The sequence below is a fragment of the Thermobia domestica genome, chromosome 4, assembly GCF_964235325.1.
Source record: "Thermobia domestica chromosome 4, izTheDome1.hap1.1, whole genome shotgun sequence".
NCBI lineage: Eukaryota > Metazoa > Arthropoda > Insecta > Zygentoma > Lepismatidae > Thermobia > Thermobia domestica.
Window position 1 is genome coordinate 221,179,646 of NC_137457.1, and position 144,179 is coordinate 221,323,824.

A 144,179-nucleotide genomic window follows, 5' to 3' on the forward strand; every position below is an offset into this window, starting at 1 on the left:
GTATTATTATTATTATTATTATTATTATTATTATTATTATTATTATTATTATTATTATTATTATTATTATTATTATTATTATTATTATTATTATTTTCAACCTCCCGTCGTTCTCCTATCAATCTAGCAACGAAAGGCGTTTACAACTTAGCAAACGTGAAGCGAATGACAAATTACAGACCGAGTGCTAATGTAATACAACGTCACGAATTGTGTAAGCAAGCTAAAAAGGTCTGATACAATTCGTTTCCGATTTTTGCAGTCGTTTTTACGTCTGTAAGATGACATGTTTAATATTAGTTTCTTTCTTTCTTTCTTTCTTGTTCATTTGTTAGTTACTTCAACGCTAACTGTAACCTCTATCATGCGTCTTCCTCAACCAAAAAACGTACCAATTTTATTTCCTGCAGTGTTTTCGCGTCACTGCTTTCGAAATGGGGAGGGGGAGAGCACACCTGCACATTTCACGCTTGCGTCTGCTCAATGCATATCATCGTGCGAATTTCTGGCCAGGCTTGGCCATAGGTTTTTTTGCCATCATGTGTGGTTGGCAACACTTATCGGATGCAGTGGAAGAAGCGAAGCTAGCAGCACCTGTGCTCACCTGTTCTTATCTTCGCTCGTGCCCGCTCACGCTTTGGCTCCGGGAGCCAATTCATGGACAGGCCTGGAGTAGAATTTTACGACCTGTATTTTAAAGACTATGGCACACTTAGTTATTACAGTAGAGCAGAGAATAAAAATAAACACACACACACACACACACACACTTGTTTACGAATAAGCAGAAAAATTGCAGTTCCAACTCCCACTTCCGGTTTCGATTAAACACATCACCACCAGCAGCAGACCACACACTACGAAGGTTACAACATAGGACTATGAACACACATTCCAACTCCTGTTGAACATAGTAGAGCAGTGGTTCGCTCCCCGTTTCCGTGGGTTTACACACCTATAGTATTCTCTCTCACACACACACACACTTGGTTTACGGAGCATGAGCAAACTGTTCCGGTTCCTGTTTGGACTCAAGTTCCAGTACCAGTACCGGTTTCGGAGCAGACTACGCAACCAGTAGGCTGTTACGATCCATTTTTTTGAACCACTATAAAAACTATGACCTGTTTTCCATTCCCTTGTTTACGCATCCGCAGTTCCAGTTTAGTAGAAATTATAGTTCCAGACTCCCTTTTCCATTTCCGGCAGCAACAGCAGACTACAGACTACAAAGGCCACAACATAGGACTATAAGAACATATTACAACTCGTATTGAACATAGTAGAGCAGTGGTTCTCTCCCCGTTTGCGTGTGGTGTCCCTTCCAGCTCACACACACACACACACTTGGTTTACGGAGCATTTTGTGCCGCATGAGCAAACTCTTCCGACTCAAGTTGGAGTACAAGTTCCGGTTCCGAATACACAACACCGGAGAAGCTGCATCCGACTACGAATATAGTAGACTTCTTAAGATTACGCAAGAAAGGCTACGGCACAGCAGCAACAGACTACGCAACACATATTCCAACTCTTAGTCTAAAAAGGTTGTGACCACATGCAGAAATGAAGAAGCGGATCCTAAATAACATACAAACTCCATCCATTTTACTCGTTCACTCTCTACGACAAAAACAGTGAATCAGAGATTAACACGCAACCATATAGTCCACGGAGCACTTGGTGGCGCATGCTCAATAATATTAGAATTCCAATTTAGTGGAAATAAAAAGTTTGCGCAAAAACATTACTGTTCCGATTCCGACTGCTGTTCCAGTTCCGGTTTCAATAACACCCAGCAGCAGCACGAGTATGGCATTGGCGGCGGTGTTTTTGTAGCCTTTTATGACTATGACGTATAGTGCAGATAGTTCCTTATAGTTATATATATATAACAATTTTAACCGATTTGGATAAAACTCGGTACATACAGCTTTCTGAAGTTAACCAATTTGCATAAATCTCGGTATATAGGGGCTTTCGAACATGTTGATTACGAGTACCATATTTATTTTTACCTACGCCTTAGTTATGTGGGATACAGCCTTTCTATGAGAATTTTAACCGATTTGGATAAAACTCGGTATATGGGTGTTTTCGAACATGCTGATTACGTATATCATATTTATTTTTTTTTACCTAGGTTTTATAGTTTATGTGGGATACACCCTTCCTATGACAATTTTAGTAGATTTGGATGAAATTCGGTATATAGAGCTTTTCAAACATGTTGATTACGAATATTGTATTTATTTTTACCTAGGTCATGTAATTTATGTGGGGTACGCCCTTTTTATCACAATTTTAATAGGTTTCGATGAAACTCGGCAAATAGGGGTTTTCGAACATGCTGATTACGAATACCATATTTATTTTTACCTAGGTCTTATAGTTTATATGGAATACGCCTTTTTTGAATATTTTAACCTATTTGGATGGAACTCAGTATATCGGGGTTTTCGTACATGCTGATTACGAATAGCATATTTATTTTACCTAGGTTTAATAGTTTATGTGGGATACGCCCTTTTTATGACAATTTTAAAAAATTTGGATAAAATTCGGTATATCGGTGTTTTCGTACATGCTGATTACGAATAGTATATTTGTTTTTGCCTTCGTCTTATGGTTTATGTGGTTTATGTACCGAGTTTTATCCAAATCGGTTAAAATTGTTATAAAAGAGTTAAATTTGTTGTTGTTGTCATAAACTATAAGGTACTATCGGCACTATACGTCATAGTCATAAAAAGCTACAAAAACACCGCCGCTAATGTCATACTCGTGATGTTCCTGGGTTCGTAGTCGGGTGCAGCTTCTCCGGTTTTGTGTATTCGGAACCGGAACTTGTACTTCAACTTGAGTTGGAAGAGTTTGCTCATGCGGCACAAAATGCTCCGTAAACCAAGTGGTGTGTGTGTGTGTGTGTGTGTGTGTGTGTGTGTGTGTGTGTGTGTGTGTGTGTGTGTGTGTGTGTGTGTGTGTGTGTATGAGCTGGAAAGGAAACCACACTCAAGGGGGAGAGAGCCACTGCTCTACTATGTTCAATACGAGTTGGAATATGTGCTTATAGTCCTATGTTGTGGCCTTTGTAGTCTGTAGTCTGCTGCTGCTGCCGGAAACGGAAGTGGGATCTGGAACTATAATTTCTACTAAATTGGAACTGCGGATGCGTAAACAGGGGAATGAAAAATAGGTCCTAGTTTTTATAGTGGTTCAAAAAAAGGACCGTTACAGCCTACTGGTTGCGTAGTCTGCTCCGAAACCGATGCTGGTACTGGAACTTGAGTCCAAACAGGAACCGGAACAGTTTGCTCATGCTCTGTAAGCCAAGTGTGTGTGTGAGAGAGAGAAAGAGAATACTATAGGTGTGTAAACCCGCGGAAACGTGGAGCGAACCACTGCTCTACTATGTTCAACAGAATTTGGAATGTGTGTTCATAGTCCTGTGTTGTAGCCTTTGTAGTCTGTGGTCTGCTGCTGGTGGTGATGTGTTTAATCGGAACCGAAAGTGGGAGTTGGAACTGTAATTTTTCTGCGCATTCGTAAAAAAAGGAGTGTGTGTGTGTGTGTGTGTGTGTGTGTGTGTGTGCTTATTTTTATTCTAACTAAGTGTGCCATAGTCTTTAAAATACAGGTCGTAAAAGGCTACTCGTTGCGTAGTCTGCTCCGGGCGAACCGGAATAGGAGTCGGAACAGGAATCGAAAGTTCTCCGTAAACCAGGTGTGTTGGTCACTGGAGCGATATTAAGCTCTCCGTAAACCGTGTTTCTGTGTGTGTATGTGTGTGTGTTTTTCTAACCAGACTTATGCTATATTGTTAAATGCTGTTGTTATTTTTTAATATCTGTTCTACTGTTGCCATTGATAAAAAGTGCTCTAAAAGAGAACGAGTATACCCCTAATGTTTTATATAATGTGTGAAAAGACACTACCGGCAGTGTCACGGTCGTTCTGCTATGTTCATAGTCTTGCTGCCGTGTGTAATGTTTCTGCGTATGCGTGTGTGTTTATTTTTATTCTCTGCTCTACTGTAATAACTAAGTGTGCCGTAATCTTTAAAATACAGGTCGTAAAAGGCTACTCGTTGCGCGTAGTCTGCTCCGTTGCGGGGGAACCGGAACAGGTACTGGAACTTGAGTCGGAACAGGGATCGGAGCATGAAACAGAGCAGCAATCGGAACCGGAACAGAAATCGTAACAGTTGGCGCATGCGCAATAGGTCAAAAACGCCACCAAGTGCTACCAGTCAACTCTCCCCGTACAATAATTGGTGCCCTATTAAATCAATATTGTCGGTTTGCAATGAAATGGATTGTTAAAAATTTTCTTGCTCGAACCGCTCGCACTCCAAACGTATCAATAACAGTCACAACATGTTTTTACTTATCACTTTAAGAAAGTTATTACATACGATTTGTTAATGACGATGTGATATACAGGGTGTCGAGTAATGACTTATAGTCTACGAAGGATCATTTTCAAAATCGGAAACGGACAAAGTCTGAAATACGTGTACAGCGTTGTAATGGTGATGAGTTTGATTAATCACGCTGTTCTACCCAATCGAATAAATCACGATAGTGAGAATGAAGATATGGAAATGAGAGGAGTGTAGATACACACTTAAGCTGGTGTTTGAGCGGGAATCTTAAAAATGAAAGTCAACAAGAGGAATAATTACATATTCGAAATCGTAGAGTAGGGGCTAAAATATTCAGAACTTAACCCAACGAATTTCCTTCTTTTCAAAGACTAATCACTACCCGTGATCTTTTTTTTTTTTTTTTTTTTTTTTTGCTCCATTGACATATGAAATGCTTCCAAATTGAAGGAATTTACTGGGATCATAAATCCATCAACTAGCTGTATCGCCAGAATGTTTTCTGTGCATAAGTATCGATTGTGCTGTTTTCATCTGTCCACATACAAACAAAACATAAAGTTCCTTATGCAGAGTCGTTTTGACGTATTGTTAACGTAATACTAAAGTTCTGACTACTGCAGTAAACATATGTTAGTCTAACTCTTTAGTATGGCATCAATCACGCATCAGAACGACTAGGGATATGACGCTCTTTATTGTGTCATATTTCAAATATAAAATAAATTCTAATTCTACTGTAATATCTACAAACAAATAGTCGGGAAAAATTAATTTATCCTAAAATGTATGCAATATGGGATACAATAAAGTAATAAGTCAATATCATAACACGTAATTAAAGCTCTAGTCAATATAGTAAGCAAATGTTATTCATTGCTAAATTCAAGCATTGTTCTCTGTCTTCAATCTCACTTCAATATACTTACCAATTCTGATGAAATATTTCCTAATAAGATAAATGATATAACTAATAAATTTGTAGTTGTTCCTGGTATTGTCACATTAACATAATACAGTTAACAGCTTTGTAGCTTAAATACTGTGATTATAATTCAAGAAATTTAAATTTGCATCCATAGACAAACCAAATAACACCAAACAAAGTTATATCTTGCAATCTGAAATTCTGAAATCTTAATACATAAATCTTAAGTTTCCATGAATTCTTTTCCTAGAAACTAATAACCATATATCTACAGTAAAACCTGTCTATGTTGGCCACCATCGGTTCCATCCAGAAGTGGCCAACTTTTACAGGTGGTCAACTTACAGAAAATAAGTGTGATTTGTCTATTTTTAGAATAGGATTTCTATTATTACTTGATTGTAAAATTTTAATAAGCAGTGGCACGACAGCTACATATAAATATATATAGAGTAATCATAAAAATATACAGTACTAGAAAATATTACTATAGTATGCAAGAGCGGCGATTTCTCTGTAAATTTTGGGGGGAGGCCATTCATATGCAGAACGTATATATATGAGGATTTTAAGACAAATTGCACTCAAATTATACCAAATATTGTATACTCATAAATAAAATAGGGGTTACATGAGCTTTGGGGGGCCCGGGCCCCCTCGGTCCCCCCAGGATCGGTGCTCTTGATAGTATGTCTAATATATATATATGCATACATTTCTCTTCTTTAAAACTAGTCTGGTACATTGGATTATTCGGATTGGAAACACAATAACACAAACAACCATGAAATCGAAGTGTATATACGCAGTTTATTGAAATTGATATTATAGCACACTAAGTTATTCAGATTGAAAACAAGAAAAGCTAAGTTATAAATTGAGAAATTCATATGCAATTTATATGACTTCTTTTCAGCTGTTACTGAATGGTGGTTCATTCTAGACATATTTGCTTTATTCCTTTTGTCAGATATCCACATTCTAATATTGTAGTTAACTACCTCTTGTTAATGAGCTAGAAGTGCTTCCCTCGGAGCAAAAGATGTTTTGAGAAAATCTTGAGGGAATTCATATCTCTAAACCTCCGTTACCTTTTGACATGCAGTCAGGTGCCAATAAATGACAATTGAGCTTTAACCTTGAGAATTTTCCGGAACTACTAAAGCTTCCCACTGATGAAAGGAGCCGATATAGCTAATGGTTTTACCAAAACAGACAGGGTGAACAAATACGTACAACCATTTCCTGAATTCCTGTACGTGCTTTTTCTTATTCAGATCTTCCTTCACCACCCATTTATGAGGGTAGTGTTCTGGCTATTGACCTCCAAGAACAAATCGTGCGAATCTATGCTTCTTTGTGTCCAGTCAAAAATACAGAACATCTGCCTCTCATATGGGAATTCGAAAGAATTAAGAAAAATAACAAAACTATATTTTTCGTGGCCAAGATACACAGGTAAATTTATCATTATCATCATAGGGTAAACATTGCTTCAGTGTGGCAAACTTCCAAGATAGACAGGTGGCCAACTTATAGAGTAGTAAGTAACGAATGTCCTATGGAAAAATGCAGGTTCAAGACGAACTAGGCCAGGATAAGCAGGTGGCCAACTTAGAGATGTGGCCAAGTTGACAGGTTTCACTGTATTATCGGAACAATAAAGTATCAATCATTTTCACCATCATACAGAAACATCGTGCACTTAGTCTGTATCTATATACAAAATAATCTCCTAAAGGATGTACTTCAGCAAAATACAAGCTGTAATCAACCAAATCTTCATATAGTGGTTCTGTAGGATGATCTTCTACCACACATATATAATACAAGCTATGTCAAATTCTAATATTATCGTGCATTGTAATTTAAATATATCTACACTATACCAAATACCAGTGTGCTGTGTATATATACATCGTATGTCAATGTGTGGATCTCTGATTCCAAACTTCAATTAAAACTATATCAAATACTCTATTAATAACAATATATTCTGGCCTTAGATAGAATCAATTCCCATATAGTCCGTGAGAAAATATTTTTACGGTAAACAACCGATACGTAACATAAAATTTTGAGACTAAAACAATTTTTACCTCTCATAATTATGTCAGTGATTTAAATGTATATAAATCGAATCAAATAAAAGCATATGTAATAAAATATTGTTGTGCAGCATAGGAAATAAATAATCAGCTAGCACGTTTAAGTATCAAGCAAAAAACTTGCAATTCGAGTCCGTTTGAGGGCTTAAGTTTAAATGTCCTCCCTATAATAATTTGAAAGTGAAATAATACAGTCATCAATAAGCTTAAACTAAATCTTAACTATATATAAAACCACATGAGCTGACATAAATTATTGACCACTTCCTGTAGGGCTACAATGATTAAATTTGGCATGATTGTAACTTTCCAGAACTAACCGACAAGAAAATTGAAAAAGTGAATATTTTTAATTTTTAGGGAGTCGAAAGGAGGAATGAAAAACTTCCCCATGTTCTTTAAATGGACCTTTTTAAGATATATAATCTCATGTTTTAGGTACTTAGAATTGAAATAAAAACTTGAAATTCGGTGTGCTTGTAAGTTTCCGCTAGCACTACCTAAGTAGATTAGTAAAAATAAAAAATCCCAAATTTAGGGTGGTTTTGTAGGGAACTGAAAAATCTTTTCCGTTATTTATATGGGACACTATTTACACCCCCAAATTATTGAGCACTTCCTGTAGGGCTATAATGATTAAATTTGACATGATTGTAGCTTTTCGGAACAAACCCCCAAGAAAATTGCCAAAAGTGAATATTTTTTTATTTTAGGGGTCTAAAGAGGGTACGAAGAGTTTCCCCTTTTTATTTAAATGGGCCTTTTTTGGACCTATAATCTCATGCTTTAGGTACTTAGAATTGGAATAAAATCTTGAAATTCGCTATGGTTATACGTTTTCGTTACCGATACCTAAGTGAATCATCAGAAATAAAAAATTCCGAATTTAGTGGTTTTATAGGGAACTAAAAAAATCTTTCCCGTGTTCTTTCTATTGGACGCCTTCTACACCCCAAAATGCTTAGGCACTCCCGTCATGATCAGAATGATGAAATTTGGTATGATTGTAGCCTTCCAGGACTAACGTACAAGAAAATGGCCAAAAGTAAGTATTTTTAAATTTTAGGGGTCTATAGGGAGATGAAGAAATTCCTATGCTAATTAAAAGGGCGTTCTATGGGGATACAAAAGTTAGATAGTTGAAATAGGAAAAGAAACGATAGAATGGTGGGTTCAAGAGGTGCGAGGCCGTAGACCGAGCAAAGACTGTGGGGCCAAAGCCCCCGGATGGGCAGATTCAGGAATTATGAAGAACAAGTTCACGAAATTCACTGTTGATGAAAGGTTGGATAGATGAGAAATGCGAGGCCGTAGGCCGAGCAGACTCAGGAGTCTGGGGGGCGGAACCCCCAGCTAGCCAAATGCTAGTCCTCTCTATAAAAAGCCTCAACAAAAATCTGCGCCAAGACCTTAATACCAAAATCATTCAAACTTCTACTTCTCTCGGTATATTCCTCAACAATATCACATAAAATAAATAATTTTCTGCCCTGCAATTATCAAGAATTTTTAAGCAAAACAATATCCTCTATTCTTACTTATAGGGAGAACAGTGCCTAATTGGTAGCGCCTATACTTATAGTTCAATTCTGGACCATATGATTGTAGTGGACAAACATTATGCATAAGGAATTTTCTCGTAGTTCTCCCGTTTCCTCCCACATTCTCTTTCTACCATTTCATTTATCCTAAAAGTGAACGTTACCACAAAGTGTTCTGGTATAAGTAACAGTTGTTTGCGTAATCGTAGGACGTTAAACTTAAAATTACTAACTGTTCGGCTATAACCTCTAGTGTGTGGGATTCTTAGTGCAATTCTTAATGAAAACTATCAGCAAAACTAGTATTTCTGTAATCAATTTTTTACTCAGTGTACAGATATCTATTTTATTTACAACAGCAATAATTATCATGAAAGAAACGTTTATTCCGTTCAGACGCATCAACAAATTTTCCAACTAATCGCAAATATAAACTTTCCCACTATAAAGAAAAAACTCTTATTTCAAAGCATAATCCAAATAATTCCAATATAAATCAAACCGCCAATGTTAATTTCATACAAGCAAAGCAGTTTTAAACGAGTATACGTTCTAGTAAAAAAAAAGTTGTGTGTTCCTATATCTTTCACACATCCTATAAGGTAGTTCCGATAGAAAATAGAAATTTTAATTAGTAAAATTCACGCTTGACATAATCCATAATGTAGCCATTATTTTGAATACAAATTGTATTAAATTAGTTATAAAATATTTAATTCCGTTCTTATACTTTAAATGTATATGCACTAATGTGGTAAATTTAAAAAATTGCATTTTTTGTTTAGTAAATAGAAAAGAAAAAGTACCTAACAAAACAAAAAGTGTATATCAGTAAAATAAATCCGCCCTTCAAAATATCTAAAGCACAATTTCAGTTTCAAGTATATTCATCCTATATATGGAATGTCTATTCTTATACATATGCAACATGAAATTTAAGAAGCACGGCATTAGGTTGGAAAGCAAGTCTTCTACACATTTTCAAATTGTTTGTTCCTTGTTACCGATTATATAACTGTTAAGATACACATACTAATCATTAAAAGATCTAAATAACACAATCCCAAAGTAAACTAAAATCATATGCTCTCCGCAATTAGTAATAAAAATTATTAACTGTATTATACATATGAATTACTCGTAACGTATAATTTCATATTTAAATAACAGAACATACAATAAAAACGATCGCATCTACATGTTAAGTACCGGTATTTCTATATCCAGTTTCATATACTAAAAAAGGCAATCACATATAATAATAATTTCCTTTAACACACTAAAAGCTTAACTCTCTCCCAGTCATATATATCATGAGGGATAGTAAATATAACGGACTAGTTATTCAGAGAGCCTAAGCTCCAATGCTCTTTACGTAAGACAATACTTATAATAATAATAATAATAATAATAATAATAATAATAATAATAACAATAATAATAATAATAAGTCGGTATAAGCGGAGCTTCCAATTCGAAATGTATTAACAATGCAAAATATATAAAACACATCAAACAAACAAGGAGCAGCAAATATTCTACAATCAAATGCTGTGCCTGCAATCAGTTTCAAATAATCCACGCTTCCGGTAAAAGAGCAACATACAAGTAGCAGCACGAAACGTCAGCTTGTAAACATCCGTAAGTCTGACACGTATTATAGAAATATCCGCATTGCAATAATGTAGTTTTCGTACTTCTTTAAAAAAAATTCTTAAATACATAAACGCACAAATTTATACTTTTCATAAAATTATAATATCAAATTAATATATTAACAGAATTAATTATTATTTATTAAATTCAGTAATGATCTGAGTCAAAATACTCAGCCGAGGTTATAAGTATATCCTAAACCATAGGTTTCCACTACGCAATTAGTTTCACTACGTCATAAAGAAGATTGCCAACATCACTGAACTAGCGGGCGAAAACAAACAACCAGGAAAATAGTGAGCAGCAGAATAGTGGGCGTATCATCAAAGGTAAGTAAAAAGGTATGTATTGCCAACAGATGACGAGAAGAGCCCTAAAACAGGGGTGGCGGGGAAAGGTCAACGACACGGTCAAGTCCATTTTCGGTTTTTAAGGTGTGGTCTATACTTAGATGTCGTCTGCTATTCCGGGTAAAGTTATCTGTGTGCTATTCCGTGGTATCATTTGAAACGCGCGTTGTGCTTTGTGTTTCGTGCTTAGTTTCGTTGTGTTTTTCGAATTAGTGTGTTTTTAATATTATAATATACTGTGTTTTAGTGTAATGGCGAGCTCTAGGAAGAAAGGCGCGACTATTCATAGTGATTGTCGAGAAATAATAAGCAACATTGTTGAATTCTGTAACCGCGAATCAAGAGAGAAACAGTGTTTAGTACCTCTTGGTCAAGCCACAAAACGTGCTTCTAGAGCTACAGGTTTGTCTGAATCAACTATAAAAAGAATTCGCAAGGAGTCTCTTACACGGAAAATGCATTCTCCGACACGAAAATTGATTTCTCCCGGTAAACACAGGAAAAGACCCGATCACAGAAATGTCATTGTAGACGATTTTGATTTGTGTGTTATAAGAAATGCTGTGATTGAAATGTACGTGTCAGATCACATTGTACCAACGTGTGCTAAGCTTTTAACTGTAGTGCGGCAAAAAATTCATTTTCCTTGGAAAATAGACTCACTGCGCAAGGTATTGAGACAGTGTGGTTTCATTTGGAAGAGATGCAACAATAGGAGAAAGGTGTTGATTGAAAGACCAGATATTGTAACGTGGAGGAGTAAATATTTAAGAGCTGTCAAGAGATATCGGGGAGAAAATCGCGCTCTGATATATCTTGATGAAACTGGAGTCGACAGCAACATTACAACAAAGAAGTGTTGGCAGTCAGACGATGTCGTGGGGGTCCATGCGAATGCTAGTTCTGCATATCGACTCATAGTTGTGCATGCAGGAAGCATTAATGGATTTGTGCCGAACGCGTGTCTTATATATAAGGCAGGTAGTAGTACAGGTGATTATCACGGTCAAATGAATGGTGAGAATTTCCAGAAGTGGGTTAGAGAAAAACTTATCCCAAATATTCCTCCTCAGTCTGTCATAGTAATGGATAACGCTCCTTACCATTCAGTACAAACAGAAAAAGTTCCTTCGGGCTATAGCTTGAAAACCGATATGCTCTCCTGGCTAAAATCTCGACAAATTAGCTGTGATGAAACCATGAGGAAGGCGGAATTAAACGCTATAATTCAAGCCAACAAACCTCGTGAGAAAACGTATCGTGTGGACAAATTACTTGAAGAACATGGCCATACAGTGCTTCGTCTTCCCCCGTACGCGTGTGATTTGAACCCGATAGAACTTTCGTGGGCCAAGGTGAAAAAATATATACGTGACCATAACACGACAGGGTCACTTTCATTCACAGCACTCCAGGAACTTACCTCAATTGCAATATCATCATGCACTTCAGAAGATTGGAAGGGTTTCTGTCAGCATGTCGAAAAAATAGAAAAACAGTATTGGGAGCGGGACGGCTTGATGGAAAATGAGGTAGAAAAAATTTTGATTTCGTTTGGAGGAACAGAAGATAGCGACAGTGAGCCGTCAGATGATTCGGATGGTGCATTCGAGGGTGAAACAGATGATGACAGTGACGAATTGGCACAGCCGTTATCACAGTAAAGGGTAAGTACCCTATTCATTTAGTTTTGTGTCTAATTTTTGTTATACTTGTTATACTTGCGTTGCAACGATATTCCTTGGTAAAACATGAAGGTGGACGTTAGGGATACGCACAAGACAGGATTTGAGGCTGTCTCGACTCGAAAATATGTCGTGAAAGTGATGTCTCGTCTCAAAAAATAAATATGTTTCTATTAGAAGCACTCTGTCTCGACTCGAATTTTTTGACGAAAATTCTGTCTCGTCTCGTCTCGAGCGAAACCCTAGTGGACGTTACTTAAATGGAATCGCAGGTATCACTATTCATCATCGACTCCGAAAAAACTGTGGAATCGACAGTATCATTTCTCTCTAGGGTATAAGTGACATTTGTACCAAGTTGATTGGAATTTCTCGAAACCAATGCTGGCACATGCACACATACACACACACATACACACGCGGATACATCATATGATCAAGAGGGGGGCTAGGCTGTATATAGTCTTCAAATTGTCCAGTAAAGGATAAAATCAACTGCCATTTATGCCGTGTAAATTTTGATGTAAAGGGGGAGCGTACTATAGCCTCTATAGTTCCCTTGGATCCGCCTATATGTTTATATATATACATATATACGATATATCAATCACTCATATTTGTAAAATACATATTTAAATATAGAACTTATACGTTGCGCGCAAGAAAACGAATGTATTAATTAGATAGCATGAGAACTCGTATAGGGAACGACTTGCCGAAACCCCCGTGCGAAAAGTGGGTGAGCCCATACCTACGTCACACTACTTCTGCTAGGGCTCTTCTCGTCATCCGTCCACTGTAATAACTCTCTCTTCTTGTGTGGGCTAAAGTATAAGAGACCCGGCAAATGGCATTAGCGCCTTGCAATTCATAGTCTGTAAAAGCTAGTCGGAGCAAGCTTGGCGGGTAACGGTCATACAAAGTGAACCGGTATCTATAAAGAAAAAAGCCGCGACGAAACCAGACAGTAATGGCGCCAGCGGAAATATCTTACACACGTCATACAGTGTAAGGTTTACCGATCCACTGTAATTACAATCTCATTAGTTCAATTAAAATGTAATTATCCTATATGTAACATACTATATGATGAAATGCTTCCTTTTAACAAAGTGTGACCTAAATCCCGCGTTAATCCGTTAGCTCCCTGGCAGGAGCTTACAGAGCACTAATCCCGGCTTAGTCCCTTAACATACGTTGGGCGGATAAAAAGGGGACATATACACCATAGTACTAATAAGTTAAAAATCACTATCATTTATGATATATATTTCAAATGATAACAAATTTAAGTCTAATCGAGTTTTCATTAAGTCTGCTCGAAGTTTTCCCATGTACCACTAACTGCACAATAACATTTGCATCTGACGAAAAAATCATGAGATGTCAATATATCTCAACTGAATAAAATAATATTGGTGAGTGTAAATCCTCATGGTGATATTTTTTGTAAAGCTTAAAATTCATTCTGTGCGATAACCACACTACCTATTGAAATGAACCCAATTCTGAAGTATACTACCAAGATGTAAGTGTACAGTATGGGTGATGATATATAACTCAAAATTCTGATTAAGCCCTTGTACTATAATATTATCTAATGGTAAGACATACAGGGTGGCCGAAAGGTAGGTATAAAGTACCGTACTGATCAGCTCAATGCATCTTATATCATTTCTTATTTTTATGTATCAGGTAGACTTAGTTTCTTTATTATTTGTTCTTAATGTGTTTTTACTTACATCTTAGGCTCGGAATAGCCGAAGCAAATAAACCCATAAACTAGAATGTTATACTTGAAGAATGCACGGGTTTATACTTATTTTTGGGCCACCCTGTATATAAATTTTTATATCACGTTGAGTCCAATAAAATGTGAGTTTGAGCGTAAATTCTCATATATATTTTAGGTATTCCAAATTCTTTTAAACTTTTAAAAACATTTTCTAGAACCTCTAACATCTTGTCCTGCTCATTAGTGAATAGGAAAATGTCGTCCATGTAATAATATACAGATTCTAACGATATATTAGCTAATGCCATTGCCATTATTCTAGAGTATACAGCTGGTGCACTCAAATAACCTTGAACTGACCGAGTAAATCTGTAATTTCCAAGGCTTGGTATATTAAACCCTGTAAAGTTACGTGATTCCACCGAAATTGAGACCTGAAAGTAGGCTGACTTGATATCCAATACTGAATACCATTTATGACCTCCCATGCATCATAAAATCGAATGTATGGGCGGAAGAGACACGGTAAAGAACTCTGCATGCTTATTTAATTGTCTCCCATCCCAAACAGATCTCAGACTCCCATCTGCTTTCCTAATAAACAACATTGGACTATTATAAGGGCTCGGGGCCACTTCTATAATATCCTGCTCTAAAAGGATATTTATATGTTCTCTTACCTTGTCTCTCAATGTTACTGGCATTGGATATTGCGCGCGCCGAAATGGTACTTTTGTTTTTAATTCAATATGGTGGCTGTAGTTCTTAATTTTGAATATACTTTCTTTTCTTCATGCAACTATATCTGAGTACGCCCTGCAAAATGACTCTAATTTCTGCTTTATGCTACTATCCGTTTCGCCTGTTCAATTTTGTCTTGTCAAATTCCTTTCTAGATTTTATTACCTCAATTTCTTGGTGTTAGTCCCTGACTTATTAATTCCAGCTCATCTACATAATCTGCTTTCTCTATCTCTTGTATTGTACGTTAACCATACCTGTTTCTGAGTAGGGTTTACTATTTCCAGTAGTGTTTGATTTAGAGCTAACAACGCTCTTGAAATAAAAATGTTTCTTCTCCACTCTTTCTGTTTCGTTCCAATAAATATTCCCTATTTGACGAAGAATTTACTGACTTTAATGGAACGATCGCTTTACTCCCAGGTGGTAAAAATGTTGTCCTTGCCAGTACAAAATTTGGAACCATGCATATTCTGAGAACATGAAAATCCCTACTCGAAACATTCAATGCTTTGTTAATATTTCTCTCCTTGTTTGGAGGTCGACCAAATCTGCAATATGATCTGTTTCCTGCCATAATGTATTTGTCAATTATGCGCATTTAGAAAATCATTGCCAATTAAATTTGACTAGGAAAATCCTTAATAATTCGAAATCTTTGGTGGAAATTACTAGCATTTATAGAAAATTGAACGATTGCCATCTTATCAATTGTCAACAAATTTTGTTATAGCTCTAATTTGCGTTTTATCCGGAATGATCTTAGCATTCGGCTTTAATAACTTAACCTCACTATCGATAATTGAGACCCTGTATCAATTGTATCTTTGATCCTTCGATTTCCAATAAAAATTGGTAAAAATATAATCTCATTGTCACATTCCATGGAGGTTATTACTTGTATCATTCTTCCAAATCTATACCTGTAAATGCGCCCCTTCCATTTACAGCTTATTTTAGTTTAAATTCTGGTTGGGTTGACCATAATATGTCATCCCATTTATTTGTGTGGTACCATTGTTGTCACTACCAATTGAGTTTGTGGAGCTAGTTGAGATACCATCGGTATCTGTTGATGGTATTGTTGGGGAAAATTTGGCTGAAATTGGGAATTATACTGATTCTGATAACCACCTGAAATTTTTTCCGCGCCAATTTCACCTAAAGTTTCTTGGTCCTCGTCCGTTTCTAGACCTATAAGTATTTCCAAGGCCAAAATTTCCTCTATTATTACCATTGTTATAGTAATTATTCGTATTATTTTCATTTCGAAAGTGATTATTGTCATAATTCCTATTATTTCCTCTAAATCTCTGATTTCTAAAATTTCTCCATCTAAATCTTCCTCCTCTATTTCACCTCTGTTCTCTATTTGACCCTGATTCTGACTATTGTTCGACTCCTGACCTTGATCCTTATTTTGGTGCTGATGAGATGCATTTGCTAACGATACTTATAATTCCTCTATTTTCTTCTCTAATTGTGAAATTTGAAATACACTAATTGGCTCTTTCATAATTTCTTTTTCTTCATTCGTTTCAACTTCTTTCTTTACTAATAATTTCTCTATTTCAACATCACTATCCTCACTCTCAACTTGTTATTTCATTCTCTTTAACAAATCTTTCAGTGTTACTTTCATATCCCTGCTTTCCTTCCTTTGTCTTCTTTCTATTTTACACTTATTCTTTTCTACTTTCTGTAATTCATCCAAAAATTTGTCTAATGTTACAAACGTCTTCGTTCCTACTTTCTCCTTGAAATATGGTAACAGTCCCGCTGTTATCAATCCTATCTTCCTCTTATCTTCCATTTTTCTTTTATTCTATCTGCTAAATTCAAAATATCATAAGCAAAATTTATCACTGGCTCCTCCTCCTTCTGCAACCTATATCTAATCCTGTCTTTTAAATCTAGATTGAAATTTGAATTTGAAAATTCTTCAGTCAAATCATTCTGCAAATCCTTATACGAAATATCTGCTACATTTTACCGTTTCAAAAAAGACTTCACCCATTCTCTACTTACACTTTTGAAAACTAGTGAGTAGTGTCTTTCTCTTCTCTTTTTCATAACCTGCTATCTCACATGCGTCATCAAACTCGTCAAAGAACGCCACTATACCCTGATCTTTCGTTAAATCAAATTTTGGTAACCTCATATCTGCAAAAACTGCTACTCTTCTATCCGATTTTGCCATATTCCTACTCTCTAATTCTACTTTCAGTTCTTTCTGAAATTCTACTTTTTGTTCCTTAGTCCTTTTTATTTGTTCTAGTCCTCTCTCTTCCTGTACTTTTTCCTGTTCCTATGTATTCCTGTTTTCCTTCTCTAATTTCAAAATTTTCCTCCTCAAACACACTTGAAAAATCAAACCTATTGGCTAATACTGGACTACCTAGAAAAATTTTAACCGGACCTGTTCTAAAATTAGGTGTCCCAAGTTCTGACTTGTTGATAATTGATCTACTACACTTTGCTAATTTCTATTCGATTGCTTCTTGCGCACCCGCGGTAGTGTAAGTATACGAACTAACTTATCATCACATAAATCTACACCTTTTAATGCTTCTGGTGCTCTAGTTATAACTCTCTTTTCCGTCATCAATTTATACTTATAATAAAAATATCAACGCAAACCTTGTATTAATCTAAACATTTCATATAAACACATACATGAACACGTTGTATTTATGTAAGCAAACAAATGTACTTTTACAAACAATTTTTCGGATTTTCGAGGGTTTACCAGCTTACTCCTGCCATATTAAATGACCACATGATCAAATATTTTTAATAAATGGAAAAATTATTTATTCCTTGAATTTAAAATTATCTTCTGGAAACATTTTACCATACCCTAATGGTTTCATAATACGTCTTTTGTTTTTCTGAGAATCGAACTGAAAGCATCTCCAGCATGCCAACCGGGTTGCTTTGTCTTAAATTGAATACCGAATAAACCATGTAGAGCACTCAGAGCTCCCCAGAGGGTTTCAGTTAGCATTAACTAACTTTAATTCAATGATACATCTAAAGCATAATATTGCAAGAGGAAATGCGGATGATCCACCAGTTGTTGCATTGATTAAGGGCCAACCAGAGCCCAATCAGAAATTATAAAGAAAACGTTGAGTTTAACCATGTGTACTTAAATAATAATTCATTAAGTTGATGTGTTATATGTTGTTGTGTAATGCGAACTCAATATGAAATTATCTTGTGTGTAAATCGTGTACAAGAATCGTGTTAGTACAGTATTTGGTTGACACGTACCTTGGTTGTTTAGTGGGAGATGTTCAGCCCAAGCACTGGAGATCCGCACTTACAGAGACAGTAGATGGTGGTATCCCTTATTATCGCTGATTCAGGTAGTACTATAATTTCTAATTCCTACGTGTAACGGCCTTATCTCCTACGTGTAACGGCCTTCTCTCTCTAAGTCTCGCTATAATTCTCCTCTCTCAATGAATAAAATTAAGTTTCTATACGACCAAAACTGCTGACTTTCTAGAGATACGGTTTCAGCACTCGGGCCAATTTTCACCCACGTGTGTCCTAGATCATGAAAGATCTTAATCAAGCAAATTCTCCTAACCTCGATTCAAACATGATGATATGAAATAATGTCACTTTCCTGATATCCGCATTGTCCGGCGAAAGTGTGTATGTTAACAAATTCGTTACATAACATTGCAAGGATTTTTGTTTTTAGTACAGTATGCATAGAATCTAAAGTATACAAATAACGTTATATTAGCACATATCTTATGAATGAAAATAAGACTGAAGTTAGATTCTAAGAATTAACAATAATTTTAAACTATAACAATTTAATTATAAGATATTTATCGTCTTGACAAAAAAGATGTATATATATATATATATATATATATATATATATATATATATATATATATAATCGATAAATACGTATTTTTATCCCTTTAAAAGTACGTCGTACGTTGTCAATCTGATACAGTTAATAGTTTCTTTATTCTGCTAGAATAGATTATTTATTTATTGAGATACAAGGGGATATCGAAAAATTTAAATGGGAATTTCCATTGAAGTAGAGTTTCATATTCAAATACAATAATAAATGTAAAGCACTGGTATAAAATGTTGCTTAATATATTTCTTCAAGCATTTTTAATACTTTGACACATCAAGGACAGAAATACGTTCGAATTCTCTCGAGAAAAGCAGGATTTCTTTAAAATTCACGTCACAAATATTATCTCTGTCTACGCCTGCCTTTGCCGAACATAGATACTGTGCAAACCTGCATGTGTATACGATACTCAGACAACAAATCTCTGTATAATTAAGGAAGAAGGACTTCTGAAAACTGATCCCCAGCAATATCGATTACTACGTAGCTTAAATAAAAGGCAAAAATATGAATAGTACTAAAGCAAGTTCATTGGGTTCCTTACGCACACCAGGAACCTCTCATAATGAGAGGAAATGAAATGACGTGATCTAAACTAAGGGACGAAGAAATAAACCGTTACCGCTGGTTTAGTGGAGCTGAGCCCTTACAGCTTAGCCTTTAGTGCACGTGGATCCGGGTTCGATTCTCGATAGAAGAGCACAAAACTAATTTATTCATTATTTACTTTTTGTAATCATTCGTTTACTTTAGCTTAAAGGGCATAATCATGGGGCATTAAAATATTTTAATTTCAATTTTTACGAAGATGTAAGGGAGTTACCTACCTGTGTGTAGAGTTTGTTCGAAGACAATCCCAAATACATGTCATTAGTTGATTATCAGTCTTATTTATTTCGAATCTCTGTAGCGGGCACGGTGGCTCAGTAGTAGAGCATTCACCTCGGGTGCGTGAAATCCCAGCTCTCGCCAAGTGAGTTTTATGGTAAACGAACATCAAATACATAAATTTTCTCGAAATTATCTCATCCCATTCACTTTCTCCATTCCACCATTTTATTCATTCTCGTCACAATCATCTCTTTCACCCTAGAAAATAGTCGTGGGACATAAAAATGGGATTTTCTATAATTTCATTTTCCCAAATCTCGAATGTACAATAATGTCCAAAATTATTGTCGCATGTATATAAATATGTGTTTGTAGGAATATAATTTGATAACGACTTCGCCCGGTATTTCTTATAATGTTAGTTGTGTATAATCAGCAAAGACATGTATGTGGTAAATTTCATGTCAAAAGAGCAATTTCATGTCAAACTTTCTTATTCATTTAGCAACATTTTGTTTTACTCATTCTAATTTTCGTATATATTTTTTTCCTATGAAATTTACCACAAATATACATTTCCTGATTATACACAAAGCATCAGTATTAAAAGTACCCTTGAAAACCATTATCAAATTATATTCTTACAAGAAGACAGTTACAGATATGCGACAACATTTTGGACATGGGTGTACACAAGTATTAATAGGTATTTAAGGAAAATCTATTTTTGTTTGATTTGTGAATTAGTTCGATTTCACGAGGATTTTCGATATAAAATTTACATATATTTCTAACTTCTATATATGTGTGCAATGTAAAAGTGAAATAGTGTATTTGTCCTCTATATATAATTTATACACAATGTAAACTGATAGATACTAATGCAATTGTAGTCTTTGTGATTTTTATTACATTTCATGTGATAAGAGTTTAAATTGGAAGTCAACATAAATTAGCTGTGAAGTGCAAAATTAATTTGTTAACAAATCATTTGTAATAAATTTGATTCGACATCTTTACAGTATGCATTTGGAATAATTGAATATTGCATAAAGTGAGGTGGTTCAATAACTAATATAATACCATAACTTACGCCTATCTCAGTCTTTATCAACATGTCATCGCTCACATTCTTTTGCAAATACTCACAACTTGCGGAAAAGACCACCAGTAGACGTCAATAAACAACTTATTAAAGCTAAATATATGAGTAATGGCCACTTAAAGTGTGAGTAATACTCCCGGAAGTACGTTTTTTAAGCGCGCTACCCTAGCCAGCTGTTTTAATTTGGTCACGAAATTTATATCATGGGGGTCAAGGTGGAACAAAACGAGCCCTGTGGGGTTTCTAACCCCACCCTACTACTACTACTACTTATCTGCACAAAAGTAAGAATGAATTTTTAATTATTATTTTCATCTTATTTTAATGAAAAAGTGTGAATTTAAAAAAATTAAAAAACTTTCCTTTGGCCTGGTTTGAACCCACGCAAAAAAGTAATTTCCATTACCAGCCTGTACCGCTAGCACGCTCAGCCACGAGGACCGATAGCAGCAAGTGTTTGATTTCTGCTATACGTATGCTTTGTGGCAAGAAACGGAGGACGGCATTTAGTATCTCCCCTAACTCGTTTCATGGTTGCAGAACCGAATACCTTGATTTTGTCTAAATTGTGATAAAGGTAAAAGTACAAGGGCCCTGGGGGGCTTCTAACTCCCTTCGCTAGCTGGCCCTAGCTCAGCTATATTTTGTAAAGTAACACACTAAATCTTATATGTTCAAGATTGAAGGAGATATTAAATATCAGCCGAAACGAATAACGCCAATCAAACAGAACCGTGTATTAAGTTCATACTTTCGGGAGTTTTACTCTCCGGAGCTAGTTCTGTTTAATTAAACACACTCGTTTAATGTTCAGATCCTGGCAACACTGGTCGAGCTGGGAACTATTGGTACTAAAAAAAGGTGGAGGTCTACATTACACAAGATTTATAGAATTGTTAAAGAAGTAGAAGTGTGATGGTTACGGCGAGTGCCTCTTGCGTGGTGGTACTTTGTGAGAAAGAGAGTTGAGTGGGATCTCCTCTACACCTACGCTACATTTACACTTTCTTTTACATTTACACGTACGTACATCCCTTTCTTTTCTCTACTCTTTGTTCTTTTTTTCATATTACACTTCCCACTTTCCTCTAACATTTTGCCCTGTTCAACTTGGCTTTCAGCCCTCTTTCACTGTCTAAACTTCTTTCCCGATTTTGACCTTTTCCTGACTTTGACCTTTTTCCCGATTGTGTCCTTTCTTCTCAATTGTGTCCTGTATTTTATTCAATTTTGTTTGTGAATCATAAAGCCTCCGTGTGAGGTATACTTGACAATTTCATGTTTGTAGCACACATGACTAGCGCGCTGGTGTTCCGACCTATTTGACCGGTAATGGTCTACGACAATACAAGACAAGACAAGAATTGTTAGCAAAAATGGCGGATGTATGTGTGATTTGTGTTGAACATCGTGTATCGCTTGAAAATGATAATACATTTATTTCAAGTGTAGTGAATGCAATCAGTGGTGCATAGTTTTACATACAGTGGATTAATATTATAACTGATAATAAAAGCACTTCAAGTGCATGTTTTTTAGTACTAAAATAAAACAAATAGGATTAGGTAGGATTAACATAACATCTGACACTGTCACAAAGAACAACGTTCTTCATTAGAAAAATGAAGATGAAACAGTTATTTAAAGTGCAGTGAATCCATTCAGTGATGCATAGTTTGGCATACGGCGGACCAATATTATAACTGATAATAAAAGCAACTCAAGTGCATTATTTTTAGAATTAAGCTAAAACAAATAGGTTTAGGTGTTGAGTTCGTTAGGTGATACTCCGATCGAACTATCTGTGTTTTGCTTTACATTTACAATAATATAATTACATCTTAGATTTAAGCCATAGTTTTTAAGTCATTTGCATGAAATTGATATATATATGTTTGCATGTAGATAGATAAGTTTTATCATAGTAGTGGAAAGATGGATGAGGAAAATGATTTGCCTTCAATAGACGATTCCGATCCGCAAACTTCGTCAACTAATATGGCGGATTCCAGTGAGGCCAATATGTTAGAAATTGGAAATGTAGTTGTAGTCAATACAACCATAAGTACAAATTCACCGGTATTACCTCATGAGGAGAGTATATCCTCAGACAAATCTACTTTTACAAATAAAAATAAAATGCATTACAAAAATAAAAGCACAAATTTCACACAAATAGAAAAGAACAAATATAAGACTTCACATTTAGCTCCATACTACGTATTCATACAATCTCAAACGGAAGAATTGGGAAAAAAGCATATAATGTCCATTAGCCGTAGGCTATTTTTAGCAGAGATCCCAGGTATAGAAACTATAGAGGGTATAGGTAGGAATTTAATTAAAATTAAATTTCGATCTGGGGTGGAAGCGAATAATTTCTTAGATCATAATATATTACTACAATATAAGTGGGAAGCTTTTATTCCAAACAATTTGATATATACTACGGGGGTAGTAAGAGATATAGATACTGACATCACAATGGATCAGTTATTAACTGATATTCAATGTGACGTTACAGTAACTTCGGCTAGACGAATATACAGAAAAGATTCAAATGGTGACCAACAACCCACTAAAACGGTTATAATTACTTTTGACTCACAACAATTACCTGTAGATATTAAACTGTACTTCATACGTAGAAAAGTCGAAACATATATACCTTCAATTAGGCAATGCCTAAATGGTTGTTTCAAATACGGGCACCTAAAAAGAAATTGTAGATTAAATAAAACTTTATGCAAAAATTGTGGTGCTGCTCATCAGCATGAAACATGTACAAATCCTAGTAAATGTATTAATTGTGGCCAACAACATAAGGCAGATAGTAAGGACTGTCCTGAAAAACTACGACAGAGGAAGATCGTAGAATTAATGGCAGTTAATAAAATTTCTTTTAATGAAGCCAATAAGCTAGTTAATAAAATCCAAGATAAGCCTAATGCAATAGAAACATATTTCCAGGGAGGACTTTCCAATAATACGGAAACAAAAGATTATCATATATCTATGACACCAGGCACAAATTATACTTATGCTAGTAGGTTATATGATACTTTTACTACTCCAGGTTCAAGCAATAATATAAATATTATAGAGTCACCCCCAGAAAAGAAAAGACGAAATGTTACTGACTCACCAAAACTAAATTCCTTTTCTTCTCGGAATCAATTTCACAATGGTAAGGATTCTAGAATTCAACAAACTAAAAATAGTTGTTCACAAGTAGAGGCTTTGAATCAAAATGATACAAAAACATTCAGTATAAATGATGAAAATCGATCAATTAAGAGGAAAAACAATAGATATTTGACAAACACAAATCAGGATACATTTTCAAAAACTCCTAATATTAAGGACAATCAGAAAATGAATTTCGAAACTAGTAGGGCTATTACTTCAACTTCTTTTAGAAATACAACAAAAACAGGTAATTTTGATAATGTAGTCAATACTAATATTAATAAGAAATATAAAGAAGCAATTAGAAAATGTCTATCAAATTTCTTTGGTGGTCCCCTAGCAAATAAGTTTGATACACATCTAGAAAACCTATTAACATCAATATACTCATCTCTTCAATTGACTTAAAATGGAATATAGTAAATTTAGCAGATTTACAATAATCCAGTGGAATTGTCAAAGTGCAAGGGGCAAAATTCATCATTTACATCACTTAATTCAAACTTTTCAACCTGACATACTTTTACTTCAGGAAACTTGGTGCAATCCCAAATTCCATCTTCAAATTAAACATTACACGGTTATCAACCAATATAGATCAGACAATTATGGAGGCATTGCTATTTGCATAAAAAATAATTACTCATATACCACATTCACCTTACCAAATATTACTAATTTCCCTAACATACAAATTCTAGGTGTTACAGTAAATAATATAAAATTCCTAAATATATATATTCCTCCTAAGACTCATGTAAGTGATAATTTTTGGGATTATTTATTAAATAATAAATTAAGTATAGATTATATAGGGGGCGACCTGAACATTCATCACAAAATATGGGGTTCAAATCGAACCGATAAAGCGGGAAAATCATTCTTATCAAAATTAGTGGAATCTCAGTATCTCTATTTAAATAATGGAGCTCCTACCAGAATTTCTTCCACAGACTTAAATGTCCCAGATTTAACGTTATCAAAACTTAATTATTATATTGATACAGAATGGTGGACATACTTCACACCATGTGATAGTGATCATCTACCCATTATATTCACAACTCATTTTTTTCAAACTGAAGACATCAATAATTATGAACAAAAAATAGGATTTAAGTCGAAACTACAAAAAATTCACTCAAAAATAAATTGGACTGAATATCATCGTATTCTGGATGGGAAAATTTCCAATTCATCATCTGAATATTTAGGTCAACATCCTTCACAAATATTTAAATTCATTAAATCAACTGTTTCTATCATTAAGAAAAACACAGCAATCACCCCTGCTCCTTCATATAAACAAAAAGAAAAAAATAAACATAAACCTATATGGTGGAATCAAATTTGCCAACAAAATATAAATATGGTACAAAAAGCTTATCATACTTTCATTAATAATAAAAGTAGAGATAATTTTCTACATTATTGTGCACAAAAAGCTAAATCCAAAAAAATAATACAAAGTATAAGAAGACAAAGTTGGCAAAATTTTTGTAACCAACTTTCTGATAGGTCTTCGTTGCATCATATCTGGAATTTCTGGAGAAAATATACAAAAAATATGTCAAATACGAATACTCCTCTATACCTAAGTCAATTAAATTGGATAGATGATTTCCATCAAAACCTATCACCACCTTTTGTTAACAATTCAAGGCTTTTATTACAGAAACAATTACTATGTAACAAAAATCCTGTTTTAGATAAAAACTTTACAATAAGAGAATTAGAACTTGTACTCAAAAATATCACAAAAAATACTTCACCTGGGTTAGATGGTCTTACATACCCTCACTTTAAAAATTTAACAGAAAAAGGTCTCAAATTATTATTAGAATATTATAACAATATTTGGAATACCAGCGTCATACCTCTAGAATGGAAAAAAGTATTAATTATCCCGATTCCAAAGGCAAAACAATCAATTGGTAAAGTAGATAATTATCGTCCAATTTCACTCCTCTCTTGTGCATATAAGATTTTCGAGGGACTTATACTTAATCGCATGAATTGGTATTTAGAATATAATCAAATTCTGCATAATAATATAACAGGGTTTCGCAAAAATACTTCAACCTATGATGCATTGGCCCCAGTAATTTTAGACATTCATCAGGCATTTTATTCCAGAAACTATCTTCTAGCAGTTAGCATAGATTTACAGAAAGCTTATGATTCTGTAATTTTAGATATACTTATTAATAAGCTATATGAGTTAAATATACCGAGTAAAATTATAAGGATAATACATAATACTTTAATTGACAGAAAAATATATATCAAAATTGGTAATACTTATAATGAGGCACGTACTACATCGATAGGGCTACTACAAGGTAGTAAATTAAGTCCTATACTTTTCAATATATACATTAATGATCTAATTAAATTAAACAAGGGAGCAATACAACTAGTATCATTTGCGGATGACATCCTAATCACAACAACGACTTCAAACCTGGAAATTGGTAAAGAAAGAATAGAAAACTTTCTTAATTCATTAATTTCTTGGACACAGCTTAATGGTTTTGAAGTAAATTGGGAAAAATCCAAATTCATAATTTTTACTAGACGAAAATTGGTATCGACAATAACAATTAATATTGAAAATCACAAATTATCGAACGAATCTTATATTAAATATTTAGGATTATTTTTAGATAAAAAATTAAATTGGAACCAACATTTAAGATATCGTACACAGCAAGCAGAGAAATTTACAAAATTATTTCAATGTATAACAGCTAAGAAATATGGTATCAATCCTTTCAGTTTATCAAATGTTTTAAAACATACAGTAATGGCTAAGTTTACTTATGGAGGAATATTTTATTCTAATAATCTCAAACAATTCTATAATCGAGTAGAAAATATACTTTATGATCTACAAAAAATAATTTTTTCACAACCAAGATTTTGCCCTAAACAAGCACTTTTAGCAGAAACCAATACAATTCCATTAACAATATTAGTACAACGAGTGGCAGAAAGGTTTATTTTAACAAGATTTGGTCGATCCTCTTCATTAATAATTAATAAGTTACAACTAATAGAAGAGTTATTTAATAGGAATAAAAAGATACCATACATCAATAATAGACCATGGATTTATATAGCATATAATGGACTTAAATACATACAACCATTTATCCATAAGGTACCCCTTCTTCCTTGCTTCACATGGCAATATACTATCAATTTAGTAAACATAAATGTCACGATTCCGAATTTTATAAAAATTGAAAATTCGGAATTACGTAATAAAGTATATAAAAATATTTGGGAAGAAGAAATTCAAAAATTACGCACCGACACTGTTTTAATTTATACAGATGCATCAAAATATCTAGATTCTTCAGTGGGCGCTGCAATATTCATATCATCCAATAATCTTACTCTTAAATATAAATTACCATCATCATTATCAATTTTTGAAGCAGAAGCTTTTGCTATTCGTCAGGCATTATTATATATTTTAAAACATAAAATATATATATCATGTATATGTACTGATTCACTTAGTGTCCTTCAAACACTGCAAAATACATACTGGAATGCAAAAGTTACTTGGACAATTTTAAATATAAAACATCTTTACAAAACACTTCAAAACAAGAATTACACTGTACAATTTTACTTTATGCCTTCCCACATTGGTCTAAAATATGGAGATCTTATTGACAGTGCAGCTAAGTCTGCAACTAGAATTGGAAAACCATATTATATAAAAATTCCTTATAGAAGTTACCTTTATATTATAGATACACATTTTACAACATTAGTAAAACAATGGCAACAAAATAATAAATTATTACCTGGAAATACTTATTGGGAAACCATCGAACATCATTCTCATAAACCCAGGGAATTTATAAAACATTGGGCAAGAAAGGAAATCATTGCATATTATAGAATACTTTTAGGTACAGCACTCACTCCAATTAAATTATTCCAAATTAGAAAAAAGGAGACTTATCACTGTTGGTGTGATAAGGGTATAGGTACCCTAGATCATTTATTATTCGAATGTACTTACTTACAAAATCAAAGATCTACATTTATTCAAAAATTAAATTATCATATCGGAATGGGACCATATAATTACAAATATATTATAGCAACATATAATTGGAAAGCAATTCGAAGCATGATACAATTTATTCTCCTTAATGGTATAAATATTTAAAAAAAAAAAAAATGGAAAACAATAAATTAGTTAAATATAAGAAGGAATATTTAAAAAAAAAAAAATCTTGAAAAAATCAAAATAAATATATACATATATATATAAACACAAAAAAAGGTATAGAACAAGTTTGAAAAAAAAAAAAAAAAAAATTGCTTGAAATATTCCTTCCATTGAAGAAGATAATAACTTAAGTCGAAATGTTCAATAGAGATCACCTAACGAATTTAGCATTTGGAGCCTACTGAGACTACATTTAAGTCGGAGGCGAGGAAAAAACACTGTTAATAGTGATGAAGAAAGAAAGAAAGAATTGTTAGAATTGAAGCTCATATAGAATCTTTTCAGTGTCTACTTTCACAGAAAGTTCGTTGATACAGTACTATACTTGCAATGTCATACCCGGTAAGATTACAAATGCTTTCATATTTTTTCAAATATTCCAGTACTATTTATCGCCAAAATATTGGATTTGTACAAATGATTTCGGTACGAAAACGAGGTACAAAGGTATTAATTGGTTGAAACTGTTTAAATTATCTTAGGTGTATTAGGAAGTATTTAAAATTACAGGTCCTTGACTGTCATAAAATTCTGGTGGTTTATTTTCTTTATCGGTTGTTGTTCTTAACTACACATATCTCCAACAACACAGTATTCTATTTATGTTTCAAATTCTCTTCAGTTTCTTTAGTGAAATCGGAACAGCTACTTCTGGATTAAGTGCCGTATCGCCGGACCAATTTTAGAAAATTTACCGGGTCAGTTGGAGAATTTATTTAAGTTTGAGAAAGTATGAGTACAAGGGAGGTAAGGGAAGTTATGAAAATGGTTGTGTTTGTTGATTATTTGTGATGTTAGCCTCGCTGTATGTGGAGGCAGATGGATTATTTCCCGGAGAGGTACACTTGTTTTACTATACGGATCCAGAAATTCTAAAATGTACAGAAAAAAATTGGCAAGTCTTTAATTTGCCCATTTCATGTCGAGAACAGAACCCAACCAACCCCTGCCGGGCTTCTAACCCGTTCCTATTGTTACTCTTACTCCTGTTTCTACTACTACTAATATATATACTATGAATCCGTATTAATGTAATACTGTATGCCTAATGTAACTTAATGTAATTCCACAAAATATAACCGAATGCAATACACTTTTGTGCTTTTTTTCAGTTTTCAAAGTGGTCCGGCGTTACGGCACAAATGCTCTACTTCTCATCTCCCGTGCACGAGGATACTTCTTACTGTTGCACTACCTACATCCAGGTCTAACAGTTCCAGGAAGTGACTGAAGCTATAAGAACCTATTAAAGTCATGTTTGAGTCAAAGTAAAGACTTGCCCATAAATGATTCTATATCATGTACAAGTGGTAATAGACACACAACAACCCCAGATCATGTTGTATTCACACTTCAACATGGAGTGAGAATACAGCGTAATCTGCGAATCCTATGTGTTCTATTACCACTTGTACACCAAGTAGAATCATTTTTCTACGTAGTGCAACAGCAAGAAGTATCCACGTGCACGGGACATGCGATATGTGTTTTAAAATCCCGGCACACATGATCATACACTAAGTACAAGGGCACATTATTAATCGTCCCATACGATATAAAAACAGATATTCGTAGAAAAACACCTTAAGTACAAGGGTAAATTTCAAGAATGCAATAACAATAAGAGAGGGAGTACCAAGCGGAAACGCTCACACATTAAGTGCAACGGCAATATTCAATCAAGAAATATAAACCACTCAAAGTTAATGCCTAGAATGACCTACTCAGAAGCATACAAGTGCTTACTTGGCAAGTGATATGGGCCGCGGTGGCTCAGTGGTAGAGCGTTCACCTCTGGTGCTTGGGGTCCCGGGTTCAAACCCTGCTCCCGCCAAGTGAACTTTGTGGTGGACAAACACAGTGTGCGTGGGTTTTCTCGGGGTTCTCCCGTTTCCTCCCACTTTTTTCATTCCACCATTCCATTCATCTCTCATTATCACCGTCTCCTTTAGCCTAACCGGCATATCCGTGGGACGTAAAACTCAAAATTTCATTTCATTTCATTTGGCAAGTGATGATTTGTAATATAATATTGAACACTATCCACAGCAAAGGATCACTCATTAACTACCATAGAAAACCTCAAAGCACCACAATACAAACACAGATAAAAATCGCACGTTTTAAGACTTCACTTATAACGAGCACACAGTCCATTTCCTTTCCTTACAAGAAACCGTGTCCCTACAACATTTCGAACACAAGTAAGCTCATAAAAGCACACCATGCTCTAGAGATGCAAAAAAGCCGGCTTTTTTGAATCGATGGTTTTTTTCACATAAAAAGCCGGCTTTTTGGGGAAAAAAACGAGAATTTTGGAAATTTTGGCTTTTTTCAACTTCATGATTTTTCTATCTAAATAGCTTTCTTATAGTATATTCTATAGTTAGATAAGAATTCCATGACCTGAATGTGATATTTCGCTCTGAAATTCACCATCAAGATGGATGGAGCACATGTTTTACGAATTAAAGCTAACATGAAGAATGTAGTATTTGAGGGTAATTTTAGAGGCTATTTAACTTTATTTTAACTTTTGAGTTATCGACATCTTTTTTCTTCTCTAGTTTGTCATCCGTGTTTCATTTCTAAGAGCTTTTAGTACTCTACCTTCTAGCGCAAAAGTTAAACTTGCCCGTTTTTCTATTTATCGGTCAAAGCGTACGTTTTTCAATATATCCGTCAAACCGTACTTCCACATTTATGTTATACTGTAGCTGTGAAGTGATTTAGCAATAATTTTCCGGACACAACCTTGAATACCACTTTATACAAATAATCAGTAGCGGATTTAGAAAAGTACTTTAGGAGGGGTTTTTCTGATTGTTTCGTTTCCTAAAAAGTCCTAATTTTATTTGGGAGGTGCTTGAAGTTTATGAGTACAGGCATAACTAATATTTCGTTTCGTTTATATGTTTAGCAATAATCTTCCGGATACAACTTTAAAAATCATTTTATACTGAGAATCAGTGGCGGATTTAGAAACGTATTTTGGGAAGGGTTTTTCTTACTAATGTTTAGTTTTTTTAAACATTCGTAATTTTTATTTGACGGAAGCTTAAAGTTTATGAGTAAAGGCATAAATAATAGATATTTCGTTTGTTCCAGACATTCCGTAACTTTGGGGAAAGGGCTTCAGTCCGAAAGACCGCCCCCCTAACCTTCGCAAAATCGTCACTGCTGGTAATTAGTAATAATAACGATTTAAAAACAATAAGAAAGGAAGTCGCCCAATTCACAGTATACGCACTATTTCTACATTCACAGATGGAATGAAGAAAAGCTTTGTCAGAATGGTCGAGTGCTGGTTGAATCCCGGACTTCCCGATAGAAGCGCAAAAGCTAATCACTCAGTCATGTTTGTTGTGCAGTTGTATTTAGCTTAACTTAAATATATTCCGTAGTCCTTTTTTTTGGGGGGGGGGGAGTTCCGTAATGATATGTTGAATCCCTCTTGTTAAAAATTCAGAAAACTTGAGGATTGGGTAAACTGTGATGGTGGTTCTATAAAACTTAACTGTAGAATTTCAAGAATATACAGAACCAAAAGCTCTAGATGTGCAGCCTTTAAGTGTATCATATAAATCTAAGTATTTCTCTGATGTTTTATTTTAATTTTATTTTGTTTCAAAAAGAGGGTATGGAATATTTTGAAGTAAAAATACTACATACTATTTTGCTAGTTATTTGTGTATTCTTTTAAAAGAAGTGTTTACTTTTAGGGTTGGCTGGTTTACACCAACTTTTTTTTTAATAACTGGTTTAAACCACAAAAATAAAAAGAATGAAAAATGCGAATCGTGTGAACTTCATGGTGACGTTTCCAAATATCAAACCACCTGCAATAGTTTTATTTCCCTTTCACCTTTTAATCAAGGTGTCCCATGTTTAATTCTCTGTCGAACCACAAACCTTCTTTCATGCGTAACCCAAGTAGCGGTTCGGATGTCAGTTTAAGCGAAAGTCTTCTCCTTGATAACCTCGTATTTGGTAAGGATGTTAAGCCTAAATATGCGAAACAAACCAAATTGTATATTTCTGCATGCCTAAATGCGTGTTGTTTTATAAAGAAGACAAGATTGCTTAAATATATTGATAGAAATTGGCAAAATTTACCAATTGCCTACGAAGCTTCTAACATTAGCTTGGATTGGACTTTCAATGGTACCTACGTACTAAATTTGTAATTTAATACCTTAGTTTTAGCGTACTGATTATGGTACGTTGACCTTTAAATTTTACATGCAAAGCAATAACAGGATTTTTCCGTTATTGTCTTACATTTCAAGTAATGACGGGATTTTCCCAATGGCTAGGGCGGGAGATTCTCAATTTAAGAAATTTACTGACCGGACTTCTTTAAGCTTATGGGAGTTCTTCCGGCATAACCCCGCTGTTGCATAATAACACCAAGGCAAAACAAACTTATTTCTGTGAATATGTAATATAAATACAAGGAGCAAAAAATCTAAATCAAAAAAGCCTGGTTTAAACATCTCCCAAAAAACGGGTTTCTGGCATTTTCAAAAACAACCACGGCTCTTGCCAACTCTGCTTACTTTTGTATATAGGAGGTTAAAAAATTCTTATTATATACATTGGTTAATCCTGTGGAATTTATAATGTAAATATGTTCAAGAAAAATTGTTTGAAATATCTTTTCGAAATTCATAGTTTATTTTCGATGTTTTATATTATTATCAGCATCAACCACTAATTAAATGATTTTTTGTGTTATAGAGAAGCGATACAAAGTCTGTTTTATCAATTTAAAGCAGTATTTTGAAAAAAGCCCAAAATTTCCCAAGCAAAAAAGCGAAGCAGAAAAAACCGAGTTTTTTTCCAAAAAAGCCGGTTTTTTTCCGAGCCCTTGCATCTCTACCATGCTCCTCCAAAAAATGTATAGTACCTTTTTTATTGCGTTTATCGTTATTTCCACAACACCATACTCACATATGCTGAATTCCTCACACGCCTACATGTCCTTAACCACTACAGCCGCAATCTTCTCTCTCTGCCTCCTTCCTGAGTACCCAATTTGCACAGACGCAGTTCCATGTTTCAGTGACGTGGCATAGAGCATTTGAAAAGCGCTACTCGTCAAAATAAACAAACTTCAAAACACAACAAGAGCGGAATACAGGCACGTCTTCTTGTCTTGTACAATGACTCATTAACTAATGAGAACTCAGTCTATTTTAACATCCTAGATACTCAATGAATAATTCCTAAAAGTATGGCGTTTCTAATCCATCCCTTACTATAAACAAAAGATGTAACACATAATATCTCGTGATACACAAGCATATAGTAAAAGAATGGTGTCTTACTTGTTCTCGTGATTGTCGAAATTTGAACTTCACAGTAGAGATTAAGAATATGGCAAAATGCATATAACAGTTAAGTTCACATTTTTTGATGGAAGTACTATCGTAATGTCTTCGTTTTTTTTTAATTCATGTGCACATACCCCAATTGGCACAGGCAAGGTTTAAGGGCACTATTAAATAATAATTATTCGACGATTCGTTCACTAACGTCTTGTAGACTCGATTCTTTGGTGTCTTCTCAGAAAGAAGGTACAGATTTATAATATACTTCGAATTTATATGCAATTAAAACAAATGTCAAAAACACGCATCAATGTGTGCTAGGTGGTCAGAACAAGTTAGCTTTCCATATGTTTTGGTTTAGGAGGTCAGAGGTCCAATGGTAGTTAGAGGATACTACTGGTCCTGTCTGTGCTGAGTGAATATGTGGAACAATAACAATATTGAGTACTGGGAAAATTTTAGGTAAGTATGACCCTTTTTTGTGAACGCCATGCTCACTTTGTGCTTAATGGAAGAAAGAAATCAAGTGGAAATCTTCACGTAATACATAAATCACATATATTGTATTTAATCCATAAGTTTCATAGAAAGGGTCCAGACGAAACCTACCCTAAATGAACTAATGTATTAATATTGTCGCTATCTGAAATATTCATGTTATTTCCCCCCACAGTATTGTTTTAAGTTATACATTTTCCCCACTGTCAAGTGGATGTTTAATTCTAATTGTTTTCCAATTGTGACTCTTTAACGTTACTTTTCACATTTTATTACCTTGTACCCTTTAAAATTATAATCCCGTGCGTGATTTTTTTTTTTTTTTTTTTTTTTTTTATCCTTTAAAATTGTCTGTTTGACAACGACTCATTCGAAGTAATGGGAGGGGAAATAATGAGACTGCCGAACACCGTTCACATTTTGCTGCTTCAAATACTCAGCTCCATTTTCGTTACTTAACGTAATGGTACTTTTGCAACAAAGTAATAACTTAGCAAATGCAGAAAATAATCGTTGCAGTTAAAGAAAATACACACGGTTGTCGAAAGTATTTTTTTTTTCTTTAAATAGTTGTTGACCGATTCCACTTTAAATCGTCCAGGCAAACCACAATTGGTCCCCATCATAGTCTCAGATTTCATTTTATATATATATATATATATATATATATATATATATATGGCATCTACATGCAATATTATTAGACACATATTTTTTTCTTTTTGCTGAAAAAAACTTTTTCCTTAGATATATAGCCTTTCAAAATAGCTGCCCTCCTCTCGGATTGATCGGAAAACTGAAAAATGTGTCAAATTAAAAGTTCTGTTGTAGAGAAACGTTGCAAACTATCAATAACGCACGAGATAAAACCTTTTAATGAAGCACATGTAAGTTTTCGAAAACTGGTGATGTGGGGAAAATTGTGCTTCATGTGATGTTTACAGTCATTAATAAATACCAAATATCAAATAAGAAAAAATCACATAGTGTCATTTGGAAGCAAGTAAAATTTCTACCAAGTTGGCAACACTGTCAACCAAATTGGAACGCACGTAAAAATTATCATATTGATACAAATCAACTCTCTGAACTTCATCTTCACTTTAACACAGTTTCTGATTTAACGCGAAATATATATATTTTATTTTCCATTGTCGCGAGCCGATTTTGTCCCAAGTTGGAAACCATGTAACTCGAAAACGAAGCGGAATTCGACTCATGTTTATAGGAACTTTTCTACTGGATTTGATGTCAGAATTCATCTCTCAAAATTTTCATACTCCCTTTCAGTTCGCCTTGTGTATAGAACACAAATGCTCATAGGAAATATTTACATTTCAAGTAGAAAAATCGAAGTTTCAATAATTAATTGCGAATGTTAGGGAGTGTAGCCGCATGAACGGTTAACGGATATTAAATAATTAAATACTTCTCCAATAGTTGTAAAAAAAAAAAAAAAAAAAAAAAAAAAAAAAAAAAAAAAAAATTGAGAAAATGGCGTTCAAACGTGGCGTCTTAATGAAATTTTCAGCTTTTCATTTAACGTGGGATGTAATAATCATAAACGTAAGTCCTTTATATTTTTTCAAGAGACCTCATGGAGTAGATTTCGATGCTAGAAGCAGATGGTTGATATTGCTCGTGAGGACAGAAAAAAATGTTTGAAATTAGCAAAAATTTCACCAAAATTGGCAACATTGTGAGTGAATTGCGCGACTCCTATTGGACCGATAGACGAATTTTGGCCCTTCACCAAAACATACAACTTCATACTCTTCCTGCTATTGCGATTATGTTACTAAGTACACTTGTTTCTCTACAACAGAACTTTTAATTTGACATGTTTTTCAGTTTTTCGAGCAATCCGAGAGGAGGGCAGCCATTTTGAAAGGCTGTATATCGAAGAAAAATTTTTTTCAGCAAAAACAAAACATACGGGTCTAATAGTTCTGTATGTAGTTTCTTATTTTAAAAAATAAACTAAATCTGAGACAGTCGTGTGGACCACCCTGGACGATTTGAAATGGAATCACTCTGTTACGAAGTTTTCTATCTTCGCTACAGCTAGAGGAATGGCAGAATACCTATGATAATATTCTATTACATTGAAACAATACATTGTGTAGGTGTAATTGTAATAAGGTCTTGGAATTACATAATTTTAAGCAATGTTGCAAACTTTAACAGTTTTTACTGTATCTTTAGAACGGTTTGAGATAGCAGATAGGTGTAAAGGGCATTGTAAGCTTCATATCTATTGAATACCATTTATGTAAATGGATGAGCTACTTATCTAAGCAGTTTTTCGAAGGAAAAGGCTTTGGAAAAAGTCAAATTTTCAATGCCTTGTAGTAACTTTATTCATATTCATTCGAAATTCACCATATCATGGTCATGTATTAGACATTAAAACACTTTCGATGTATATTGTCTCGTCTCTAATTTGCGAGTTACTGCTGTACAGGCCACCAAAATTGGAATGTTTATGATACTGTACAGTCCTTACTTTGCAGCACTGCATGACAAATAGGTTGTTGTATGTTTTCTTTTACGTGTAGATTTGAAATATGTAATAATTAGGAATGGGCAAAACCGGATTTATAAAAAGTGGAAACCGGTTTCTAGAGAATCCGAAAAACCAACATTTCGGTTTTCATCGAAACAACGAAACATTATTATGGTCAGAAATAGAACCAGTTTTGGAAAAACTGAACCGGTTTTTGGAGAAAGCAGAACCGGCTTTGAAGAAACCCGATAACCTGTTTTAGAGAAAACCGGTTTTTGTTCTCACCACTAGTAATAACCTGATGCAGTGCCATTTGAAAAATACAACTTTGTGTTGGGTTGGCAATACCGTTAACTTGTGGTATCATGAAGTATGCCAAACAATATCCTACTATCTATATAGATAGGCTAGTAGTATCTGATGAATACAAGGAGTAAGTTGGCAGAACTGTTACAAGATAGTTTTATAATATCATTGGTTTACTTTACTCAGCGATTAGCGTATTATTTAATTACAGTAATTATATAATGGGCAAAGTTGGTATAATGGAGAATATTACAGTTGGTGAAGGTGTGTCTAAAAGTTCACGTCGCTACTTATAGCAGTAATTGCATATTGATTGATTAAGAATTAAATATTCTTTTTCTGCACCGAAGAGCTCCCTCGTGAGTATATGGTTAGCGTACACGCTGGACACCCGAGTTCGATTCTCATTGGAAGCTCATATGGTTCAGATTTCACGCTAAACTGTGGGTCCACGTCTGATATAGCCTTAGTATTGAAAGGAGCGCTGAAGAGCTCGATCAACTAATTTTTATACACTGATTCTACATCGATCTACAGAACGTGACCTACTGCTTAAAAGGGGATCCTAACTGTTACAGTAGGCTGGACTACCCGGCCTAGTTCCATAAAGAAGAAAAGACGAAAATGGAAAAACTCCGTAATGTAATGAAAAAATATTTCTTTGAACGATCTAAAACAATCATAAACGTTCATAAAAATGCGACTTTGCCTTTTTTTAATAGCAAGGACTTCGTTAAAAACCTGAAACTGTAAGTTTGACTCTCTTAGAACTACGTTTCACATTTGTGTAATTATTTTTAGCAGTGAACAGTAAAACAAGTTTAAACTTCATATTTAAGAATTAGGCCTAGGCTTTGTGTTAATGTTTTGTTTCTTTTAAAAGCGTGTATATGTACGGTGCGGATCATTCTGTTTCGTGCAATTAAGTTACACATTATAAAATTTATCGTAAAATGTGTACAATATTTTCTGGGGAAACTTGATGTTTCGTCAGGTTGTAAAATAGATTTTGTGTCTTAAATCTTGTACTGTTTTGCTGGTTGGAAATTTCTTCTTGATATACTGGAATTATGCTCACCCCATTTCTTTTTAAAAATATTATTAGTGAATAACGTAAAGACGACAGTAACAAATAGCAATCAAAATAAATAACATACTAAACGAAGATATCTTAACTCGGGTATGAGAGAAAGAAAAAGATACCTTTAGTCAGCTTTCTTCGTAGATAGGCCAATTGGATTGGACGCATCTTCCATACATGAAAATGTGGAAACAAAGTGAGGATAGAAAGAAAAAGAACGTAACTGATTGATAATTGGAAAAAGAAGAAAATACTGGGAGTTAAAACAGGAAGCTGAGGATCATGAATCGTAGAAGAAGCATTTCAAGGTCCGAACCTAAGAAAGAAAAATAAAGAAAAGCCTCATAATATTTTAGGCGGAATAGTTCATAGTAATATAAGACAATTAAGAATATAAAAAATGTAAGAAGCCAGTTAATAATATCTACAAAAGGTTATTATATGAAACAATAATTGTTTTCAAGGTCTATTTTATAGTGTATAAATTTGGGTGGCCAACAATCATGACGTCACTAACGGGTACCCAAAGTTCTGGTCTGTAGAAAACGATGTGGAACGATTATTTTATTTAATAGTGTTTTGTAGATTCTACGAGGGTGATTCAGAAAGCAATGCCTCCAAGCCCACTACTTGGCCAATAGAACTTCAAACAGTCTGAACTGTTTATCATTAATGCACTGATATTTAAGCTATAGAATGGCGCTTGTTTCACCTTCTATCTTCTCTCGTTCCAGAGTAATGGGCAATCTATGGCATCCAGTGATGACGTCCGGTTGAAGCAGCGGGCTGTCATTGAATTTCTGACCGCGGGAGGTTGTGCGTCCAAGTACATTCATCGCCGTTGACGAGTCATGGCTACACCTTTACGACCCGAAAACGAAGCGTCAGTCGATGGAGTGCCGCCGCACGTCCTCTCTTCCGAAATAAATAAATAAAATCGAAGTGTTCCCATCTACTGGCAACGTGTTCGTTGACATTCTGCTCATCCTGCCCATAGTCCGAATCTTGCGTCCTGCGACTTTTGTCTCTTCCCCAAACTTAAGGATCACCTTAAGGGCCAACGCTACAGTTGTGGCCTGAAGATGGAAGCAGCAGTACGACAATGGTGTCGCCAGCAGCAACTGCAATTCTTCACCGACACCATGAAAAACCTTGTTTTGCGTTGGCACAAGTGTGTTGCCCCTAATGGGGACTATGTTGAAAAATGATGCCACCATTTGTAGCTGACATTGCAAATTTTCCACTAATACCTGTATCGGTGCTATCTGTCAAACACAGGTAAAGTTATAATCTTGGAGAAATTACTTTCTGAATCATTCTCGTATCTAACTGACTTTATACATTTTGATATTTTTCATTGTCTTTGTGTTATTCTCTAATATTTAGGGATGTATCGATGTATCAGTATCGGTGACATCGACCACTTTTAGGAGTATCGGTATCGGCAAATGGATACCGATATTTATCGATACATTTTCCGAACTATTTTCAGTTTGTTTAATATTAACAGTGACACTTATATTTCATCGGTTTCTTTTAGACTTAAAATTGATCTATATTATTATCAATTGTACAATCGATTTCTTTATGCGTGTGTACGCCTTTGATTTGAACTACTTGTGTTCAACTGATATTTTTAGTCCCTCGATGCCAAAATAGTGGTGAAGGAAAGCCAAAGGTTCTCAGTCAGAATCATGGGTGCCCGAAGAAAGTTTTCTAAGGGGGCCCATTCCATGGTTACTATATTACGTCTGGTATTTAATATACATGGTTTGCTACATTACGTATACATTTTCGTGAGCCAGGAAGGGTCCCACCTTAAGGGCCAAGCTACCACTGCAGACTTCTTGGCCGCGATCGAACCAGGGACCCCACACACCATAAGTAAGTGCTCTAGAATAAGCCACCATCCCCCCTCCCTGTGTTTCTCTGTGTAAACACACACAAGTAACAACTTAACTTCGTCTAATTAAACTTAATGATAGGGCACAATTTATTATTGAGAAGCAGAAGAACTGTATGCACATTGAAAGATTTACATTTTAAAGAAATCATCCTAATCTTCCGGAATTCCATTAAAAGAAAAAGAAAGAAAAAAGTGAGGAAAGTAGGAGTTCCGAAGGTTCATGTAGTTGATTACGCTCACTTTGTCATTATTTTCTCCTAGTGACGGGTTAAAAACAATTAGTTCTAAAGTTAATAAATAGTTTTATCGTTTTCGACTTCGGCTAGATAACCCTCTTATTTATTTATTTATTTATTTATTTATGGTATACACAGCAATACCTGGTTCAGCTCGCGTAAATTTATAAACAATAAAAATTTGTAACGGTAGTATCTGTATGCACTGTATGTATGTAATAGAGACTAGTAAATACAATGTAACTATCAAAATACATTGTTACTTCAAATATCAATCACTGGCTCTTAGAAGTAAGTTTACATTACATAAGTATTTGCTGCTTTTTAGTTCATTTCATGCAGAGTTTGAAAAATCCCGACCCATATGGGTTTTTTTTTCGTTTTTTTTTTTTTTTTTTTTTTTTTAATATTTCATTGTCTTCGGGGGGAAAGTGTTAAAATGTGGTTTATATTTCAAGATTGTCATTGTTGCAACAATTTTCTGTTTACTACTGTTTTCAAAAAAACTACCGCGATTTTGAAATTTTACATTGGATCACCGATAAAAACTATACAGCAAATTTCGAATGTCTATTGCTTCCACCCTCAAAATTTCAACTTAAAAGTCCGAAAATTGCACCCTGTAGCATGGATACCCGCAAGTTGGAAAATGGTCGCCATTTTGAAATTTTTCGCTGGATCGCCCCCAAAAAATATATATATACAGCTAATTTAGTATCTCGTGCTTCTACTCTGAAAATTTCTATTTAAAAGACCGAAAATTGCGCTTTGTGGCGTGGATGCCGCCATTTTAAAATTTTACGTTGGTATGTCGCCAAAATCTATACAGAAAATTTAGTGTGTCTCGTGCTTGTACCCTGAAAAGACCGAAAGTTATACCCTGTAATGTGTGTGTGGTACTGGCAGACATACGAACAAATGTAGATCGAGTCATTTCGGGAGCCTTAGTAACGTTCGCCAAATATGAATACCAAATATATTAATTTGAAAGTTCACTTCCGATACTTTGCGCGTTTAATTACGGGAATTTCCCTAGCACTAGCAAGACGGTTTTTTCCCGAAAATGAATTTAAAACAATTAACAAAGAGATAATTCATATTTTATAAAGTAAATGTTTCAAAATGTCTTAAATATCTTCCAGCTTAAAATAAATAGTTTTATTCTTGAAGTATTCACTTCCGATGCTTTGTGCATTCAATTGCGGGAATTTCCCGAACACTTCTTTCACGACGGGTTTTCCCCGAAAACACAACTTTCTTTGCTGTACATCGACACTTCCACTAACCCCTGTTCGACCTAAGCTCTAAACTGCGATAAACAAAGCCACGTGAAACCAAATCTCGCTGATTTGCTGTTAGCCTACCGACGCTTGTGCACCTCCGCAAAATAGTTCATATGATTTGATTATTACTTTTACTATGAAGCTCTATATAAAACTGTTACATTATTATAAACGACAAAAATATAATACGAGTTATCTAATAAAACTGGAATAGAGTGTAGTTAGTGAAACAATAGAAATAAACACTAAGCATACGCAGTATATAATTATGGCGCCAATTCAACTGTGGACGCGTGTTCTGCTTTCAAGCCTGAAAAACGGCTGGCATGAATCCCGGGTCCGCGAGTGTTGTTGTGAAACACAATCAAGGGAAACCTTTACTCACTAAGCAACAATTGTTTACCAGCGAATTTCAATTTTTTTTTTTAATCTTTCGAGTTTTTTTCTTTCTGTTCTGGTGCTGTTGTATCTGGACAACACGGGAGGTATTGTCAAAATGCACTGTATAATTTGCTCCTCTCTGTGGAGTATGGGATGATATATCACTAGCTAATCATATTTGTGACAAGCGGAGTTTAGAACTTACGCTGAACAGGGAATAGTATGGAAGTTTAAATTCAGCACTTGAAATAGTAGCGTTACATAGTCTACGAAACTGCGAGCTTTAAGCTTCTTAAATTTGACAAGAATATTTACGCTATTGCTGGTGTTGATTCTACAGAATGCTTATTTGAAGAGTAGCAACTAATGACGGAACTAAACTACTGTTGTTGGAAAACCAAATTTTACTCAAGAATACTTGTGTTACCACCAAATGTATGAAATAATACTAGTAGTTTTACTAATGTATTTACATATTTACTGGTGATACAGACACCTATGGCCTTAAGCTCGTTAAATGTATGAGGGATAACGTCCCCTAGCGTCGACGAGCACACTATTCACGGAAAGTATTGTCTACAATATAAAATTGCATATTTTACTTCAAATAGGCTATAAACACAATCCATATATTAATTTGTTCTATAATTATTTCAAGCTAAAGTAACTTTTTTTTTATTACTTATTCATTGCATGTAGAACTATATATAGGTCTAGCGTTGAATGTTGTTGTATACTTCAACATGAAAGCGTCTGATTCGCCCAAGGAAAGTCCAAAATCTGACAAAAATCACCTTCAATGTGATTACTTCAGTTGTACCAATAATATACTAAGAAAAAGGTCAAGGAACCTAGTTGGGTTTTTCGATTGAATTTAGGGAAAATATGATTTTTGTGTGGAACCTAATATGGAATTCTGCTTTTTGTCTTTGTATGTCAAATTTCGGCCTTACATCTAATATACCCAATTACAATGTTGATCATTTCATTATTCTGAAAATTCCTTATAATATAGGAGAAATGTGTCCAAAAGTATCGGTATCGGTGAACAAGTGATATCGGTACATCCCTACTAAAATTTAGGAAAGTGGGAGTGAGCTTAGTGATGAACCTTAACAGGTATCTGGGCGGCGGTGACTCAGTGTTAGAGCGTTTACCTCTGGTAAATGGGGTCCCTGTTTCGATCCCAGATCACGCCAAGTGAAATTTGTGGTGGACAAACACAGTGTGCGTGGGTTTCCTCGGTGTTTTCCCGTTTCCTCCTCCTTCATTCCACCATTTCATTCATTTCTCATCATCACCGTCTCTTTTAGCCTAGCCGGCATAACTATGGGACATAAAGCTCAAAGATTTCATTTTTTAACGGGGACCTTTGTGTTGGAAATGACGTTGATTATTTGTCACGTGAAGAATTCTCGCTTTCTGCTGTTGCATGTCAAGTTCTTCAGTCAAAAACTTTTTCTCTTTCTGTGGCGTTTGAAATTATTATGCTTTTGACTGTTATTTCAGTCTCACCTGTTGTTAAATTGCAAGTCTTTCAGACTTACATTTTGAAGAAATCATTGGATCTTCCGAAACGTCCTTCTGGCTATATGGTTAGCGTACACGCCTTCGGTACCGAAGATCCGGGGTCCGATTCCCAGTAGCAGTTCGTGCGGTTTAGATCCAACGTTAAACCGTAAGTCCATGCCTCATAGCTTCTGTGCTGAATGGGACGCTAAACCGCAAAGCAATCAACTACGTGAACCTTCGGAACTCCTATTTTTCTACTTTTTTTTTAAATAGAATTCCGGAAGATTGGGATGATTTTTACAAAATGTAAGTCTTTCAATGTGCATACAGTTCTGCTTTTCAGCAATAAATTGTGCCCTATCATTAAGTTTAATTAGACAAAGTTTAGTTTTCACTTGTGTCTGTTTACACAGAGAAACACAGGGATCGGGGGGGGGGGGGTCAATGCTAGAGCACTTATGTTGCGTGGAGTCCCTGCTTCGATCGCGGCCAAGTAAGTTTGTAGTGGATATCATCATTTCTGTGGGTTTTCTCGGGGTACTCCTCCTCCTACATTTCATTCCACCAATTCTTCCACCATCATTCACTTGCCTTGATCACATTTCTCCCTTAGGCTAAAGGCATAACCTGGGACGTTAAACTGGAAGATTTCACTTCATTTCATCTTTACACAGAGGAATAATTGTAATCTGGGTGTTTTTGGAAAGTGCTACTTTAGTTAGTATTTATTGCATTTCGTATCAAATCATGTGACAACTGCGCCGTGTGCGTGGGTTTTCTCGTGGTTCTCCCGTTTCTACTCACCTTATTCATTCAACCATTTCGTTCATTTCTAATCATCACCGTCTACTTTAGCCTAGCCGGCATAAGCGTGGGACGTAAAACTTAATTTCATTTTTTTTTTCTTTTTCATGTGACGAGTGAAAAATTGTCTGCAGTAAAAACTGATTTTAAGAAAAGTTGGACTGAAATCTTAAAAGGAACAAAGAACAGTACGCATAGATTTTAAAAACACTTATTCCCAAGGATGTCAAGTATAAGATTTAAGTTTTGTTGTTACTTCATAACAAAGTAGTTGCGCAAATAATAATAATAATAATAATAATAATAATAATAATAATGAAAATATCGCTCTTTTTACCTTGCGTATTATATGTGCTAAGCATCTTTTTCCTCTGGTATTACAACGGTGTTTATGATGTATACATGGTGTAAAAAAAAAAGTTATTTACAATTTTGTTTTCGTGTTCCTTTTACACTTATTGTGTTTTTCATTTAAAAGTTTAATCCATCTCTGCCTGCATGTGTGTGGGTTCAACATATTATTTATCTTTATAAAAAATACAACGTTTTTCCGATGTCATGGACTTATAGTACAGGACAAATTAAGAGGTTAAATCATTTTTAGTTTTATTAACGATTTTGGTCCTTGATTTCTGTCTTGTACTTTACGTTAACTTCTTTACAGCATTATCTTTCCTGTGATAATTATGATATATTATTTCCCATTTTCTTTGCAGTGAGCCGCACATTATATATATATATATATATATATATATATATATATATATATATATATATATATTTCATATTCGCATTGTGCTCTTCAAATGAACTCTGGGGGTACAGTGGCTCAGTGGTAGAGCGCTTACCTCTTTTGCGTGGGGTCCCTGGTTTGATTCCTGGCCAAGTAAGTTTGTAGTGGACAACATCGTGCCCATAGGTTTCCTCGGGGTCCTCTTGTTTCCTCACACGTTCTTATTCCACAATTCCTCCATTTCATGCACTTGCCTTAATCATCCGTCTCCCTTTGCCCAAAGGCCATTATCGCCGGATGTTAAATTGGAAGATTTCATTTTATTTTCAAATGAACTCTGCATATGTGTAGCCATTTATTTTATTCATACGTAAGCTTAAAAGAGTTTCCACGAATATCGGCCACGGAAGAGCAGCATTACCATTTTATCCGTTTGAAAATTGCCGTTAGCAGTTGCAGCGCAGAGTTATTTCTGATAACATCGTATCCTTTCTTGAGAAGAATGCTGGACTGAAAGCTACGAAACATAAATATGAGGTTCTAAACTGTATCCTTCGTTGTTTCAAGTCCTTTTACATGTTTCCTGTAGGTTGCCTGAATGCATTGCACGTAAAGAATTGAGGTAAAATCTACGTTTAAACAAATGAATGTAACACTGCGTAACAAAGCAGGTAAATAAGTTAAAATATTACAGTTCATCGTAACACTGCGTAACAAAGCAGGTAAGTTAAAATATTACAGTTCATCCGTCAACATAAACTTAATTTAATTTGAATTATTATTATGTGTTAGTACTAACATATTAAGAGATAGTTATTTTGCATTTTATCAGACCTATGCTAATCTCAGTTTTAAATTATATTTCTAGGGTTCAGGTTATCCTGGTTCAGGATATCCAGGGAGTGCACCTTCAGGGTATCCAGGATCAGGATACCCGGGCGGTGCATCAGCTCCGTCTGGTTATCCAGGTGGGCAGCCTGCAAGTGGTTATCCAGGAGCACAACCTTCAAGTGGATACCCTGGAGCTCAGCCTACAAGTGGATACCCTAGTGGTGGAGGACAGACATCTGGTTATCCAGGTTATCCTGGTGGAGGGCAAGCCATAAATTCTCAGGTGCAGCAATGGTTTAATGCAGTTGATGTAGATAAATCTGGAAGGATTAATGCCAAAGAGCTACAAGGAGCGTTAGTATCTGGTCAAGGGAAGCAGTTTAGTGAAACTGCTTGCAGGTTGATGATTGGTAAGTATATACATGTTCATGCTAATGGAAATCCTGTAGAAGTAACTGATACGAAGGGGTCTATTTTAGATCGCAAACTTACTATAGTATACACAGAATTAGTTTTCCTTAAAGTCTGATAATAAATTCGTGGTCTAATTAATTTCCATAAGGAAGAGAGTGAGGTGGAAGAAGTATCAAAGTACAAAGCATAGATTATGATGAAAATAAGTATCAGTTTCAAAATTCTATTATTTATTAGCAAGACAAATAATGTAGCAGTATTAACAGCTATCAATCCAACAATCTTTGAATGGTAAGATATTGCTGGCAATATTTCCCGCTTTTGAAACAACCGAAATTCATACAACTTTTCTTGTATAGAAACGTTTTCTTTCTTTTATTAAAATTAAGAATTAAAATGGTTGGCGACCTATCTCGAGTTTTCCGATTATTTTAACGTTTACGTACCTTTATACCCGTAGAGAGGATTTTGGTTGTAATGAGAGAAAGGATAAACCTAAAATTGAGTGAAAGATAGTAATGCCAAAAGTAAAAAATAATAAATAAATTTAAATAAATAAATAAATTGCTTGAAGTAGAGAAATTTTTAAAGTCAATTTTTAAAAGTTTATCATGATTTTAAAGAGCTCCTTTTAACTCTCTTGCTTTCAATTTTAAGTTGATCACTTTCTTTATATGATCACAAGTAAACTCATAAACTATATACTCATGCAGATTGAAAGCCAGGTAAAAAAAAAAAAAAAAAAAAAAAAATTGAAATCACCATTAAATATTTTGCACCGTGCGTTCTTCAAAAATTTATGAAAAAGTCATGTTTAATTCGTTTGTCAATACTGTACATGTACACAACTCACATACAATAGGATGATCCGTCGTAATGTACTCGTATAAAACTTAATGTTTATAACTACAGAGATAGTCGCGTTTTTCCTTTTTTTATTTTTCTGTAATGAAATAAATGATCCAGGATTAAATTTCAAATTGCGATTCAGTCCATTAAAACAATGGTCGATTAGTCCTTACCTCTCGATACATATTATTATTCTTTGCCAACGTTCAGTAAACTCTGTGACTCACAGTTTTAGTGGGTGATGTGTAGTGAGCACATCGGCTACCATCGCTGGTTTTCTAATCGGAGTTGGCTGCCTATTAATTCACGCGATTTCCACTATGCTCCAATCGCCTCACGATGTCGAATCAACAGTGCGAATGTTGTACCTTGCCGGGTATCGAAGGTGAGTCCATGCGTTCTAACAATTCTGTTTTACGTAAGCACAAAATGTAACGCTCAGGAGTGATATATAAGATGGTAAGGTATCACCCATGTTCATTAGACACCGATAAACTGGAGGAGGTGATAGTAGACATGAAATTAAGTAAAAAGTGTCTATTGAACATAAGTCTAAATCTGTACCGTTTTCATGTGAGTGGCGTTGAGAAACTGGCGAAGGCGCTGATATAATGTCAAATGTCACATGAAGGCAGAAAGATATCGCTGTCGGATGAAAAGATTGTGCAGAGATTTGTAGCTAACAAAGACAATTAAGTACAAATGGGAGCAGAGCGCTAGCTGCGATACGGGTTCCCTACAGACAGATTTACATAGTAGTCCTCATCTGTGGGGATTTCCATTGCGTAATTGGGCTTTATTAAGTGAAATTAAATAAGGCGTGCACTACTTCGTAATTATTTTTTGTACCTAAAACCCAAGATAATCATGTTCTATTGTATTTTACAAATGTTGACGCTGAGGTGATTTTGTTTTCGTATATAAAGGGTGGGCACAAAGTTTCTTTCCCCAATATGTGAAGAAATAAAATTAAAGAAGCTGGTTTACGTGACATTCTTTACTGTACTTACATATACTGATCAAACTGTGTCCCACCATGTTCAGTGCACAACGTACATCTCTTCAGCACAGATTTGAAAATATGACGCAACGAGGATGGCATCCAGTCTCTCGAATAGTGATCGATTAGCTTTTTCAAGTAATTCAAATCCTGCGGTTGCCCGGAAAACACCTAATCTTTGACAATACCCCACACAGGGGAGTCGCATAGTTTGAGGTCACATGAACGAGGTAGCCAATGTGTCGTATTACGATGACCAATCCATTCATCGAAATGTTGATCCAAGAAATCTCACAACAACACCAAAGTGAAGCAGTGCTCCATCGTGTTGCCATGTGAACTGAATATTTTCGTAACGAGGTTTATTTTCAAGTTCTGGAAGTAATCTTTCTGCAACATCTAAAAGTTTCACTGCCAACAGTTCCTTTTTTAAAAAAAATGGTTCTATGACACCACACTCCCTCCGAATATCACCCCAGACAGTGACACCGGGGACGATTAACACTTCTGACACCGAGGACGATTAACACTTCTGTCACAATTTCGTGTGAATTGGTATCACTTTAATAAACACAACTGTGTCTGTTTATGTCATCGTTTGTCTTAAATGAAGCTTTATCTATCCAAAAATTCGTTCCAGAAGTGTCTGTTACCTCCGAATAAGAAACCACCCATAGAACTCAACACGCCGGTCCGGATCACATTCGTGGAACGCGTGCAGAAGTAGGTAAGGTCTCATCTTTAAATCTTTTACATGTTCCTTAAAGAAATACGTGTCATTCCCAGGTCATGTCTCCACCTTCTGGCAAACTTCTTCAGGCTAAATACGTAATTCTTAGCAACAGATTCAATATTTCCTTCATTTCGTATACTTGGTTGTCGTCTGCTTTGCGATAGATCATATTTAAAACCCGTAGCCTCGAATCGTTGGTTCAAGCTTCTCATGGCTTAACACAGGGATGCAAATAAACTACAAAATTTTACTAGCCCAAGAAAAAAGCTACTAACCCACATCCCACATTCAGTCGTGAATTTTATAGTCTTTACTGTTTAAAAACTCGCCTGCACCGACGAACCACTCGCCCCGGACGAGTGGCTATTTACATCCTTGGCTTAACATGATGGTTGTTCTAGACTTAGAAATCTTCTGATGTCTGCTGTCACCATTTGTATTTCCACCAAGCTTGTAGCACGAAAATACATTGTTCCTTCGTTAATTTGCGATTCACCTCAACACTTGTACTACTCGACACAACTTCACTCAGTAAACAACTCTCAAACAAAACGCGTATGGAAACATGGTTACCAGTCCCAGCCACACTTAAGAGACATAGAAGTACAAGCTTAGGTGCCAGAATGAAAACAAGATCGGTTATGTATTTTCTTTCCTTGTTTTGGGGAAAGCTACTTTGTAACCACCCTGTGTATACATATACTGGAACGTACTATATGTTTGAGTACAGAGTTTTATTCTTAACTATATTCATTTCTTTACTGATATTTTACAAATACAATACTGCAGCCAAAATATTTTTCTTTATTCCATAGATATAATATTGATTGACTGATGTCACAAAAATGTTGGTGTTATGAGTGAGTTATTTTTTTAACTGTGTAGATATAATTTGCTTGTTATAGATTGACGCATTGTGGATATTTAGAGAGAGAGAGAAACTGTGTAATTGCATGTCAAGCCGATTTGGACGAATTCATTTTGTGGCGTTAACGAAAATTTGAGTCACATTTGCACTTGCACTTCCCACCTAATCTATGACACACACAGATAGTAATACTGCAGACAGTTACATCACTTGCATTTCAGTCCCACATGGACGATTGAACAACCTAGGCATAAATCAAAAGTTATTAGATAGTGAATACTTGTAGTCAGAATATTATTTTACTTAGAAAATAGAAATTTAAAATTGGAGGCTAAAAAAGGGAGCGTGTAGATCGTGTTTCCTTTGGGTAGAGCAGCTAGCATTGTTGTTTTCGTAATGCACAATCATACAAAGTAGTGAAATTAAAATAACATACAATGTATCTAAATTTTATACTAGTATATCGTTACTCTACTTTTTCTTATCGCTTCCTGTATGTCGTATGTGCCATGTGTGGCACATACTGTAGCGCTGACTATTTTTCTGTAGTTTTGTTTCACACATAGGTTTTAGTTCATCCAACGTGTACTACTTGTAATAGTCGTAGATATCTTTAAATTAAGTAAAAAATCAAAATTATACTCCTTGGATCATTTTTTTAACGTTATGAAACACTTTTTTTTAATATAAATACACGGGGTTCAAAGTAGGTATACGAACTTTTCAGATAATCATGGCTGCAATTATATTTATTATGTTTAGTTTTATTATTTTTCACGACACTTAATTTAACTATCGACTAACGGAAGTAAATAATCAAACAATACTGGAAGACACTGAATGCTGAAAAGTTTAAAAGAAATAGGTTACAGAATTTGATAAACTGGCTCCATCTGCAATGCGCCAAAGAGTGGTCGATCGGTCAATGTTACTACCCAGGACAATGAAATGCAGTGTTTGGTAAGTTACTTGTAAAATGTAACGCGTTACAAGTTACTTTACTTTCCCTTGAAATGTAACGCGTTACTTTTAGGTCGAAATATGTGGAAAAAATCTTATTGCTCCAATTTTCCGTACTACTAGTACTACCACTATTATTATTATTATTATTATTATTGTTATTATTATTATTATTTTTATTTATTTATTTATTATAACAGCACTGTATATAAACATGAAAGATAGGCGGTTTGTATCTGAATACTAAAGAACTAGTTGACTGCCAACCTCGGTAGTCGTGCAGCCAGCAGTCAAGGACATTGTTCACGAACTTCTGAATTTGGGTTGAGGGTCTAGGATGAGTATTCAGGCTCGAGCCAAACCTTGTTAAAAGTTATAGGGCGCTGACCAAATATGTTCAAAACTGCTCGGCCCGGGTTTAGAATTGTCAACGACTCGAGCAGCTTACATCACAGTTCACTCACTATCGAGCCGAACCGAGAAATGAACCGAGCCAACAGCTCGCCAGCCAAGCCGGCTCGAGCCGATGGTTCACCCCAAGCAAGCCAGCTCGAGCCATTGGCTCAGTTGAGCCGAGCCAAACTGAGCTTGTTATAAAAATCTCTTGTGGTCTCGTTTATCGAGACGAGATGCGAGCAGTATTCCCTCTCGTGAGCAACACTGAAAGTATTCCATATTACTGCTTACATTTCTCATGGCTTTCGCTTTCCAGTGTAATCAGGCTATAATTTCAAAACGAGTTAAAATGAGCTAAACGAGCGAGCCATTTATCAAACTGACGGCTCGAAACTCGATGTCTTGACTTGGAACTTAGGTACGTTACTTAAGACAAATTAGGTACATTACTTAAAAATTTGTAATGCGTTACCGTTACAGTTACTTTGGAAAAAAGCAACGCGTTCCTTCTGTTACTTTATTTCCCAAGAATGTAATAGTGGGTCCTGTTCTTTATATTCCCGGTGTTGCCTAAAGATGTTTACACAGAAATCCGAGTGGAGTTAAGTGAGCATTCCAGCTTTGTATCCCACGTTTATGCCCTTTAGCCTTTAGACTAAAGGAGATGGGTGGTTAAGAGAAGTGAATGAAGGTATAATTGATGGAATTTCAATGTCAGGGAAACGGGAGAACCCAGATATATCGTGTCGTCGAGATCGAAGCAGGGACCTCTTGCACTAGAGGTGAACCCTCTACCACTCTACCACCATACCTCCCTCCGTCACACACATAAGAATTTTTTAAAAAGAGGTTAAATACTCATATCTCAATTTCTATATAGGTGGAACTCCTGATCCTAATTTCTAAGCTATCCCTTGACTTGATAGCTTGATCTGAGCTATCTACATTCTTATAATCAAATTACTTAGAAACAAACTGTCTGCATTACCCATTCTGTACTTTCCTAGTGGCCCGCCTGACTCTACTCGGCAAATGTTATAAAAATTTTCTCTCGAGCAGAACACTCATACACGCAGCACATATATATGTACATTCATTAAGGTTAACAATGTTGTGTTAATCCGTCTTCAGTATGTCAATATTGTTAGTTTATTCTCTATATTATGCTTAATGTAAATTATTGTTAACACAATTAAAAGTTTCTATTCTTGAACTCATTGTTATCGTTACTAAGAGCTGGAAAATTCAGTGCAGCGCCTTAGATCTGAAAGTAAAACGTGCATGATACTTGCTCCTTAAAAGCGACAAAATGCTCTTTAAACACAAAGAAAAGACCTCATTTGGAAAGTGGATAAAGTGGGAAAAAGACATCTTTTCTTCATAAATATAAGCAGAAGTTTCCCTTTATAGACGATCCTTCAATTACAATCAGTTGCGAGCGGAGGTGTAGGGAGTATCAGAGTCGTGATACTAATGGTAATATGGTGTATACATATAGATTTGATGAAGAATTAACAAGAACAGCTTTCATTTACACGTTACAAGGATTTTCTGCATTTTGGTACTCACGTAAGGAAAGGCGTCTGAAAGGATTACTTCCTTATGTCGGTGTCAGGACTGATCTACGGATCTTTAGGGAGATTCATAAGGATCCATCACTTCAATTACTGGCATTAGAAGAGTACATGAATTCTCTCGACAGCGAAAACAGTGATACATCGAGTCTCTCTTGTTGCCTAAATACAGAAACAGAAGAGAAAGAATTTGATATCTTTGACTTAAAAGACCTAATGTTTAAAGGAATACATACACACAATTCCTGCACCACGCTTGGATCCGATAATGATGCTCGAAGCAAACTATCAGAGCATGTTGTCCATGAGGACATTACAGAGTCCGAATTAGACCGAATCTTCCTTACCAGCAGCACAGGAAGTTTAGCAAAACCACAACCACCAAAGAGATCTTGGTGGAAAAAGTTGTGTTGTTGTAGCTTCATCGGTGAAGACCGCTCGAAGCTAAATATCCGAGCGTGACGTCCTCGAGGACATTTTGGAGTCCGAGTTGGACAGAATCTTTCTCAACGGCAGCGTAGATAGTTTAGCAAAGTCACACGCGCCAAAGAGAACTTGGAGGAAAAAGTTATTTTGTTGCTGCTTCAACAGTAATTGAATAAAGGGAAATTCTGCGAGAGCCGTCTATGCAAACTACAGACGCCTACAACAGGGAACACTTTTGGCTACCTAACAGCAACGCCAACACTGAGGAAAAGTTAATTTCCCGATATTTCAGATCTTTATTGCACTGTAAACTCCTTTTGGAACTTAAAAGAAAGAAGAAGAAGAAATTTGAATTGTAGTTGCCGAGTCTTGGCACATAAAAAGAAGTTTGGGAAATAGTAGAAAAAAAATATCAGCTAATATATATCATATATGTATATGATTTCATCTAACTTGCAGTAATACGATGATGGTGATCCGCTGGGGAAGGTGATAACGTGGAGAATTATCAGGCATCGTCTTGGAAATTGCTGAATTAGGTTCATCAGAAATGAATAAAAATATTACTTATTGATGAATTGGCCATCACACGTGGATGTTATGATATGCATTGTATTAATTTATTGTACTACTCTGTATGTAAAGCTTCTATTTCGTTTATCGTATTTAAAGAATAAAACAAATTGTAAACACTTGTGAAAGCCCAGGCAATGAAGAAGTAATTATTTTTTAAAAGTGAAATGATCTTGGGAAGAGAATCTAAAGCAGAAGATGGGACGATACTGATAGAGAAACGAGCGTTGGCATGAATAAGAGGTGCAAACCATATTCACAAATAATTTGAAAAATTATTTTCTATTGCATTGTTTCATTAGGCACATTTTGGTGAGAACTTAAAAGAAAAAGAAAAGAAACAAACAAACAAACAAACAAATTAGCTTCGTTTCCGTCATATCACTATCACAATGTTACCTGAAAATACATACGATAAATGTGTAATTATTTATTTTGGTTGAAAAAAAAAACTATTAAAAACCATACGTTGCCTTAACCTGACTTATTATTATTTATAAAACTTTTAAAACTGTAAGAACAAGGGACTTTACCATTTCACAGTATACAGCGGTTCCCAACCTGGGATCCTTAGTCTTTGTTTATAGTGTGAACAGTGTAAAATCATTAGAATTTGCTTTAAAAGTTTTAATCGCAAATACGAGAGACAAAAGTTTTGATATACCAACAGCTCTCCACTTACGTAAATAGGTCGATCTAGGGCTCTTTCCACACGTCGAAATTTACGAAAAGTTGAATTTTTGCAATAAACATTTTCGCAATCAAGCATGAAATATATATATATATATATATATAAAACGACAAATTATTCCAAATTACCAGTAGTTCGTGCCTCAGTCAGTAAATGGTTCGCAAGATAGAATTTAGAAATTTAATACTACAGGATAGTCCAAAAGTGTGGAAACATCCAAACCGTTCAGAATTGGAAAAAAAGGAAAACGTGATAACAGACGAGGGGGAAAGTCTTTCGAGACATAATGGCACCATCAGCCGCCGTCTTGAAATACGCCATCTTGAAATGGCGGAAACATTTTAAAATGAGAACCCTATCGTGTGAAAAATCAAATAAGACTGAAATATTTCCAGCAAGCCAGTGGTGAACTGTTTTGGGCTCTACGACCAACCGTTGTAAAGTTTTAACTGGTTTTCTTTTGTTTCAGGTGGCGTAACACGGAATGGCACTAACAAGGAATGAGCGGATGAAAATCGTGTTTATCTCAGGCAAGCGCAGCAGCAGACAGATCGGCGTTCACCGAAGCAAAATCACTTATATTGGTTTGACAACAATCCACACTGGTAGGACGATTCTCGGGTCGTTGACTCTGACAAAGTGCTGGTGTGGAGTGGTGTCTGGAGTGCCCGTGTGGTGCGCCCATTCTTCATCGAGGGCAATTTAAATGCAATTACCTTCAATAATATGCTTTAGGAGAAGATCCTGCTGTCCGTCACATTAGAGGATGGGTCTTTCCCTTTGTTCTATTAACATGACGGGGCACAACCTCATTTCGGATTATGTGCTCGTGAGTACCTCGATGAGCAATTCCCACAGAGATGGATAGGCCGGCTAGGACCTGTGGAAGGCCACGGCGTTCAACAGACCTCATTCCATTGGGTATTTTCTGTGGGGAGAGCTCATTCGTGGCTAAGCGGTTAGCGTACGCGCCTTTGGCGTGGGAGACTCGGGTTCGATTTCCGGCAAGAGCTCATGTTCGGATTCCACGTTAATCAGTAGGTCCACGTCTCATATAGCCTCGGTGCTGAACGGGACGTTAAACTCAAAATCAAAGCTTTTTTTTTCTGTGGGGCTACGTGAAATCCGTTGTGCATGCTACTAAGATCAGGGACATTAACAACCTTCAACGCAAGATAATTGGCGCGTGTGCCAGCATTCCTGAGAACATGCTGGGAAGAGTAATGGATGAGTAGTAGCAGCGGATACGTATAACGATTGCTCAGGAGGTACAGCACATTGAACAATTGTAACATTGGTCCGTTGGCCACACATTACCCGCAGTGTTATCTTTAGGTAAGTGCAGAAAATCGGTTAAAACTTTGCAACAGTTGGTTGTAGAGCCAAAAATCCTTCACCACTGGCTTCCTGAAAACAATTTCAACCCTATTTGATGTATCACACGATAGGATTCCCATTTAAAACAGGTCCCGCCATTCCAAGTTGGTGAATTTCAAGACGGTAGCTGATGGTGCCATCCTCATGCCGTAAATGTCCCAACATCTAGTGACCTACTTGCCGGTAAATGTTGATCGTCGATATAGCGACGCGTCGAAGTATTGCCGCTAGTGTACCACTAGTGACAGGGATTTGTCGAGTCGAAACTGGTGGGTAAATTCCCGGGAAAATATTTTTCGGGAATATTCGCAGCAAGATTCCCAAAAATGGGAATATTCCGGGAATGTATGTACAAAAAGTAACGCGTTACGTCCGTTATATTACTTCCCAAGACCGATGAAATGTTAGTTGCTCAGTATTTATCTAAAGAAAGAAAAAAAAAATCTCTTGCGCAGACACTTCCCGCAGTTCTTTAGTGTGTCTGATGCAACATTTGACGAGGCGTGTCCGGAAAGTAAGTACCATTTAAAAAAAATATATATGTACTAAAACAGATTTGTTAAACCAAATTTATTTTTACATAAAAGAACACACCTTGAACCATTTTTCAATATAGTTTCCAGCAATGTGCAAACCCTTGTCGTAGTGGGTGACCAACTTTTCCAAATCTTCCTAAAATAAAAATTTAAAAAAAAAAAAAAAAAAAAAAAAAAAACTGAAGACAATCATACTTCCACAACATTTTTGCGTCGTCGTCACTTTCAAAGTGCTGACCACCAAGCTCGCACTTCAGGTGCAGAAGTAACAAGTGGTAGTCAGACGGCACCAAGTACGATGGGTGGTCAAACTGCTTCCAACCGAACTATCGGATTAACGTTTGGGTGGCACCAGCACTATGGGAGCGAGCATTGTCATGGAGCAACACAGCTACTTTACTGACTTTTTAGTAAAGTCCTTTTGCTCTGGATTGTTCCTCTCCTTTTGTTTTGGATTGCATGGTGAAGTGTTCTCAGTCTCACAGTATCGTTTCGCATTTATAGTCTAACCCCTGGGTACGAAGTCAAGCAACAATATCCCTCTCCTATCCCAAAACACTGCGATGAGTTTTTTGCAATGATTTGTTTTAAATCCAATCTTATCTCACTGTAACGGGAAAGGAATGTCAAAGCACTGTCAAATCGTTTGGTTTTATAGACGTCTGTGAGCATTTCCGGAACCCGGCGGGAACACAGTTTGTGATAATCTAAGCGGTCGGTAACAGTCTCATGCAAAATAATTATTGAAACTTGAGGAAACTCTTGTGAAAGCATTGTCTCTGTGCACCATCTATTCTTACGAAGTTTCTCGTCCACTTTCCTCATCAGTCACAACAAAAGGCCACACACTTCGTGGTTCGCCCCGGATATTTGTCCGTCCTTCATTGAACTGTCTCATCCACTTTCGCATCATGCCATCACTCATTGCATTTCCCTGTAAGTCTCTACAATTTGACGATCAACATCGTACCGCTTAACGTTCCTTGCATTCAGAAACCGAATAACAGAACGAATCTCATAGTCGGCAGGTTCAGCAATTGTTATAAACATTGTAAACGATCGCAGAACACAGTACAATCATGACAACTCAATCGTACTGGCGTCAGTGCAGAGGCAGTGAACCAGTGAAATGAGGATGCATGCACGGAGCACCGATACTAGCACTGCGGTGGCGTTCAAACAAAACGATGGGTGCTTGCCGGACACTGGCAGAATGTTTCGTTGACGGAGGTTTAGATAAGTTGGTCACCTGCTCTGACAAGTGTTTGAACATTGGTGAAAACTATGTCGAAATATAGTTTAAGGTCTGCTCTTTCATGCAAAAATAAATTTGGCTTGTTCAAAACTGTATTCGTATTTTTATTTATTTAATTTTCTTTTCTTTTCAAAACGGTACTTACTTTTCGGACACGTCTCGTAGGTTTGAAAATTTATCGGTCAAGATTACATCATGAATTCTTAAAGGACGATATAATGTAGAACGCAGATAGATAAGTTGGTGCCATTATACAAAATGTGTGTTAGACGGTGAATAAACTTTCAGGCGCTGTTAATAGGCATAACTGTATCTATTACGCAACAGAGAAGACTTGAAGAACAATTAAATCAGGTTAGGTTTACAGTTTGGGCGAGCCTTTCATGTAAAGGGATCATTTGACCTATCCTTTTTAATAGAACTGTTATCCATGACATGACTAATTTCATAACAGAAGTGTGCTAGTAAATGAATAACAATAAAAACCTCTGTGCCGAAGTGTGCTTGAGTGTAGAAACTAGACTGCAGGAATGTGTAAATGCTGAAGGCTTGCACTGTGAGAATCTCTGAGATTGTACTTACGTTAGTATTTTTTCATAATCAAGAGCTCATTATATAACACATAACTACTAATAAATAATAATAATAAACAATAGTCTCTTCTAACCAGTGTTGCCAGGGTTATTGGAATTTTTCCCAGCCCCACCAAAAAAAAAAAAAAAAAATAATCCAAAAATATACTTCAAAACATTGATTAAAATGATAACCTTAACGTGATCATAATTAGTTTCTTCAATCGTGTTTCTCAGGACATATCTAATTTGAGAATTGGCTTATGTATTTATCAAAAGGAGATCTCCAGCCAAAATAGAATACAATTGAAAAAAAAATGTTTGGAAATCATACACAATGAATTTAGTTCGAGTTCAATCGAACTTGCTGTAACACTGTTCAACTGTAATCTTAGGCCAAAAGCAATGCGACTGCCTTCCTTTATTTTTTCTAGTACATACTCGCGTGTTAGTACAAGCAAATAACAATGTCTTTCTTCATATGTCAGTTAATTACAAATAGGAAATGCTTCACTTGAAAAAGGATTTCTGAGCACTGCATTTGGACAATTACACACACAAAAAACGAAAAAGAATTGCATTGAAAATGATGCACAAATCAGTCATAATTTTTAATACCGTAATTTGAATCAAAGACACTACAAAACGTTTCACTTTAAAAAAGAAATAAAGATCTACCTCTATTTTCTCAAGACTATACATGGATATTTACACAAAAATCCAAAAATAGTTACATTGTAAAAAAGATCAGGAAATTCCCGAATTTATCTTGAGTGGAATATGTAACATATAGTATGATTATCGCATGTTACAAAAGTCCATGATCGTAAAATATATTGTAAGAAAGCAAGTTAGCACCTGAAAATGATTTTTTTTAAATAAATAAGTAAACTTTTTATTTTGTTTACCCAGTAATCCTTTTAGAATCATTCATTTTTTGAGAAAAATGTTAATTTTCAGTTAAATAGCTACTGCCTTATCTCAGTGTCATGACAGAGATGTCATTACCTTCAGAATGAAGAAGTTTTCAAATATTCACATGTGTACATGGTGTACGGAAAGAGAACTTTGGATTAAAATAGGAGAATTTCTCTCAAAGTAATCCCTTCCGTGAAATTTGGTGCCTCCCTAAAGCGACCTCGGCTGCCCTAACTAGGTACCCTAACATAGTCTACCTTGAAGAGTACCAAGTTTTATTGCAATATCTACAATAGTTATGAGGGGAAAATATTACCAAATTTCATATTTATGTGGGGAAATGTAGCATATACAACATAAAAATTTCCTAAAACAGTAATATTTATCCGAGTACCATGGTTCATATATCATTCTCCCTAGAATGATAAAATCTTTCAAGTAATACCATGCACTTGTGTTATTATATTGAAAAAAAAAAAAAAGCAAATTTGGCGCCCTCTGGAACGGGCCCGGCTACAGATATCTGAATCTACCGTGATACTATGATCTATACGTTATTCGTATGACAAATTTTGTTGCAATATCTAGAATAGTTACGAGGGAAAATAGTTCTTAATCCTGTTTGACAATGCAAATAAATTACTTCTGGAAAATCAAACCCAATAACAGCACACTTATCCTCTAATATACCATGCATTATACTCAAATTACACCACCCAATTACCATTGATGATAAAAAATGCAACAAACCTACATATATATAGTATTTAAAAGAACACTCACTTCCCTTTGGCTCAGAGCGAAATCATATGAAACTTTCTGGGTACAAGGAGGGGAATGGGAAGAGACGAAGAGGAAAATGGTATAATGTTCATTTCTTAATATATGCGCATGAACTGTAGACTTAAAATACCGACAAATAGTACTGAGAAACTTTCTTTTCCTTCTACTTTTGTAAAGCGAAGACAGAAATGTTTCTACATTACCACAAAACACGTGACTTCGTTTCAAGACCAACCTTAAAGATATGTCGTCATCCTATATCGTCGTCGAAGGCAAAAAGCGGAAAATATATTTTGTTATAACGTTGTTCGATCCTTTGGACATAACAAAAAAAAAAAAAAAAAAAAAAAAAAAAACTTTGAAGCAATCATATATTTTCTGGTGATGATAATTGATTATCTATGTGCGTGACAGCGTTTGTGTCGAAAGGATTAATAAAGCAGCTTTCTTTGATATCCTGCTCCTGGCATAAGGTACTATCCTAGTATTTGCTTGGCATGTTTTGAGGAAAGTTATATAAATTTTCAGTCAGGACGGCTGGCCCATGAACCCTGAGTGTATAAGAGATTTTATTCCTATTCGATATTATATACAATGACTAATCTCTCTGTTATTCCACAAAATTTTCTATTCCTCCTCTCTAGAAACCAAAATATAAGCGAGTGCCAACGAAAAGTGTATCCCACGAAACGCGGATAGATCTTCACGGATTCCCTTTGTGTGACAAAGGAATTCCATAACTTCACTCCAGATATGTACAATAGAACATGAATGCGTAAGTGGTACTTTAAATACGAATACTGCTTTAAATGTGCGTACAGAACTCAATAAAACTCAGTTTTGTCCAATAAAACCCGGATTTTTAACAACTCAGCTTATAGCCGTATACTTACTTTTGCACCGTCCTCTATAATATGTACTCACCACAGAGAAAAAATTCAGTAAATTATTTTTTCCTTTGACCTTTTTCCGAGATTTGGTACATTATTGCCATCACACAAATATAACTGTACTTATTACAGAAAGTTAAAGACTTGGTTTAATAATTAAGCTAAAACATTAAACAAAAAATTTCTATTATGCATTAACATAATCATTAAACATTCAAACTATTCTAACACATAGCTTCAGGGTTTTTGTTGAGCTGTTTTGGAACTTTGCATATATCTGATATAATTAATAATGTAACGTTAATAACTTTGTAAAAGATCATTTAGTCACTTTAGAGTGAACTACCGTATTTTGTGTGACGAAAGCAGTCTACTCCCTAGACTGACGGAAACTCAAACTCATATCTTATCTCTACAGTGACGGAAACAAAAGCTCCTATCTTATTTCGATACTAATGGAGACTCAAATTCTTATCTTTAAACTGGCGGAGACTCAAACTCCTATCTTGGTTTCCGGACGTTCGCTAGAGCAATTGAACTACTAGTAGTACGACCATATTTTCGTTATTTTCTTCTATTTTTCCATTGTTGTTGCTTTATGCGTATTGACACTTAAACTTAATACATTTTAAAAAACAATAGTTCTACAATATTCTTACCGTTTAACAAAAAAAAAAAGTATCCAAAGATGAACCACATAGCAATCGGCTGAACAAAATATATATCAGTATAAAAGTTCATGCGTAGTTTTTCGAGAAAACGGAGAAAAAAATAACCTAAAAATTGAATGCTGTACAAATTGATCTGAATATAATAGTATGATATAGTATGATAGGTATAACCTAAAATTATAATTGACTTTTAAATTTTAATTATATTTAACTGAAATATTGTTCAAATATGAGATATATATGTATACGAGGGTCACTACTTTTTTCTCGGAAAAGGTAACGAATAAAAAAATTCCGAAATATGCAAATGGATGGTTAGTTCATATGTAAACGTTATGTGTAGGAAGATAGATCAACGTACACACTACCGTAACGATATAGTACGAGAAAGGGACGAAAAAAGTTCTGTCGTTTCAAACGTGTTTTACTGTCAATTGCAACAGTACACAATAGTACAGAGCAGAAACACGTACCTGTGACATCTTGTAGATTCTTAGGAAGACTCCTGCTGACATGGAATGCACGTGATTTGTAATGTACTATTGTATACACTTGCAGTTAACATAAACACGTTTGAAACGACAAAAAAAAATTCGTCTTTTTTTTCTCGTGCTACATCTTTATTACTAGAACGACGGGGTTTCCGATATACCTAGAACGACGGCTGCGGTTAATTTGACCGCAGTCACTTTTTGCTTTTTTTAATGCAACAAAAAACACTTAATATTACTGTTTTCTTTCACTTGGATTATATTTAATTATTTAATGAATACAATTACTGAACAATATTATTTCCAGTGGCAACACAATCTTTTCCATAACACTATTTTGTAAAGCATAAATGATTTTCTTACAAATGGATGTCCTATAAATACAATTCCACTGACAACACCGTTTCAGTGTATATTTTGCATGACAGTTTCAATCAATGTGACACTGTACGCAAATTTTCGTCACTTTTTTCGTACATTTGCCGCAAATCGGTTGTTTACAATTGTCACAGACATCTGGAGATTTGTTGCGACACTTCGGAACGTAACATTGACGACGAGGTTTCTTTACCAGTAGACTGTTGGAAGGAGTTCCAGCTTCTGGTCGTTTTGTGTTGTGACATTGTTTAGTGCAGAGTTCAGTGGCCAAATTTTGAATAAATTTTCTTCTACTTATTCTCTGTCCTGTGACTTTTGTATACAGTATCCAACTATTTATCCCGGCGAAGTCCAGTATATTACAAAAAACATGAACCGGCCATCTTCGTGAACCAGCTTTCACAGAGTACTTTCTAGCCATTTGGTCTAATATGTTTACACCGTATTTCGGGTTATTGTCGTATACCACTGTGTCTGATTTCTTTTTTGCAATCTGATCCAATTACCACACCCGGATGAAGAGAACTTAAAATTAGTACATTTTTGTTGCGTTTGTCTTGGTATACTGTAAGACTAATATCGTCATGTTTCAGAACCTTTGTTGAATAAAGTGGTTCCTTACTTGATTTTATTTCATCTGGTACTTCCCGCCTTGATTTTCTCATGGTGCCTACAATGCTGCTTTTCTTACTCTCCAGTTTTTTGCTAGGCTGAGTGACGTGAAAAAATTATCTGTATTCACGTTCCTCCCTTTGTTCAGAAAAGGATCTAGTAATCGAAGAACCACATTCTGATAAGGTCTCATTCTGAGGTCGGTTGTTGTTCTTTCCAAGGTATGGCATTCCATTGAGAAAATATTTCGTATCCACATCTGCAGCTACCCAAAATTTAATCCCAAATTTATCAGGCTTATTTGCTATATATTGAGTAAACGGGCAACGTGCCTTTGTCGGAAACAACTGCTCATCAACATAACAACGTGTCTCTCCATGTACATAACAGAATATGCAATTTTCAGTAAATTGACCCCAAAGTTCAGATATGAGAACAAATCAATATTGCTTTTTTCGACATTGTCGGTTTTCCTTCATATCAAAACGCAAGTAACGAAGAATACTCTTGAAACGATCTCTTGGCATGGCGTTTTTGAAAAAAGGAATCCCCCAGTTTTCTGACCACAGGTTGTTCAATTCAACACCTTTAGCACAGTAAAAACCCCCGAGCATACAGCACACCAATAAACGTACCAAGTTCTTCAACGCTAACACTCCAATTGTTGTTACCCGTTTGTCTAGCAGCTTCTGATTCTGTGCACTTTTTTTAAATATGGTTCAGCATATGATCACTTATCAAAAGTTTCCTTGCACTCACAATTCTTCCTTCACAAATAGTACGTTTCGAATATTGTGTTGGTCCATGTTTTTCACGTAGAATATTGTGCTGCGCAAGTTTCTTTGGCTGAGAAACACAAGTTGGATCATGTTTAATCCACACTGTTTGTTCCATCTCTGGCTTTCAGAGAAGTAGCACTTGAAATCAAATTGGAACTTTGAGAGGTTGAACTAGCATCGCTTTGAGAACCACCACCCCTACTGCGGGAACTAGTTCCCTCTTCACCAGAGTCGGTTTCCACATCACTTTCCGAACTGTCCATATCATGAGATTGATCTTCATGTTCACTACTTAGCTCAAAGTCCTGTGCATCGGTATCACTTTCAGACTGGTCACTAGGAAGACTACTAAGATATCGAACGATATCTTTATTATTCAGACCTCGAGGGCGAGACATATTTCGTCGTGCGAATACAACACTGCACTAACGCTATGTTCCTTTGTTTCCGTCATGCCACGTGGCTAATGAGGGATGATGTAATACCACGTGATTACAGCTGATATTAGTTGACGAAAACACATTTAGGTGGAACAATCGTGCACGAATAGAATCACGTACAATTCTCAAAATCATTGATGGAAATAATAATAATAATCTGAAAGTCAGTCGTGATGTTTGAAGCTCTTATCTTAGCATTACTCTTATCATTTAGTGAAGAAGAAACCATGCGGTCAATATGACCGCAGCCGTCGTTCTAGGTATACATGCCGTAAATAATTATATAAATTAAAAATAATAAATGTTAGTACACTCATGCTATGTATTCCTGACGCATTCTTAGAGTCTTACATATTTCTATTGGTATTTGTGATTTTTGTAGCAAGTTCAATTTCACCAGCGGTCAAATTGACCGCTCCCCGTCGTTCTAGTGTTATAATGGTGTGTGTGTTCATCCATCTCCCTACATGTAATGTTTACATATGAACTAACCATCCATTTGCACATTTCAGAATTTTTTAATTCTTTACCATTTTCAGAAAAAAAAAAGTTGCCATGACTTATGCAATGACCCTCGTATATATATGCAATATATATACAGTAAACCCTCGTTAACACGAATTGCAAGGGACTGAAAAATCAGGAGTTCGTGTTAACCGGGGACCCAAATTTTATTATTCGAATACATTTTCTCCATACATACGCACTACAGTATACAGACTATACATACCACTACAGTATATTATGTATGACATAGGAAACACTAGAATGGTATCGAGACGAGACTGAGTAGTCTCGGTCTCCTCTCGGTTCCATATTCGAGACGAGACCAAGATTATTCTCCGTCATGATACCATCCACAGAATTGTATCGAGACGAGACTGAGTTTCGGTCTTGTCTCGATTTCGAAAAGCACGGCTCGGTCTCAAATTCGAGTTAAGATCAAGATCGAGACTAGTTTCGGTCTCGGTACTAGTGTTGTAAATAAAAAAAAAAACCGTTCGTATTTTTTCAGAAATGTACGTTTTTTTTTTTTTAGAAAAAAAAACATTGCCTCTCTTTTTTTTCTAAATTTCGTTTTTTTTCAAATAGTCATTTGTAATGCATCTTACGTCTATTTAAATGTTAAATATTTTTATGTAGGTATAATCACCGTAAAATGCAACATAAATTAAACGCTAGATACTGATACGCTACAAATATTTTATAATTTACATGAATACCATAACTATTAACAATTCGGGTTTCAGCAGTTTTCATCAATATCAACTAATAAATAAAAGTAGAAATGAAATTTTGTTTTTTCGTGAAAGCAGGCCTTTAATAAGTACGAAAATAATGTTACGAACAGTATAAAATTCAAATAACTTGTCTAGAGTTAAAAACTAATACTAATTTGCCTAATAGTATTTTTCTAAATGCCATATATAAATAATTTGTCGACTAGATATATATATGCAGAGCCGGCTCTACCATATATGCAACAGGTGCATTTGCGTGGAGCGGCAAGTTTGGATGGTCCGGCAAAATCTGTCATAAGTATATTATTTAAATTAAATTTTTCTTGTTGGAAACAAACTTCATGATGATGGTAGTTACATTTACTAAGCTGACCTTCTATTTGAATACTAATTCATAAATTATGTTTAGGTTGCATTAGTTTAAGGCCACATGGACAATGCTAAAGCAAATGGTCGAATAAATCCGAGCACAAATTGCTTGATTGTTGCCAAATGCAAGAATTCAATTCTCGACTAGTAGTGAATATCTGTTCCATTTAGTAAGTTATCACAGTTTTGATATGACAACTTGTCTTGTTTTTGTCAGAAACAAGTTCCTTATCATTGAAGATAGAAACAAGTTTTCATTTAAAAAAAAATGTTAACAGATATAGAAGAGAAATCAAGAAATAAAGATAAAAGAACTAGTTCCACTGGAACTGCAAACTGATACATCGAGATTGAAGCTCGATAGTGAATTCTATAAAAAGGATTACCATCTTTCCTCTGCATGTGTGTTTGCTTTATCTTTCACTAACATAATAGATTATTTAAAGAAAACACACACACAACGGGATTGCATTTTTAGTAAGTATTTAAGCCTTTCTGAGTGCAACTGCACTTACCCTCACCTTTGTTGTTCACGCTGGAGTAGCATACTTAAAATCATGACTTTTAAGATTTGTTCTTTCTGGAGAAAGGGGCAAATTATGCCATTGCATGGGGCGACAAATTGACTAGGACCGCCCTGATGATATGTATATAAAAGACATGAATATAGGATGACACAATTTGAAGTAAGGCAGGATGTTTCAAAATTAATATTAGGGTTTTGAAACTTTGTAGTATCTATTACAATAAACTTACAATTATAAATATTATATCAAATGAAAGAGTAACTCAAACAGTTTTGTACGCACGCATGTACATTAGGGTGGGCCGAAAACAGCCGATTTTTTTTTTTTTCGTCATCCGCAAAAAAAAGTTCGCATATACTGTAACTTCCACATTTTCATTAATAACTCAGTTTTCTTAATATATTATCGCTTCTTTGTGCTTTCCTTAACAAAGCAGTGTAGTAATGAATAATTATTTATGATTTTTGTGAAAAAATAAAGCAAAATAAGAAAATTATAAGCAAAAAACTGTGATTGTTATGAAACTTTAGTCTGTCAGATAATTACGCGAAGAATATCCCGAGGGAAATTCACTCCATACAGTGCACAGGTATTAGGAGCACTCACAAATACGTAAAATTGAAGGAACAGAAAATAATGTATTTTTGAGATGAACATACAATTCACACTTCACGTGAAGTTCCAATATGGGAAATCAATCAATATCTTCAGTTGAAATGACTGAAAAAACAGAAAATGGCTATTTAAAACTCCAAGTGTAAACTTGCGCTTGGAGCTAGTCTATTTCTAATATCAGAACGCGTTATTTCGTAACATGCCTGCGTGGCCAAGGGGGTTTAACAATGCTGTTGAAATTCTAGAACCGAAGGGTGGCAGTTCGAGCCTGAGTGCGGAACGATTTTTTTTTTCTTTTCAATATAGTGAATTATTTTTTAAAATATAAATGTCTAGTTTGAAGTGCTTAAAAACACAAGACCAGATGAACAATCACTTTTCAAAGCTCAGTCACATTTATTCACTATGTTCATCAATTAGGCTATATACGAAGACACTAAAATGTGGAACTTTAACGATCCTTATTAACGTTAATACCACATCCGTTATAATGAGAACAGATTTGTGATCTGAAAAAAAAAATGAAATGAAATCTTTAAGTTTAACGTCCCACGGTTATGCCGCTTAGGCTAAAGGAGACGGTGATAATGAGAAATGAGTGAAATGGTGGAATGAAGAAAGTGGGAGGAAACGGGAGAACCCCGAGAAAACCCACGAGCACGGTGTTTGTCCACCACAAAGTCCACACGGCGCGAGCGATTTGTGATCTGAATACCAACCTTAAACCATACGTCCAAAATGAAAATTATTCATGTTCTTGATACCTATTGCAACACTCAGGTGTAATATAGAGAGTGAGAGTGCGAAAGAGAGAGATAAAATACTGTATACAGGGTGCGGAAAAATTCCCGGAACGGTCCAATATCTCGCGAAGTATAAATATCACCAAAACAAAAATAACACATGTTAAATAGTTTTAAAGAAGCTATCCAATGATAGAAAACACAATCACCTATCATTACCTCCTTGGGGACTACGGGGGATAACTTTAAAATTTTAAATGGGAACCCCTATTTCTTATTTCATATGTGGATTCTCCAGAAAAAGTGATAGTGATTTGATCAAAAATTGAAAACAGTGTGTGCGAAGATGAAGTTACATGGAATACAATATCGATAATTGTTTTGCAAAGTAGCTTTATGAAGTAGTTCTTAGTAGTAGGGTTATTTACAACAAAAATAACCCATTTTTGTCACCATTTGTATTTTCTTGCAAATTAATAAATATGGACAAATGCATTATTTTATGGAAGTTAAAATGTATGAATTCGTTATGTGGGTAAAAAAAATCACATAAAAATTTTACTCTGCGTGGGAATCGAACTCACGACCTTTCATGCCGCAGTCCCGTACGCTAACCGCATGGCCCAGTTGAAGCTATTAAACGACACCCGTTTTAGTTGAAGCTATTAAACGACATGCGCAGTTGGTTACTCCAAGAGCTAGTAAGATAGTAGTTCTTATTTGCTAAGAGGCAGAAAACACGTTATTTCGATATATGTTGTTTGACTACAAGGGAGCACTTCACAACTGATTACTGAGTGATAAGATCTGTGGTATTCTGTTCAACTTTCCTTTAGGCAATTTTAAACGTAATAGACAATATTTGTCTGACCTTGTCAGTGCCTGAGGCAGAAGACAAAATCAATGAAAATGTTTTCAACATAACATTTTCGATTTATGTTTATCTCCTATCCGTTTTTGTTACGATTGCCTCCTTTAGAAATATCAGCTCTCTTTTTTTGGCCCGTATAAGGAAATGCTATTGCGGTTTTCCAACGTTCAATATTTTTGGCAAAATTAACACTTTCAAATAAAGCTAAACAAGCATATGTTTCACAGACAAAACAATATGTAAAGTTCTACTTTCCAGTTAGGCAACATTCCTTCAAAAAATTGTAACTATAGTTTGCATCTCAAGTAATAGGGTAAATGTGCCAGTAGTCGACCATTTAAGGAGATTTTCAACTTTGTTAAAGTATAAAAAAATCATTTTTTACTAATAACTTTTACTGCATATGTCATTAGAAAGAACAGTGTTTAAATTTTACGTTTGTGTAGCTCGCATAGGAAATCTTTTATAAATAATTACACAGGAAAAAGAAAATACCAGAAACCCTGAAAAAAACAGTAGTCGGCCTATGAAAACCAAAGGTCAGCCACTACTTTAACCAGTACTCAGCCACACTATAGAATTGACTTTTTTAATGGAATTTTAGAGATCAATTCCTCAGTAGCAAATTAAGGGACAAATATATTGCACTCAGAGTTCCTACAAAGAAAAACTACGTGGAAAACAGGCCCGCAACTAGAGGGAGCTAGGGGGCCTGGCCCTCCTAAACGTTTCGTGGCCCCTCCAGACCTCAACACAAAAAACACAATTTAGATATGTGTAAGAGATTTTTAATGACTTGCCCCCCCTAACATATCTATGCCCCCCAAACCTCTGTGGCCAGAAGCAGGCCTGGTGGAAAATATATTGCGATACAAGAAAAAAGACTTCTTGTATGATATTTACCATAAACTAAGAAAAATGTGCCTCGGCCTAGACTAGCCTATTTAAAACTAATATATAGGCCTATTTATATTTACATTTATATTTACATTGAGATTTATATTTAGCTATGACATTAACTCTTTAATATGAAGTTCATTAAGCACATTCAGGACACATAAGCACTTGTTTAGCAGGTTCCTCGTACGATAATTCACTGAGGCACGTGCATTTTAAGTGGTACCAGTGATCACAAAAGTGACACCCAATATATTTAAGTGTATCGTTCTCAATATCACTTATGAATTCTTAGACGGCATTTCAACAACTTCTTGCGTCTCGTCTTTTTAACTACTAGTGCTACTTGGCTTGACAGTCCTTTTCTTTTTGTTTGACTTAAAATTTTTCCTTTCTTTTGTATTCTCTCCCTTTTTCATTTTAGATATTTCTCTTCTAGTTTTCTTTTCTTTTCATTCTTTACCATCTGATAATTTCTCCATACTTGGTAGGATACTGCACTTTGAACTTTTTCTCTGGGCACATGTTTGTTAGTTTTGTTTTTGATTGGAGCTAGCCAGAAAAGATGCTAATCAAAGCCAGATGATATGGAAGTATTTTACGAAGGTTTTCTTTGAATTTCTTCTGAGATCATATGAAGTTATTTCTGGCTCTACTGACTGTAGAAACAGAAGCAGACCTTTCACCTTGCGTCGCTTCAGTACAAGATGCCATAACGGATATGTTGTTTTCCTGGTTTGAGTCAGACGTAACGTCTATTTCTGATATCGAAGATATATTTGTAGGCTCTAGACGGCCAATTGCTAAAATTTGGTACGTTCCAGGACTAAGATATCGAGCATTTCACTAGCAAGTATCTACTGATAGCAGATCGATCCTCTTCGGACAGAACAATAGCCTTATATGTGTTTATTAGTGTAGAATAAGAAGACTCTTTGGATAGAGTATGCTCAACGCACCTGATTGCAAAAACATCTGACACTGAGTCTATTCCAGTAGGTCTTTTTACTGGTTGAAAGAAACGCTAAACACGCGTTCTTAAACTGTTAGACATATTTTCCTCACGCTCACAGTGAGTTAGAATGTAAATATTTATGATTATTCTGTATTGTTTCGGCAATCAGGCAACTCTAGGAACAGAGCAGATAAGAACAGATAATAATAATAATAATAATAATAATAGTAATAATAATAATAATAATAATAATAATAATAATAATAATAATAATAATAATAATAATAGTTGAAGAGCAATTGCAGCCTTGGAATTAAAAACGTGCAGAAACGCGACATTGTGCGGAGTAATTTAAAAAAAAAAAAATAAATCAATTAGATATGGATAACCCTTACTTCCTCATAGCTACCTTAGATTAAAAGACTAAGCTATGATCAGGGTCAAGGGCGTCGATCCTGGTAGGGCCGGGGGGCCCGGGCCCCCAAAGCTTATGTAGGGCGTATGCTTAGGGTAAAATAAATACTCATTACCTGTCCTTTTTAAATTTTAGAGAAATAATTCAGTCCAGCCATAAATCCTTAAACTTTTTTCCCTCTGTTCTAGAAAAATACAAGAATTGAAATGGTTACAATACCAGACTGATATTAAAGTACGGGACAAAAATAAACGACCAACATCGTCATAAGTTTTAATGGCATTTTCGATCGTTTAATTTTTTCCCGTACTTTATAACTGTATTATACTTGTATGATGCAATTAGTGACATCATAACAGTTACTTTTTCATTAAATCTTTAGAAAAGTCTTCTACGTATTAGTTAAGTGTCTTAGTTGTATGTCATGTGTCATTTAAATTGAATGAATGATAAGTGGATTACTACTGGAGTATATGTATCCAGTAGTCGTCCGTTGAAAGTAATGGGGGGCTGACCATTGGAAATTGAAGTGAAGAGTCATTTCCAGTAGTCAGCCCCGAATGGCTGACTACCGGAAAACGTTATCAAAAATGCAACTTGTAGTCACCCCCCCTTATTTCTACGCAATATCTTGTTTTGTATCATAAACCACGAATTTTTAATAAGCTACGATACATTCATGCATAGAAGAAAGCAATAACTCGTACTATTTTGCAATAATATAATTTTAACTTAACTTTGAAGTAAAGCTTCTTCCTTATTTTTTTATTAACAAAATGCGCACTTTGCTCACTTGCATCAGCAGACCTCAAATAATAATTTTTCTTTTCTGCCACGAGGAGTCACACCAGGCCAGAACAAATGAGGTTGAATACTGGAGCTCTGATTTAAGTTGTAGTTGATTATTTGTTTGATAACAAGCTACTGTATGTTTATTTAATGTGCTTTTTACTGAAAAATGGCTGACTACTGGAGACGGCTGACTTTAGGCACACTTACCCTCCTAACTAACTAACTAATTCTATGGCCTATGGAACCCGGAGGTTCAATGCCGCATTCACAAAAGCTCTCCACTGACTTCTATCCTTAGCTAACTGGATCCAGTTTCTACTTTGTATTCCTATTTCTGCGAGATCCATCTTAATATTGTCCTCCCATCTGCGCCTAGATCTTCCTAATTATAACCTCAAGTAATATGTAACATAATAATAAAATAATAATAATAATAATAATAATAATAATAATAATAATAATAATATCTTAGTATCAAACTTTAAGCGATTTTTATATGATGCATATATTCATGAAAATAGTCACTACTTGTTATGTACTCATTTGGTGTTCCCCTAGGGTTACTAGGAATTGAAATCAGGATCTCTGACAGTGCAGTCCAGTATGCTAACTGTATGACCGCAGAGCACGGATCAGACAAAAAACATTTTCATAACGTTTTGCTACCCCTCCTTTTCCCGTATCGATTAAAGTTCCATCCGTGAAGGAATTGTTTTCAATTCTGGGTGAAATCAGTCACTTTTTTCTGTAGAATCGAAATGTCCAATAAGAAATGGGGGTCCCACTTTAAAATTTTAAAGTTACCCCTACCGCCAAAGGGAATGGGGATAGCGGATTTTGTTTGGTATAATTGAACTATACATATAAAGCAGAAACATATATTCTCATTTTGGGCGTGTGTTTTCAATTTGATATTAACTTAGAAATCTATTTGAACTTTGGTAGTGCTAGCATTTCCATAGCGTCATCATCGTATACAAACAGATGGTGAATAAAAGTGACAGAGGTTTGAAAGCTGACAGTTTATCTGATTTTGTTTTTATAACCAATTCAAATGTTAAAAATGTAACGTTGTATTTAGAAAAAATAAAATATCCTTATATTGAAAGAAAACCGGACTGGGAACCGAACCGTCAATCATTACTGTAATTTCAAGCGCCTCGCTAAACCCACTTATTTTCTTCTTAATTTACGTCGCGAAAGGCGGCCCCGAAGTTCACTTACCAAAGTCTACTTTCCCCTTATCAGTACTTTCTGTATATTTCCTACTCGGTTATACACGTTTTACAGTAACCTTGAATGATAGGGACACAAACACAGACACATCAAGAACATTTAAAATTCCAAAAGTTCTCCCACCGGGAATCAAACCCGGTACCTTGTACACCCCAGACACACATGCTAGCCACTAGACCACACAGCCAAGTTATAAAGCCAGATATATATATAATAATTCTACTGGAAATGCACGAGATATGCACTTGTAATACATTGAGTGATTTATTCGAGAGAGGCAAAGCACTTTACTTTGAATTCATTTCTTGGTTTCGTTTCTACTGTGTTTATTCTTTGTATTTTTCGTACACTACTTGAAAAAGCAAATACATTTTTCGCTACGGTGTCCAGAAATACTATTTTAACTGATCATAAAACAGAAATCTTTCGGTGAAATAATATGGGGTAATGTGTGCTATTCTAGTTTCATACCGAGTTCCTTCGTAGCTAAGCGGTTAGCATACAAACCTTTGACGTAAGAGACCCGGTTCGATTCCCGGTGTGAGCTCATGTGGTTCGGATTTCACGCTAATCAGTAGGTAAACGTCTCATATAGCCTCGATGCTGAAAGGGATGTTAAAATCAACTCTACATTATTTTATACCATCAATTGAAGCAAAAGGTAGACGATACTATCCTGTTTAAAACATGCATTTATTTCTTTGACACATATTACAAAGCATCGGACTATTTGCGACACTTCAAGAAAAAGATGCTTTATGAATATTAAGTCGCTTCAAGCGTTCAAATCGCTTTGTAAAAATCCAGATTATGAATTGCAATAACTTTTTACGTTGTAATTAAAATTACAGCATATATTGTTTTCTATCTCTCTCACATACTTTCTCTCTCTCTCTTTCTTTCTCTATATATACACACCTGTATATTACAATGGGTATCAGAACATGAATAATTTTCATTTTGGACGTGTGATTTAAGGTTGGTATTCAAATCAGAAAGTTGTTCCCATTATAACAATGTTAACGTTCCTCATTTTAGCGTCTTCGTATATAAATGATGACCGGGTGAACAAATGTAACAGGCTTTGAAACGTGGTAGTTCATCTGATTTTTTTTCAAGCACTTCAAAGCAGAACTTTATATTTAAAGAAATGTTTCCATATGTTGAAAAAAATCAAAACTGCCGGGAGGCAGATTCGAACTGCCGCCCTTCGATACTAGACTTTCAAGAACACTACTAAACACGCTTGACCACCGAGACAATTCATGAAAGAATATGTTGTAATAATGCTCATATATCGCTCCAAGCGCACGTTCACACCTGAAGTTTTAAATAGTCATTTTCTCCCTATATCAGTTATTTCAACTGAAGATATTGACTGATTTTGCATATTGGAACTGTGCATGAAGTGTGAATTGCATATTAAACGCAGAAATACGTAGTTGACTCTTCAGTTCATGTTTCTGTTCAATAGCTTCACATGTTAGTGAGTGTTTCCTAATACCTGTGTCATTTTCCCTCTTTTTTCCCACGGGATATTCTTCGTATAATTATTTGACACACTAAGGTTTCATAAGATTAAAGGTTTTTTGCTTATAATTTTCTTATTTTGCTTTATTTTTTCTCTAAAATAATAAATAATTATGCATTATTACACTGCTTTGTTAAGGAAAGCACAAAGAAGCGATAATATAGTCAGAAAATCGAGTTATTAATGAAAAAGTTGTATAATATTACGTTATGTGTCTTCACCAAAATAGAGCCGGATAAAAATATATTTAACCGGGCCCCGGGGGCCCGAAAGAACGGTAATTTTGAAAAAAAAAAAAAAAAGTAGCCAGCAATGAAAATATTATTAAAATATATTTTTAGAGAATTAAGTTTCGGTACCGTGCAAAAGTTGTATAATGTTATATTATGTTTCCTCACCAAAACAGCCGGATTAAAAGATATTTAACCGGGCCCCGGGGGCCCCAAAGAACGTTAATTTTGAGAAAGATATAGTTGCGAGTAGTGAAAATATTGAAATATTTTTTTAGAAAGTTAAGTTTGAGTACCGTGCAAAATTTATAATGTCATGTTTCCTCACTAAAACAGAGTCGGATAAAAAGATATTTAACCGGGCCCCGGGAGCCCAAAAAAAAATTAATGCTGAAAAAATATGGTTGTGAGTAGTGAAAATATTATTGAAATATTTGTTTTCAGAAAATTAAGTTTGAGTACCGTGCAAAACTTGTATAATGCTATGTTTCTTCCCCAAAACAGAGGCAGATAAAAATATTTCACCAGGCCCTGCGGGTCCGAAAAGTGTTATTATTTCTTTTTAAATATATATACCATTATTTTAAGTATGTATAGAAAATTGGTTAAGATTCCTAATACTTTAACTTGACCCCAGGATTTTAAATGTTCTGATCTGATGTGCAGCTCTTCGCCTGATTGGTGTTTAGTAGATATAATAGTACGGACACAAATACATAAGGTAAGGTTGAAAAATTGACCAACAAACACCAAACCAGCGCAGAACTCACCACGTGGAGATGGCTACACAGCTCTTACTTAAAGCTCCTTAGCGGAATCTTGGAACAAAATATTGAGATTTATGTCCGAAGCTTGGTAGATACTTTCGTGCTTCCAGTTTTGCGCGAATATAACCGTCTCGTGCAACACTACCGCATACTTCTGAAGAAGATTCTGTTACTACCTTTACACACCTCTCCAAAGCCTGTGTGTGGAAGGGGAACGTGACAAACTGTGGAACCTCCTCTTTTCCATAATCATTTCGGTTAGTTCTTCTGTTGATATGTTAGCCGAAATTGGAGGGTTCGTTACTATTACTTCTGACCAATCGATCAAATCGATATAATCCGCATATTCTTCAGTGCTTTGCCTATTGCAATTGTCAATTAGAACTATAGTTTGGTATTTTCGGCATCAAAATAGAGACCCTTAAAATTAGTAGCTTTACACTGTAGACGGTTTCTTTTTCTTTTTTGCTAGTTTCGTACGGATTTTGTTTTTATCTACTACCTTGTCTTAGTTAGTTTTGTTCAGTAAATTCATATCTTCTAAAACAGCGGATACAATTTTAGCAGCCGACCTATTCGATATACCTGTTAAATCTTTTGCGGTACTCATTTGTTTAGGGCTCACTATTGTTTATTTAGGTCTACTTTAGATTTTATTCTCTAAACGATAGCTCCATGCGAACTCTTCATCGTCTGAATTCGGGGTGGAAGCGCTTAATGTATGTTCCAAGTACGGGATTGAGGCTAACGATTGTAACCCTCTTGTAATTGGTACCGTAGCATCATAATTAATCTGTGTGTCATGCTTTCTTTTGAGCCTATGGGTTTCTGCTTCATCTACATTGCAACTCGTCATTTGTCTCTGATTTCTCTGATCTAATATGAGCTCCCACTCCAAAAGCGGCATATAATTTGATTTACCACACTTACAGGTTAATCTATCGCAGCATTTGCAAGAGAAAATATCACATAACTTCTGAGCACCGTTCTTAAATTTCTTTAATTTGGCTCTTAATGGGGTTAATGATCGTTTTGCATTTTGAGTTGTAATTCAAAATCATATGCTTAATTCGAAGTCAAGACAATACAGGAAGAGAGGCTCGCAGCCATATTGTTTCTAGTTTATTTGAATTCAACAATGTAAGCGCCGCCTTCGGAAAGCCAGTGATGTATTTTGCATCCAGATGCGAAAAAGTAATATTCTCTTAAAGTTTGAGAGTTCTGAGCTGGGCTCAACACAAAGGTTTTTCGTGTGTTAATATGGTAGTTATAAAAGTTAGTTAAGCTCTTAATAGTTATTTGCGTATATTGAAACAATGTATTTCATGTTTTATGTATTAATAGTATTGTCTGGTAAAATGTTATTATTACCTAAAACCATTTTATTTGAACAAAAAATTGAGAACTTTAGGGCCACGGGGGCCCGGTTAAATATTGTTTTAAAATCAACATATTTGACATGGCTTCATTTCGTACCAATGCACAACTTTTGATAACTACTCAATCCTGAATATCAGAAAAAATTTTTTTCGGCCCACCCTAATGTACATGCATTGTTTCTTCTGTCAGCCGTTAGAAAGAGCAAGCAGCAAAGATGTAGACTAGAGAGCAGAAAGTTTTTTGTGTTTTAATAAAGACTGAATCTGTACAGTGCAGCGGTCTGTGTGAAGAATATTAAGGAGACGCTTGCAACTACGTCCTTATCGTTTGCAGTTGCTACAGGTCTAAAGTCTACAGACTACGGTTTACGTGCCAATTTCGCAAGTGAAATATTGCTGCATAACAATGAAGATTTTCTGGATCGTGTCGTCTTCAGTGATAAATTGACATTTCAGCTAAGAGCTAATGTGAACACTCATAATGTTTGTATCTGGCCGTCAGCAAATTCTCAGGAGATGGTACATTTGAAACGAGACTCCCCTAAATTGAATGTGTTTTGTGCCATATGGCGGAAAGTTTATGGGTCTTTCTCGCCTATCGACTAGATGTGTGCCGTGTGACGAATGAATCTTACATTGAACACTTGTAGCAAAGACTGTTTGAGGTGCTCTTTTACTTGATGCATTGCTTATAATTGTACGTAAAATGTAATAAGTACTACGAAGACTTGACATCCTGAAATTCATTTTGAAACACCCTGCATTTCTCACCAACAGTATTGGAACTAATATGTAGAACGGAGAGAAAATTTTCCTTATAAAGTTATTGTTTACAACAACGATATTATTATTAGTCGAGACTATAACTACAACAACAACACGAGTAAGTAGTAAAAAAAAAAAAAAAAAAAAAAAAAAAAAAAAAAAAAAAACGTAATCAAATGTATTAGTCCTTGAGCCAGACCCCGAAAAATGGGGTATCTGGTTTCATTTAGAGGGAGTAAAAGCCACCTGCATTTCTGAGTAGCTAATATTCTGAACTTTCAGATTTGGCATGATACTTTTCTGAAAGCGGTAGCTTTCAGGGGGTAAACCCCCCCAATTTAGAATCTTACAGACATTTTTTACTTAGCTCAGTGGTCTTTTGAAATACCTATATATCTGTCCACTTTAGTCATAGAACAATGAGTTATACCTCTTTCGATTCGGAATTAAATAGGCTTTAAAGTGATGTAACACACTTACCTATAGTACTGACGAAAGAGAAGTAATGAGGGAAAAAATAAGAAAAATTCCCTTTTTACCATTTTCTTCTCTTATTACGTGGAAACACTGCATGAAGAATAAAGGACACCTATATTTCAGAGTAACGAATACTATAAGCTTTCATATATGGTATAGTACTTCACTGTGGGTGGTAGCTTTCAGTTGCTAAAACCCTCTTTTTAGATTTCTAATGAAAATGGTAACGAAATCCTGTGGTCTTTCGAAATTCCTCTAACTATGTTCGTTATGATCACAGAAGTAAAAATTACGTCTCTTTAGTTTTAGAATTATATAGGCTTTTAGACTATTAATACAGTTTTCAATAGTACTGACGAAAGGGAAGTAATAAGGGAAAATGTAAGAAAAATTCCCTTTTTACAATTTTCTTCTTTTATTACGTGGCAACACTGCATGAGGAGTGAAAAACTCCTATATTTCAGAGTAGCCAATACTATAAGCTTTCAGATATGGTATGATACTTCACTCTGGGTGGTAGCTTTCAGTTGCTAAAACTCCCTTTTTAGATTCTTAAAGAAAATGGTAACGAAGTTCCATGGGCTTTCGAAAGAGAAAGATGATCGTGTAGCCCTACCTGGAAATATTGTGCCTGGTAAATTTACTCAATTTGCTTGCGATAACATTGATAGGTTGGAGGAGACCCACTGGGGCGGGAACCACTCATCGTGTGAATGGAATAGCAATACAGTTAGAATCAAAGTCACAAATTACTAATCTGGTTACAACAAAAAATAGCAGTAAAGACAAGACAATGAACTTTTGTTGGTGCCACGAAAGAGCTAACGCCTTACATTCCTGTGAAAAGAGTTGGTCCAGTTGTAATTGGGTATGATGATCCTATTTGTGAAGAGTTCGTTGCAGCGTCAAGGTCTAAGAATTTATTTTGGATTATCTTGCGGTGTATAGATCCCCAGAATCAGCTAATTCCAAGTTGGACTGGATTTAACATCAATCTACTGAGGAATCGTGAAATTCAACCAACAAGCATTAGCTACCTACCAACAATAAATTCGCCAGCAACCAGTATGACTACAATACATGAGATACTAAATCGTTCACTCATCATAAAGAAGCAACTACAACTTCAGTCTTTAGTTCTAACTGCAGATCAAGCTATTTACTCAAAAGCAAATGAAATTGTATGCAAGAATACTGAAAAGTACCGGACAATAGTTTTAAATCTTGGAGGATTGCATACTATTTGTAACTTCATGGGCATAATCGGTAGACCATTTCAAGATTCTGGCTTGCCGGAGCTCTTATCCGAATCAGGAACTGTTGCTGAGAGGGATCCATATTTCGAAGTTTACAAGGAAAGCACTATAACCGTGCTATTCGTATGCACAAGCTAGCATTTGAGTCACTGATGAGAATAATCCTCAATGAATTCCGGTTATGGTTACAGTCCGAGTACATAGATATCTTTCCTGTGCTGAGTCTAACATATCTCAATTGTTCGAGGAAATAGGAGACGCCACTACTGAGCAGTTATCTCAAATTTTGTCAGAACAGTCTTTTGTAACAATTTGGAAAATGTTTGAAGCATATCTGGACCATCTAAGGCACGAAAATTGTGACCTATCTTCCTTTTGGATATCCTACGTCGATATGGTAGATGTTCTTTTAATGACAGTTCGCGCAACAAGAGAAGGTAACTAACCGCTTTATCTGGTAAGTATTCGAAAGATGATCCCGTGGTGTTTTGCATATGACCATCTAAATTATGCACACTATCTTTCGGTATATTACAATGAAATGTTAGGTCTTGAGAAAAATCATCCAACTGTGTATGAAGCATTTCAGAGAGGCGAGTTCTCCGTCCAAATGGGGACAGTCAATCCATTTGGGAAAATTCCTGCAGACCAAGTAATTGAAGAGACTGTCAACAAAGATACCCAAGGGCCTGCTGGAATAATCAAATTTAGCACCAGGCAGGCTGCTGTTGAAAGGTACTATTTAGTTTCAGATGTAAGGGCAGAATTTCTACGTATCCTTAGAGAAGCCACAAATTCTTTGCTAAAAAGTAAAATCACTCATCATGACCTTTCACCATCGAGAATCAAGAAGGATGAAAAAAATGTTTCATCGATGGTTGAGATATTGACGAAGGAATGGACAAATCCTTTCAAGGAATCTAATCTGCTAAATGTATCTTCTGGTATGGTAGCTTCTGTAGACACCACAAACAACTTACTTAATGCTTATGAGAAAGGTGAGAAAGCATATAAGAACTTTAAAGAGCAACGCCTCCAGAAAGGTGTGCAGCCAGGGGCATTCCACGCTCCAATGCGTAAGCAAGGATTAAAGACGTTTGCCCATTCAAAGAAAAGTAAAACTATTAAAGTTAAAGGGAGAGACGTTATTCTGAAAGCAGGCAGGGGTATTTTTGCCCAGATGGCTATAATAGCTCAAAAAAGGAATCTAAACATGAGGGAAGTGCTTGTTTATCCTCTTGAACCATTACCTTGGTCTCTGGCAACGCCACAGGGAACCATTAGGAAAACCGTGAAGTCAAAGCTGATGGATATGTTAAGTAGAAACTGCGAGTCAGAAACAATACCGGAAGAGACTTCAGCATACATTGTTGACGCAATGAGCCAGGTGCACAAATTAATGGAAGTACCTAAAACATTTGGCCTCCTAGCAGAAAAGTTACTTTCAAAAATATTACTTGATTCTGGTCGTTGTCCTCGTGTTGATATCATATTTTATACCTATGAAAGTAGGTCTATAAAAAATGCAGAAAGAATGCGGAGGGTCTCTGAGGACAGTATGTATATTCAAAACATCATGGCTGGACATCCAGTCAGAAACTGGAGAAAATTCTTGAGCAACACTAATAACAGATGTGAGCTCATTCACTTTCTGTGGAAAGAATGGCAGCTTTCAAAGTATACTCAAAAACTGGGTAACAAAATTGTGTTTTTAACATGCGAGAAGGAGTGTTGTCAACTGTCTTCAACATTACCAGTGACAAACATTCCAGAATTATGGTCTTCACAGGAGGAAGCAGACACAAGACTTGTGCTTCATGCGTTTCATGCTCTTAGATCAGGCTGCTCTACCATTATAATCAACAGTGAAGATACAGTGTTGCAGTCAAAGTACTGAGCACCTTTGAGGAACTAACAAAGCATGGAGGACATTTTCCTGAAGAGTGGAACATATAACCGTCTTTGTTACCACGATATGAATAAGACATATCACGCAAATGGGGAAAACATTTGTGCAGCCTTAGCAGGATTTCATACTATCACAGGCTGTGATACAGTGAGTGCTTTTGCTGGTAAGGAGAAGTGTAAAGCTTTTACACTTTTTAAAAAGGGAGAGTTTGTACAGGCACTGAAGGAACTGTCAGAAAGTTTTGAACCCAAGGAAGAGACGATGGATATAGTAGAAAAGTTCGTTTGTAGGTTGTATGGTCACAATGTGAACTCTGTAAATGAATTAAGGTACTCGCTGTTCTGTGCAAAGAAAGGTTTAGTTGAATTCCATCTGCTACCACCATGCAAGAAGGCTCTTGAGAAACATACCCAGAGAGCTAACTACCAAGCAACCATTTGGAAGAAAGCACTGGAAGCGAATCCTGACATACCAAGTCCCAATCTTCATGGCTGGAGGACAAACGCATCGGGTGAGCTTGACATCGATTGGATGGATTGTCGGCCTGCACCAGAAGAAGTGATGAAGCTGTTGTCGTGTACGTGTGCTAAGAACTGTGTGCCATCCGATTGTGAGTACATGAAACATGAATTAAAGTGTACTGACATGTGAAAAATCCAAACATGTGCCAATTATCAAGATGAAGAAATATCTGAATTGTTAGACGAAGTTGTAGACTTCAATGAAGATGAATGAATCAAAATAAAGGATATAAGTATTCAACAAATACTGTGAATATGCAATTGGCTACAAACTATATCATAAGACACGCCTATTTTTCCATGTGATTATTATTTTCATGGCATATTTGAATGATGATCAACATAACTAATGTAATGTAAATAGAATGTTATTTAGATCTTGATATGTGAAGAATATTTCTAATTATGCTGTAAACATTACCGTACTGAGTTACGAACTTCTCTTTAACTTACATACCGCCATGATAGTTTACAATCAAAATATTTTCAAAGTTAAAATATTATGTTTTCGAAGTGTTTATAAAGCATGTAGATCTATTCTCTTGCACCATTCAGTTCACTTCAAACATCAAGCAATTTACGAACGGCCTGAAAAAAAAAAAAAAAAAAAACTGAAAAACATAACCCCCCTTCCTGCCTCCGCTTCTCTTTCCCTACAGAAACTTAGAATTTTCTGATCTTTCATGGTCAGTTATTCAATTATATAAAACCAGGATCAGAAAACTTATTACAGTTTTTTTTTTTTTACATCAACTTTTCTCGAAATCATTACTAAATTTTCTGCCTCTCAAGGACTAAAGAATCTGAAAAGTCGGTTTTATTCCTTGAAAGCTACCGCCCATAGGCAAGTATCATACCATATCTGAAAGCTTATAGTATTGGCTACTCTGAAATATAGGAGTTTTTCACTCCTCATGCAGTGTTGCCACGTAATAAAAGAAGAAAATTGTAAAAAGGGAATTTTTAGGGAATTTTCCTTACATTTTCCCTTATTACTTCCCTTTCGTCAGTACTATTGAAAACTGTATTAATAATCTAAAAGCCTATATAATTCTAAAACTAAAGAGACGTAATTTTTACTTCTGTGATCATAACGAACATAGTTAGAGGAATTTCGAAAGACCACGGGATTTCGTTACCATTTTCATTAGAAATCTAAAAATGGGGTTTTAGCAACTGAAAGCTACCACCCACAGTGAAGTATCATACCATATATGAAAGCTTATAGTATTCGCTACTCTGAAATATAGGTGTCCTTTACTCTTCATGCAGTATTTCCACGTAATAAGAGAAGAAAATGGTAAAAAGGGAATTTTTAGGGAATTTTTTCTTAATTTTTCCCTCATTACTTCCCTTTCGTCAGTACTATAGGTAAGTGTGTTACATCACTTTAAAGCCTATTTAATTCCGAATCAAACGAGGTATAACTCATTGTTCTATGACTAAAGTGGACAGATATATAGGTATTTCAAAAGACCACTGAGCTAAGTAAAAAATGTCTGTAAGATTCTAAATTGGGGGGGGTTTACCCCCTGAAAGCTACCGCTTTCAGAAAAGTATCATGCCAAATCTGAAAGTTCAGAATATTAGCTACTCAGAAATGCAGGTGGCATTTACTCCCTCGAGATGAAACCAGACACCCCCTCTGGCTCAAGGACTATATACTCGGTGGCCCAGGTGGCCAAAGTGGCACACACGGGTGTGTCATTTGTTTAATCCACTCCTGCGTGGACACTAATTAAGATATCGGGGTATTATTCTTGCAAAATATGGTTGGACTATAGTTTATCATATTAATTTTTTTCTTCTGGTGTCGAATTTCCTTCTCAAATTTCACCCAGGTCAAAAATTCGAGAATTTTCTGATTTCGAATTTCCTTTACTACTTTTTTCCCTGTAGCTTCCTTTGTTGTAGAAAGACCTCCTTAAGACTTGCCAGATATATACCTCGGATGGATACCTAACTGTTGACTCAACTGGACGGACCTGCGCGCAGTGTTGCCAATTTGGGAAATTAAAATTTTCCTAAATTTGGGCAAAAAATTATAAATTTTTGTTTATAAATCCGTACCTATAATCCGAGTGCAAGTCAATTTACGCCAATCGAACACTTGTCCTTACTTAACAAACGCAAGTACAGATCGTTACAATGGGGTAATTGGGGAACGCACGAAAAATTCGTATTTAGGTTCTAACCCTTGATTTTTCTGGTTTTTTTCTACTTTTCTGTTTACCGTAATATATTTTTGGTAATTAGAAGTTTTGTTCCTTAAATGTCGTCATAATACTTGTAGGATATATTAGCGGTGTACCAATGTTTAATTTAATGCTGCGTCTGTCTGATAGCAGTGTTACCAGCTACAGAAAATTTTAATTCCAGATTTTAGGGGGAAATTTTGGGAAAAATATGTTTTGTCTCTATTATTTCCCTCTTGTTGGCTATATCGGACCAAACGTACCAGTATCTGGAAGTCTCGTCTTTGCTCTACACAACGCACTATAGAAAGTTTCAATAGGATAATTAGGGGAAGTACAGTTGAGGTTTACATTAGACCTTGTTCTCTAATTGGGAAGATAACTGTGATTTTTTTAAAGGTAGAATGAGATATTTTTTATTGACATGCTTACTTTATTAGATATCGTCACAATGCTTGTAGGATATATTAGAGGGATACCAAAGCTTATTTAAGATAGTTTGTGTGTGTCTGATAGTAGTGTTGCCAGCTACAGAAAATTTTAATTCCAGATTTTAGGGGCAAATTTTGGAAAAAATTACATTTTTATTTCTATTATTTCCTTCTTGTAGGCTACATTCGAACAAACGTAACAGTGTCTAACAGCCTCATTCTTAGCCTACACAGCGCACCATAAAAAGTTTCACTAGAATAATTAGGGAAAGTACAGTTGAGGTTTATAATAAACCATGTTCTGTAAATGGTAAGAAAATGGTGAATTTCTGAGGTAGAACGAGATTTTTTTTTAAATTTCATGCTTACTTTGTTATATATCGCCATGATACTTGTAGGATATATTCTTGGAGTACTAAGGTTTATTTTCAGATAGTTTTCGTCTGTCTGATGGCAGTGTTTCCAGCCAAAACAATTAATTCCCGCTTTTAGGTGAAAAATTCGGAAAATTTCCCTTTTCCCCTGTATTATTACCCTCTTACTGGCTACATTGAAACAAACGTACCACTACCTGAAAGCTTCCTCTTTGCCCTACAGAACACACTATAAAAAGTTTCAATAGGATAATTAGAGAAGCTGTAGCCCCGGCATATTTGATTTTTGCTTGTGAGGCGTAAAAATCAAAATTTCATGTGTATGACAGAATTTTTTCTTTCCCTCTTTAGATGGAAGCAAGCGACTTCAGGATTTCACTGTATCTTGTCAACACCACAAAGATTCTTTTAGGTGATTTGAACCCCATATAGCAGGAGTGGTACTAGATACAAAAAATTTTGAAATTCAGTTAGGGAATTTTTTGTAAATTTTCACCTTTACATTTCCCTCAATAATTTCCCACCCATTAACAACACTACAATGCAACTTACACCAAAAAATAGTCACATCCATTTTCTAAAAATCAAGGCCATAACCATATCAATCGAATGAATGGTTTTTGAGCAATAAGACACTAATTGGAAATGTAGGAAAACGCCAAAAATGACCTGGGGCCGAAAGGAATAATCACACAATTTCTCTAGTATATAGGTACAAAGAAACAAAAGATTTGTAAGTTACGAGGGCTTCGACTCAAGTTCTGTTGATTGTTTCAATAATCTGCAACGTAAATCAATAAATAATAGTTGCCAGAAAAAAAACAGACATTTGAAAAAAAAACATGAAAAAGAACGATGTTTTTTATTGAAAAAAAAACTTCACAGAAAAAAACCGTTGTTTTACAACACTACTCGGTACTATCCTCTGAAAAGTGAAAACACTACAGTAAGTTTATTATCCTTTCTTCGAAGATTTAAAAGAAAGTTTTCACGCAGAAAATCCAGGTCAAGTTATAAAATTGGTAACTCCGCTAGCAGGTTGGGTACCGCTAGTAACGGAAAGGTATTTATGATTGCTGTCACCAGTTTGAAGTCACAGGGGAGAGAAAATGTTTTGTCTCGAGCTTCGCCAGCTCGTCTGCCAACCACCTGCATGTTCAGCGCTTGACGGAGGACAGAATCAACACCTCATAAGAGAGGAAAGATACCCGTTTCTGTTTTTTCTCTCATTTACAAGGCAATTTTCGTCTGTATAAATACTGTATGACAAAAACTGATCTGGAAAAAAAATCTGAAATAAGAAAAATGATCTAAAGAAACAACAACAAAGGATTGAAAGTTCGTGTTAAACGAAAACCTTTACTGACTCAAGGGACTAAAGATTAGTTCGCAATTCGTGCTAACCGAAATTCGTGTTGCACTTCCTATATCGAAGTATTTTCAAATACTAAACAAACATATCCATTACCTGTTTTAATCAATCCATTTTAATCTATTTCCATTATACGAGGGGCATTCAATAAGTAAAGAGACAAATTGCTATAGCTCAATAAAGATTTATTTCAATCTTTCAAAACTAAGGCTATTTTTCAATATAATCACCCTTTACAGTTATGCATTTGTCCCATCTTTCTTGCAGCTTCCTAATTCCCTTGGCGAAGAAATCTTTCGATTTACCCCGAAGCCACCTTTGCACCGCTGCCTTAACTTCCTCATTGTTAGCAAATCTTTTTCCACGTAGGGCGTCTTTGAGTGGTCCAAACAGGTAAAAATCAGATGGGGCGAGGTCTGGGCTGTAGGTAGGATGAGGTAAGACCTCCCAACCCAATTCTTGAAGCTTATCTCGGGTCAGCTGGGCTGTATGAGGGCGGGCGTTATCGTGCTAAAGAATGACTCCTTTTGACAAGAGTCCACGGCGTTTGCTCCTGATAGCTGGTTTAACTTTGTGTTCTAGCATCTCAGAATAGTATAGGCTGTTGATAGTTCGCTGATCTTCAAGGAAATCGCAATAGATTGGACCCTGTGAGTCCCAAAAGATAGTCAGCAGCACTTTACTAGCGGAAGGTTGAACCTTGAATTTTTTGCGAACTGGAGAGCTAGTGTGTTTCCACTCCATACTCTGCCTTTTGGTCTCAGGGTCGTAGTGATGGACCCAGGCCTCGTCACAAGTCACTATTCTTTCAAAAAAAGCGTCTCCTTCAATCAAACTTCGTTGCGTTAAGGCTTGACAAATGGAAAGCCTTGATTCTTTATGAGCGTCAGTAAGCTGTCTGGGAACCCATCTGGCACACGTTTTTCTGTACTTTAAAATGTTCCTAATGACATTGTGAACAGTTCCAACACTTACTTGAACTTCCTCAGCTATCATTTCAACAGTAATTCTTCTGTTATCACGAATAAGTCCGTCAATCCTCGATTCCAACGATGAACCAGAAACTTCCACTGGACGTCCACATCGGGGTTCATCACCTACACTTGTTCAGCCACTTTTAAACCGATCAACCCACTTGTACACATTCGCACGGTTCATACAACTGTTACCGTACTGTCTCAACATTCGAGAAAAATTTCAGTTGTTTTTACACCTTCTGCGACTAAAAACCTAATGACTGAGCGCTGTTCTTCTAAGGTGCAATCTTCTAGAGGACTTGCCATGATGAATTGATATTTTTGAAGTTATGTTGACATAAAATTACGAAACAGCAGATCAGAGCATATCCCAAGGTTGCCAGCTAACACCCCTGAAACAAAAAAAAAAAAAAAAAATGATTAGTGTTAAAAATATAGACTTTGTCTCTTTACTTATTGAATGATCCTCGTATGAACTAACTGTTTACACAGTGTATTCTCTAGCAACCAATTATTATGCATGTGTCATTACCTCTAAACCTTAACAGCCTGTGGCCTCATTCCATACCTACCAACACTTTCCCCTCTTTACGTAAATAGGCTTTATCTTCTAGGCACCCATTAAATATTCCTTCAATATGTCAGAGAATAGGTAATCGAACAGCACCTAATTCCAATTACATTCTGTATCACAGATAAACTCAACAATACTAATGAGTTAATTTCAGTTACATAACTCTTTTCACCGTACATTCGCTTCTTTCAATCTATTGTCTGAATGCATGTACCATGAGTCAACCTTGTATTCCAAATTCTCAATCTTCATTGCATGCACATCCAGCTGTTTCTTTATTTTTACCATATCAGCTCGCAACTGATCTAGTACTTCTTCACGTTTCTTTAATTCACCAATAACCAATTGCTCTATTGTTCCATTTCGTTTTTTAACTTGTTCCAAAACGTCATCTCTCTTTTCCAATTCATCTGCCAAACCTCGCATCAATTCGAATTTACAGTTACAAATTACTAGCCCTATGTTTTCTTTTTCTTCTCTTTCTACTTTCATTTTCCTCTCCTCTGCCATTTCGTTTGTTCCTTTGACAACCTCCTCTACCGTATTCTGCTTGTTAATCACCTCAACCGAACTAGACTTGCTTTCAGGAATATTTGGTGTCTTTTGGCTTTCCAGTAATTTCTTACTCTTCTTTCCTTTCTTTCTAATTTTCTTCTCATACTTTATAATATCTCCATCCTTGTCTTGTACTTCGCCCTCTTCTTTAGACTGTAATTCTTCAATTACCTCTGGATTAATATTTATTTCTTGATTGCCTTCTTTGTGGCTGATTACTGAACTGTCCTGTTCAAAACTTTTAACATCGTATTGTACTTCTGTTTCCTTGACACCCAAACCAAAAATAGAATGCTCCGTTCTTTGTTGTAAACGTACATCATTCTTGTTTTCTGGCAAAAAGATTTTAGAGGTAATGTCGGTATCACTAACTTGACCAGTATTATCGTCACTCCCTTGCACTATGTTTGTTTTAAACTGCTGTGCTCTATTCGAAAAAGTTTTGTGTCTACAGGCGTACGAGAAATGATTATTTCCGTGGCATGAAAAACATTGTTTTCCATATGCAGGACAGTTACGGAAAGCATGAAATTTTTTGCACCTCCTATATGGAAACTGCCTTCTTTGATCTTTGTTTAATTGTGAACATCGTTGACAAACTACTGTTAATTCTTGTTGATTATTCTGCATCTGCTTAAACAAAATTTGGGTATTAGAACACTCCAAATTACAAGCCATTTGTACTGCTTCTTTAAAAGTTAGATTGTCTTTAGAAAGTAACAAATTTCGGATTCGGTTGCTTGATAATCCAAAAATTAATTGATTACATAACGCCAGATCTTGATATGTCTCAAATGCACATGTTGGAACTGTGTTCTGAAGCTCTGTAACAAACTGCACATTTTGGTTCTCCTTCTGTTTCATAGAATGAAATTTAAAGCGATATGCCCATTTACTGTATGTGATGTGTGAGTTGTTCAACAATAAATCATGTCTCTGATCTTGCTCCAAACTCGAAAAAGTTGCCATAATATCTGTGTTAGGAAGCGTTGCTCGAAATCGACTGCGCCAATGTTGATAACCAAGGTTAAGTTAGGTTCTCAAGAGTAATCAATAGTAGACCTCTTAAACTTAATCTACATCTTTATCATAGATATATTTGCCTAAATCACTTACCAAATGTCTGTAGACTAATACTGTTTGATAGATTGATATTGATACTCAAATATAAAGACTATTAATTCCAATTCACTAATTCCATGCATGCATCTTTCAATCATTTCCCATACAGCATCAACGTTATTGGCCAGACAAACATGGATGGACGACCTTCACGAAAGTGATTACTGAAAAACGTGTGACCACACTGCAGTTCGGATGACCAGTGATACACAGTCGTATTGGGTGATGCTCAAAAGCCAAATGAAGTCACTTGATGCATTGTTCCGGTGTTAAAAATCATCTGAAAATATGTACGATAAATTCCATTTCTCACAGAAACAAGTACTTCAGACTCCTGTGAAATGATACTAATAATCTTAAATGAACAATCAAAGATAATTTAAACATAGAAAATTAATTATTTCGAATTTTATATTAGTGGAACACCAGCGCCGCTGTTAGTAGCAGTTTGCAGAAACTTTTCCAACAGCCGCCGTACTTCCGCAAACCGTCACCAGGTGACAGAATAATACTGAAAAATATAGCGCTCACATAAAAATAATCTGCTGTGTTCCTGATAACTCAGTTATTACAAACCTGCCAGGGAGACGAAAGATCGGTACTGGTCGGTCACCACCATTTCTGCTGCTGGAGTTTACCGTTATTCCATAGTTGTTCAATGCTTACTTGCCACTTATTTCATATAACTATTACATTTTCTATGGTTCTGAACACAATTTTTAAACCATAGGCTTGATATCTGGATTATCAGGATATCAGTTTCCTAAATTTTTGAGAACTAAAAATTATTGAGTGAAATATACTGACTTTTTTTCTTTTTAGTTTTCTTTTTCGGAGAAATCACTTTAAATGCTTTCATATGACCGTTCCAAGAGATGTCGTAGCCTATGTTATGATAAAACTTTTTCAAAACGGTCACACCTTCCCCGAGTGTCTCAAGCGAAAGAGAACATGCTTAATACTTTAACACAGATCTGGCACATTTTGTTTATATTAACTATTGCTCACTTTTAATGTGCCCTCGGAACCTTAAAAGGAGCTTTATATTTATATTCTAATATAATTTCGACAGCCAATCGTGTTCCCTTCGATCGCAAGATCATAGAAAATGTTAATAACTTACTGCTGATTTCGTGTTTTGAATGGAAAAAGGAATAAATTGAATAAAATTCTAAAAATATTTGGAAAGTCGAAGTTCATTGCTCATTAGCCATCGAAGGCGACAAGATTTGTTGCCAAAATTATGCAAGGAATTTAACAATATTTGTTGGATTCCCAGGGCACATTATATTTAAGTGTTAAGGAACATTCTTAACTTTGAAAACCTCTGCCTTCATTATTTTTTAAAGTAGTTTATGCCTGTGTGAAGTATCAGAGAATACTTTGTCAAAATAATATTAATATAACATTCAGGCATAATCCTTCATGTGATTTTTTAAAATTATATATTTCTAGTCGCGCTGGGATCATCTGCAACCGTTTATGCTCGTCACCAGATTCTTTCTTTTACGTCTCTAATGGTAGTTTTAGCTTTCCTATATAGTTTGTATAATGTTCAAATCCTCATAGTGAAAGTAATATTTTCAACAGCTACTAAAGGTTTTAGTTGACTTTTTAATTTGATTTGATTTTAGTTTAGCGTCCTTCAGAAGCGAGGCTACATGGGACGTGGATCTACAGCATAACATGCGATCCGAACCACATGAGTTCCTACCGGAAATCCCCACGCCAAAGGCGCGTACGCTAACTGCTTAACCACGAGGAAACTCTGTGAATTTTAGAGACAGCAACATAGCAGCATCAAAATTGAAAGAAAGTTAAGGAATTCACGCAAAATGTTAATTCGAACAAGTAGTTCTTTCATAAAACAGCAAGTGGAGTATTAAAATTACAGTGACAAACAATAGGTGAAAATAAATAACTTAAATCAAGCCAAAGAACATTCTGTGTAAAATCGTATTTTTACAAAAAGTTAAAAACCACGGTTGGAGATATAAAGGAAAGAGCAAAAATTGTTGCTGAAGATAATCTCATCGCTGCTCGAAATATACAATTATCATTCAAATTGAAATGGCAGTATATCAAAGAAATGAAAATGAAATGTATTATACACGTGAAGATATTTACATTCTCTCAATATAGTTTCCGCCTTCTTGGTGAACACGTTTCCATATATGCAGCAGACGTGGAATACCATTGAGAACCTCTGTCTGTGAGAGAGTTTTGAGATAGCGCCGTAAGCCACGAATAATGCTGAAGTGGTTCTTTGATTTTTGAGAACAAATTAAAATCACAGGGGCTCATATCTGAGAAATATGGCAGGTGTTCTAGTACGTCCTAACCCCATCGTCGAAAGAGAGAGAGTATCGCATGAGCAGTATGACATATGGCGTTGTCGTAAATCAGAATTGGTCCAGACTGTAGAAGATTATTTTCATCGCAATGCTGGCCGTAAATGACTCAGGTACGAGGCATTTACGGTAACTTCTGGTGGTACTTGTTGTAAAATGATAATGCCTTCGTTGTCATAGGACATTATCATTGCGACCTTAACGTTTGGTGACTCTTGTTTGACCTTTCTCGGGACGCTGTGTGGCACCGTTCACTGGACTGGCGTTTCAGTTCTGCTTCCGAGGATCTTGCCTATGTTTCGTCAATTTCAATAATACGGTGCAGAAAATCGACATCTCCTTGCGCGTAAAATTCAGGGTGTAAGCGTTCACATTCCCACCGGTGCCACTTTTGCACTTTCTATCAGCACATATGGTACCCATCTGGCTGCAGTCTTACGTATGCCAAGATCGTGTGTTAGCATGTGGTATACAAATACAGATGAAATATTCAGTTCGTTAGCAGGTTAATTACACATCCGTCGCCGGTAATTTTCGAGCGATGTTAACTGAGCGTTCCACATGATGTTAATCCGCAGCCGTTCGAATATGATCCCCACCGCGTTCTTTGTCTGCTGATTGGCGTCTCGTCTCGTATGCCGCATCCCATCTTGAAACCATTCGACAAGACAGAGCACTGTCGCAACATGGCACATGTAATCCTTTGTGGATCTGACGTGCATTTCGACGTCATGCCTCCTGAAACTTGGTGAAAACATTCTTTTATGCAGGAGTAAATATGTTTAGGGTGATATGCCTCACGCATTCTACTTTTAACAGCATCCACTGACCCCACAGTCTGTAATACAGGAACAAGAACACGTTGATGCGATCACTACACTGCCCAGGAACACATACGTTTGTCAGTTGTCTCCCGGACAAACGACAATCGAATCACAGCAGTTATAGAAACAAAACTGATCCACAAGTTAAGTCACGTTTCTAAATGATATTACTTTGAATATATTGTACGCGAATGATGAAACTCATCTGACCTTAACCAAACTTTGCATGGTGGTAGATCTTTCAGTACGCATATGCAAGCCTTTATTTCCGATTAACAGGCCATCGGGTTTGGACTGATGATAAATTTTTGGAAAACACTTCTCAGCGCGATTGATAAAATTCATCCGATTTTCACCAAACTCGACATGATAGTAGACCTTGTTGAACTTAGTACCTATATTTAATCCCGGGTTATTGGCCAATAAAGTTGGGTTTGCACTGATTCAAATTTTCTCAATATATAGGTGCTATTTAGAACAGAAATAATGGAACAAACAAGTTGAATGTTAATTTGAGGCATAAAAAAGCAGTAAATTATGAGTTGGTTGATAAACTATATTATACATGTAATATATACGTTATAACATTTTTCAAAAGTATCAATAAAGGAAACTTATCGCAATAGGTAAACCTTCTGTTGGTTTTGGGGTATCCCAAAGTTTTGTAATGATCCTCGATGTCCTGTAATGCAGTAAGTGTCTAATATATAAGAACGACAGTATGTTCCTACCTTATACGTAAGTCTTGTGCGTATGTCTTTTTTTAATTGATATATAAGATGTATAGATATAAATATATTTTGTATGTCTGAAAAACACAAAATTAATATTACATAATTTGTTTCAGGTATGTTTGATCGCGACAAAAGTGGAACAATAGATATTAATGAATTTCAGCATTTATATAACTACATAAATCAATGGTTAGCTGTCTTTCGGTCCTACGACAAAGATAACTCTTCCTACATAGACGAAAGAGAATTATCTCTAGGTGAGTTAGTAGTTATCAAGTAAAAATGTAGGGAGTAACTAATTTACTAAAAATAGATCGAATACTTTTGAAATAGGAAAATTGCTAATGTCTAAATTCTATTTTTCGCAACACAGGTAAAATGCGTTATTTGACTGAAGATTAGTTAGTAGCATATTTATTTTTCTTTGATGTTGAGAATACACAATTACAAAAGATCGTTTCAGGTTTATGGTAAGAAGTTTGATCGCTAGATATAGCACGCGTGAAGACACCCGAAAGGTTGCAATTAGTTAGAAAATGCATGTATTGACTTGGAGGAAAGGTGGCTGTAGTGTGTATGTGAGTAATCATATGGCTCCGAAAATTGCGCTCTTTTCAGAGGACTAGATTTGTGTTCTTTCTAGTATTTGTTGTAGTTATACCCAAATAACTAAATAGTGTACGACAGGTTTCCGTCTGTCAAACAAAGGTGTGTTGAATCGCAATTTAAAGTCATTCATGTTGTTTTTGAGGCCTCCAATATTGAACATCGTAGATATCGGAGGCCTAGGTGTACCCTGTATGGTAGCTAAATTGCGTTCCTTGGTGCGACGGGAGAAGCCACCGTCGGAAAGAAAAATAGCAAGGCCAGTACAGCGTTTCGACGCGACCTTAAATTACGTCATTGCGCAGCATTTACATCTGGTAAAGAAGCATATAAAGCTTGGATTTATAGGCTTCGTCCCGGACATATGGAAAAGAATACATACAGTCCAAAACTGACAAAACTGTTCGAATCCCATCTTACAGAATACAAGTGGAAGTTTATAGTATCTCTGGATGAGATATAAGTGTATCTACTGGAATGTGAAAAAAAAGAGGGCCATCTTCTATCGTTGCCATGATTACAAAGGTCTGCCTGCATACATAAATGTGCGAAGAGTTTTCCACGCAGCTTTATGTTTGTTGATGGTTACTGCTATAATGACAATTTACACTAGTAAACAGAAAGACTAAGATCAATACAGCTTACTATCAGATGAACATTTTGAAGCAATTATACTATCATGAGATTCCATCCGTATATGCCCCAGCAACATGCCGTGTCACCAGAACGAGACGTCTAGTCATAGGACCACGTTAGCGGTGACGTACATGGAGCGAATAGCACGTAAAACTGGAATTTATGTAATTGTTTTAATAAATGTTTCTGTGAAATCCCCGATGGATTCTTATAGATTCTCGTAGTTGAAACTAATGATATAAAACACCTGGATGATTTCTCTGGGTAAATACCGGGATAATTTAGTAGGTATTTAGGTTTCAGTTATCAATATTTGAATTTTCTCGTTATTTGTATCACCTGCAAGAGGAGCGCTAAATAACCCCCGAACAGACATTTTCTTTTTAGTAATTAAGGATTAAATTTCATAAGTTTTAATTAAGTAACGTAGTATTGGGTGCTTACCTATCTACATTCAGTATCATCCTATTATTATTATTGTTATTATTATTATTATTATTATTATTATTAATATTATTATTATTATTATTATTATTATTATTAACAACTCTACACTCCCACTATTCCTTCAAACTGAAAGGAATTGGCTATTCTACTCCCAACAGTAGAGTAAGTAAACTCCTGACGACATCCATTTATTATAGATACTCGTTAAAATTCCAATAGGGAAACAAATCAACCTTCGAGTTGTTCACTCTGTAAATATGCACAATTTGATATACATATTGATATGTAGACCCCATATTTGTTTTCCCGCAAAAGAACAAGTTTCTTTAGATAGTAGACATACAGTTTGTTTCGAACAAATACAATTTGCATCATGTTCATTTATTAACATACAAAATATAACTGTTACTATATCCTCGATGATGATAACGAATACTATATTAATCTTTAGACCAAAATTTGCCTACTTGTTCGAACAGGAATGTATTTAACGATCTTGCAAATCATTTCCAAGTGACCAACTAGCTCATTTTCTCTCTCAACAACAGGAAAAAAAAGCTATGTATGAGATTCACATAATAAGCTAAATTTTTGTACTTGTTGCGTTATACAGTAGAAAGAAATCTAGTTCCTAACACATTATTAAACTCGTACATTTGCAATATTGCCAGGGATATAATGAGGCGTATATGAGAGTATACAATGTATACTCTCCTACAGTAGCGTACGTAGGAATTTATTTCGGGGGGTGTCCAAACTCAATATGAGGGTATTTTATATCAAAATTCCTAAAATTGCCCCTAAAATTAGGCTAAATTTAAATAAAATCGAAATTTCGGGGGGGGTCCGGACCCCCAGGACCCATCCCCTGCGTACGTCCCTGCTCTCCTAATACTTTTATAGTCCACCATATACTCACGTCTAATTTAGGAAACAAGAAGAGTATACAGGGTTCTATATAAGTTATATTTTTAAAAACAGTCTAGCGTATACCCACCAAAATTTCTAACATCACATCACTAAATGTAGCCAACAATTTTTTTTTTTTCAATTTAATCATATACGAAAAGTAAATATAAATAAGTAATTTTGTAGAAACAATAAAATATTTGTTTCACAAAATACACATTATGGGATACGTGTTAACTCTAATTCACTTTCATTAAAACGAAAACCAAACCAAAACATTACAACTTGTATAAACGTTCTAAAAGGAATAATTAGAACGCGAACTTATCATGTACACCATCTTGTAAACACCACAAAGTTTACCGTCCACCTCCTACTCAGAATCAACAGTAAAATCAGAGAGAATTATCACAGTTTTTCTGTATCTACATCATTAGTGCTCGTTTCCTCATTTTCTTCTATGTCACTCGTTTCTTCTGTATCGTCTTGCAATATCCTTGGTGTTGTATTCTATTCCTTAACAACGGCTGGTTCCTTAATGATGCTGATTGCAAGCGTTGTAGTGCCGAAATTACAGATGATTGATTGATAAACTTCCAGTTACACGAAAGGTATGTTAGCTTCTCGCCCTCTCCAATGATAAATAATTTCTTCTCTTACTAGGATCGAGTTCAATGTAGAGGAAGCTCATTCTCTAGCACCAGATGTAACCAAAGCACTAAGTATTCGAATGGTGACAGCTTGTTCAGTGATGACTGCAAATCCTTCCCACCAAATTAGTGAACTTATTTGTTGAAGTTTTGTATCCCTTTTCAGTATCGATGGTAAATGAGGCGTGAACCTACAGTTTAAGGTGGAATCTGAACCATTGTAGTATGTTCATATGTCAATGCGGTGCTACCAGGAATCGAACCCGGGACCCAGTACACTAAAGGCGCCGAGGCTAGCCACTAGACCAAGAGAGAGGTTAGTGAGCTCTTTTGTTGCTCACCATGCTGCAGAAACTTCGTTGCTCATATTCGGTTCTTGTTCCTATAATTAGTCAAATGTGCTCTCAGTAGAACAGAACTCAATCCGATTTGTTCTCCACTTCCACAAATGAAATTTACTCCAAACAACTTTTCAGGGGCCAGTTCATAGATCTGTCAAGTGAGATTGGGTTGGTCTGCGGCCAGGTGAATTGAATCCAAGCCGGATTAACTTCTTTATCTAATTTTGTTACTATTGATTGTGCTCTTTTTGTAAGGTGTGACGATAGCAACTGTTGTGTCAGGTAATACGATGAAAATTTTGTAATTTTGATTGAACGGTGCCTGAGGCTCATTTGACTTAAAGCAATTAACCAAATTTACTACAGATTTCAAAATGGCTATGACGTTTTCAATATGTACCCAGAAATCATCAGAATGTCTTCCCAAGTTCGAGCATAGTGATGATCTCTCACTCACAGCGATTGAAGCAAAGTTTGTTGTCCAAAAAAAACTTTGGAAGCAGTATAAATGACTTCCTCATCTTGTTTTCCCAGCTAACTTCGATGAAATTGTAATCCTCTTCTCCCTTGCAATTTGTGAAAATAGTGCTTCCAAGTTATTGCTATGCTGTATTGTTTTAATAATATTAATCATACTTCCCAGTAATCTCTTTATAGAGAACATCCTACGATGTCAGAACAAAGCCAAGCAAGAAACCCAAGGATATTAAACTAGGACACTTCTCTTTTATTAGCTTGAAAGCTACTCTCATGATGAACATGTTGTCTTCTGTGATTACTAAAGTTTGTAGCTTCCTATGATTGGGAGCTATCTCAGGGTGTCTATAGGCCACGAAAGTCCCGGAAAAGGCACGAAATCAGAAAATGGTCATGAAAGTCTAGAAAAAGTCACGAAATTTAGTTTTTAATCTCTACGAATATAAGTACAGGCTGGAAAATTTTGTTCTATAAAACGTCAAAATTCACCACCAAAAATGTCTATGGTTAGCTTTAGATGCTACCAAATTGCAAGAAAGCACGCTTCTACTGCATGCATGAAAATTCGGTCTAATTCGCACCCAAATTCGCTTTTGAAAAAATTAGGAAATTTTAAGGTTTGGTAAAGAAAAGGTCACGAAATTTCATTTTGGAATTTTAGTAGACACCCTGTATCTGCTCCCTATCTGCTATGTGTTTCAGTGTAAAATACCCGTCGTGTCATATTTGGCACTATTTCGTAGACACTAAAATATAGAAGAAATCATCAGTATGACTAACAATTCAAACAACTTCATAAATATTAATTTATCTTAAAGTAGCCACTTATTGAGGGGTTAAATAGAGAGAAGGTAAACATTCATCTTCTATTTACCTGACCTACATCATAGTGGAAACGACCATTGGGGCGTCAGCAGCCGCGTGCGTTTGACTGTCTTTGGAAAGTTTGTCAAGAGGACTAGAACAGACTTACCAACTGTTCTTCAACGTAGTCTCCTTAAAATGGAATCGAGATATAGAGCGGTAGCTAACAGACAAAAGTAGTGGTGTCGCCGCATTTAAGCTGGTAAGCATGCCATATTTCTTACCATAATCCTGAGACCACCTTTTGTACATGCGTTTAACTCATTTTTTCGCATCGTCTTTTCTGTGATAATTTAATAAAAAATAAACAGAGCAATCGAAGTTCGAAGTTCACTCATTGGTAATAATAAACTTTTTTGTTAACACGAAATGGCAGTTCCTGGGCTCTTCAATATCATGTTTAAATTTGAAAGAAGCTAAACCCGACAATATATATAAAAAGGATTAAAAATTATTGAAAATTACAAGAAACTGTAAGTAAATTTAGCCTTTACTATTCATTAGAATGAGAATGCCAAGATATTAGTGAAAATAATTTAATGTCTATGTTTTTAATATGTACTACTAGAGATGCAAAAAAGCCGGCGTTTTTGAAAAAAAAAATGAGAATTTTGGAAATTTTGGCTTTTTCATTTTAATGAATTTTCTATTTGAATAGCTTTCTTATAGTATACTCTAAAGTTAAATAAGATTAAAACTAACTAACTAACCCTATGGCCTATGGAACCCGGAGGTTCAATGCCGCGTTCACAAAAGCTCTCCAATGATTTCTATCCTTAGCTAACTGCATCCAGTTTCTACTTTGTATTCCAATCTCTGCGAGATCCATCTTAATATTGTCCTCCCATCTGCGCCTAGGTCTTCCTAATGGACGTTTTCCGATTGGTCTTCTAGTCAAGACATTGAAAGCGTTTCTACTTTCTTCCATTCTAGCTACATGACCCGCCCACATAAACCTCCTAGACTTGACGACCCTAAGAATGCTGGGTAAACCGTATAAATTATGTAGTTCCTCGTTATGAAGTTACCGCCATTCCACATTCCCGTTCCTCTTGGGTCCGAATATTCGTCTCAGGATCTTGTTCTCAAATACTTTCAGTCTATGTTCTTCCCTCAGAGTAAGCGACCATGTTTCGAAACCATACAGAACGACCGGCATGGTTATCGTTTTGTATATTTTAAGCTTCAGATTCCTCGACAGAATTCGCGACGACAAGAGATTTTAAACCGGATAGTAACACGAATTCCCTGCTTTTAGTTGACATTTAATTTCTTCGTGAATATGATTTTGGTCTGTTAATACTGATCCTAGATATTTGAAACTATCCACTTTATCAAAAATATTATTTAATATTTTAACGCATCCATTATTTGCCGTATTACCGTCCCGACGCACTTCCATGTATTTAGGTTTCTCTGCATTTACTTCTAAACCCATGCCCCTGGAAGCGTTTAATTAGATCTCTGAATTTCTTTCTATTCTAGCTACTCTAGCTTCTAGTACATAAGTTAAACTTATATTTTTCAATATATCCTTCAGAGCGTACGTTTGTCAGTATATCTGTCAGAGCGTACTTCCACATTTTTGTTATACTGTAGCTATGCAATGATTTAGCAATAATCTCCCGGATACAACCTTGAATACAGTTTTATAGAAATAATCAGTAGCGATTCAGAAAAGTATTTTGGATTTCCCGTTAAAACTTTGAAAGCGTTCCTACCTTCTTCCATTCTGGCTGCATGACTTGCCCACCTGAGCCTCCTAGACTTGATGACCCTAACGATGTGTAGTAAACCGTATAAATTATGCAGTTCTTCGTTATGAAATTTCCTCCATTTCCGTTCCTCTTGTGTTCAAATATTCGTTTCAGGATTTTATTTTCAAATACTTTCAGTCTGCGTTCTTCCCTCATCGCAAACGACCATGTTTCACAACCATACAGAACAACAGGCATGATTATCGTTTTATATATTTTAAGCTTTAAATTCCTCGACAGAATTCGCGACGATAAAATATTTTGAACTGAATAATAACACGAATTTCCTTATCTCAGTTGACATTTCATTTCTTTGTGGATATGATTTTGGTCTGGTAATATTGATCCTAGATATTTGAAAGTACCCACTTTGTCGAAAGTATTATTTGATATTTTAACGCATCCATAATTTGCCGTATTAGGATCCTGGTGAACTTCTATGTATTTAGTTTTCTCTCCATTTACTTCTAAACCAATGTCGCTGCGAGCGTTTGATGAGGCCTATGCATTTCTTTCTGTTGTTCTCCTATCATCTCCTATTAAATTTAAATTATCAGCATACGCCATAGCCTGGTGAATACCACTCAGCTCTAGGGCCTGGTTGCTATCTTTAATTTCCCTTATAGCGTACTCCGGAACAATGCTGAATAAAAATGGCGATAACGCATCTTGTTTCAGACCATTCTCGACGTTGAAGCTCATGGACAAGAATTTTTCTACTCGGACTTTACTCTGGGATTCATTTAAACACATTTTAATTAATCTAACTAGCTTTCTCGGTATTCCGAATTCTGTAAGAGTTGTACAGTACTTCCCTCCTATCCGAGTCGTAAACCTTCTTAAAATCAATAAACAGCTGATGTACTGGTAATATATTCCTATTTCTTTTCGAATATTTATCGAATAGTAAATATCTGGTCGATAGTTGATCGATTTCCCTAAATCAATACTGATAATCTCCAATAATTTCATCCGTATGGAATCAATCTTGTTAATATAATGTTAAGAGAAATGCCTCGTTAATTATTGCAATAAGTTTTGTCGCCTTTCTTGTGAATTAAAACAGTGATTGATTCTTTCCACTCTTCTTAAATGTATTCCATAGTTTTTTTAATACAAAAAAAGTTGAATTCCTGTCGTTAAAAGTTCAGAAACCTTCAGGACTGGGTAAACCGTGATGGTGATATAAGCCTAGGAAACCACACGATCAGATGAACGGTCTAGTACGCATATAATCCATGAACAAAAAATTCCCGCTTCTAAACAAGCTTAAGGAACAGTCAGTGCACTATAGAATTCGGAATTTTACCGATTTTGCAGATCCGAAGCATCTAGTAGGTGGTAACAGATATTTAAGTATGTGATCAATGAATGAAAAATTTGTTCGAAATATCCATACAATGTATATGAAAGTTAAACCTTAAAGTTTCAAGAATGTACAGAACCACCCAAAACCAAGCTCTTGATGTGCAGCCTTTAAGATTATCATATAAATGTATTTCTCTCATGTTTTATTTTGTTTCAAAAAGAGAGTGTGTAATATTTTGAAGTAAAAATACTACATACAATCTTGCTGGTTATTTGTGTATCATTTTTTAAATAAAAGTACTTACTTTTGTGTATAAGAGATGAAAAAATTATTACATCTCTTGGTTAATCTTTAGGAATTCATAATGTAAATATGTTAAGAATTAAAAAAAAAAAAAATCTTTTCGAAATTCATGGTTTATTTTAGGTTTTATATTATTACCTATATCAACCACTAATTAAATGAGTTTTTGTGCTGTAGAGAAGCGAAACAGTCTGCTTCATCAATTTAAAGCAAAATTTTGAAAAAAAGCCCAAAATTTCCCAAGCAAATAAAGCGAAACGGAAAGAAACAGTTTTTTTTTCGAAAAAAGTCGTTTTTTTTTTTTTCGAGTCTTTGCATCTCTATGTACTACAATAGTGGTTATCAATCTACTGATCGCGGAAGATCTTGAGGAAATCTTTTCTGGGTCATGTAATTCTTGTATCAGACTGGACTGTTACATATAGCTTAACTTTGTTTTGTATAGAAAAGGAAAGTTGTTATTAAGAAATGAATATACTGAAATTCTGAATGTAGTATTAACTACCTCATATTTCTCTTCACTAAATGAATGGTGAAATGAAGTAATGTTTTTGTGGTTTCAAGTGAAAATCAAGTAGTAGTGGAAAAGGTTGATACATTTTCAAAATTTCGACTGAGTTAATTGTCATTGATCTTATCCTTTTAGGCTTACGAGGGGAAAGGAATTCCATGTCACACTCATTCGTAAAAATATTCGTTTAGTTTTTTGGGTAGCATAAGAATTTTGTATATATGTTTGAGTACCATGAAATTTTAATGCCGTTTAAGGTGCATCCCAGACTGGAAAAGATTGATAAACATTTGTTTTAGACGATTGTGATTGTTCATTGAAGAGATTCGGCTACTCTTTTTTTAAGTGTTTTCTTCTAACGCGTTCCAAGCTTTTTACGTTCAAAATGAGAAAAAGGCGAAACAGAGAAATAGTAATTACTTACATTATAGTGTATTTCGACGAATCAATTATGAGTTTTACGTCCCACGGTTATGCCAGTTAGGCTAAAGGAGACGGTGATTATGAGAAATGAATAAAATGGTGGAATGGAAGAAATGGGAGGAAACGGGAGAATCCCGAGAAAACCCACGCACACTGTGTTTGTCCATCACAAAATTCACTTGGCGGGAGCAGGTTTGAACCCGGGACCCCATGCACTAGAGATGAACGCTCTACCACTGAGCCATCGCGTCCCCCCTAATGTAACGAATCAATAAACAAGGTTGCTTACAGGCATCAATTGGATTAACATGTACAGTCATGTCCAAAATGATTGTCGCATACCTATAAATATGTTGTACCAGGAATATAATTTGATAACGATTTTGCCCAGTATTTCTTATAATGTTAATATGTGTATAGTCCAGTGTTTCCCAACCTTTTTCAACTTGCGGCACACTACAGATGTAACTTGAATTCTCGCGGCACACTCATATATAAAGGTAACTAAGAAAGTTCTGTCACTTTTCACCCACCACCTTCTAACATCGATACGTCATCTAAGAGGTACCTGGAACGTAAAAAAAAGTTCCCCATCACCATCGACGATTTTCTGCCAACGTTCTGGAAGGCCATGGATTCCATCGCCGTAGAACTTGGTGGGCCGTGAAGCGAAGAAGGTATCAAGTGTATTTTGCACCTCTACTAGGAATTTGAACTGGTGTCCTCTAAGGTGAATGTCCAAGGAATGGAACAGGTTATAATCGGACGCTACAATGTTCGGGGAAAATGGCGGATGCAGGCGTAGAATAGTGTCCTGGGTCATCCTAGCTACTTGGGGCTTAGCGTTGTCCTGTAACAGGAGGACCCCTTTGCAATTCAGAAATGGTGGCTCCAGAGTTTTGAGTTTTTCTTGAACATGGCTCAACTGCTGACAGTACACAGTTGCATTGATGCTCTGACCAGCTGGCAACAGTTCCTGATGCACGATGCCGCGACCAGTCTACCAAACACACAGCAGGATCTTCTGGTGCAGTGCTGGTTTCGGTTGTTCTGGAACCAGTTCATGGGATGCTAACCAATGATGACGGCGCCGTGAGGCTTCATGCAGACGCTTCCCATCTCATGCCAACAGCCTGTCCAGAAATGGTTCCTTCCTCAGACGAGACAGCAAAGAAACACAAGTGTCTGCTCGCATTGCCTTTTGGTCCAGAGTCGAATCACGTGTGACCCATCGACCGAACCTGTAGTGCTTCCCAAGTTGACGGAGGTGCTGCCGAATGATTTCTCCACTCACACTGAATTGTAGTCCCAGTTCCTGGCCACTGTTCGCCCCAATTGCTGCCTGAAGATCTTCATTTGTACATGTGTTGATCTTCCGGCACGTGGTGTGTCTTCGAGTGTTTTGTCACCGTCTTTAAATTTGTTAAATTTCTGCTGTTCTGTTCGCGTTTTCACGACACCCTCGCCAAAAGCCTGGCATATCTTCCGCCCCACTGCAGCGGCGTTTGACTCCAATTTAAAATGTACAGCAAACACGCCCTTAGGACCTCTGAGGAGGTCTCATATTCACTCTGTTCTTACGCAAGTTCACGGTGTAACATACTACCAGGTAGTATGTTGGATATACCCACACCAACAACTTCCCCTTATCTCCATTCGCATTCAAATCACGGTGTAAGGGCCAACTAAACACTGACCTCCACAAAAAGCGACAGAACTTTCTTGGTTAGTTTATAGATATTATTATTATTTGTAAATATAAAATACCGTGGTAATTTTTCTATGATTACTGATCTCACAGAAAAGAAAGATCGTTCACTGGTTCCCCCCGTGGTAAATCATTATGCTTATTTTTCGTTCTAATTTAAAAATAGAAAACAATAGGAATAAGATATAGGACTCAGGTTTTTAAAAATACACTTTCTTTTTGGAAAACTTGATCCAACCGTTTACTAAGGAAGATCACTAAATAACGAACGAACAAATAAATCTCCTTTACTTTTAAAACACAAATGTAGGTAATTTGTATGCATGTTTGATCTACCGAAAGGATTGAATGATATTTTAAAATTTCAAGTTACGAAATAGTCTGCAACAATAAAGAAGCAATAATGGTCATAACAATGATAACAAATACTTTTTCCTAACATTAAAAATGTACAAAAAAGTAACACAGTATGAAACTTAAAATTGTAGATTCATAGTAAAGGCTCATAGTAATGCGAAATACGAATATACATTTTTCCCTATGCCTTGCAATTTGATTGTTATAGAATTAATAATTTTGTTTTTGTTATAGAATTAATAATTTTGTTTCGATTTCCTCGCGGTACACCAGCGGCCCATTCGCGGCACACCGGTTGGGAAACGCTGGTATAGTCGGTAAAGACATGTATGTGGTAAATTTCATGTCAAAAGAGCAGTAAATGAGAACAATATAACGAAAAAAATCTTTTCTTGTCCATTTAGCAACAATTTGTTTTACGCATTCTAATTTTCATATTTATAATTCTTTTCCTATGAAATTTACCACAAATATACGTTTCCCGGTTATACACATAGTAACGGTATTAAAAGTATCTGCAAAATCATTATCAAATTATATTCCAACAACAAGACAGTTACAGATATGACAATCACTTTGGACATAAGTGTACATTCGTAAATGCCGTATAAAGATTTTGTTATCTGTTTTTCTTGTTAATTGGATTCGTTCATTGGTATTACTAATGGTTTATCTTCTAACAGTTAGATAAACTATCCAAGGATTAGTCATCTACGAATGTCTATTTATTGGAATATTTTTAAGTTGAATGATAGGAAGCGTCATAAAAATCTTATGTTAAATATTGCAAGTTGTGGTCTTCACACAGTATAAAATATTCAAAACGGACATTAAAGATACTAGTTTCTGACATAGTAGGAATTTACGAGCCTTAAATTAGTCCGCTTATATTTTGTATTGAGCTCCTAAATTGGCCCTATGAAGCTAATTTAGGAGAACTCGACGTCTTCCCAAAATGTATATTGATATTGTCACATGAAGATGCGTCTGTAGAGCTATGTTCTTGACTTCAATAATTTAATAATCGTTCAGTAAGAAGGGGAGAGGAAGGTGAAACAAATTAAGAGATAAATATATATTAATTCTCAGTGGTGCACCATTGTAATATTTAATGAGGTCACAATTCTTGTTTTTTAATTCATTTTTTTAAAATTATTTTCTGTTTGTGAAAATCCCTTTCGTTTTCAAATATAAGTATGAACTTCAAAGCTGCAGTGGTTGTGTGTAAGTTTACAAAGAAGTTTTCTTTTCCTTGTGTATATACAAATCTTAGCATATGTAAGTATAATTTGTTGACTTAAACGTAGTAAGATATGAAAGTTCCATTTACTAGATTAGTTGCTACTTTCTTATTACCCAACCCAAAGTACGTTTTAAAAATCATAAAGCAGGTAATCACTTAATTAATGGTTAATTTCTGGTATTAAGATAGTCTTGTTAGTTGTAATTATTCTTTGTGTTTTACTTCTTTTTCAGCTCTTCAACAAATGGGCTATCGTTTTTCGCCACAATTTGTAAGTTTTGTAATTAAAAAAGCCGATCCACAAACCAATAAGCAAATAACTGTTGATCAGTTTATTGTTCTTTGTATACAAATTCAACGATTTACAGGTGAGCAGTTTGATAGTTAGTCGTAATGTACCATTAATAGTATGTAATTTTATTAAAAGTAGCGGTTTAAGATTTCTTTCTTTCTTTAATTTCAGTTTATTCCTAAACATACACATTAATATGAAAGAAATGTTTAATTCTTAACTCTTTTGGAAAAAGTTCAACTCTTAACAAAGCAAAGGAGTTTCTTACATTATGTGAGATACAGAAAATACCACTATTTGGAAATAGAGGAAATTCTTTAAATGTGCTTTCTTCAATGCAATTTCAAGCTTTAACTTCAGAAAGAGGGAAATAGGATGAAACTAGAAAAATAGTAATCATTTACATTATAGTGTATTGTGATCAATCTATGAATAAGGTTGCTTACAGGCAGCAAGTGGCTAGCAGCCACGTTCCTAAATGCCAAACAATGATAAGTTTATTTGTTTATTTTATTTATCTTCTCGATCATCGGATTCGTTAAAAATTCGATTGCATATCAATGTAGTGGTATCAAATCGTCAGAAGAACTAACTGGAAACCTACAATAGGGTGTCTATCGGTCACGGAAGTCATGAAAAGTCACGAAATCAGAAAACGGTCATGAAAGTCAAGAAAAAGTCATGAAATTTAGCTTTTGGGTCACTTTTTTTTTATCTGTACAAATATAAGCAGAGACTGGAAAATTTTGTTCTATGAAACGTCAACATTCGCCACCAAAAATGTCTACGCTACTAAATCGCAAGCAAAGCATTCTTCCGTCACATGCATGAAAATTCGGCCTAATTTGCACCCAAATTTGCTCTTGAGAATGTTAGAAAATTTTATAGTTTGGTAAAGAAAAGGTCACGAAAAAGTCACGAAATTTCATTTTGGAATTTGAGTAGACACCCTGTACAATGACTTCACTCCGCCACCCATCTGAAACCGTTTTGAACTCTTTTTCACAATTTCTTCCCTACCCAAGAAAATTCTGTTATATGACCTAACTTGCTCCACTTCTTCTAATATAATTAAACTTAATTACAAATCGCTTTCTTATTTGTCTGCAACATACGCTAACAGTACTACTGGTGCTGTAGGTCCAGAAATTCCTTGTATATTCATCTGTGAATCCCCTTCCACCTTAACAACATCTAGGGGCCGCGGTGGCTCAGTGGTAGAGCGTTCCCACCTTTGGTGCATGCGGTCCCTGATTCGATCCCAGCTCGCGCCTAGTGAACTTTGTTGTGGACACTGTGTGCGTAGGGTTTCTCGGGATTCTTCCGTTTTCTCCCACTTTCTTCATTCCAAATGGCTTAAAAATGGTAATTTGGATTATGTTTATTCATGACTTTGTGACAGTATTTGTGGCATTGAGATGGTAAAAGTTTTAGCACTACATTAAAGCTCACTAGGTTTTATTTCTATTTTCCATTTCCAATGGCATTTGTCTCATAATTACCATATTTCATTTCTGAAATATTCCATCTTGATTTTCTCATGGTTTGGTACCCAAGTTAGAAATACGACGGCTGTTAACATAAGAAATATAATCTTATATTTCTAATCATATAGTTGTGTTTAAGATACATTATATATATTTTTTTCAGAAATGATTGTGCAACCAATTTGTGGTAAATCGGAAATTTTTTTTTGAAATTATCCTAATGGATTTAATTAATATCCTTGTTTTCATTAATGTTATTTGAATTATTGTATTTAAATTTTGCGATGTCCAGCAATTAGATCTTTTTCATTACTTTTTATTTATTTATTTATTTATTTTTATTATTATTATTATTATTATTATTATTATTTTTTTTACCATTTATATTTTCTTTAATTCTGGCTGATACGTTGCTATATACTTTTTTCATCTTTTCTACAAACTATGAAAATTGGTTGCAGACTGTCCATAAAATATTGTTTAAATTTCCTTGAGTGTTTCTCTACATTTTGACTGTTTTTACGACTGTTTCAACCAGATCATTTGAACGTCTTATTTAGTTTATTGTTAATGGATTTGTTCGGTGAACCAGTCCATTTTTCATTTTTGCCTTGTACTACCATATCTTTTGCAGAAGATTACAATCTCCAGTCTCCCGGATGGACATATTGTTCCTTTGCACGTTTTTGCTTGTTGCTGTTATCGCTACCTAAGGTTTTATATATATATAAATATAGATATATTGTTAATTTACCTTTCAATAGATGTTCTAACATAATCTATCTGTTTATTTTTCAGAGGCCTTTAGAGCAAGGGATAGGGAGATGAAAGGTGTCATATCCATTGGATTTGAGGATTTTCTAACAGTTGCGATGAGTTGCTCTGTCTAGCTACAGTGAAAAATACTCGAAACATTTAAGAAGATTGTTGCTTTTGTGATCTTATGTGAGAGAATCTCGGTTTATTTTTTGTCTGTTGTATATTTTCTTATATTAAATGTAATAATTCCCACGTTAAATGAGCCTTTTACTGTATATAATATAAAGCAGGTTATGATAAAATGTAATGTGCGTGTCATGATGCATAAGTGCCATCAGGTTCTTTTGTAAAACTCTTTAGATTGCCAATTAACGGTAATTTCAATCCCTGATACTAATTCTTAAAAGACATTTTAGTAAAAGTAGAACATATAATTTATTCAATTTTTCGCGCACTCTCTTGGTCCTGTGTACTTCAAGATGTGTCTTGGAGTGTACTTTAAAAAGATATTATGTACTGTACAATCATAATCATCAATGAATTACATTGTTAAGATGAAAATGTATTATTACTGTATAAGTATATAATCGTTTAAGTATGAATACCGGGGTGGAAAACTAGTGTATATTGGCTACAAATTGAAAATAGTCCAAGAAGAATGAGATCATTTTCACTTTTATCGAAAATCTTGGTTGAATCATAAGCACTGATTCTTTGTACTAAAATAAATGTGTTAAGAGAGTAGTGTATATTTCCAACCTAAGTAATGGGTATCACTTGTGCATTGGTTGTCCGATAAATACGGTGCAACGTTAACTTTTGATTCTGTAAAACCTTTAAATTCAAGAAGGTATACTTACTTAAATAAGACGGATTATTGTCTTTGAGTCAGAATTCGTAAAAATAAAACAAATTATTATTATTTTTTTTTTTTTTTTTTTATTTATTCAAATAATCTCTGCTTTGTAGTCAAAAGAAGTTTCTCAGTGAATTTATGATCATTGTTTTATAGCTAGTATCAGACAAGAATGAAATAAAAATTCCTGATTGTGGTCAAGTGCATGAGTTATATACCTTGTTAGCAATATGTATTCATTAATTAAGTAAACAATTTGATAATGTAAACAGCTATAAACATTTGACTATACAAAGATTCAAGAGTAAATAACTCAGTTATTTCAATAACTTTCCATAACAAATAATATATACTGTATTTGTAGTTGATTCAATTCTGGCTAATACGTTAATGAACACCGCATTCCCGTTATATCATCTTGTTAAAAGAAAAGACTGAAGAAAATGTTACTGGTAATGGTTAATATTCATGGAAATGTTTTAGTTTGATTATTTGAAATATTGATACTACACCGTACATAAACAAGAAATATTAAGAAAACCAATTCATAATTATCATCAAAGAAAGCAAAAAGGCTTTTGTACTTAAAATTTGTTGATGAATCTTCAAATCAAAAAAAGGATATCATGGCTTTTTTTTTTTTTTTCAGTGATTTGAAGATATGCATATATGAAACTAAGGATTCTTACATATGAGAAATGTATTAGAGTCAAAAGTATGGGTTAGTATCAATAATTTTTAAAGTTTGTTTCGATGAGATCTACAGTTCAAATTATAAAGATAGTTGGTATGGTGGTTTAAGTGAGTTACGGTGAGTGAGTGAGCTTTTAGCCTATACCGAAGTTCTTATTGCAATCAAGAACAGAAAATAGGGACAAGACTATAAACAATTAGACGTTAGACTATAGCTAACAGTGTCCCCTACTCGCTGATTGATCATACAATATTTTTTTTTATTGTTTATTTCATTTTATATAAGGTTGAATCGTAGAACACTTCTTAATATGTAAGGCTTTATTTCGACGTACATTTTGTTTAACAAACACTTAAAATAAGTAAATAAAATTATATTGCGACATTATATTATTAATTATTTCGCTATCACTCACTTGCATTTTGCAGTTCCTTTCAGTTCGCAGAAAAAAGAATCCGACTTCTGTAAAAGCTTTCCGTATTTGTAGAAATAAAACACTGAACTGCTGAACAAGACTGTACTATTCATAAAAATAAATACTTTATATGTTACGTTTCGATCTTCTAACCAAGATTCTCATCAGAGTGTATGTCTGATGAGGATCTTGGTTAGAAAATCGAAACATAACATGTAAAGTATTTATTTTTATGAATAGTGCAATCTTGTTCAGCAGTTCAATGTTTTATTTCTGTTCTTATTTGCAAGACGTGCAGCAATGCTGTGCTTCCGTATTTGTGCTATGTAAAACATATCTATATAATGTTTCATAGATGTTAATTCAATTTCTTTAATGTTCTCTCAGGAATAACTTATTCTATTAAACTGGAAGTAAGCTGAAACTTCAAAAGAAGTAAATAAAAGTACAGGTGCAATGTTAATATAATACATAAATGCAATAAATAAGTAGTCAGTATGATATAAATAATACAGAAGATGATTGCAAGGGGTTTGGTTTTTTGTGACCGACGCAAATTAGGTTTGGTGTATATTGCAGTTCCTGTTTTGCAGTTGGTATGAAAATTGGATTTATTCTATGTTCTTGTGTATTTTTATACTTTATTCTGAATACTAAGGTTTTTACTCCTACTAAACTCATCATTTGCAGGAAAGTGCGAGTTTTTCAAGTATCTAAATATCGATATCGATTTTTTTCTGACTACTTTTTCGATATTTGGGTACTTTTCGATATTGAATATTTTGATATTTTCCATCTAATACAGTATTTACAAATGGAGTGATCTATGTAGGGTCACATCACGGCTAAACCGTTTGAAACGAACTTTGGAATAAGCTATCACTTATTCTGTGAATAGGAATAAGCTATTACCTTAAATTGAATTTTTATCATATTGCTTTAATTAAAATGTGTATTTTGAAGGGAATATGGAGTAAGTTCAAAATTTATGCGTAATATATAGTATCTCATGAGTTCCTCAAGTTAAAACATGAAATTCGATATATGAACTACTCATTAAGATTATGCGGACCTATGTTTCAGCATTTTTGAAAATCCCCTTTTAATGGCGGAGGAAGGAAGGCTTTATTTATTTACTTATTTTGCCACGTTGAAAGCGATGTCTGTTTCTTATGAATACATCACAGTAAAAAGGCTTATCAGTTGGAATGAATTTTAGAACACAGTACGCCTGCCTTCCTCAAACAAGGTTTTAGTCGTGTTTCTTGATTAAAGGAGTTGCCCTAAGGGATGTAGGAGGTTCAAAATTTATGCCAAGAGTATCTTATGCGTTTTTATCATTATGCTTTCATTGAAGTGTATATCCTAAGGGAAAAAGGGGTTCAAATATTTTCCATAAACCCGTGCAAACAAGACATATTTCAAATTCTTTTTGTACAAAACTTACAGCAATTTGATATTACCATATACAAGCAATTACTCAGTGATGCTATGGTGTAATTTAAGAGCACATTTGCTAACTACATGGATCCTTTTTACTTTCGTTCAAGCAATGATAGGAGAGAAAAAGCGCGATCATGAAAATAATCTCATTCGAGATTTCAAGACATTTACACGTAATATGACCTGAACATGGCAGGAAAGTGATTCTTCGATATCTGTTCCTCCGGTCTGTTCTTCAGTATGGCCATTCTTCCGATAAGTTCGACTTGGGTAAAGACCATGTCATTCAGCGTAACTTAAATTTTTCAAAAGGTTTTCCAGCGAAGGAGGTCGAATTTCGTTCCTATCTTTAAAAAATACTGGTAACGTTTTGGGAGAATGGAAATTTATAAAAGAAAAAGGCGATATACTTAAAATCTGCTCTATCGATTTTGTTTATTCTATCGATGTGAAAAGTTCTATTAGAATCAGGTATTTTCTCCCATGTGCCACTTTTTTTTTATTTTTATTTATTTATTTATTTATTTTTGGTCGATTACTGTTATTTGTATTTTCAAGTTGCCAATAGTTTTTACAAACGTTACTATAAATATGAACAGTACACACAGTTGTTTCTTAATTTGCAGCGTAAGCGTCAGCTGTCATTTACTGTTCTTCCCTTCTAATCAGGGGCCCAGGGTTCTATTCCGGTGGTCTATCTTAACTGAAAATTGTGCACTTTTTTTTCAGTTCGTCCATATGCTATAAAAATAGGCCCTGGCCAACTTCTTTTCTCCCCCTTTTCATACAGTTGTAAACTTGTCCAGTTGTAAAATTGGCCATGGGAACTTCAATTTCATGTTTTCTCTCTATATTGTTTTGCATCCATGTTTTCTTTACATGGCGGGGAATCCAAGCCATCTCTTGACAGAATGTTGAACTAATATCTGTAATCATATATTAGTCAATTAATATACTCAGATCATGTTGTCAAATATGTGTTTATTCCTTAGAGCGATTATTAGGCTATATATAGCGAGTTTCTGAAGTGATCATATATATATATATATGAGAAAGAGAGAGAGAGAGAGAGATAAACTGTTCATTATGACTTTGCCCTTTGAAGTGTAGCCTATAAAAAAAACATACTTTTAATTCCTTTTAGTCCTTTTTCACTAGTGGATTACTTTCGGTTTTCTTCGTTTATTGATTGGAGTTAAACGTGTCTTCACCGCTAAGGCTAAATAGTGAAGGCTACTAGTTAAAGTGAAGTCCGAACCACCTTTGAGTTATTTTATCAAACTGAACAAGCAAGTATCAAACTGAGGATTAAATCCGAAATCACAGATAGAGAAAGAATGTGTTAGGAATGAATAGGCATAACTAAACTTTGTCATGTGACATGTGACGTCGTCGACAAAAGTTAATAGCGTATCTCATATACGGTACTTGCGCTATTTTGTTTTGTGAAATACGCTATTCAGTTTCGTTAAGACCTTACAATACATAAGTCTTTATTTTTATTTTTATTATTATTACTCTAGTAATGTCGTACTGTGCATTTAAAAGAAAAATAAAGGTCACGTGAGGTCAGCAGGTGCACTTTGCTTGGGCGCAGTTACAAAATGCAAAATAATCCTTGAAGACCCTACTTATATGTATTTTTCTTTCTTTACACAAAAGAGAAGGATATCTTCCTCTTTTTTCCTTTTTTATTGTTATCATTTCATATTTAGACTTCTGAGATGATGAACTTAATTTTTTCATCCATATCTTCGCTGGCGCAATATTTTGATAGTATCGATATTTTGTAGATATCGATTTTTGATATCCAAATCTAGATATCGCACAGTCCTAGTAAGAATGTGCAGACATTGGGTTCGTAGCTGTCATCTTTAACATTGCTCACAGTTTGCAACACTAGGGACACACTGTTAGGCATTAGTACAAGACACAAAATGTTATAAATTCTATGTCAGCAATATTTTTCTATCAACATAGTCTACCGCGTGTATTGTCTGTCCAAGTAGTATTTTTTGATACACACTGATTCCCCTAACAGTATTTTAGCACAATGTATGCACCTGTTATATTTCATTTCTTATAGGATTGTCAAAACGAGACAATGGCAATACCTCCTACTCATGTCTTTAAATATTAAAGTTTTTCGACTAGTATACGTATTTACGTTTCAGTTCTTTAGCAGAGAGGATAGTTTCGTTTCGTTTCGGCCTCTCTCTCGAGGTTCCTTCTTTGGCGTAAGCCTTTGATCTATGTCGCGATTATCCTTTATTGAAGCTTTAGTTGTTAACATTTAAGTTTTTTCTTGATTTTTTGAATCTCAGGAAGTTTTAGGTTGTTATTTTTTATTTATTATTGAAGATACATACGGTGATTTATATTGTGAAATATATTAGAAATATCTTTTCCTTCCTTATGTCCATTTTCTATTAACACTGTCTTTGTTATCAACACCGTGCGCGTGGATTTTCTCAGGGTTTTCCCGTTTCATTCCACTATTTCATTCATTTCTCATCATCACCGTCTCCTTTAGTCTAGCTGGATAACAATGGGACGTAAAACTGAAAGATTTCATTTCATTTTACCATATTTGTTGTGGGTAACGAATATATCTTGATACTTGGTCGAGGTTATAAGTTTTGATTATTTTCGTACATAAATGGGATCCGACTTTTTATTAAATCTTTTCTTTTGGGATTCTAATATAAATTTAAGATTGATTGGCACGTATAATGCATGCACTTAAAAAAATCATATTGGTGTTGGAAACTATACATTTGAAAACTATACAGTTCAATGTTTCAATACTTTCTACACACAACACATATTTGTCTCGTTTTTATAATATTAAATTTGACAGATGATAGAGCCGTATTTCCATTAATCTATGTAATAACATTGTTTTCAATCTTGGCCCTGTCATTCCATATATTTTTCTCATTTATACTCTTGGTGTTCCAAAGGGATTTATCATGTACTAATCTGTTTATTGTTATCCAATGTCGAAGTTTGTCTTACGAAATCTGATGTAATGATCTTGATATTAGTATATAGAAGTTTAATATTAGTAATTTCTCCTCTCTCTACTACCGTTTTGGATAATAAATCTATTTCTTCACTCAAAGTTATGTTAACATGCCCTCCGATATGCACGAATACGGTGTTAAAAATAGCAGAGAAGATATGATAAGGTATGCTTTATTGTCATTAAACAACATTTGTCGCAATAGACATTGTCAAATATAACACACACACACACACACACACATATATATATATATATATGTTTTATCACACTATCAGGCAAGTTTTATATATGTATCATTGTTCTTGCTTTCAACTCTTGATAACAGATTTTTTTCAAGTTCACAGATACTATATACAGAATTGCTTATAAGGAAGGATTTACAAAAGTTTTTGAAGTTGTTGTGAGGCATTGTGCGTACATTTTGTGGTAATACATTAAATAATTTCATACCTGTATACTTATAACTCTTTTGAGTAGTGGTTAACTTAACTTGTGATATATTAAGGTCGCCTTTATGCCTAGTATTGTTGGAATGAACATCACTTCGGTGATTAGAATTATCTAAATTTTCTTTTATATACATGAGACATCGATAAATAAATAAAGAAGGCACTGTCATAATTTGAATTTCCTTAAACACTTCCTTGCATGATGCTGTTTTAGGCAATCCCTTAATTTTTTTTTTTTCTCTCATTTGAAGACATTCTGTGCACCAGAAGAATTGCCCCAGAATATTATTCCATACTCCAAATGTGAATGAAAAAAAAAAGCATTGCACGATGTTATAAGAGATTTCTCACTAATTACAGTTTTTAATTTACGCAATAGAAACAATACTCTGAATAACTTTCTACAGAAATTTTCTGTATGCTCATTCCAATTTAACTTTGAATCGACGTACATTCCTAACAGTTTTACAGATTTACGTGTATCTGAATGACTTGTAGAATTACTAAGATTAATGTACATAGTTTCTGTTTTATCCTGATTTACTGAAAGTCCGTTACATTTAAACCATATAGAAGACAACTCTAACATTTCGCTATTCCTACTTTGAATATCAATTATATTTTTGCCTAATATCGTCAGCATATAAAACACAACTATTGGGCAAAAACTTGGAAAATCGTTTATATATACAAAAAAAAAAAAAAAAAGAAAGAAAAGAAAGGGGCCCAATACACTACCTTGTGGAACATTATTTGTTACACACATGAAACTTGACTTTTCATTTCCAATGCGAACAGCTTGTTATCTATTACTAAGATACGATGAAATTAAAGATAATTGCAAGCCAGTAATACCATAATAGTGTAACTTCGCAATTAATATATTAGGTGACACGGTATCGAACGCCTTACTCAAATCTAATAATGTAACCCCAAATGAAGATTGTTCTCCAAATTATCTAACACTTCTGATACTATATTTTCCACGGCTTTAGTCGTGGAACACCCAGGTCTAAATCCAAATTGCATATTATGAAATAATTTATTTTCCTCAAAATATCTTGACAATTGATTCTTAATACATTGCTCAAAAACCTTAGATATTATTGGTACCAAAGATATTGGGCGATAGTTATTAAGCTCCGTTTTATCATTTTTCTTGTAAATCGGAACTGTAACGGTCAATTTAAGGCACTTCGGAAATTCACCTTCAATTGAATAAATAGGTCAAAGGTTCAACTATTATGTCTATTATCTTCTTTACCATGTTGTTAGAAAACCCATTTATATCCTCACTATTCGAACCTTCTAATATGTTGACCACTGACAGTTATGCCCAATATATATATATATATATATATATTAGGGTGTGTAAACACGCATTAATGAAACAGCAGCTCTCTACGAGAACGTTAACCCTTGAAGACAAAGTCATGAAATGACGTTTCCACATTATAATATAATTTAGAATGTCTAACCGTGATAACAGAAAAACTAAAAGGGAAAGAGAAACGAAACTTTGCACGAAGCAACTAGAGAAAGAATGACATCTGCCCATGTATTGGTGAACATCACCGGATGAACAGTGTTGCCAACCCAAGAGAAAGTTGTGTTTTTTTGTAAATCGCATGACCTAAACTGGATATCATTATTGGAAGGAACAATAAAAATAAAGACAAAAGAGATGGTAAACGCAAATCAGAGTTGCAAACTTTTCGAGAAATAATGTGAAACATCTGTTATATGCAAACGTGTCACACACAGAGTGTACTAATGTTTTGTACACCTTGAATTAAATATTGACAAGAACTGTTTACAATGACTCAAAGTCTAGAAGCGTCCGATGAACAGTGTTGCCATCAACAGAAGAGAAAAGTTGAGTTTGGAAAAGCTACAACAACTTGGAAAAGGTCACTAGTGCAGTATGGCTTTAAACCTATAATGCAAGGCGGTAGAGCATTAGGAGCAGTACTGTAGTTATGTGAGATCAATAAGTCACGTGCTGACCGAGATATTGGGTATCTTGTTAAAGCTGAAAAGTAAGGTTTGTAAAAGATGGCAACACTGCACAGTTGGTTGGAATCCTAATAACCTGGTCAAAAAATGAAAACAGCGTGCAATTTGCATGGGTTGATGTACTCGTGGGGTTTCGATGTCGCTGATAGCGATGACGACATCAAAAGTGAAAAGTCCAGAATGAGTGATCCAAGTTGGCGAACAAAATATGTTCGGAATGTTCCAAATGGGCTGAAAATTAAGTTTGTTGTATTTGTGAGGTCTTTAATAACGTTTTGAATATCACAATTGTAAAGCTCAATATGCCGGAACCAATACAGTGTGTAAGATGGGCGTAAATGGCCATTTGGAGAATTTCGTAACGAATTTGCCCTGCATATTGGATCCAGCAACAGAAACCAGTGCCGAGCTGGATCTGAAAGTGATAATGCTATTCAGTAATACGCACTGCGTTTGCATGTAACACATATTCTACGTTATTCCTCGGAAAGTTTGCAATACTGATCTGCGTTTACCATCTCATTTGTCTTTATTTTTATTGTTCCTTCCAATGATAATATCCAGTTTAGGTCATTCGATTTACAAAAAAAAAAACAACTTTCTCTTGGGTTGGCAACACTGTTCATCCGGTGATGTTCATCAATACACGGGCAGATGTCATTCTTTCTCTAGTTGCTTCGTGCAAAGTTTCGTTTCTCTATCTCTTTTAGTTTTTCTGTTATCACGGTTAGATATTCTAAATTATATTATAATGTGGAGACGTCATTATATATTCGAGGGCCATTGCAAAAGTCATAACAACTATTAATTTTCTCGAAAATGGTAACGAATAAAAAATTCTAAAATATGCAAATGAAAGGTTGGTTCATATATAAACATTATATGTAGGGAGATGGATGAACATACACATATAGCACGAGAAAAAAGACGAAAATTTTTTGTCGTTTCAAACGTGTTTTACTGTCAATTGCAACAGTACACAATAGTACAAGGCAGGAATACGTACCTGTAACATCTTAGAGTCCCTACCATCTTGTGGATTCTTGGGGGACTCCTGATGCCATGGAATGCACGTAGTTTGTAATGTACTATTGGATACAGTTGCAATTTACCGAAACACTATTGGAACGACTTTTTTTTTTTTTTTTTTTTTTTTTTGCCTTTTTTTCTCGTGCTATATCTTTATGGTGGTGTGTGTGTTCATCCATCTCCCTACATGTAGGCCTAATGTTTATATATGAACTAACCTTCCATTTGCATATTTCAGAATTTTTTAATTCTTTAGCATTTTCGAGAACAAAAATAGTTGCTATGACTTGCAATGGCTCTCGTATATATATGTGTTTCAAATTTCTTTCAAAAAAAACTTTCGTATAGCTATAAAAGAGGTGGTTAAATAAGTCTTGAATATCTCATCCATTAAATACAAATATCATTAAATAAAGAGAGAGAAAGATGGATGATGGATGGTTAATCTTTGAGATCTTATTTATCTCTGTAGCTTAACTTAAGTGGGATACCGTTTCTCGTAAGATCAGCGAAGTCAAGTAGTATGGGTTTGGTCAGAAGAAAGATGAGTAAACCTTTCTTACTCGGTAGATGGTGTTGGCATAGTGGCGTCCACCCAGCATCATAAAAACGATTGGAGACTTATTATACAAAAAGGGGATCTGTTTATGTACTGTACTTGTACTTCACAATTATATAAATACATATCACATATACTGCTAATGAACTATAAATACTTCTAAATTCCATAGCATTGTTTCTAACCGGAGCCAAGAAATAATAACTAACGAACATTCTAGTAAATCGCTGTCTTATGCTGTTATTCACCAGTACATGCATTCAATATCATGCATTTGACATGCTTTGTTAATGATATATGTTAATATTAGTCCTGTGTATTAATACGATGAATTACTTATTTAAAACTTTTGTTGGAATGAAGACTGCTTGTCCAACAACTAGAGATGCAAGGGCTCGGAAAAAAACCGGCTTTTTTGGAAAAAACTCGGTTTTTTCTGCTTTGCTTTTTTGCTTCGGAAATTTTGGGCTTTTTTCAAAATACTGCTTTAAATTGATAAAACAGACTTTGTATCGCTTCTCTATAACACAAAAAGTCATTTAATTAGTGGTTGATGCTGATAATAATATAAAACATCGAAAATAAACTATGAATTTCGAAAAAATATTTCAAACAATTTTTCTTCAACATATTTACATTATGAATTCAACAAGATTAACCAATGTATATAATAAGAATTTTTTAACCTCCTATATACAAAAGTAAGCAGAGTTGGCAAGAACCGTGGTTGTTTTTGAAAATGCCAAAAACCCGTTTTTTGGGGGATGTTTAAACCAGGCTTTTTTGACTTAGATTTTTTTGCTTTATGTATTTATATTACCTATTCACAGAAATAAGTTTGTTTCGCCTTGATGTTATTATGCAACAGCGGGGTTATGCCGGAAGAACTCCCATAAGCTTAAAGAAGTGCGGTCAGTAAATTTCTTAAGTTGAGAATCTCCCGCCCTAGCCATTGGGAAAATCCCGTCATTACTTGAAATGTAAGACAATAACGGGAAAATCCTGTTATTGCTTTGCATGTAAAATTTAAAGGTCAACGTACCATAATCAGTACGCTAAAACTGAGGTATTAAATTACAAATTTAGTACCGGTACGTAGATATCATTGAAAGTCCAATCCAAGCTAATGTTGGAAGCTACGTAGGCAATCGATAAATTTTGCCAATTTCTATCAATATATTTAAGCAATATTGGCTTCTTTGTAAAACAACACGCATTTAGGCATGCAGAAATATACAATTTGGTTTGTTTCGAATATTTAGGCTTAACATCCTTACGAAATACCGAGGTTATCAAGGAGAAGACTTTCGCTTAAACTGACATCCGAACCGCTACTTGGGTTACGCATGAAAGAAGGTTTGTGGTTCGACCGAGAATTGAACATGGGACACCTTGATTAAAAGGTGAAAGGGAAATAAAACTATTGCAGGTGGTTTGATATCTGGAAACGTTACCATGAAGTTCACACGATTCGCATTTTTCATTCTTTTTATTTTTGTGGTTTAAACCAGTTATTAAGAAAAAAAGTTGGTGTAAACCAGCCAACCCTAAAAGTAAACACTTCTTTTTAAAGAATACACAAATAACTAGCAAAATAGTATGTAGTATTTTTACTTCAAAATATTCCATACCCTCTTTTTGAAACAAAATAAAATTAAAATAAAACATAAGAGAAATACTTAGATTTATATGATACACTTAAAGGCTGCACATCTAGAGCTTTTGGTTCTGTATATTCTTGAAATTCTACAGTTAAGTTTTATAGAACCACCATCACAGTTTACCCAATCCTCAAGTTTTCTGAATTTTTAACAAGAGGGATTCAACATATCATTACGGAACTCCACCCCCCCCCCCCCCCCCAAAAAAAAAAAAGACTACGGAATATATTTAAGTTAAGCTAAATACAACTGCACAACAAACATGACTGAGTGATTAGCTTTTGCGCTTCTATCGGGAAGTCCGGGATTCAACCAGCATTCGACCATTCTGTCAAAGCTTTTCTTCATTCCATCTGTGAATGTAGAAATAGTGCGTGTACTGTGAGTTGGGCGACTTCCTTTTTATTGTTTTTAAATCGTTATTACTAATTACCAGCAGTGACGGTTTTGCGAAGGTTAGGGGGGCGGTCTTTCGGACTGAAGCCCGTTCCCGAAAGTTACGGAATGTCTGCAACAAACGAAATATCTATTATTTATGCCTTTACTCATAAACTTTAAGCTCCCGTCAAATAAAAATTACGAATGTTTAAAAAAACTAAACATTAGTAAGAAACCCTTCCCAAAATACTTTTCTAAATCCGCCACTGATTCTCAGTATAAAATGATTTTTAAAGTTGTATCCGGAAGATTATTGCTAAACATATAAACGAAACGAAATATTAGTTATGCCTGTACTCATAAACTTCAAGCACTTCCCAAATAAAATTAGGACTTTTTAGGAAACGAAACAATCAGAAAAAACCCTGCTAAAGTACTTTTCTAAATCCGCTTCTGATTATTTGTATAAATTGGTATTCAAGGTTGTATCCGGAAAATTATTGCTAAATCACTTCACAGCTACAGTATAACAGAAATGTGAAGTACGGTTTGACGGATATATTGAAAAACTTACGCTTTGACGGATAAATAGAAAAACGGGCAAGTTTAACTTTTGCGCTAGAAGCTAGAGTACTAAAAGCTCTTAGAAATGAAACACGGATGACAAACTAGAGAAGAAAAAAGATGTCGATAACTCAAAAGTTAAAATAAAGTTAAATAGCCTCTAAAATTACCCTCAAATACTACATTTTTCATGTTAGCTTTAATTCGTAAAACATGTGCTCCATCCATCTTGATGGTGAATTTCAGAGCGAAATATCACATTCAGGTCATGGAATTCTTATCTAACTATAGAATATACTATAAGAAAGCTATTTAGATAGAAAAATCATGAAGTTGAAAAAAGCCAAAATTTCCAAAATTCTCGTTTTTCTCCCAAAAAAGCCGGCTTTTTATGTGAAAAAAACCATCGATTCAAAAAAGCCGGCTTTTTTGCATCTCTACCAACAACATTGCTCTACTCTGGCACAGCTTTCGTCTCCATGCACACAGACACTGAGTGGCGTTCTCAACCGCTGTAGCCAGTCAATGTACAAACACAATAAAAAAATATCACTAACAACACACAAGAAATGAAACTATTATGAATAAGAAAAATAATACACAAGACTATTGGAGACTTGAGAGAAATACGAGCGGACTCTGGTCTTGAAAGTCAGCATAAACGGCCAGGAGAGCCGATGTGCTGTCAACTGCTCATCTCAAAGGCATGAGTGGTACAAGCTCTCTGGCAGGCTCTGGCCTCCTAAATGCTGTTGTGCCTTTTTTTTTTTTTTTTTAAACTGGAGTTATGCATTCTTGTGAAGTAAAGAATGCTTGCTGGTAAGTAAAGAAAAATAAATGAAATAAGCCCAGTAGTGAGGATAAAACATTTCTTTTCGTTTCTCGCACATGAAACCTTAGAACGGGAAATGCTACGTTCGGCAGAAGAAAGTGTATTTCGTTGTTCTTTATAGGGTATTGACGAAATGGAATAATTAACATCATTATGATGGTGTCGGCAGATATATGAGAGATTCCTTTAAAAAAAAAAAAAAAACAACTACGTTTTTATCGTCTTAAATTATTAAAGTCTTCATTCAAAAGTAATATTTTAAATGTTAAATAGAGGCAGTATTTTATTCATTCAACCTTTCAATGTGACAGCAGATCGAAGTTACTGATACTTCCCGATTGTAAGAATCAGTTTGTAGCTACAACTAAAAATATCGTTATTTTACAACTATAGTTAGAAGTTAATTATGTACAAAAGAATATTACAAACTTAAAGGATAATAGATATAATGCTGTAAACATTTAAAACGAAAATAATTTAATGACTATGTATAGCTTTTAGAATTTATATGTTCACATAAATTTAGTAGCAATTTATCAAAATATTTTTATATACAGCATTGAGTTCTTCTTCGTATCTAGTGTGCATGCTTTCTATGCACGTGATCCCAGATTCAATTTGCCTTTGATAAGATCCTGAGCAGTGGTTCGGATCCCACTTGAGACAGTAAGTTTCTTCTCATGAAAACGGACCTGAAGCTCCAGTCAACCAGCATATACAGCAGTTATTTTATCGTACAGTAAATAGTGTACAAGATTCTTATTACGGTATTGAAAAAAAATTGAAAAAAGACGTTTTATGAAGAAACAGGTTTACTTGAATGCGTAGCTTTTTATGTCGTATTTTGTAATTATTTAATCCTTTATCAGGGCTTTATCCATCACGAAAAGAAAATAAAGGAAAATAGTCACGGAAGTCTCGAGAATAAGCTACTAATTTAATTTTCGGGGCTAGGATGATTTTTCTTCTACAAAAAGACAGTTCTAATACTCACAAATTCAAATGAATTAATTCCATTTGAATCCACTAGAAGATCAAATGCACCTTTAAGACATGTTATTTCGAAAAAAAAGAAAAAAAATAGAATTAAGGTAAACCGAGAGATAAAGTGAAGAAGAAAATGATATTCGTGTCAATTGGTGTAATTGAAATGTCCTACAATCGTACATATCACTTTCATTTTTTTTTTTTTTTCAATACCTGGCTAAGTCAAATTGAGGGTTAGCAAAAACCATTTTATAGATACAGATTTTTCTTTAAATAATGTCTGTATTTATTTAGATTATATATGAGTAGAAATACATTAAAACTAGAAAAACTGATTCATCACACACTGTTAACCCCTTACCGCATGCCATGCCATATTTTTTTTCACTTTAGCTTTTGTGTGATTTTTTAAAGGTGCCAAATGACAGTTTTGTCTGCTGTGTGAGATATTGACGTGTATGAATAAGAGATTTTGGTGTCATCTGGCATGTTCTTTGTGAGTTGTATTAGGCGACTAAATGTCGACATATGGTTTTTGTGAAGCAGTGGATTTTTGTCAGTGAAATATTGTGCGCACTTTTCCCAAAGAACTGAGAGTATAGTATAGATATAGTACCCCTATAGTATAGTATAGATATTATTGCAGGAAGTGATATATATGGTAAGATCCATTCTCTGTACACTTCTAGGAAAGTTTACCTTACTGCATAGTCTGTCATATATGGCACGTACTTATTTCTCGTCGGAACTAAATGAAAAACCTAAATTCAAGTTTTCATTCATTTTTTAAGTTCCCATACTGATTCCCAGGATTTCCAATACTGATTTTTTTTCACTAGTAGAAAAAAATCATGCAGAAAGGGGTTAACATAACCTAACGATGTAACTTGTAGTATTCAGAAAGAAATGCAACAGGTCGCGCTTTTACCTCCTATCTACCCAGCACTACCCTTATTACTAAAAATAATTTGGTTTAGGACCTTAGCATTTGTCAACATTGTCTGGATCGTATCGCATCGATCGTGATACACTGATGTGAACTAATAAAAGTACAACTCCAAGTTGTGAATTTCAATATGATCTGCAAACATTTTTGAACGTATAAAAGAGGATATGAGTTTCAGTCTTCTTTAAAGCACAGTTAAAAGGTAACAAAGGTTTGTACACCTTTGTGGTTATTATGGTATACATATATGGTTTTACATAATAATAGTTTTGACTGGAAACCGGGTCAATTTCTTAAAAGTAACTGCACACATAAAACAAGAAAAGTATGTTATAATTCCAGGTGGGAGATTACGTGGCTCAGATTCCGCGTTAAACCGTAGGTCCTTGTCTCATATAACTTAAGTCCTAAAAGAGACGTTACATTCTTGGTTGGTTCGATTTGAATATCCTAGGTTGAATATCTTGGTTCGATTTATGTTTTTATATCTAAATTCTCAATATCACGTATCTACTAGTTCCCCCCCCCCTCCCCTTTCAAAAATATCAAAGTCTTTCTTTCTTTCTAAAAAATCTGGCAACCTTAAACTTACAATGGGATCGAACCACTTCTCAGTTTGCACCATCTATCCATCAAAATGTTCCTCCCATCTGGACTAGGGATGGTCAAAAATTTTCGGATCCGGATATCCCGGACCGAACGAGATCCGGATCTGGACCTCAGATCCCGATCTCGGACCTGGGTCCGGATCTCGGATCTGGTTCCGAAATTCGGATCTCGGATCCGAAATTTGAATCTCAGATCTTGATTCGTATCCAAACCTACATCTGAAATTGTGATGATAAAATTGAATATCTAAAATTCGTTAAAACTTTTTTCGGATTCACTAATATAGTAGGTTGCTGTGTTTTTAAATGTTTGCATAACACGTTTATGCTACCTTTGTTCTTTATTTTATTTTAACCTTGCAATATTTACATGTTGCACTTTCTGCCGAAGTCTCTTTAGTAAAATGTTTCCAAGTTTGACTTCTTCCCATTTCAGAGTATAGTGAACTGTCTGAAAACTGATGTAAAGGGTAACAAATTCTTCTGTTTAGCTCCTCTTCAAAACTTAAAGCTGTTAGCTTCACATTGAAAATATTTATTTTATTCTTAGAAAATAAACTTTACTGTTTTCTCATATACAAATGAAATATCTTTTATATAAAGCCCTTCTAATCGCAGGAACACTAGACAAAACAAACTCTTTATTAATTGTAGTTTCTGACTCACTAGAGTCCAACCATCAACAAATGTAATAATGAATATTTTTCACTTCGAAGGTACAATATATATATATTTGGTTGGCGTGGCACAACAGTAGATTTTTAAACATACACACGAGAATTTCCGCAGAACGATATGGTTGTGTAGTATTATTATTAATAAAAGTGTTCGTTGTATGACTTTATCACCTAACTTAAGACTTGCTCTTCTGAGGTCGGGGTTTGTTGAAGGAGTAAATAAAAAGAGATTTCTGTTATTTTTTCTTCACCCTCCAGGTTTCTTTAATCTTAGATTGCAGGACGTAACCAAAACATATTCATGCATCGTATCATTGAAGCGTTTTGTGTTTTGTATATTTTAAAGTGTTCAAAAATATTTAACATATTCGCATTTGTTCATGTGATCTTAGGTTCAATTCTCGGTGGGAATATACATGAGACAATTGAAAGCTAAAACAATATGAAAATAGTAGTTAAAAGTCAGGAAATTGATATTAAAACTTAAGCTATCTGTTGAGACTGTAAGGCTGTAGTTAAATTAACCCACACGTTTCGTGAAGATATATTATATCGTTATTGTTTATTTACTATAAGCTACCAGATACATTCTCAGAGGCCACTTTACATTGTAGTAATCAACAGATGAAAACAACATTGGAAAAGGAATGGAAGGAAGGTCTCCACAGCCTTAGATTAAGGTACTAACCTAGCATTAGTCCAATATAACTGAGGAACAACCCTATGGAAAATCCTCAGTCAGGATGGCTGGTCTCCGAATTCGAATCCGGTATTACCCAATTGCGAAGCAAGAATCCTAACAACTAGCCTAAGCTCGCTCGGTATTATTATTATTATTTAGCTAATAATTAACGTAATGTTCTAAAATTAGTGCAAATTAAACCCTACTTTCTTTGTTGCTGATGTTATAGTTAAGAGGCCTACGGTACATGAGACATCAGTCCCCCATTAAATGGACCTTGTTCAAGAAAGAATACTAGAACTGGAATTCAGGAAGCGAGGTGAAGAGATTAATGAAGATGAGGAAACTACATACGATGCAAAAACTGAGTAATTATGACTTCATTACAGATATATTCATTTACATACGTCAATTAATATTTCTCTGATACAGGGCACCCTCACTTTCTATAGTGACAGGAGAAGGACCCGCTTCTGTAAACGAACACATTAAGCAGTGCCTATAGGTGCAATGTCCGTGCAAAGAAACATAGGTAAAACTAGAAGAAAAAGGGGGAAACGAGGGGGAAATGATAAAACGCCCTTCAACTTTAAAAAAAAAAAAAAAAAAAGCTAAAAATAACTAAAGTTAGAGCCATGAAAGACGCGAAACGAATTTTATTGAAAAGTTTGCTTTTCCTTAGTGACTAGTTGTGCTGAATATGAACATGAATTACAAAGAAAACAAGTAGCTAGCTCTGAGTTTCGCAAACCAGTTGAAAAGAAAATATTGGATAAAATTTAATAATAAAGAGGGCATTTATGATAATTAAAAACAAACTAAACTCTTGGCACGACAGTCCTTTGGTTCCTACCAGTGAGCATACGTTCAAAGTGTCAACGCATCGACAACCGAAGTCCCTAATACCGGCTTAAGTTACTTCAGATAACTCCCCAATTGTCCTCACGATGCTGGGTCAGCACGAAATTGTTGAGTGCCTCTCTGGAAATTGAACCCATGACCACGGACACCGAAGGCACGCGCTAACCACTGTTTTTCATATTTATATATGAAAAGGTAACAGCTTTTTATCAAATTATTTAACCTGCTGAACGCTTTGTACGGATTACACTGTAACCATTACGACACCACATATACATAGAAGTAAACTAGGACAGTTAAAAACACCTATGCCCGAAGCGGGATTCGAATCCAAGACATTCACAGCAAACGATCCGCCTCCTAATGCCGCAGACCACCCGACTATGGCTGTCGGGTATTCTCGGCTTAGCGGTAGCACATTTAAGGTAACTGGTTATTTTAAAATTTGCTCCTAAATACTGACAATCTAAGTCTTATATATCAAATATTTCCTGCGATAAATACCATACACTCTCCGTCTTCTACAGACGAAAAGCTATAGTTACCCACATTATCTAATACAGAAATAAGTTCTGATTCTCTAATAGCTGCTGATGGTGATAGTCAAGGTTCACCGAAGCATGATCATAACCCAAACTGAGATATTGATGTCACTGGAACGCCTGAAAAGTCATTGTGGGTAAGTGAATTACCCACTTGTCAGGATGAAGGGCGATGGTGATGTGAAATGCGGGGCTGTCAGAGGTACTACTTATAATAATTGGATTTATAATATTTTATGTTGCCGTAAACCCTCTTCAAGATAACTGTTAATCTTAGCTTTGAAAATGTTACATGAGGAGTTTTATTGCTATCATTAGATTGCATATAAATATCTTTATTCCGGAATTATCCGATTTACTTTAACGCTTAACTTTCACATCTCTTCTGATTTACGAATATTTAAATCACGATTATCCCCTTAAGGTCAATTGGTGATATTTTAACTCATTTCGAACCAACTATATATATGGTTAGTCTTGTTATATGGGAATAATTGAGACCAGAAACAATCTACAGGTTAAGTCCCAAAGAAGCTTGACCGACCTCCTGATAAACCACGTCTTTCAGCAAGGTGAACTGTGGCAATCCGATACCCACACGAGGAAATCTTCCCGATCAAGTGAAAGCTTCCATAAGAATCAGCACCCTAATCGGTGGAATGTGCCTTGCTATTATTTTCCCAATGTGAAAGTACCTAACTTTATTGTTAAAAATAAAAAGTCCTTTATTTCAAACAAGTCGCCATTACAATTTTCGTATTTGAACACAGCACTCATGAAAAGTCATGTTAAAGCGCGACTTACACCTGAAAAAGAATATTTACCTTTTTTTAGTTTCCCTTGTTCCCCAAAGTACACGCGGAATTAGTGCAAGTGCCTTCCGCTCGCATTACAACGGCTACGATCTTGGTACTAGCACATGTTTCGGTTTGCAGTTCTCAAATATTTATCTTTCAGCCTGATTCTATGTATGAATCCGAAATTTCAAATCTAGATTAGGGGCAGCAAAATTGATGCTTTATTCTCGGTGCTCATATTGTGATTTACTAAATAATTATTAAATCTAGTCGTAAGGTGTACATTTGATATTTTGAACAGACTGAGCAAGATAAATATACGTAAAAACTAGTCAATACTTGTCTTAACTGTTTGTTTTCTTAATTGTCAATGAAATAGGTCTCTTGAGGAATTTTAAATATTCGAGTTTTGTATTCCGGTTTCAAATGTATTCTGGTTTCAGATGTTACAAAACCCAGATGTGTATCTCGGTCGTGGAACCGGGCGGACCTACATTCGACATTGGAACTCTCATCCGGATCAAATCAGATTTTTTTTTTTTTTTTAATTAAGGCAAGCATTTGATCTTTAGAGTAGAATGAAGGAGACAAATAGATGTCTCAATATTAGACTTACTTTTCTGTTTTCTTCACTGTCAGGACTTCGTGAAATTACTTTCGGCAAATTTTACATATTCAAGTTTATCACAATGTGGGTGGGATATGGGTTTGGATAAGAATCAAGATCTGAGATCCGGATTTCGGATCCAGATCCGAATTTCGGACCCAGATCCGAGATTAGAATTTCGGATCCAGATTCAAGATCCAGATCCGAGATTTGAGATCCGGACCCAGATTCGAAATCCGAAATCCGGATCCAGATTCGAGATTCAGATCCGAGATCCGGACCCAATCGGATCCGGATCTGGCCATCCCTAATCTGAACACGAACGTGAAACTCCTTGATTACAAATGTGACGAGTCTACCGACTTATTCACGGAGGACAGAAATACGTTGTATTGATCTTGCATTCTTGTGACTATTTTAAGAATCACTTCAGAAGGACAAAAAGATACACAACTGCACAAGTGAAATCATTGCACAGACTTATACACATTATTAAAATAAATGGACAATTTTGAAAGATTATAGAGTACAGAGTATTTAATTTAGTTCAAAGTTAGTTCATTGAATCAGAAATACAGCGGCTTAATTCAATTTGAAATGTCAATAAAAGAAGTGGATAAAGATATGAATCATTTAAGTTCACTCTAACTTTGAACTATTCATACATACACATATTCAGAACATACTTTTGATTTCAATAATTCACTTACATTCATATTGCCTGAGTTCGTAATGTATGAGAAAAGATTTTCTAGGTACTTTGATATATGAGAAAATATCTCCGTTAAATTTTTTAATTTTTCTTTTTCTTTTTGCCATCCAGACGATGGAAATAAGTAGTAAAAAGACTGCTTCAAATCGCATTTGTGTCTCCTTTATCTAAATTGTAGATTTCTCTTTATGAGTGTAATAGGTTTTCCAAATTCTTCGTTCAGTTGTTGATTTTGCTTTTTCTACCAAACATTAATTAGCAACGTTATGGTTATTATCTTTAAGATGCGCTTGTTGAATATGGGTTTGCTTATTGTCATGGTGCTTTTAGGTTTGACGCCAGGATCTACCTAACATTTAAATTTTCTTGAGTCTAGTGAACCTTACGGATGTAGATATCCCCCTCCCCCCCCAAAAAAAATCGGATCTTTGCCGTGGGGCAAAATTTAGTTTTCAATCTCCACACTTACCACTTCATGATTTGGTTCACCTCTGGTGCATGGGGTCTTGGGTTCGATCCCAGTTCGCGCCAAGTGAACTTTGTGATAGACAAACACCGTGTGCGTGGGTTTTCTCGGGGTTCTCCCGTTTCCTAGGCGGCATAAACGTGGGACGTAAAACTTAAAGATTTCTTTTTTTTTTAATTGGTTGAGAAAGCTACTCTCTTTTTATTCCTGACCAAGAGGATGCTATCGAAGTGAGAAAAGAATGTGCCCTTGTACTATTTCAGCGTTATCAGCATAATGATTCGACACATAAGGCTAACAATTCAATTCAGATCTTTTATACTTAAACACGAACGTTTTTGCATTAGAGCCGACAAAGGCAACAAATACGTAGTAATATCAAAACAACACTATAGCAATAAAAACTACGAATGTAATGTACTCATAAGCCCCATTTCACGGTATATAGACAACCAACTGAAATCTTTGATAACAACAACCAATCAGTTAATTAATAATTCACCTGTAATTCCTAACGAAACCAAAGCAAAGAAACCATGATTCAGCCTTACCCATTATATATGGCCTTCCAAAAATACATAAATGCAATGTTCCACTGAGACCTATAACAGCTGGTTTTCATAATCCTACATATTTACTTTCAAAATGGCTGTACAATAAACTTGTATGCTTTAATATCCCAATCAAATATACTGTTTAAAATACCTTAGAATTGAAAACATGTTGAAGGGAGGGTGAATTACACCTTCCTGTCCTGCCCAAATGACGCCCCTGGAACATTTACTTGCAATTACTAAAAATAAATGAAATGAATCATTGAATAACACTCATATCTGTCAGTAGATATTTTAGAGCTCTGTGCGTGCATTACAGACTTTAAGATGCAGAAAACCTATTGCCGTTATTGGCAATTTCCATAGATTTCTCAGGGAGCATCTTACTAGCTTGCAGTCTTTCAGGAAGGGAAAGAATGAAACTAAAGGTCTTGATTAAGCTCTGGGAACATTGTGTGACTTTTTTAAAATTTAGGCTCTTAAAATATTTCAGAACAAACGAATTGAAAAGACTGTTTTAAAGCTATAACGTTGTAAACTTGATTCCTGTTTCATTTTCATGAATGGATAGAGTGTACTACGTCACACACACTGCTTTAGACAAGGAGAGGTGGAGGAGGGGAAGGAGTTGGATTGAATACTAGAAGCAACTAATCGATTGAGACATGTATTTCTGGATGCATAAGAAAACGGGGCAAGAGTTTGTTATTAATTTGGACTTAGAATTTGTGTAACGATTTCTATGCCGCGAACTGTACCAGAATCGTCTTGTGCCAATGAAAAAGTGAAAAATATCAACTCAAAGCTTGAGAAATTGTCTAACAGTCTCAGAAACGTCCAGGTACTGAATGTTGTAAAACTTCCTAGGGACCTACATGTGTAACGATTTCTATGCCGCAAACTGTACCTTTACAATGAATACATTGGAATGTGTCAACTATGTTAGAGCTTTACTAGGACGTTAAAACTTCACTATCTTCGTCAACTGAGATGTAATTTCTTTCCCCTAATATTAGAACGAAGTCCTTCTGTGCAATTCGATCCTTCATTGTAAGACATGGCTCTAGTACATCCTTAATACTAACTCCAGATTTAGCTACGTATTACTATTTTCATGAAAAATCCTTCCAGAACCCCTACCTTGACTGTCGATTAGAAGTAACAATTGACCTTGTTCAATTATATACATATTTCTAAGATGTACTGTTTTCCTTGGCCGTAGAAAAAGGATTCATTGGAAATCTTAGTATTGTTATTGTTATTCTGTGTATCAAATATAAAATTTTATTCCGTTATGTCAAACGGTTCAAAAACAAACATTTTCTTTTAATATGCTGAATTTGTTTCTCACTCCGTACGATAGGAATTTCCGAAATTACTGTAGTGAATTAGGTGTTTATGTACCCAGAAGCTTGCTTATATCAAGTTGTATTCCTGTAAGTTACTGTAAGTTACATGCAGTATTTCTGGTTCATTTTGTTCCTCTTTTTTATTGTTAGTTAGTTGCATGAATTTAGAGTGTGATGATAACTTGTAAGTAGGGCTTCAAATAACTACATATCAGCATTAATATAGCTTTCTGCGAATGTACTCTTAGTTTTTGTGCGGATTGCAGATATTGTGAAAAGACAAGAATGTTTGTGATCTTTCTTCTGAACACTATTACCTAATAAAATCTTATATTATAATGTGATTAGTTAGCACCAAGCCCGTATTTAGGTAAGTGCTACTCTGTGCTCCAGCACAGGGCGGCAGAATTTAGGGGGCGGCAAAATTTTGGAATTCTTTCAAGATTCAAAATAAAGTAATTCCGCGCAAGCGCGAGAAAATATGTTCATTTGTTTAATTCGCTCTAATTACAGTAGTTACTAATTAGCTAGCTTAACTGATTTTTTTAAAAGTCATCCTCTCCCAACCGACTCCAAGGGGTGAGGATGAAGTTAAACATCATGAAAACTCATACCGTTAAACTCAGCGACCTCGAAAACTATGAATTCAACACTAATATCTGTCGTTTTCGATTACTTTTAAGATCTTGTCCCCTCCCTGGGGAGTGGAGTATGACCTTGAAGTTGAATCCGATTTATCATTACTCATCTCCGCGACCCTAAAAACTATGAATTCAACTCTAATATTGGTCGTTTTCTCGTGGGGGGGAATTATGTGCAGGGGCGCAAATTATTTAGAGCACAGGGGCGCACAGGGATATATAAATACGGGCCTGGTTAGCATACGGGTTTTTGGCATAGGAGACCCGAGTTCGATTCCCGGCGGGAGCTTATTTGGTTCAGATCCCACGTTACGCTGTAGATCAACCTGCTATATAGCCTCGTTGCTAAAAGGGATGCTAAACTCAATCAAAATCAAAAGTGTGGCTTGTCTTTTGGGGCAAATAACTACCGAAGCAAAATTGTGTTATGTTGAATTTATTTTCCTTTTCTTTGCGTTCAAACCTTTTAATTAATCTCGGGTTCTTTTGCAGCTATTGTTAAGCCAATAACTCCATTTTGAGTTTTAAGTATCATTGGAACGAGAAATAATCTCTATACTTATGTATAGGCAGTTAAGTCAAATTACAACTTGTATTGAAATTACGAACTTACGTATTCTGAGATATCTCAAGAAATTACCAATGTGTTTAAACTTTCAGTTCAATTTTTCCAAACAATTTTTTTTTTTTTTTTTTTTTTTTTTGACTTAACACACTTTTCACAAGCACCCGAGAAATATGAAGTGCCAATATACTTTTATTCAAATTTGTTTGAGGTGATTTATTCTTCTTTCGGAATTGTTTTATATCTTGATTTCACCTTTGCTTTCTGAATAAAGACATTAGTGTTTTATGAGTAGTGAGATTAAAAATAAATAGTGATTTATTCAAATGTTCTTGTCAGAAATCTGCGTTTGAAGAGACCTTAAGTACTGTGTTCTCTGTTAATTTTGTAATTTGTGTCTTTTGACTTTGTAGGAATTGGCTAATAGCCGTTTTAGTGGGCGAGTAAAATTTATTTAGCGGAGTTGACTTACAATACAAAAAGATTAATTAATTATTGTTGATATAATTATATATATATATATATATATATATTAAAGGAAGTATTTACTGTTATGTTAGAAGCCATTTTTGAAATCATAATTGTCTCAGAACAAGTTCACTATACGTATTTGCTACATCATTAACTGATCTGCGGAAGCGATATCTTACATCCACGCAGATTTTAATGAAGACATTGGTTGATTAAAATAGTTACAGTGCCTTTTTTTCAGCTGTAGACGGCATTACGTACATACCCCATCCTCTAGATATGTATTATACTGTATTGGTATAAATAAGCCTTGATTCAATGGAACTTACACGAAAATGTAAGCAAGGCAGAATATTATAGCTCAATAAATCCGTATGTTTATTTTTTTTTTTCCCTTGAAGTTGCTCACTTTCTGTGTCAGTAAGATTATGGTGTAAGTGATTAATGTATGTTGCTGTACTCACATAAACACAATCTGTGTCGGAAATATTCTGACGATTTGCCATTATTCCTTCAGACACAGTAAAGAAAAAATACAATAATGGTAACAGTAAGGTATTTTATGAGATGAATGAATAATTACTTATACATTCGTCTCAAAAATGAAATGGAATTTTAGTTTAATATTCCAATGGTAATGCCACTTAGACTAAAGGTGAAAACATGTCTAAAAACTACATATATATATATATATTGAGTATTGGCTTTATATAAATAAATAAATATATATAGGGATGCAAATAATATATAGGGTTCTTCGGTGCGGGCGAGTATTTAAAATCATACCGAAGGTAAGTAAATGATTTCTATTGTGGGATGTTGGCTAGTAGCTTTTTTCTTGGGCGAGTAAAATTTTGTTGCTTATTTGCATCCCTGAATTAAGGGTATACATAACTCTTGTCAAACCTCCCCTCCAATGTTTCTCAAACTTTTTTTAAAGTAGGGCCAATTTTAATTGTCAGAATAGTCTGTGATCCACCTTAGTCTTGTCCGCTTGGGAAGCAAATTTATCTTTTAGTTTTTTTTCATATACCAGTATACTTATATTTTTAAGTTAGTAGTAATAAATTATAGTGCTCTGTAGTAACGTGGTGCCAGAGAGAGAGAGAGAGTGAGAGAGAGAGAGAGAGTGAGTGAGTGAGTGAGAGAGAGAGAGAGAGAGAGAGAGTGAGTGAGTGAGTGAGTGAGTGAGTGAGTGAGAGAGAGAGAGAGAGAGAGAGAGAGAGAGAGAGAGAGAGAGAGTGTGTGTGTGTGTGTGTGTGTGTGTGTGTGTGTGTGTGTGTGTGTGTGTGTGTGTGTGTGTGTGTGTGTGTGTGTGTGTGTGTGTGTGTGTGTGTGTGTGTGTGTGTGTGTGTGTGTGTCGTATTTCCAACTTTCGGATGACTTCCTAATCTGCTTTAACATTAAACCGCTGTAAAGAATTTCAAATCAATTGCTGACTGCCTAATTAGCTATAATCTGGTTTCTCTTCGCTTTTGATACAAAATATATCTGTGATTTATTGAATTTTTCGTTCGTAATCAAATCTTGACGATATCCACCTCCGAGCTTGAACTTTTATTACAAACGTTTGAGATATTTTACTTTGTTCTGTGGGGGTATTCTGTTTCCAAATTGATGATTGGAGTAGGGTTTAGCGTCCCTTTCAGTACCAAGACTATATGAGGCGTATACCTTTAGCTTAATGGAGATCCGAACCACATGAGCTCCAGCAGGAATCGAACCCAGGTCCCCAGCTCTAAAGACAGGAACGCTAATCATATTGCCACGAGACAGCTCTTTCAAATTGACAAATAGAAATGATTTTCCAAAGTTGTATGTAATTAATTTATTTACCGAATAAATAAATAAATATTGGCTTTTTCGGTTGTTATTTATTAGGTAATCATACTTCTTTCCAAGTTTCTTATGTTCAGATACAAAATTCTGACGAAAAATGTTCTTAATACATTTCTTTCAGTGAAATACGTCAATCTGTGTAAAACTCTTTGATTTTGTGTTCTGATAAGTGAAGATGCTTTGGAAGACCAGACAGAGCAACGTCTTCATTCTTTAAATGTTCCGTTATTTTAGTTCCATTGATTCTTTCTGTCATGCCCAGGTAATACATGGAACACTCGCAATTTGTTTGATATTGTGAATGTTTCCAATGCTTGAATTCTCCATTTTATTAACGAGCTACGACTGTAACTGTTTTGTACTCCTTAATCTATGATGCTTCTTAATTTTTCTTATAAGTATTGTTCTTGTAATGCTGTCAATCTCTAAGTTCTAAGAAAGAAAGAGAAACAAAAAAGATCCATCCAGTGGCTTTAACTTTATGTGAACAAGAAGATCGTAGGCAGTAAGTTTCTTTAAATAATTTAGGTGCAAATTTGTTGTTAGATCTGGAAATTATGAAATATAGAAAATTCATAACAGTGCTGGATCCAAGCTCTGTAGTGAATTTTATGTAGGGATAAATGTTGCTTAATATTTCCACTAGTTTGGTTACCTCCATCGTTTTCATCAATAATCAATGTGGCATCAACGAACTGAACTATTTAATAAGTTTGTATGGATCCTTGTTTATAATTTTGGTTTCATACTCATAGCAATATTGGTCAAGTGGTAAAAGTGGGCTTTCCATAGTTAACCCGACTGATCATCTAAAATTTTCTCCTTCAAGCGTAAAATAATTTTTGGTGTGGCAAAGCTCCAGAGCTTTTAACATTTCACATATTACAAATCATTAAATTTGTTATTTTTGAGCTATTTATGGTACATTCGATAACAATATTAATTGGAATGAAATTGTACCTATCTACGATGTCTATTAACTAAATGTTAATTTTTGACGTTGATTAATGAGAAACTTTCAGTTTTAAGATCACTGCTGTTATTTATGATGTATTTGAATTTTTCTGTGTTGTTGGTAATGTAAGCTAGTCAACCACTATTCTATCTTGTAATCGAAAAGTTCTTCCTACTAAACTAAAGGTGTGAGAGGAACACTTTTGTGCATATTCGGTTCACTTAACAAGAGTAAGTTCAGAATCAGTTGGACACGAGAAAAAAGTGCAAATTGACATTCTGAGAAGTGTGACAGTCTTTCATAAGAGTTTCCCCGCGCTGTTGACAAAGCCGATAGAGATTGCTGAAACAGTGTAGTTCAACTAAAGTCCATTTGTACTGAGTACATTGTTATATTCTGTACAAATTAACCTAATGCTTTCTTACCATCACTAAAAAAAGAATATACACTAATAAGTTTCTCCCCCAAATACCGTCAACCAACGGGAGATATATTAGAGCTTTCAACTAGATTATATATAAAATATTTTTCTTTTACCTATCTGTCAACTTCATACCTTTTGAATTACCCAATCGATCTAGATCAAATTTTCAACATAGATGAAGTTCGGGCCTGGGATGGTTTTATCATTTCACTCTGGTAGTACAACGTAGGGGAGGGGGGAGATATGTAAAATAAATAAAACTTAATAACTCTTTAACCACGACCGATCTCGATCAAGTTCGCTACATAGATGAGGTTCGAGTCTGGGATGTTTTTTATAATTTCGCTTTGACTGTCCAACTTTGGGGGGGGGGGGGGGGTAGAATATACAAAAATACATAAAAATGAAAGTTATTATTGTTTGTGACTTAACTCCTGGACCACTCGACTGATCTCAATCAAAGTTTCAACATGGATGAGGTTTTGGCCAGGAATGTTTTTTATTATTTCACTTTGATAGTGAAACTTCAGGAAGGGAGGGGGTGGGAGATATTTAAAAATGATCAAAAATAACCGATATTAGTGTCGAATCCATAGTTTTCGGGATCGCTGAGACGAACAATGACACTTCCGAAGCCGTTTAAATTCAAATTCACCTCTTTTTTGTCCAAAATGAAACGTATTCTCCCCGTGCGAAGAACAGGTAACATGCTAGTATATAAATAAAAGGTATTGTATTTTTTGATACATTAAATCAAAATGAAAAATCAATCCTTTTATGCAAGTGTAATTTATTCAAGAAAATTATAATCACGTTATATATATATATATTTATATATACTGTATATTTATCCATATGTCACTAATATACAAGGACAGTATGATAAATGTAACCAAGACGTCTCCATTTAACATTTTAGAATCACAGCAGGGTCTAGCAATTTTTGTACATATAACGTACAATCAACAGTCTTATTGACATAAAATCGAGTGAAATATACAAGTCTTTCCATAATAATAAAAAAAAATAACACCAACATATAATAAAAGCATATCTTGTACAAAACAAAGACACAGTAAGAAAAATACTGCAACAATACCAAGAAAGAGTATTGAATGTATGAAACATACAAACATACATTGATATTCATTTTTTCCTTACATGCTAAATATAAAGTAAGTTCACGAAAAGAAACATTAAAACAAAAAAAAAAAAAAAAGACACTTTAACAATTACGGGTCTTATTAAAAATGCGTCCTTAGAGAAGTGACAGGTACAAGTTCGTAATTCGTGGCTAATAACTTATGAAACAAAGACATTTTGTGCTTATGTATATCTTGTCCAATCGTTATAGGTGCTTCTAAAGTGATGAGGAAATAAATAATTCTATAAAAATAAAATAATTGGTTACAAATGGAATGACTGACAAAGAAACTACAATATTTTTAAAAATCTAAATGTGTGGCATGAGTATTTAATACACAGTTTTTATTTCCAGATATACTGGTATTTAACATTATTACATTATTGTACAACATGCTTTTAAAATTAAAATTGATTTTCTGCTAGCAAATACCAAGTAAAATCTCTATTTATTGAAGCATTAATTTCATTTTCATGAAACTGTAAGCGTAAAGCTTTCTGAAATATTGATATAGAAATTTTGGTAGCGCTTTAAACATTTCGTGTAACTAACATAATTTTAAGACTACTGCCAATATGTAAATAATATCTACTTTTGCAATGTGAAAATTAGTTACTAGTTTATCATATGAAGAACACTAATGCAAAAAGTTTCGATCTTAAAATTTTAAGTTAACAATTCTTCAAACGTAAATTATTGAGAATTTATGAGTATTGTTTATTATTAGGTATTTAATTCTTTTCGCCTCTTTTCTGAAATGTTTTAGTCTTTTAAAATTATTTTCAAATGTTCTGTAAGATTTTTATTTCGTATTTTAAATTTTAATAGTCTTTTTTCGATATCAAAATGATCAAGTTATATTGCCTTATTTTGATAAATTGTCTTCTTTTGTTTAAGATATAATTAAGAATTTATAACGCACATTCAGATATACACTTGCATTTTTTCTCATTTAAGCTAAAATATTACTTTCCTCAAGTAAGAATTGTTTAGGGAAGACTTATTTTGACTTGAACAAGATACACGATTATATTAATCTTTAACAACATAAAAAAAAGTAAATTGTACGTTCGTTTTGAGTGTAACGTTTGTGATAGAGGTTTCAGAACCTTTTCACGGCCACATAAATGCTAAAGTATAGTACACACAAAATCGTAATGATACTAAATTTTGATGCAGAATTTCATATAAATATTTCTTTATTTAATTATAAGATTTAACTGTCCAAATAAATATTTATGTAGTGTAAATTATTTTCAATTTCTGATATGATTAAAAATATTTTCATATTTCATGTCACTTTTAATCAGGATATAATTTGAAAATTCCGAGTAATAAAATATGGTTAATTTAATAGTTCAATACATTCTAAAGTCTTTTCATAGAATTGAGTATCAACTCGAGGACGCAATTTTGTATAGTATTAAAATATAGTGATCCCAGAATGTGTAGAGAGACTTTTATTATCTAGTAACTCAATATTTTAAATTCATAAAACGATGAACAATTATAATGTAAATATGCAGTTACTTCTTATCTTTCCTATTCAATATTAAAAAGAAAATTTAAAATTTCAGAAATTTCGAGAATTATAAAATGCCTGATAAAATCAAACAATTGTTGTATTCGATTATATCCGAAAATTCAAGAACGTCTAAACCAACGAAACTGAAGTTCTATATACGAAATATGTAGCTGTATAGTACGAAGATAATAGCAGGGAGCAGAATCTATCGATAGGAAAGAAAAATAAATCTTCAGTGCGATGGAATCAGATGTTCAGTGAAAAAGTTTTAAATCATTAAAATGTTCAGAATGATATTGAAAGAAACTTTCAAAAGAAATATTTAAAATTATATCAATACTACAGATGGAAATGTTAGATTGTAGACACGTTATACAACAAAATTTCAGCAGAAAAATATAGACGGCGAAACATGAAGAAAATAAAGTACATTGATCCAATCGTAGCAGTCATCTCTATACACATTAACAGCAATATTTTTGATTTATTGAAATACAATTATTACTAATATAGAGAGACAGTGTGGTAAATGAAATCAAGATTTTCATTTAAAAACTTTAGAATTTTCGCGGTGCTAAGCTATATGAAAAGAGAAGTAATATGGATGAATGTTAAAATGAACAGTGATGGGAAGAATTAATACTTGCGATTTAACAAGAAATGTTGATGATGATAAAATCCAGCTTCTAAATTTATAATTCACCTGATATAGCTAAGCAACAAATTACAAATTCCAATTTATCCCTCTTTGTTTCCTATGATTAGAATTTGTATAATTAAGTAATAGTATTATCGGTATTATTACAACCATTAGTAATAAATGAGATCACATATCTTTTGTCAGAAAGTTTCATTTCGACTATATTCTCGCCAAATATAAGTTAATTATTTGAATACTGTAGTACATAACGAATTAATAATATTTTGACTGGTTGTGCAAAAGATATCTGAAACCTTGTATCGAGAGTTGCGTGTGCCATTTTTTTTTACCGTATGAAGCTTAAGTCTATCAAAATACAAAGATTATACTATGATTATACAAGCGTAGAGGCATGTAATGTTAACTTGTTTATTTTTAATGGTTGTTGCTAGATTAATCTATGAATATATATATGCTTGTTTTGATAATAATGTGTACAGTTGGGATTTAGTGTCTCAACTTGCATTTACTTAAAGCTCATACCATGTTCCCTTTAGTGTTTGCTATTTATATTTGTATATATAATATGCATGTACACATACATATTTATATGTTTATATTCATGTATTTGTATATGCACGTATTTATATACATATATGTATATATTTAGCATGTACGTGATTCTTTGATACCATTCGTACAAAACTAGTTTCGTGCTGTGCACATATTTTAAAAAGCACTATCTATGCATGTATCTACAAATCTTTATTATGCATGTACATTTTTCTTTTTCAAATTACATAAGCACATTTATCAAAATTTAATGGTGTCTTATACTGAGTTTTGATTTTCATCGTGATGAAAAATATATTTATGAGTATTTCTATATTATTTTTATTTCTAATTGTTAACAGCATTTCATTTCACTTGCCTACGTTCAAAATTATTTTGTTTTGAATGTAACATATAATATATATATATATAGTATTTTTCATAGTTCTGCTAAGTATTTTATGTATATTCAATATGTATGATATGAATTAGTAAGTGTCATTACACAATTACTCCTTATTTTACATTTAAAAAAACAAGAAAGAATTAACCTGAGAGATGAATACAAAAATTCTTTATTGTGTGGAAAATTTAGCTCTTATTTATCTATCGCAAAGTTTTCAGATGTACGAATACTTCCGTAGAAAATAGTTTCGTCCACTAATCCTTTAGAATTTCTTCTTAATAATTGTTTCTCTATCTAAAATTTAGCTCCTATTAGTTTTAGTTTTAGGTTAAAATTAAAATAGAACACAGTAAAAATTACGATATCTAACAGGAAATATGCATTGGTTCAAGCTCTATTTCTTTAACATTAACAAAATTATGTGAAAAGTTCTTGCTTTTAAAAATAATCACTAAGTTAAGTTTTCTATGAATGATAAATCTACATTTGTAACATTTCTCTTATAAATAATTATATGTAGTATTTTGACCATAACGACAGTAGTAAAAGGAAACATTCTTCTTAATTTGCCAAATAAGCATTTTTTGATTCCCTATCACTTAATAGGGCACTTCTTGGGAGTAAAGCTAAGAGTGATGTCAAATTTGTAGCTAGAATCAAATGAAATGAAATTTTTGAGTTTTACGTCCCATGGTTATGCCGATTAGGCTAAAGGAGACGGTGATGATGAGGAATGAAATGAAGTGGTGAAATGAAGAAAATGGGAGGAAACGGTAGAACTCCGAGAAAACCCACAAGCACGGTGTTTGTCCACCACAAAGTCCACTTGGCGTGAGCTGGAATCGAACCAGGGACCCAAGCACCGGAAGTGAACGCTGTACCACTGAGCCACCACGACCCCAGTAGCTAGAATCAGTCATGAGTTATAGGCAAAGATGGAAGCCATAATAGATTTCACATTTGCTGCAAACTATTGAAGATTTTCCAGTTTATTTATCTGACTCGAAAATGTGTTGAAGATTTTCCTACTTTCTTACTATATGACCTTGAATTTACATCTTTCCTGGAGTGAAGTGCTGTGGAGTGTACATTTTTTAACCTGTAGATCATATATTGTATTATGGCGGACATACATGCCAAACTGGTAGATTTTAAAATATCAGTACTTAACAAAGAATGTAAATAGCATGTCTACACTAACACGTTTCGGCAGTGACTTTTTGCCATCCTCAGCACGTATTTATTAAAAAATTTACGTTGCTTAAATAATTACATTATTAATAACTTCCCTTATTGTAGAAATAATTATGGTTACTAAAGTAATGCTTTTAATTTTTCTTATTTGTTATCTATATTGATTTCTATTATCTGTGAATAAACTTCTTTCCTATGGAAGTAACAATTTATGGTTAATGAAACATTCTTCTCAAGGTTCCATTTTTCTTCATTTGTGTTGTCTTCTCATTCCGGTATTCAGACTTCAACTGGAAAATTGAGACGTCCCACATCTGCACGCACGTACTCTTTCTACAACATTTAGTTTTGAATAAAACTTATTTGATTGCATTCACTAATATTCGGCATTAAAATTAACTTCTCATTACGTCAATTTTTAATCCAGCAGTGAGTGCAGTCAATTTCTTTTTATTCAAAGCTAAATGTTGCGGAAAGTCTTCAAGTTTGTGCGTACAGATGTATAACACGTTGGCATTTCTTCACTTCAATTCCGAATATCGGAATGAGAAAACAGCACAAATGTAGAACAAGGAAAACTAGAGAACCCTAAATTTTTATTTTAACAAAGGAGAAATATATTCACAAATAATAATACCTAACTATGGTTTGACCAGGAATGCACTAAACTAGCAGAGAAGAGACAACAGGCAGAACTATGTTGGCTACAACATCCGAACAACATAACTACACAAAATTTCATTGGCATTAGGCGGGAAACTTCCAAAACTTTTAGAGCAAACAAACGACATTTTTTGAAAGCTAAAATTAGTGAACTTGAAAACAATAGATTTAAAAAAAGAAGCATTCGGGACATGTATATGGGGTATCAACGAGTTTAAGAAAAGTTATCAACCTCGCGCTCATATGTTAAATAAAGCCAACGGAACATTTCTTATTGATATAGATAGCGTCCTAAGTAGACGGAAAGATTTCTTTGATGATTTGCTTAACATCAGCATACAACTAAAGTTCATGGTGGAGAAAGGGAAATGCACACACCAGAACAGTGTATTCTAGAGCCTAATCGAACAGAAATAGAAATTGCTGTAAAGAAAATAGAGAAACACAAATCTCCGGGTCTAGACAAAATTGAGAGTGAGTTAATTTTAGCTGGAGGGGAAAAATTGTGTAACAAGATGTACAAACTCATTCTCCTTATCTGACTTCAGCTGGAGAAAAAGAATTATGGAACAAGATACACAAACTCATTGTCCTTATCTGGAATAAGAGGAATTGCCACAAGAGTGGAAAGAATCAATCATTGTTCCAATTCATAATAAAGGAGACAAATCTGATTGCAGTAATTATTGAAGCTTCTTTCTTCTGTCAACATCCTATAAAACAATCTCAAACAATCTATGGCAAGATTGACCCCATACACAAATGAAATTACTGGAGATTATCAGTGCGAGCTTAGGCAAAATCGATCAACTATCGATCAGATATTTACTATTTGACAAATACTGGAATACGAATACAATACCCTGGTTTAATTATTAATTGATTTTAGAAAGGCTTACAACTCAGTTAGAAGAGAAATATTGTACAATATTCTTACAGAATTTGGAATACCGAGAAAGCTAATTAGGTTAAGTAAGATATGTTTAAATGAATCCCAATGTAAAGTCCGGGTAGGAACTTTTTTATCCACGAGCTTTCACGTCGAGAATGGCCTGAAACAAGAAGATGTGTTGTCGCCATTATTATTCAACTTTGTTCTGAAATACGCTATAAGGAAAATCAAAGATAGCAGAATGCTATTCACCAGGTTATGGCGTATGCTGAAGATGTAAATTTAATAGGGGATGATAGGAGAATAATAGAAAAAAATGCAGAGGTCTTATTAAACGCTTGCAGGGACATGGGTTTAGAAGTAAATGCAGAGAAAACTAAATACTTGGAAGTTCATCGGAATCGTAATACGGCAAATTATGAATGCATTAAAATATCAAGTAATACTTTTGATACAGTGGATACTTTCAAAGA

The 144,179-nt window shown here is 34.8% G+C and overlaps 2 protein-coding genes across 3 annotated transcripts in view; one reads left to right on the forward strand and one right to left on the reverse strand.

Annotated features, from left to right (window-relative positions):
• Positions 1-28,581: 28,581 nt before the first annotated feature.
• On the forward strand, positions 28,582-110,020 carry LOC145683873 (sorcin-like). Its single transcript, XM_081755498.1, has 5 exons — positions 28,582-28,745; positions 45,851-46,223; positions 93,118-93,261; positions 105,779-105,913; positions 108,123-110,020. Exons 1-5 carry the CDS (start codon positions 28,734-28,736, stop codon positions 108,212-108,214), a joined length of 756 nt encoding a protein of 251 aa, XP_081611624.1. The 5' UTR covers positions 28,582-28,733; the 3' UTR covers positions 108,215-110,020.
• Positions 110,021-137,335: 27,315 nt separating this feature from the next.
• LOC145683874 (potassium voltage-gated channel subfamily KQT member 1-like) overlaps positions 137,336-144,179 on the reverse strand; it is an 802,890-nt gene continuing 796,046 nt past the window's right edge. For both annotated transcript variants that reach the window (XM_081755499.1, XM_081755500.1), the window contains exon 14: positions 137,336-144,179. This exon is cut by the window's right edge and continues 6,028 nt beyond it. The gene's annotated coding sequence lies outside the window, so the exon portion shown is untranslated.

Bases quoted from the DNA above. Each gene is read 5' to 3' on its own strand.
- LOC145683873 (XM_081755498.1), top strand. The intron at 93,262-105,778 runs GTGAGTTAGTAG...CTTCTTTTTCAG, and splicing joins CGAAAGAGAATTATCTCTAG to CTCTTCAACAAATGGGCTAT. The intron at 105,914-108,122 runs GTGAGCAGTTTG...TTTATTTTTCAG, and splicing joins ACAAATTCAACGATTTACAG to AGGCCTTTAGAGCAAGGGAT.